Genomic DNA, 144,179 nt, shown 5'->3' with positions numbered 1-144,179 from the left:
GGTATTCTGGACCGAGGAACTAAGGAGAGGCAGTGCACATGTTTGGCCGAGGTTCATTATCTAGTATCTCCAGTTAAAATGGCAGCAACGCTGAGAAGGAGCTTTCATTGACTGAGATCTTGCAGGGTAAACATTGAGAATACTGGGTTATAGAAGCCAGTAATGCAAGTCAACTACATATGTTCATACAAGTTGGCTTTGTCTCATTTCTTGAATTCTGCTGTTCCTGCCTCTCTCCATGACGGCATCAAGATAATCATCACCTCCTTCCCACTCCATTTACCTGCTTCCCCACAAGCCCTTGGCGATGTTGCTGCTTGGCAAATGAAGGGGAGAAATAGCTCGTTTGCCCAGTGGACAGAGCAGTTTTGACTGAGAGCCAAAAGATTGTCTGAAGTATAGTAGGCTGCCAGTGTTCTGAAACCCAGACAGTGCCCTGCTACATGAAAGCAAAAAAAAAAGTCCTTGTAGTATTACATCACTGCACTAATTTCTCCATGTAAATCTAGATACCGGTACTGGGCAAACAGTGGAGACTTTTTACTTAGGCCTTCATGGCAATTGTTTAACTTAATGGAATTCAGATAGAAGTATGGTTCACGCTGCCCAGCAAACAGCATTGAAGAGCTTCCAGAAAGGTGTTAATTGTGGGATTGGTGCTCCTCGTGCATGCAAGTCTTTTGCAGAACCCATGTGTATTTTTGTCCATTTAATCCAGATTTACCCTTTCCAGGGACAATCAAATAAGTAAGAAATAAACAAAACACTGCTGCAAATGAACTGTCCGTGATAGTTCAGTGGCCCATGCAGAAATTCACCCTCCAACTGGAAACACCCTTGGTTGTTCTATTTTTTATGGTGTTGTTTGTGCAATGAAGTGGTAAATGGAATCAGATTCCTCAAGCAGTTGCCGGATGTCTTATATACCTCATTTGTAGAACTGCAGGATTACAGGTATAGTCCATCCTATTTCTCATTTTAGGTGTGGGTTGAGATTCAACACTGCTCCTTCCCTCCTTCCTTCCTTCCTTCCTTCCTTCCTTCCTTCCTTCCTTCCTTCCTTTTGCTGCCTTGCCTTGAGGGAAAAAATCCTGGTGCTCTGAAAGATTAGAACTGTTGATACTGAAACATCTAACTGCTTGGATGTCTGGAGCAACTCCTTATCAGAATAAATCACTTCTTTCACCCATCTTCTGAATTAACATATGAGAGGTAAATAAATCAAGCCCAAATTGCTTTATGATGCTGGACCAGTGCATTTAAACAGAAAGAGATGCCAAATGAGTTCTGTGCAGGACTATTTATTTTCTCCAAAGATATCTATACCTTGCATAGCTTTCTGTCTTGCAGCAGCAGAGGCAAATGATAAACCCTGCAAGATAACATACAGGGAAACTTTAGACAAAATCGAAAATAAGGGAGGTGAACCTTTAAGTCTTATCTATACTGCTCCTCTGTGGGGTGGGTGGGGGTGGGGGTGGGTGATCATGCACTCTTATTTTCGCTATATCTTTATATCCATTTCCTTCCTCCCCTGCAGCCTCTAATGGTTTCATGAAACAAACAACACTGAAAAATACATCTTTTTGTTTGACTGAGTCAGAAGAGAGGTTGCCAACATTTGGCAACCCTTTAATAATAATAATAATAATAATAATAATAATAATAATAATAATAATAGAAAGGTGCCTTTGTCTTGTTGAGTCAACATGTATATTTAGTGACAGGCTTGAGGTGGAAACTATGTTTTTATAAAGGAGAGAAGCAAAGCACAGAAACACCTAAATTTCTGATGCTACATTTTCTTCTTGCTCTTTCTTTTATAATGTGATTTCTGATATTAGTGACATGCTCATTAACCTCAACCAAATTGATTATTCTTTCAGATTAACCCTGTGTAAGTAATGTGTGTTTTTCCCTCAAGGGAACTATTCTCACTGCTTTCATAGCAACAGGGAACTCTTCTTGATTTGAATATTTTTTGCAGTTCATCTTTATGTCTGGATTGGGCTTTTTACTATCTAGGAAACATTTTAATTATTCAGGTACAAATCGTACTGTCAGCTGATACAAAAGAAAACTGCTTTTGTTATACAAGAATTGGCAGTCAGAACGTTTCTGTTTGGCTTTAAACTGTAAAATCAGAGTGAAAGTTTGTCATTAGTTATATGTAATTCAATCCAAAGGAGTGTACCAAAACCTTTTAACAAATATAGGTTTACTGACCAGTTCTGAATGTAGCCAACCACTATACTCGCCATCCAGAAATCTGGTGAATTTTGGCCAGGATTCCATGCACAAAGTCACAATTATTGGATGGGAGAGAGGGACCATCTCTGTGCAGCAGCCTCTGTGTTCACAAATTGGGTCCTCCCTTAAAGAGGGCATATGTTGCAGTGGGACCTGGCAACCAAACCCTGTGTTGTGGGTGGGTATGATTGCATAGCCTCAACACCCAATTGGTAGGTCCCTTGATGCAGGCTTCAATCAGGCCAATTGGACACTGGCTAAACGGATCAAGGGACCTATATATACCTTTGCACGTGGCCCAGAGCTTCCTCATTTGGTGCATGCATCAGAACACCTGTCCACCTCTCCCTACTTTTAAGGCTTGTGCGCTTGACCTTGCTATGTCTTCATGTGTCGTCTGTTGTTGGGACAGGAGCACGGCAGGAATTTCCCCCACTTGGCTGATTGGCTGGTGCCATTTGTGTTTCGCCTGCCGCATAGCAAATCGTCACAACTTGTAAGTTTGCAGATAGGCTCTGGTTCAGGTGATAGGGATGGGGGAGCGCTCTCGCCATCCCTATGTGAAGGGTATTCCGTTAAAGGAATCCAGGAACTTGATGGTTTGGTCAACCCTGTGAGGGAGTTGGGCCCCTGCATGAGTCCAGGAGAACATCTGGGTGGTAGACATAGCCTGTTCCCAGCTTTCTGCCTATCCGGGTGTTCACCCTAGGCTGACCTATGCTGGTGCCCTGGGTCAGCGCTGCCTGCAAGGGTGCAGGGAGCTAGTCGAACCAGAGCCTATGCAACCACTCACTTGCTGTAATCAATAAAGTTGTGGCCTAAATTCTGCCAAAAACCAAACCAAAATTTGAGTCTTGTCTGAATTTATTTAAGGGGATGGTGTAAAGGTCTCAACACACAAACATGATCTCCCACCAAGCTTTGTTGTTGTTTAGTCGTTTAGTCGTGTCCAACTCTTCGTGACCCCATGGACCAGAGCACGCCAGGCACTTCTGTCCTCCACTGCCTCCCGCAGTTTGATCAAACTCATGCTGGTAGCTTCAAGAACACTGTCCAACCATCTTGTCCTCTGTCGTCCCCTACTCCTTGTGCCCTCAATCTTTCCCAGCATCAGGGTCTTTTCCAGGGAGTCTTCTCTTCTCATGAGGTGGCCAAAGTATTGGAGCCTCAGCTTCACGATCTGTCCTTCCAGTGAGCACTCAGGGCTGATTTCCTTAAGAATGGAGAGGTTTGATCTTCTTGCAGTCCATGGGACTCTCAAGAGTCTCCTTCAGCACCATAATTCAAAAGCATCAATTCTTCGGCGATCAGCCTTCTTTATGGTCCAGCTCTCACTTCCATACATCACTACTGGGAAAACCATAGCTTTAATTATACGGACTTGTTGGCAAGGTGATGTCTCTGCTTTTTAAGATGCTGTCTAGGTTTGTCATTGCTTTTCTCCCAAGAAGTAGGCGTCTTTTAATTTCGTGGCTGCTGTCACCATCAGCAGTGGAGCCTAAGAAAGTAAAATCTCTCACTGCCTCCATTTCTTCCCCTTCTGTTTGCCAGGAGGTGATGGGACCAGTGGCTAGGCATATACAATCATACCTTGCTTCTTGAAAGGAATCTGTTCCGGAAGTCCGTTTGACGCGGCTTCTGATTGGCTGCAGGAGCTTCCTGCACTCAATTGGAAGCCGCAGACGTTACATCGGACGTTCAACTTCCCAAAAACGTTCGCAAAATGGAACACTCTCGCCTGGGTTTGCAGCGTTTGGGAGCCAAAACGTTTGATTCGCAAGGCATTCAAGATCCAAGGTACGACTGTACATGCATCAGCCTGCTTTTGTACCTAGCACCACCACCCCTCCCCATGCTGAACCAAGGCAATTCAGTTGAACCACCAGATATTAAGTAGAGTATTTCAACCTTATTCATAGACAGAGCTGTTGAGATACGATGCTGGTTTGGCCATGAGGATCTGGGCTTGCTCAACTGTGGCCGAAAATTCATCCTGAATTGTTTACAGGGCATTTAGACAAAGTTGGCTATTTGGTGAACATTTATGCAGATTTGTTTGCAGAGACACTAGAGGATGTGGCATCAAAGAAAGTGCTATGCAACAATTTCCAGTATATTTCCCAATCACTTTCTTTACAGCAAAAAAGTGGGTTTGTTACAGAAGACCTCCCAATCACCAAGATTTGCACAACCTGAGGTTGCCGGTATGAGACTGACTCCTACCCCCAAAATAGCAACAGTCTGGAAGTGTGTGTGTTCAGAGTTTTAAATGCAAAGGGAGAGCAAATTTTTTTGAGGGGGGGGTGCTTTCCCTTCTGCAATTCTTTCCTTTTGGTTCACTCACTACTTCTTGTCCGCCTGTCCCTAGGCGTCAGGACCGTAAGCATAGTTTTTAGTTCAAATGGAAGAGTCCCCCTCAATGTGAATGTGAGGGGCAGCATGCTGCTTATTTCTTTTTCTGCCACAGTTAAAGTTTTTATTTGTGAGGGGTGGAATATTTTATTTCTGAGGCCGCCTCCCACTTCTCAGAAATACTTAGCTCTCTGAAATAAATAAATAAAATAAAACAAGAAAAATACTGCGATCTTGTTTTCTGATACTTTGTCATTTTCACCTAGATGAAAAATGACACTTCAATTTCTATTCATACCCAGGGGACATATGAGTGAAAAATTTAGCTCCATTTGAAGTTTTTTTTTTTATTAAGTGCTCTTTGAAACACCAAGTGCATTAGCATTATCAGACACATGCATTGCTAAATGTAAGTCATACATACATGGATTTATTTATTTATTTTAAAAAGAAGAAATCATAGTAAGTTCTTAAAACCAACATTTTTTGCAAAAAATAAAATACAGCCAACATACTTGTTGGGATTTTCAAAATGCTTGGGAATCATTGCGCCAATATTTTGGTACTGAAGACAGCAGTATTCAGGACTGCCTTGTGCTTTAATAATCTTATTTATTATTAATATTTTGGCTCATCCATGCCCAGGCAATCCCAAAGTAGTTCATATTAACATTCCGATTCACAATACAGAATGAAATGCAAGATAAAACAATAGCAATAGGACAGAAAACAACTGGCTACGGGGGGAAATGACAGTTCAGTTTGCCCCCACAAAAGTCAAAGTGAATGAGTGAATCATCTTCTGGTCGGAATTGGCATCAGCCAATAGGTCACTGAAACCATCAGGTTATTGGTGTTGGATGGCAGGAGAATCTGTCCTTGTAATGAGGCTGGGTTTTCACAGGGGAGAGCAGTTCCTTCAAATGGCAGCAGATATCAAAGGTGCCAACTCTATAGGGTTGACGTGTCTTCAGCCCCCACAGTTGGGACGGGGCTGAGCCCCCCCTTCTGATCTGTAGTCAGAAGCATTATCCATTGTTTCACTGGCCCTGCTACACCACCAATCTTGAGGGGTCGGGCCTCACTGGGTCTTGGGGTGGTGGGTCTTGCTGGGCCTCATGGCCGCAAGCCTCAACAGGCCTCGTGGAGGCAGACAGTGGTGGACCTCACCACGGTGACAAGGCTTGCAGTGGCAGGCCTTGGTGCGCCTCGCCGCAGTAGTGGTGGGCATTGTCTGGCCTTGCAGCAGTGCTGGACCTTGCAGGGCCTCACGGTGGTGGGCCCCAACAGGCCTCTTGTTGGCAGGCCTCTCCAGGTCCCACAGTAGTGGTCTCCTTTTACTATAGGCCTCCTCCCAACGCACATCGTACAAAGCACATGGCGTCACATATGCATGCTATTCATGTGATGGCTCCAAATGTTGGGTGCAATTCGGCACCTCTGACAGACAGGCTCTACCTATTGACTCTATGTATCTATTCTAAGAACTTGATGTTGTCACCAGTTTTTTCTTCTATGAAATTGGCATTTGGTGAGTTTTTTTAGATTTCCAAATGTGCCCCCAGACCTAACATGGTAGACCGCTGCTCTACAGTTTACCAACAGACAGTACCCAGACTTTCAGAAAGGATGCACAATACAAGTGAAGGAAATCTAGAAACTGACCCAGATATTTAGAAAATACCTGTCTTAGCCCAGGTACATTTGAGTCTGAAAGTGTTCTGGCAAGAAATTGTGGGAAGAAATGCAAGTGTTAGGATAATTGGGGGGGGGGGGACAGAAATGACAACAGCTTGTGCATTATGGATCTCCAGACACCGTAATTGCTTCTGAAGCATATGCCCCTGGTATGGCTGCCTTTCATAAAAGCTGATGGGCAGTCACTCCAGTCTTAAAATGAACCAATTTCACTAATCATCCTTTGCTTCAGTCTAAAGAATTACCTCAAGAAAGTTGCAGCACTGGTTCACATTCTCTCTCACACATACACACAGTGTGAAAGCTTTCAGTGTACCATGGAGACTAGCACTGTAAAATTATTGGCGGGGGGGTTCCTTTACATCTCATAAAAACACCCTCTAATTACAGAAAGAAAGGGCAAATTCAGTATGCCAGATTCATAGACAAACATATGGAAGAAGCTCCTAAGAGACAAAAGGCTTAAAGTGCATACCCTCCAACATTTCTCCGATGAAAATAGGGCTGTACTGTTCCAGAAGAAGAAGAAGAGCTATTTTTCTAGAAAAAGAGGTGCAGGAACGCTTACCTTGTTCTCTTATAATGGCAATGACACCCACCAGAGAAGTGATGGAACTGATAATCAATTTAACCCTTTCTGAATTTCTACAAGGAAGGGGTGTAGCCCAGTGCAAAAGCACATCATTTGTGTGCCCAAGATCTCAGGATGAAGCCTCGGTGTCTTCAGGCAGGGCTGAGAAAGACTCTTGACTGCAGTCCTGCTGCTAGTCAGAATACATAATACTTAACTAGATGGAGCACTAGTCTGACATGTCTGAAGACAGCTTCTTGTGTTCCTTGTAGAACTTCAGGCATATGAACTGGATTTACAGTTCTTTCTCCTTCATTATATTCCCTGGTTTTGTGCTCTCTCTGTTAAGACATTCCTGCATTTGGAGATAGCCAGCATTCTCATTTTCAGCCTGACATCTGAAAAGTCATACATTTAAGACATCGTGAAACTGGGGTTTTTTGTTCTTGATACTACACTGGCTATAATCTTGCAATGACAAATTCAACTATGGAATTTCACTTGGACAGATTGTTCTGTTCACAGTGACAGGTTACGATTACTGTTTGCATTCTGTCTCCTGCTCTGACAGGAATTTTAACATTTCCCCCTCATGATGCCTTCCTTGACAAGAGTAACCTTTCTGCCCCGAGCCAAACCAATAACAGCTCTGACTCATTACCTGTTGATCTTGAGTAGCCCATTGACTCTTTCAGCGCTATGCCTGAGAAACCAATCTGAGGGCTGCAACCTAAGACTCTGATGCAACCTGTGGTCACCTGGTTTGACTCCAAGAGATGAAATTTCTGATTGCACAAAGGCAGCTTTTACAATAACTGAAATAAGAGGAAGGAAGACTGAGCAATTTTTCCTTTGTCTCTATAACAGACTCCTCAGTCCTGCAGACTGCTAGTGCTGTTGGGAAGAAGATGAGTGTTATGGGTTTGATGGGTCAATCTGGGTGACACTCATGGGTCCCTTTCCAGACATGTGAAGTGCTGCCATTTCCAAGTTCAAAAAGTTGCCATAGAGACAAATGAGTGAGCCTTTTCCCACCACACCTGGCTTTTCCCACCACATCAGCCTAGGGTATAGAACAGTAGGTGACTCTAGCCGATGCTGGAAGCTGCAGAGATAGAAACATGCCTGCTGTGTGCTGGACCCAAAGTTGTGGCTTGGGACATTTCTGGAAAAATAATGGGGAAGCATAATGTGTCGGGGTGTTAATGTTTTGAGTGCAGGTTGTATGTATGTTGTAAATAAAACTATAGGTCCTGAAGACTTCACTGTTCAGGGAAGTTTTTAATGGTTGATGTTTTATTGTGTTTTTAATATTTTGTCGGGAGCTGCCCAGAGTGGGTGGGGCAACCTAGTCAGATGGGTGGCATATAAATAATAAAATTATTATTATTACTATTAACCTTTATTTCAATGAAACTGAATCCTGGGTAAATGCAGTAACCCTGGAAGTCTCAACCCACTCAGAGAGTGGGGTGCACAGAACACTATTTTGCAGAAAGCTAGATCAACCAAAGGGACCTGAGGTGGAATGAGGGGAAAGACATGACAAGTGCCATCAACTACTTACTGCTCATTCCCCAAGTACCTGCAGTAGCAGGCATAATGCCTCTGCTTCTCTGTCTTATGGTCTATAACCTCAAACCCACCACCAACAGCATCCACATAAATATGCATTGCAGAATAAGGACTGGAGGAATAGGTCTTCACTGGTAATTCACTGCTGGACTAGATGGACCATTGGCCTGATCCAGCAGGCTCTTCTTCAGGGAGGAATTTATTTATTTATTTAGTGGGTTGTTTATATTGGAATTCATCCTTGGGTCACTGCTTTCTTTTCTCAATAAGAACTATCGATTAAATAAATACAGATACTGATTTAAGACCTAAAATACCCCCTACGAGACAGGTTACCTATCAATTTAATGAAGTCAGTAAACCAGGCAGAGGGTCTTCTCAGTGGCGGCACCTGTCTTGTGGAACGCCCTATCAGATGTCAAGGAAATAAACAACTCTCTGACTTTTAGAAGACATCTGAAGGCAGCCCTGTTTAGGGAAGTTTGTAATGTTTTATCGGGTTTTTAATATTCTTTTGGGAGCTGCCCACAGTAGCTGGGGAAACCCAGCCAGATGGACGGGGTATAAATAATAAATCATCATCATCATTATTTACATAAAGTATTTATTGTGATTCCCGCTTGATTTTCAACTCTGTGCATTGGTGGTACTCCTCAAATCTCCAATGATTTCTGATGTTTGAAAATCAGCATCAGGTTTTCTATCCAGCTGGAATAGGATGACATATATTTATATACATTTTTCAGCCACGTATGGAAGTCTAGGTTGAAAGCCAATGAGGGGCAACAACACTATTTAATGGCCTATAATGGCAGCCTAGAATGAAGAAATGCCCCGTAGTTTTCTTGACTTCCACAGATGGACTAACCATATAGAGTTGCATTTTCAGTGACATACGTATCAGCAGCAGCTAAGGCAACATCTTTGTAGTGTGCAATCAAATCATTTTCTGAACGAAGTTCCCCCCTTGACTTCCAGAGACAGAAATGCTATGGAACAGGGCGAGCTAACATTTTATTTGCTTCGGCTTCATCTTCTGAAGTGAGTACTTCAGTTTACTAGGCAAACTTTTATCCACTTTTGTATGCTGTTCTTTGAAATAGCCTTATGAAAGACACTCCTGCTACTCATACTCAGAACAAACCCAAGTTCATTGATTTCACTGCATCTGCCTGAACATGGCTAACATTGGATATCAGCCTCAATAAATTTGCCTATAAATTTGTTTTTGGTCGTCCCCCCCCCCCCTCAAAATCTTAATGGACTTTAATTGAGATCAAAGCAGCCACGCTCATTTATGCTTATACCACTAGGTACATGTGATGAAACCCATCAGCTGATTATTTGCAAAACTAAATACGTTTTTATTTAAGCAGATTTTATCTGAGCAGGTTCATCCTCTGCAGGTTTCAATTACAGCAGCATATGGGCTCACAGAAAAATAAAACCAAGGCACTTCTGCATAACCATGAGGTACTTTTCCCAAACAACAGATGTAGTGGTAAATGAAATTTGTACTGAAGATGGGAATTCATATAATTGAGAGCTCCTCCATAGAAAAAAATAAAAAGTACAGATGCAAATGCAGGTGGGTGGACACTACAGATCCGCAGCACTTGCAAAGCTTCCACATAGCTGTGTGTGCTTTTCCTAGAGCTGTCCAGGACACTTTGAAGCCCCAGCAATCAGCTGATGGTTGGGTCTTCAAAGCACTGCGCAAGGCTGTCTGCAAGTACTGATGATCAGCTGTTGCCAATGCTTGCACAAAGCATTGCAGGGTGCTTTGAAACCCTGACAATAAACTGTTCATAAGGACTTAAATGTGCACTGCTGCTCTTTGCAGGCCCTTAGAAGCTGCTGATAATTTGTGCTTGCTTAGAGCCCTATCTGGTATTTTGAAGCCCTGATAACCAACTGATAATCAAAGCACTGTGCATGTGAAAATGGGCCACCTGCCACCATTGTGATGTCGGCTGGTGGATAGGTGGGCAGTATCAGTGTAAGGCATCTTGAAGGTGATTAAGATGCCTTTTTCATAGAATCATAGAATTGCAGAGTTGGAAGAGACCCCAAGGGCCATCTAGTCCAAGCCCCTGCAATGCAGGAATCTCAGCTAAAGCATCCATGACAGATGGCCATCCAACCTCTGCTTAAAAGCCTCCAAGGAAGAAGAGTCCACAGTCTCCCAAGGCAGACTGCTCCATTGTTGAACAGCTCTTACTGCCAGAAAGTTCTTCCTGGTGTTTAGTTGGAATCTCCTATCTTGTGACTTGAAGCATTTGGTTTGAGTCCTACCCTCCAGAATAGGAGAAAACAAGTGTGTTCCTTCTTCCATGTGACAGCTCTTGAGGTATTTGAAGATGGCTATCATGTCTCCTCTCAGTCTCCTCTTTTCTCCGCTTCTTCAACCATTCCTCAAGAAGCTTGGCTTTGTGTGCTTCCAATGTCTAGAGCTGATCCACTTTCTTCTTTACAACAGTCATCTTCAACAACTTAAAGACTGCTCTGAAATCTGAGAAATTATTAACCCTGGGTCTAACAGCACCATTTAAATGTTGCCTCTAATATTTTGCATTTAGGTGCTCATATACTCCTTTCAGGGGGAACACCTACTATATCTGCTCCTGCTGTTTCTCTTTCTGCTACCACCATTGCCAATCACATGAGCAGTGGTGGACCTACATTTTTGGGGCCCTGAACTGTTATGGGGGCAACCATCTTTGCAACCAGCAACATGGTCTGGCTAACCACTGTGATTTTCTTCAGTTGGATTGCTCACAACCACCGCTACAACATCTGACAACTACTGACTCTCAAACTTTTGGATTGTTGAAATAAATACAACAAAACATTAATTCATTTGTGTTGTGCAACTCAAACTACTAGATCCGTTTTTTAAAGCGATGTGAACTAAAGTCACTTTGGTCTCTTCCTTTAAATTCCTGGGAGTCCATCTTAGTGAAGACCTTACTTGGAAGGTCAATACAGCCCAGGTAGTTAGGAAGGCCCAACAGAGACTTCATTTCCTTAGGGTCTTGTGGAAGAACAATGTTAGACAGCAAGTGATGATTTCCTTCTATAGGTCCACGATAGAAAGTGTTCTCTCATACTGTATTATGGTGTGGTACCCTGGTTTGACAGCCATGGACAGAAAGTCCCTACAGAGGGTGGTAAAGACAGCACACGATATCATGGGCTGTCCCCTGAGTCCGCTAGATGTCATCACAGGAGACCGTTGTCTCAGAAGAGGGAGGAACATTCTCGGGGATGACTCACACCCTGGCCAGCACCTTTTTAATCTCCTGCCCTCTGGCAGGAGATATAGAAGCATGATAAGCTGCACCAACAGGTTAAAGAACATTTTCTACCCGTGGGCCATGAGACTGCTGAATGGAAGACAGCAACATTGCAGCTGACGTTCGGGGTTGGTGGTCATACGACAGCACACAGAGTGTAACAAGGACTGAGAGATTGGGGTGGGGCTCGTTTAATCTCACTGTAAACAAGTGGTACAGTGACAATAAAGTATTTCTATATTTCTATATAAAGTCGCTTTGGGCCCCCTCCAGCATCAGGGGCCCTGAAGCTGAAGCTTCATTAGTTTCATAGTAGATCAGCCCCTGCACATGAGTAAATGGTTGCCAGACATAAACTGATCCTTCAGTTGCCTTTGTATGTGCTGACTGTATATTAAAATAGCACTGGCAGAAGCAGGTGTAGGAGTACCTGAAGTAGCTGAAGATGCAAGTAGTTTTGTGAGTAGTATCAGAAGACTTGAGGCCAATTTGTACTGATTTTACCTGACAATGTGCATTCATAGCCCCAATAAAAAGGCACGACTCCAAGGAATTGTGTTGCTGAATTACACAATGCTTTAGGAAAGAACCATATTGCTGAATTAAAGACTGTGTCATATTTCTTCTCTCATTTTCTCCTATTCTGTTCCTGACTCTGAACGGCAAGCACGCAGAGAAGCCCTTCTGGATTTTCTATGCAAAATGAATCCCTGCTGGGTAAGAAACTGCTGTATATCTGTCTCTCTGCATCCCAAGCAAGGCACAATACTTAAGGCAAAACCAATAAATATTTGTATCTTAATAGCATCACTATAGTAAAAGGATTTTCAAGTCTTATTCGCTGTCAGCTTCAAGACTGGTACTATATGATAAAACTGTGAGTAACTGTTATGCTAAAACCATGTTCTATATTAATACTTTTGCACTTTGTTTGATATCTCACCTATGCTATTGTGCAGAATAAACTACTGTAATGTTTAGCATAAGATCATTCAGACCTTGGCTACAGTATTCTTTACTAAAAGGTTCCATATCTGAGAAAATCTGAACAAAGAAAGTCCAGTGTTATGTGCAACCCCAGTCTCTGCTGAATGACTGCATGAGATTCCGGGGGTTCCAGGCATTTATCCAGCGTTGTATTTCCATTGGGAAATCAAGGCAGAGAGGAGCCTAGCAGCTTTAAGAATTATGGTTTATTTAAACCTGGGTTGAGTTTGGAGTCCAAAGAACCCTGGACAACATCTCTGTGCCTCCAATCCAGCCTGCCAAGATGGTTCTGCCCCACATGGCCTCTGCTTGGAGTTCTGGGTCCCCCCTTCTCTTTCTCAAAGACCCCTTGCCAGAAAAATAACACCAAGCTTTGTGTAAAATGACACTTTCCCCCTGTGTCTATTCCCTCTCGTTTTCCTACATCATGGAAGCTGAAATTCTAAACCTTTCTTCACACATGGTAACCATGGGAACTCCTCCCTCTGTCCAACAGCGGAGAATCTCTTGCCCTGATTATGGCTTCTATTGACGGGTTAATGTCTTGCTTTCAGCACCTTTTGTCTTTCTTATTGACTTCTATTCCAGGTGAGGCCCTGACTTGGAAAAGAAACTTTGTCTTATTTTTCACTGGCAAAGTATCTTCTCTTCAATACTCCAAGTACTATCTAAATTCTGCCATTTATTCATTCCTAACATTCACTAACTCTAGCAGTTATGGGTGCCCTTGCACCCCCAAACTCTGTTACCCCAGATCTGTAGCACCAGGTTGAACAAAAGCACACCCTGTTCCTCTTGCTCCTCCAGCACAATCCTGAATCCACATTCACTTGGCGCTTGGGAAAGCAGTGAAGAGAGAGAGAGATAAGGTAAAAGGTAAAGGACCCCTGGACAGTTAAATCCAGTCAAAGGCGACTGTGGGGTTGCGGTGCTCATCTCGTTTTCAGGCTGAGGACAGCTTTCTGGGTCATGTGGCCAGCATGACTAAAACACTTCTGGCACAACGGAAAGACCGTGATAGAAACTAGAGCACACAGAAACACTGTTTACCTTCACACCACAGTGGTACCTATTTATCTACTTGCACATCATGCTTTCAAACTGCTAGGTTGGCAGGAGCTGGGACAGAGCAATGGGAGCTCACCCCATCATGTGGATTCAAACCACCAACCTTCTGATAAGCAAGCCCAAGAGGCTCAGTGGTTTAGACCACAGCGCCACCCGCCTTTACCTTTGAGAGACAAAGACACAGAGAGATATTACCGTAGGTTAAAGGTAGCCACGAGATTAGGTGAAGGACGTTGGATGCAACCTGAAGAAGGAGTTTAAATCAACTTGTGGAGATCAGTGGTGGAGCTAGCAGGTGAGATCCTGGCTCACTTTTTTTAACATGCTCCTCCCCCTCTCACAGACTATATTAATTCCTATTAACCTTTGAGTTGTCATGCGTGCAGACTTGGGGCTTTGTATCACTCAGTTTGCTCAGACACACCCATCTTTACATATGGGCTTTCTGCATGTAAGATCTAGCAACAGATTGCTACTCCCTTCCTGTACACAGTTTTGCTGAGTTTTCAGGAGCCAGCTGCTACAATCCTTGTCTAGCCTGTCCAAGGCTCCCATTTCACTCTTATATTCTTACAACAACTCATCCTTCTAGGGAGAAAACTAGATGGCAGGGAGAAGAGGCCTAAGGTAGACATCCATAACATATGTGGAACAGAATTTATATTTAGTGGGGTGTAATTATGTCAACCTCAACTGGAGCTTTAAGTGGGACAGCCCAGACAAAGGTTTACTGTTTCAATTGGAATTAATCAGTCACACATTTTGAACTTTCAGAGGCAGAAAGCTCCAGCAGCTGACTCTTATTTCACAAGAGATTTGGGGAAATCTGATGCATAACTGAGGAACTTACATTTACATATATGAAACTATGTCATGCATAAAATGGCACTTTTGTTTTTTTGTAAAATGTCATGTAAAATGTCATAAAATGTCATAAATCATTACTGTCCTTCGCTTCCAAATGGTAAGCGAAAATTACTCTTGGATCTTTTGCTCTGATATATCCTTTCCCTTGGATCTACAACTTAGCTGTCATTGATTTTTTCTTCTTCAAAAAAATCAAAATCAAAATGACCATCTTGGGTACTTTTTTTATTTCATGACAGCCTTGTAAAGTTCACATAGATGAAGTCCTGTTTCTTTAAAAGTGCAGTCTCATCCAAATATTTTGTACAGCATTGATTAAGACTGCTATTCAGCCATGGTGTTTCTTCATGAGCTGCAGATGAAGACCCTATAGCTGCTTAGATGTTGCCACACTACAGTTCCCATCATGCTGTCTGAAGCTGATGGGAGTTTGAGTCCAATAACATCTGGAGGGTTTACCCTACACCTTGTGTGGATAGTGCTAAACTACATGAACCAATAGCCTGATTTGATATAAGACAGCTCCTTGTGCCTATATGTTGTTTGTCTTCTTTGTCAAATACACAAATTCGCAATAAGCACCTTTGCATCCCATATCCTAATTAAGATCTCCTTCCTCTGGATGCCCCCAGCAACCCAACGTAAGCTGTCTAGTGACACAGGGTCTTTTCGGTGGTGGAACTCCAGATGTGAAACTTCTTCCACAAACGAACTTGATACTGGTATTCTTCAGACGTTGAATCAATACCTTTCTATTCTCCAGGGCTTTTAATGGATCGATCTCAAAGCTTTTAAAACTGATTTCACTGTTTTTATGTGCTACTTTTAGCAACTTTTTGCTTCATCTGTCTTAATTGTTTTGTTTTTTTGCTCCTGCTGCCATGGCAGCAGCTTTGGATATTTTTATATAGGAAGGTGCAATATTAATATTTTAGTTAATTAATTAATGACTGTAAAAACAGAATAGGGAGAAGCAACAGATTAAAGCAAAATTGCACAGAATTCAGTTAGAAGAGGAATTTAAAAGAAAGCAAAGGAAAACTACCAAGTTCTGAAGGCCATTCTTCAGATTTCAGACAAAATATGCAGGGCTATAACGTACACTGTACAGTGGTACCTCAGGTTAAGAACTTAATTCGTTCTGGAGGTCCGTTCTTAACCTGAGGTACCACTTTAACTAATGGGGCCTCCCGCTGCCACCGCACGATTTCTGTTCTCATCCTGAAGCAAAGTTTTTAACCCAAGGTACTATTTCTGGGTTAGTGAAGTCTGTAATCTGAAGCGTCTGTAACCCAAGGTACCACTGTATAGTGTTTATACACACACACATACACACACCGATATACTACATTGAAAACAGTTATAATTGTTTAATTGTCTAATTGTTTAAATAGTTCATTCATATCTACCAAGATTTAATATAGCTTTCATATTAATATTTCTTTTTATACCAGAGCCATAAGATCATACAACCGTAATATAATACTACCTTTAATAAAAGTGGCAAGTAACATTTACTGAGAGTTTGTGCATGCAAGTGTTTTTCTGCAGCATATCCCTGCAGGGTAAATTATATTTTCCTGTTAGTCTTCATGTTATGCCAGAGGTGGGTTGCAGTTCTTGCCCATGCTAGTTTCATTTCTTTCTGGTAAATTATTTCTCGCCACTGTGTAGTGTAGTTTGCAGCCATTTGGGATGTAAACATCACAGTTACCTCTTGGTACAGTAAACACAGAGAAAAACATCATTGTATCAATCCAGGTAGGGCAATATACACAAGGAATCATTGCTTAATTTGGAGCTGCATGAAAAATAGGACGCTGCAGAGGTAGCGTACAGTTGTGCCAGGAAGACCCAAGTTCAAATTCCCATTCAGCCATGAAACTCAGCGGCACCACATTCACACCATACATTTAAAGTACGGTACTATGATGCCATTTTAAAGAGTCATGGCTTCCCCCAAAGAATTATGGGAGCTGTAGTTTAAGGGTGCTGAGAATTGTTAAGAGACACCTGTTCCCTTCAAATAGCTATAATTCCCAGAGTTCTCTGTGAAGAGGGACTGATTGTTAAACAACTCTGGAATTGTAGTTCTGGATCTCCTAGCATCTCCCTTAACAAACTCCAGAATTCTTTGGGGATGCCATGACTGTTTAAACTGATATCATCTTGTTTTAAATGTATACTGTAAATGTAGTTTGGGTGACTTTGAACCAAACACCCTCTCTCAGCCTAACCTGCCTGACAGGGTTCTGCTGGGGATAAAATTATATGAAACCACTGCCATCAGACTTAGTTCCTGAACTGCCAATCACACTACAGTCATACATCGGGATGAATATTTTCGGGTTGTGCTCCACAGTGACCCGGAAGTGCGTTACTTCCAGGTTTCGCCACTCATGCATGCGCAGGTGCTAAAAATGACATCGTGCGCATGCACAGAAGCAGCAAATTGTGACGCGCGCACGTGCAGATGCGCAGACATGGGTTGCGTTCACTTCAGGATGCGAACGGGGCTCCAGAACGGATCCCGTTTGCATCCTGAGGTACCACTGTATCTAAATGTTGCAGAAACACAATGGGATGAATCCAGAGGGAAGTAGCTTCCTTTTTATATGTTAACATAAACATTCTATCAAAATAACAACAACAAAAAGAATTAACAATGTACTAATAAAAGACAGCAGTTTAAAATTCATTTACAATATCTACCTTAAATAAATATCAGCTTTTACACCAATCCGTCACAATATCCTATATCCTTAATTTACAAAGTTTCAATAAATTGGTGGCAAATGCTAGCCCCAGCTGGCTAAAATGTTCTTAAAATGCAAGCATAACTGTTGCAAAGAATATTTGTCCTACAAATTCTCAGCAGAGAAATGAATTATTCCCAAAAGTTTCATTAAAAAATCTGTTGAGTTGTTTTGGAGATAAGAATGGGGGTGGGGGACGGGGACACCTACTTTACACATCAAGGCTAATAATACTACTTTTTTATATATATATAAAAACCAGAAATAAGCAATTTAACTAGAAAGGTTTTTCCAGGTGTTTTTCTGCACAGATAACTCAAATATGATGTAAGTTTAACACTTCAAACTCTGTATGCGTATAAGGCTGGATTGTGTGTGACACAGATAAACTCACTGCTTCATCCAAAGTGCTTAGGCAACTCAAATTTCATTGAAGTGAAAAATGAAATGCGTTCTCTTTGCCTCGTAGAGATGCTCAACAGTTTTTGAGGTTTTCAAAGAAGACTTAGAGTATATATAAACTGAAGTTTACAGGCTTGTTTGAAGAAGTTAGACTAAAAAAAAGTTATAGCTGTTTATCGCAATTCAGACTGCAAATAGCATTTGACTTGAATAGATTTCTTACGAGCAAATATAATATTTCAGTTGCTGTTTAACAGTTTATTGCCCAATTAGGCATATATCTGTGTCCCTTCAAACCACAGTGGGGAGGACCACACATTAAAAGAAATATTCATTGAGTATAAAGGCTAGAGAAGAACCCATAGAGTTTTCTATGAATGGAAGAGCATTCATGTCACTGAGCTGTATAAATTGGTATAGTCCAAACATTGGCCCCATCTGCACTGTACATTTAAAGCAATATCATTCCACTTTAAAAAGCCTTGGCTCCCCTCAAATAATTATTTGAACTGTAGTTTGTTAAGGGTGAAGGCAATTATTAGGAGATCCCTATTCCTCTCACAGAGCATCCATTCCCAGAATTCCTTGGAGAGGGGTTGGTTGTTCAACCACTCTGAGTACTGAAACTCTGTCAAATAGAACTCTTACAACAATTCCCATCACCCTTAACAGACTATTTTCTTATCAGCAACTCTAATAGCACCTTTGAATCTGCTCATTGACCACACGAGCATCCTCTTGGCCCTGATGGAACTTCTTGTGACATGTGGCACACATCCTCATTGAACTTCTTGTTATTGTGGTTTGGAAGAACCCACAAACATTCTGCAGCTTTGACCCTCTTAACAGCCTTCATGCTCACTTTCCCACCGTTTGTTCCTGTATTTTATAGTATCTTCTTTATACAGTGCAACTATTCTTTTTTAGCCTCTGAGATACAGATACATAGATACAGATGAGTCAAAAACTATCTATCAGCGAGTTCTTGAATAATTAGAACGTTTGGTGGAAATGCATCTCACCGCCACCAGCATCACCATAAGAGCTCTAGCATAACACCTGACAAATGGAGCTTTAACTTCACAATAGGTCTCACAGCAGGCTCAAAACACGGAGGAGGACGCTGTGGGCTTTTCCCCCTTCTTATTGTTTTATCTATAGTGTGTCTTAATTTGTTCCTGGATAGGAAAATAGCCTAGTTAAGGCATTTAGAATCCTCATTAAAAACTTTGTGGAGATGACGACATAGAGGGAGTGCATGTTTGGAAGGAGAGAGCTAGGAAAGAACAGGGGCAAGTACGGTATGTGGTCCAGGTGAGATTGAAGTTAAAGTTCAGAGCAGTGAACAAATTTCTGTCATTGAAAATGTCTCAAGAGGAAGATCTTACGTCTTTCCCCCAACTTGGTCTAGTATCATGTCCAGTTGAAGATTTGTCCTGTACATTATCATCTCTGCAGGATCGTCTTCATATTTTTTTTTAATTAGGTGAGCATCAGTCTCCATTTTGTTAGTCACACTTTTACTTGGAAAGTACAGTTTTCATTAGGCTAAAAATATTCACTGTTCTTTGAAAAGTCAAGTTCATTTTTCACAATAATCTTGCTTTCAACTCCTAAGCTGCACATCATCAGGTCTGTAATTAGTTTGATGGACTGCTCATATGACTTAGCTTTGCCATGTCTGTCACAGATCATAGTATTTTTTGAAATTCAAAGTGCCTTGATCCATTTATAATTTCTTTCGCACTCTCAAATTAATGTATTACATATCTCTAGAATTTCTGGTCCTCGCACACATAATGCTGCAGAAAATATACCCTTCAAATATCTTTCCAATATGACTAACTTCAAGAAAAAAGAACAGTCAAGTTTCCAAACATTTTGTTTGGGGGCAAAGGATAACGATGAATCAAGGTTTGTCATGTTTGCAATCTTACATGTAGTATAACTTAACTGCCCAATTATCAGTCCTGATATGCTAAGTATTTAAGCTTGACTATCTAGATTTAGGTTGATTTATTCCCCTAGAGTTTGATGACATTAACTTGATTTAGCTTAAATATGAGTGCCCATTGAAATGGTTGGACTATAAATGGTATAGTTGTAATTTCTTGGTCCAAATCCAATGCCTAATGGCAAGGTTACATTATGATTATATAACGGAGTTTGCCCATTACGTTGCAACATAGGATAGGGACTTCTCTGTTGTGGTTTCCTGGCTTTAGAATTCACTTTTCCTGGAGGCATTGAAGGCAGAGACTTTAATATAAACACATTTCTGTTCTCCTAGACAATAGGAGTGAGTCCATGAGAGTCACTGTTGTTCTTGATTTCTAGACTGCTGCCATACCCCACTGATTCCTACTGGTTGTTTTATTGGAATGTACTTTAAATTTAGTTGCTTTTTCATGTTGGAAACTGCCCTGGGATTACTGAAGTGATGAAGGACAGTCTATAAAACTGATTGGTGAATAAATAAATAAACATTTCCTGTGTTATAAGTTGGTGAGGGAGAAGTAGGCTGTGTGCCACCCGAGACCCTTCTCATTCATAGATACAGCAAGTGTTAAAATCCTGTCAAGGATTCAAATTCCCAGATAGGCAGGCTACCTTCTTGGTGAGATGATAGCCTAGGTAATGGGCTACTAAGGGAACAAAGGAAGTAGATCTGTGCCACATGACATCTGTGTAGATCTGTGCAAGATGAGGAGAGATGCGGGTGGGGAAGAAAACCAAGGCATCTGTTCTTCAAGTAACTTGGTTCTTATAAGGACCTGGAGCAGCTAGGATGGCCACGGTTCAAAGAGACTGGGAGCCAAGAGGAATTTGTTTGTCAGGTGATGGGGCAGCCCTGCTTCAGCTCTATGGAATGGCTGCTGCCAGGTGACATTTAAGTGAGGGAAAGCTATGATGGAACTGGTCTCTGATAAGGGCAGATAGAGTAGTAGCTTTCCCCTTCTCGCCCTTTGCTGCTAAGAACATTTTGAAAGCCAGTTCACTCCATCCAAGATGGTGCTTGTCTCTTTCCTCCCCACAGGACTAACGGAGGTACGAGCAATTGTACAATCTGAGAAGAAACTCGCTGACAACATGTTGTTGAAAGACTTGTGGTAAAACTGCAAGCAATTTCATTTTATTAAAACAAATACACACACCCAGTGGATAGTGTCTTCCCATTACTAGAACTCATGGCTGAGGAATATTACCTCAGCCCTGCACCCGGAGAGCTCTATGCACTCTGGGCACATTGGATAGAAATTGAATCAGGTGGCAAATGCAACAGCATTCTTAGGGATATTCATGGTGGCTATACGCTACCTCCAAATTCAAAGGCAGTTTTATGTGGAAAAGCAGGCCTTTATTTCAGTCAAAACTTGCCTGAACTCAGTTCTGGCACCTTTCAGGTGGGCGTCATTGCCATTCTAAGAGAACAAGACAGCAGGGCCATCTTAAGCATATCCGGCACCATGGTGCAAAGATCCCTCCAGCGCCCCCGCCCCCCCCCCCATTTCCCAGACCTTTTCTTAGGGAGGGAACACCAGCAGCGGCGGAGGAAGCCTCTTGGGAGGGGCCAATGCTGCTGGCAACGCGCCCAGTTTTGCGGGGCTGGAGGAGGCGGGCAGCGGCTGTAGGGCGGCTCCTCCGGCGGGGAAGAGGTGGAGGCTGGGCACGGCACCTACCAGCTCAGCTGGCTGCTTCGTGCTGCGGTAGCCATGGCAGGTGGCGGCTCCAGGTGCAGTGCTGCTTCGGGATGGCATGGCAGAGGCAGGTGAGGGCGGCAAGCGGGCCGGGGGAGCCGGCCCTGCGGAGATCCGTGGTACCTGATGCCCGTCTCAAAGACAAAGATGGCTAGCAGGAGGGGCACCACGCATGCCTGTGCCTCAAACCATTGGGCAAGTGAGCACACTGAGTGAGCGGGCCTGCGCCAAGCAAGTGAGGGCACGTGTGCCGCTCCTGCCAAGCGTCAGCTCATTTTTTCCACTTTTAGCCTTCTGGCACCCTGCAGAATTCGGTGCCTGCAGGCTAAAAGTGAAAAAACCGAGCCAATGCTCAGTGGGAGCGGCGCATGCACTCTCGCTCACTCAGCGTGCTCATTCAGTGTTCCCTGGACTCTCGCCTGGCACCCTCCAGAACTTGGCGCCTTGGTGCCCCACACCACTAGCGCCTATGGGTAAGACAGCCCTGCAAGGGAGGCGTTCATGGTGAGTTCCAGCACCTCTTTTTCTAGAAAAATAGCACTCCTGGGGAACAAGAGTAGAGGGGCATTAACATCATTTCCTGCCCATGGACTTTCCATAAGAATCTAGCTGGTCATGGAGGAAAAGGATACTGGACTAGATGAACCTTTGGTCTGATCCAAAAGGGCTCTTACATTCCTAAAGACACAGCAGCATTTTAAACTTTTGAATGGGGCAAGGCCCTGAGGGGGAAATGCAAGCTCCTTTTCTAATCTGTTACATCTTAGCACTTCTGCTGGAGACCATGAGTAGGAGGCTAAACCTCTGAAACTTCAGACTGAACCTGGAGACCTGGCAACCCTTGGAAGGAATAGCATAGAAACATTATCCTAGATGTGAAACTCTTCCTCCAGCAAAGTTGGACTAGAGAATTAATGGGAGCAAAGCTAAGGGAAACAGTTCAGGCTTAAATAAATAAAAGTTATATGTAATGGAGATTCCCCCCCCCCCATAAAATTCCCTTTAAAAAATGTGGCGGTAGATTATGGTATTTTTATTCAGACACCTGAGGCCCTGCACCACTACAATTAGCATTCTTAAGGTTCGTCCAAATCTGACTTGTATCTATTGAGTAAAATAGCAACAGTTTAATCTCTTTTGATTAGTAACTGAACACAGCTACTAACTGCAAAGCAAGTTGCTTCAAGGCTGGGAGAACTGCCACCATTTTATTTCTTCTAGGTGGAGTAGAGGGTAGTGTTGGAGGTCACAGTGGCAGCGTGAGCAATTCCCTAGCTTAAATGGGATTTTGATAACCTTATAACCTTCTACTAAAATAACATATCATGTGGCTCATTTTTCTTTCTTTCATGTTACACCAAATACTAGGCAGGAATTGGTAATAACCCCCCCCCTTCATTGCACATCCTTCCAGTATTGATTAGCATGGTTCCACACTCAACAAAGATCCCTGAAAGGCCCCTTCTGTCCGGCAAGCAGTGTTTCACCCAATGATTTGTATCAGTTTCTGCAAAGCTGGGTAAAGATTGGAAAGGTTGGATACCTTGTATGCACAAAAAGCCCTGAAAAGGCTGTTAATACTGCTCGTGACCTAGTTTATTATCATTTCCTGTTGTAGCAACACCTTCCACCCTGGCCTAGTGACAGCTGGTCTTCCTCATTGGGTGCCTGGCGGGTTTATAAGTCGTCTGATTATTCAGCAAAAATTACCGTATTTTTCGCTCTATATGATGTACTTTTTACCCTCCAAAAATTAAGGGGAAATGTGTGTGTGTCCTATGGAGCGAATGCAGGCTCCTTGGCTTCAGCGATAGCAACGCGAAGCCTCCGAAGTGCAGAGGGAGCACTCCCTCCACGCTCCGGAGGCTTCGCATTGCTTTCGCTGAAGCCTGGAGAGCAAGAGGGGTTGGTGCTCACCAACCCCTCTCGCTCTCCAGGCTTCAGGGATAACTGCCTGAAGCCTTTGGAGCACAGCGCAAGTTCCCGCTCCATTCCAGAGGCTTCAGGTTCCTTTCACTGAAGCCAGGAGATTCTTGCTCTCCCGGCTTCAGCAAAAGGAACCTGAAGCCTGCGGAGCACAGCATGAACTCCCGCTGCGCTACGGAGGCTTCGGGTTGCCTTCACTGAAGGCGACTGAACGCACCTTGAATGCACTGAATGCACCTTGTTTTAGAGGGGGAGAACAAGGGAAAAAAATTCTCCCCGTCTCTGTGCAGCGCCCCTTCAGCGAAGCGGCAGGAGAAATGGAAGGGGCTCCATTTCTCCTGCCGCTTTGCTGAAGGGGCACTGAGCAGAGAGGGGGAGATTTTTTCCCCCTCGTTCTCCCCCTCTAAAACAAGGTGCATCCTATGGTCGGGTGCGCCTTTAGAGTGAAAAACGGTATATACTGCTTATATGAATATATTCTAGGGGCAGATTTATGGCTGTGCAAGCAGTTTGCCTGCACTAGGTGCTGAGCTGAGGGGATGCCGCCTCAAAACCCAGTGAGTGAGGCACTGAGCTTTGAGAAGGAGGCTTGAGGCTCTTACACAGTCCTCCTCTTTCCTAAAGCCCTATATATCACTTTCCCAGCTTTGGGAAGGAAGTGGGAGGTTTCTAGGACCCTGCCGGAGCCCTCGTACCTTCTTCCCAAAGCCAGACACCTCCTTACCCACCTTTGGGAAGGCAGTGCGAGGACCCGGGGGGGGACACAACCAAATTTTGGCTTTGCACAGGACACCATAGTAGCACCACTGTCACTTCCCGGTGGTGTTTTAAAGGAATGAATGCAGAACCGAAACAAATGGCCGCTACTATGAATTTTTCCATACAGTTCTCTAGCCAAGTAATGTGTGCAAAAAAAGAGCATCTACTTGAGTAAAGTGTGTGTAAAATGCACATATTAGTGAAAAAATAATACCAAATGCCTTAGGAATACAAAATGTGTATACAGGATTATGCAAAATTGCATACAGAAATGTGTATATTCTGCTGATGAACTTTCATCAGGACTTTTCAAACTGAAGAGGAAATGGGGGGAACTAACCTTGAGATTGGAAAAATGAGAAACTTGCTAGGAAATTAGCATAGTGACAATGTCCCACCCAAAGTTCTGATTCTGGTGGCATGTGACCAACGTTCTCAGCAGTCCCTAATTTGTGGACTGTCACAGTGTCTCTGTAGATGCTGGTCTTATCTTTTTGCTATGTTCATATTTTCTGCTTGTGTTCATCCCCAACCTTCTACCCCAGCTAAGCATACATAGGATTTGGTGGGATATCTCAGGAGCCGGTATTAGGTAGCTATAGGATTGCTTGGCTTGACAATTAAATTCAGGACACTACTGGGCTACAAGGTATTAGCATATTCTTCATTGGTCATTTCATCAACAGTGTTTGCAAGAAGAAAGAGTCAAACATGGATTTTAAGGATTGATATTTCAAAAGTCAAAGTTCAAATTATGCTGCCAATTTGTTAAGTTGTGTTAGCTTCAAAAAGGACTACTGCGTTCAACTATAACTGCTTCTAATATTATGCCTTCCTCCATCAAAGGAAGTATTTATATGTGACAGGCATAATTATGCTAAGAAATAAGCAAAAAGAATTTTTAATTTTTTTAAAAAAGTTAAATGTTCTTTATAAAGGAAGAAAGTACAACCTTCCCTAGTCGTACTTAATAAAAGCATATTTGAAAAGTTATAAAAGTGCTCTGAAGACGATACAGTACTTATTTTTCTCTGACGGGAAAAAAATATTTCAGTACTGAATAGCTTCTAAAAGACTTTGATACCTCTTTTATCACTGTGGCCAGTTTAAACATTTCCATGCTTTAAGTTAACAGGATATTTTAAAATACAGTCTCCATTTCACTGGGGGAGATTGAAAATAATAGGATTAAGGTTCTGATTGAAACTTTTCCAGTCATGGGATACGTTGGTGATTAATTCACTTTTGTTGGAAACTTCTGGCAGCCAAAAGATAATATTCAGTACAACTAACCCTGGTTGTGTGCATTAAAACTCTGCATGCAACCCTATGTGTTTGAGACCTAGAACTGGGTTTTTCACTCTTTAGGGATCTGGCTCATTAACTGCACATCTTCAAGGCCTAGTTCTAGTATAATCTACAGAAAAATATAGCCATATCTCTTTGTTGTTATTATTATTTTGCTAAAGTTAAGCTGACACAATTCCTGCCATTGCTTCTCCTCATTTTTAGAAGCCACCAAATCCTTTCCTCCACCTCCTCCGCCGCCGCCGCCGCCGCCTCCTCCTCTTCTTCTTCTTCTTCTTCTTCTTCTTCTTCGCTTTAATCAGGATTGTGTGTTTTAAATGTGGCAATTCATAGCCTCCTACAGCACCTCTGTTGCTTCATCTTCCTATCACCCCTTTTTCCCACCTTAAAGTATTGTCCTGACCTAGGGTGGGGAAACTCAGGCTCCGGCTCCAAATGCAACCCTCCATGTCTTTCTATCTGTCCTGGGGACATTTCTCAGACAACAACTCTCCTCAGACTACACCCATTCGTGTCCACAGCAAAACACTGAAAGGAGACAATAGTGAGAGAGAGAGAAAGAAGAACATTGCCCTATATCTCAGGTTCCACAAGTGCTAGAAACCTGTCTCTTTTCAATGAAAGGTAGGAATCTGGGAATTTACCCCATGTGGATATCCATGGTCATCACCACCCTACTTCTCCTGTTCCATGTCCTCCTATAATACTGGTTGGAATATGTCCTTGAGCTGTGGTAATACCTTCTGCTTGCCTAGATGAATAGTGGGTTATTATTTTTTGTAGGGAGCAGGAAGAAGGATGCAGAAACTTCTAACCTTTCTATGGCTGGTATGTGCCCTACTGTACATGGGCAAATTATGTATCTGCTGCTCTTCTCAGTATTTGCCTCTGTCCATGTCCATGACTGGCACATGGCCATTGGAAGGCTGTTCATGAGGGAGTATGCCCCTCAGATTGAATAAGGCTCCTCACAGTTGTGCTGATGATCGTGTTGTGTTGCCAATCATGGAACCTCAGACCCTCCAAGTGTCCTTATTTGCCAGGGACAGTCCTGGATTTACAGAAGCCATCCTGGTTTCTGATTTGATCCCAGAATGTCCCGCTTTTCTTTAGGACGTCCCTATTTTTAATCAGAGAAATGTTGGAGGGTGTGGAGTTATGCAACTCCCGAGCCAAGGAGATAAGATACCACCTTTAGAAGAAATCTGAAGACAGCCCTGTGTAGGGAAGCTTTTTATGTTTAATGTTTTCTATGTGTTGGAAGCCACCAAAGTGGCTGAGGCAACTCAATCAGATGGGCAGGGTATATGTTATGTACTGAAGTTCTCACCCTGGGCCAGCAGGGGAATACTGTAGATAGTTATGCAAATGAAGGATTGAAAGTGACGTTCAGTGATTGGATAGTTTGTATGCAAATGAAGGATCGAAAGTGACGTTCAGTGATTGGATAGTTTTAGAAAGTTGCAACAGTTACGATTGTTCTGGAGCTCTATATAAGCAGGCTGACTGAGCTCCTCAGTTCAGTTCTGTTCCAGCTTACAAATTCTTTGGAAGAAGCGCTGTGTCGTCTGATATGTTCGCCCACAACTCAACAGTATAAATAATGTTATTATTTATAAATATATTGTTTGTTTGTTTTGGAATAGGACACCCCTATTTTCATCGAAGAAATGTTGGAAGGTATGGGACATGCCTGATACCTTTACAAAAATTACCGTAAGTCCTCTGTCAGACGTATGGGGCCTTTTTGCACTCTCCTGAGAAAACATACAAAAGGAAAGCCGAGCTTGCTCACTGCAGCACTTACTTGGGCATCTTGTGTGCAGCCAGCAAGCTCTTGAAGCCTGGAGAGAGTATTATCCTGTCAGGATTATGGATGTTTCCACTGCCCCAGAGACCAAAGGAGACTGCCTGGCTGACCCACAAAAGACAGACTCAGTCCCTTTCCAATGCTTTATTATTACACACATAAGTATAGGTTCCCCTAGCACACAAATCTTAACACTAATAATCTAGCAGCCGATAATATAAATTTACTCGATCAGTCTGAAAACACTCTGGCTGGTTGCTCAGACCAACCAGAGGGCACACATCTTAGCAAATGCTGTAGTGAAATGGGTGCCAGGAGAAATCTGAAGAGCTCTTTCGTAGTGAAACACAGGGGGCTTTTAAAGGGTTAGAGCTTGATGTCCCCAATAAGTTGGTCAGATGCTGAAATTCAGTATAAATTACCTTGGGCTTAATGGAAAAGGAGATTCCTAGATTAATCTATTAATTATTATTAGTAGTAGTAATAATAATTTAGTAGTAGTAGTTTAGTTGGAGTAATAGTAATAAATGGCTGAGTTGCTCTTCAGTAAAGCCCTCTTTAAAATACAGGTATATATAACAGACAAAAGTCCAAACAGGGACTGCTGTAACACAGAGGAGGTGTTTATTGTGCAACCTATAATCATTTGTCTGTTGCATCAGCAAAGACTGGTTCCAAGGGTGGCTGAATTATTTATTCAAGAGTCAGAAACTGCATTGTAAGCCACAGAGGGGGAGAAACGGTCTTGAACAGTAGCCACCTGGAGAAAGCACTGTTATTGCATGCATACTCAGGAGAGCTTCATTTGCAAATTGGGAGGGTTTACAAAAGCATCATGGGAGTTGACTTCAGGTGCTGTAAGCTGCCTGTCTTAAGAGTTAGCTGATGTTTTGGGAAATTAATTTGGAGGATTTTTGGAATGTGGCTCTGTTTTTTTCTTTTTTCCTTTAAAAGGAGGAATCTGCGTAAGAAAGTACACAGGCTTTCTTAAAAAGCATAATAATGCTTCTTTACGAAACAAAAAGCCACTATTCCAAACCGAAAAAAGAGGGTGAGGTTGGGGGCTCTCTTATCTGACAACAATTGAAAATTGACTATGGTTGTCACAAACTCGAATGCAAAGCTTCCTTCTCTGAATCCTAATCCACGGTATCAAGTTGGGCTTCCCACAGAGGATTGCTAGCAAAATGACAAGAGAGAATCCATGCTTATTAAAAACGCAGAACAACATTGCTAAGCCGTACACCTTATGATTCACCAGACGAAAGCTCTCTCTAGTTCTTAGCAAATACGGTACAGCTAAAAAATATAGAAAGGTGTTCCATTTCCAACATGCCCTCTTATTGTGGTGTCCCTCTCTTTATTCAAAAGTTCAAGCACTCTCAACCTTGGGGTGTTTTAACCCACTTGAGCGTGTGACACTTGGCTTAAAGTTGTGAGAATCCAGAAGGAGCCACACCAGGTTTTTGGAAGGTCACCCCTTCTACTGGGGTGGGCATGGCTCCCAGATTTATTACGTTCTTATTCCAGCTTGTCTCTAAGAAGCTCAGAGCAATGAGCCATGTTATCTTCACAATCATCCAGTAAAGTAGGGGAGGCTAAAATTCTTCTTTTTTGCTCTGGCAAGCCTACTCAGATGTGTACATCTGACATTTTAATATCTAATTTTATTTTATAGTGTATGGGTTTTTAAAACAGCTGGTTTCATTAATATTTTGTCATTTTTTTTAGATCAACTTGTGTTTGAAATTTTCTTTTATTTGTATTTTTAATGTATATTCTATGTAAACTGCTGAGGGGTTTTGATTATTAAGCGGTGTTTAAATCCTGTTAAATAAAATAAAGATACTGGGGTCACATTTGCACATTATGCTGAGCTATAGTTAAGACACAACAAGCTTTGTAAGCTAAACAAACTGTGGCTTATATTAAGCTGCAGAGCTAGGCTTGGATGATCAAACAAACCATGTGTATTTACTACTTAAAATGTTAGTAAATCATGGCTTAGTGTTATGTGCAAACCAGTCCAATGACTGTCCAAAGGTCACTCAAAATAAAAATAAAAATCCTCCCAGTAGCACCTTAGAGACCAACTATGTTTGTTAATGGTATGAGCTTTCATGTGCATGCACACTTCTTCAGATAAACTGAAACAGAAGTCACCAGACCCTTAAATATAGTGAGAAAGTGGGGAGGGGTATTATTCAGAAGAGTGGTGGGAATGGGTGATTGGCTGATAGGTGTGGTAAACCTGTTGACGACTGTTAACGACTGCAATTGGTCTTACAGGAAAAAGCAAGGGGTGAGATGGCAAAAAATAGCTTTATCATGTATAATGAGATAAGAATCCAATGTCTCTATTCAGACCAGCTCTCTCCATGGTTTTAAATTTGGTAATAAGTTGCAATTCAGCAACTTCTTTTCCCAGTCTATTTCTGAAATTCTTTTGTAATATGACAACTACTTTGAGATCTTGTACAGAATGTCCTGGGAGAATGAAGTGTTCTCCTACTGGTTTCTCTGTCTTGTGATTCCTGATGTCAGATTTATTTCCATTCATCCTTTGGCATAGGGTTTGGCCTGTTTGTCCAATGTAGAGAGCTGAAGGGCACTGTTGGCATTTGATAGCATACACAGTGTTAGAAGATGAGCAATTAAATACTCCCGAGATGGTATGTTTGATGTTGTTGGGGCCAGTAATGGTGTTGTCTGCGTGTATATGGCAGCAAAGTTGGCATCTGGGTTTATTGCAGGCTCTGGTATCAGTCTGTTAAGTCTGGTTGTTGTATTATTTTGGGTGAGGAGTTGTTTAAGATTGGATGACTCTCTGTAGGCAGTGAAAGGTCTTCCTCCCAGAGCTTGAGAAAGAGAACTGTCATTGTCTCGGAGAGGTTGCAGATCTCTGACGATGCGTTGAACTGTTTTAACTTGGGAGCTGTATGCGCTTACTAGTGCTGTACCCCCTCCCCACCCTCTCACTATATATAAGGGTCTGCTGACTTCTGTTTCAGTGTATCTGAAGAAGTGGGCATGCACACGAAAGCTCATACCAATAATAAACTTAGTTGGTCTCTAAGGTGCTACTGGAAGGATTTTTTTTATTTTGTTTCGACTATGGCAGACCAACACAGCTACCTACCTGTAACAAAGGTCACTCAGTGAGATTTATGACCAAATGAGGATTTGAACCTGGCTCTCTCTGCTCTTAGTCTAACACTCTAACTGTTATGCAATAACTGCCTCTATTTGTGTTCACTAAAATGTGGTAATAGAAGTGCAGTTAAGGCTTTTGCATGATAATGCTTTTTCTTTTCTTTTTTTACGAGTGCATTCCCTAAAACGCACACTGGCTGTGCTAATTAGCACATTGTAATTTGAATAGCTTAAATGTACAATTATTTCTATTATTCACATTTGCTCTTTCAGGACCACTTCATGAAGCAAACTGTGTCATCTTTAACGGCCATGAAACTGGATTTTTCTCAGCTGGTGTCTTCATTCCTTTAATTGAACTATTTAGCATTCATACATAGAAATGATTCGTTTGACACAAGCCACATAATTTATATTTCAATAGTCAGCTTTGCTATCAAATAACTGGCGTTGTTTGGAAACAGGGCTTCCATTTCTTGTCACTTTTGTACCTTCCCACCACTGGAACACAACTTAAAAATCAGAGTCACACATCTATTGGGATATTCCAATTCACAAGTAACACCCACCCACCCACCCACGCAAGCAAACATATCTCACAGCTTTTGGAGAACTATTATTGATTTTATTATAGGCTGAGTTTGGAGATGGCTTGTGCAGTAGATTATTCTGCCTGGATTATTTTTTCCTTCAGTAGATGTGTTTTGAATTGAAATAAGCATTATCTTTGAAAATTAACCATATATCTTGTGTATGAATGCAATGGGACTCTTATAAGTGCATATACAAAATTGCTCCAGAAACATGTCACTGGTTAGATTAGCTATATAATTTGACGTGGAATTTTATTTTGAATTAAAGTTGAAAATACAGACAACAAATACTCAAAATACATGTTTTTACTACTCAACTATGCCCTGGTTCAGAAGTAATGCTAAATCAGGGATAGCCAACATGGTGTTCTGAAGATGTATTGGGCTACAACTCCCATCATCCCCGACCAATGAGTATGCTGACTGAAGATGTAAGAGCTGGAATCAAAAAGGTCTGGAGGGTACCACATTGACCATCCCTGTGCTAAACCATAGTTTTGTGTTACCTGCAAGAGCATGGCCATGAGGAGGAGACAGGACACTTTTGCTTCTGTTTTCAGTTGACTGGTTTCTTATTGTTTGAATTGGGAACTATGGTCGGTGCCAACTAAAGTTTATTGAAAGAAGCCACAATTATCATTCATGGTTCAACATTGGCTTATTTCAATCAATAACTATTAATTATCTCAGTTTGTCCAGATTTGGACGGAACAAGAAACTGTGGTTAGTTGAAAATAGAATCAAAGCTTCCCATCTCCTCCGTCTTGCAGCTGCAGTAGAGAAGGGAAGAGGAGTGTGTGTCAGTCCAAGGCTAGTGTGTGCAATGCTAAACTCTGGTTGGGTTTTATGTTGAATCTAAGACACAGATGCACCCATCACAGACTCTACTAATAGTCCCCACAGCATAGGAGCCAATTTACAGGGGCTGTGGGGGCCCCTAGAAATAAAATATTTGAGCAGGGCGGGACCCCACAAAGTTGATGGGCATTCCCATTGAAATGTGGTGTGCACTGTGTCATGTGATCAGTGCTTTTCTTCTGGGGGTACACAGGGGTACCCCTAAACATTTTGTGAAACTAGGTTTGGCCTCATTGAGGGGCAGTATTTCAATATGAGTAGGAAAATGAGAGTACCCCTAAACATTTTTTTCAGAAAAAAGGACTGCATGTGATCAATTATACGGGGTGGAGCTTACGTGGGCCCCCACAATATTTTATTCAAGTTGGCACCCCTGCTTCACGGTTGTCCCAGTAACATCCCCAGACCTCTCATGCAAGAATTGGGGTAGGTATTTCTAGAATGGCCCTGCCTTTGAGCCTGAACTATTTGCTCGCTTGTCTTTGAATGTTTTTCTATACCACTGAGTCCCAGCTATAAACAGCCTGGAAGTTTGTAATGCAGCTTAATCCAACCTAAAACGCCCTTGAAACCCGTCCTGGGTTGTCTGTTGAAGCTTGACATTCAAATACAGTTGAACAGGGTTATATACAACTCCAAGGAAGGCTTTTTCCTAGTGGGATGGGAGAGAGAGAGAGAGAGAGAGAAAGAATGGAGGCTGTTCTGTACCTACAGTGCACCATTACTTACTGCACCTCAATATAACACAGACCCAGCCCTGAGTCTGCTCCAGGCTGCGTTGACAGCACAAGCTTTCGGCACGAGACCCTTAACCTAAGGGTCGTGGGTTCGAATCCCACTTGGGGCGAAAGATTCCTGCATTACAGGGGTCGGACTTCAGATGCGTCCTCTCCAACCATCAGTTGTCGTTCACATCTTTCGGGTCTCTACGAACAAAACCGGGCAGCGAGCTGCAACTAAGGATCATTCCTCCCGAGTGCAAGGCAGCAATCCTGCGCAAGCTCCCTAAGCCCCGCTGCGTTCATTTAGAACTTATTTCCGAGCAAAACTGCGCCCCGGGACTGAATTGCAACCCCTTAGATGGAAGAGATGCTGCTGCGTTCTAGAGATCCCTTTTCTTCTCCGGTTTGCCGAGCAGCTCCGAGCCGGGAGCTGTTTTAAAGTTCGGGCAGGCGCCGTCTCCGCCTCCTCTGGTCCCCTATTGGCCGGGCTCGGCTCATCATTTCACCGCCAGGAGGAGGGCGGCGCTAAGTGACGCCCCGGAGACTGGCGGCTGCCGCCTCTGCTGTTACCTAAACTGGAAGGCAGCGTGAGAGGAGCGCGGAGAGGCTGGAGCGAGGAGCTCGCGGGAGCGCGTGGGCAAGAGGACTTTGCCCAGGGGAAACAGCCGCCGCCGCCGCCTTTGATCCCTCCAGCATCTCGCCGGCTTTTGATTTTTTGCTGCTGGTCCTTAATTTGATCCCTTGCTCTTTTTCTCCTCTCCTTTTTCAAAACCCATCCTGCCAAACAAAGGAAACAGAAGGAACATACACACAAACGCGCGCACGCCTATTTGCCGGAGGAAGGAGACATGCGTTCGATTCGGAAGAGGTGGACTATCTGCACAATAAGTATCCTCCTGATTTTTTACAAGACAAAAGAGATTGCGAGAACGGAGGAGCACCAGGAGACACAAGCCAACGGGTAAATGCAAAGGGTCTGGATGTCTGTCTGTGCACACCTTTTATTTTCTTTTTCTTGACCAAGGGGGAAAGAGCGGGTAAGATGCAAGCGCCGCGTTCGGCTTGCCCCCCTGGACCTCGCCGCTTCCCATTCATCAGACCTGCCTCCTTTTGATGATGTTCGCGTGCTTTGATCTGTAGCCTGAGAACAACCCCCCCCCCCGCCTAATTAAGCGTTCCGATGGGATCCAGGAGGAGATGCCTTGCAAAAGGCAGAAATAAATCGCGGGGGTAAAAAAAAAAAAGTGGTCTCAAGTGATTAATGCCGGTTGGGGTAATTTGCAATTGATGAGCTGAACAAAGCGAAGGGATGGGGTGCGGTTTTTTGCTTTTTAGAAAATAAATAAATTTCTAGCTTTTGGTACGAAAGTAGCGGGAGATTTGCAATGCAGAAAGCGGTGTCACGCCGGCTTTGTTATGTTTCTGTGTTGATAAAGGGGGAGTGGCATTTCTCCGAAGTTTGGCTGGCACCGATCTTTTCCCCGGAACTCCTAGCCGGATCCTTGCCTGCTGTGCACTGGGAGTTACTCCCAAGTAAGTGTGCACAGGATGGTGGGCTTTGCCATCTCTCTCTGCTGTCCCAGAGCAGCGTTCCTCGTAAGTCCCCCTTGTACCCCGCCCACAGTAGGGGAGTGAGCCTTCCAAGAGCCGTTGCGCAGCACGATCCTAAGCGTGCTAACTTCGAAGTAATTACCCTTCGCTAGTTACCCTCAGAATGAAATGAATGGGTCGACTAGGAGGATAATAAGGCCGGAAAGGCGATTTATCTCCAGGTCCGACTGACGGGACTTGCTTCTTAGCGAGCGTGTTTGAGATTTCGGCCTCTCTTGATCCCCTTGAAGTTTTATTCTTAGCTAGTTCAATGGCACGGAGGATAAGTTCCCTGCGACTCTAAATACTATTCCTTCTCCGTGTTTGTCAGTGACTCGCTATAGAAACACGCGCCTCATCTCTGACAAAGATCCCCGTCTGTTTCTTTCTTTTCTCTCTTTTTTATTGCCCAAAAACGAAACAAAAAACCCGAAGTCTCGTGCGGGTTCCCACTTAGGGCTTTGTTGTCCTTTCTCGTCTGTCAAGCGTGGTGAGTTGTTTTGTTGGTTTTTTTGTTTCGTTTTTAAAAGCTTTAAAACCTCCTGTGGAAAGTTGCTTTGGAATCATAGAATCGTATCATTGCAGAGTTGTCTGAGTCTTGGAACAAAAACCCCACTTTTTAAATTTATTATTTGATTTTCGCAGGCTTGCCGAACTAGCTACACCAAGGAGAGAGAGGGAGTGGTGGGGATGGTGGAATCTGGAGGTTGTTCTATTTATGTCGGCGGCGGCAGCAACAAACCGGAGAGCTTTGATAGCTCCGCGGAGGGTATTTGTTGCTGCATTATTTCATTGACGCCTGCAAGCATTTCCAAGCGTGGCAATAATAGCTAATGCTCAAGCAGGCTGGTTTGGCGTGGGGCGAGCTGGGATGTGTGTGTTTGTGTGCTTGCCTTGCACAGATGCTGTGGAGAGGGTATATGAGGCGCCTAGGAAATCCAGCATGGATCATTGTGCAGGAAAAGAAAAGCAAGCCTTTAGGAGTAACTGCAACCCTCTGCCTATCCAATGTGCGATTTTTTTATCCTTCCTGCGCGTTGTCCATGCAGCCGGTCACTCTGCCTGTCTCTCCCTCCCTCTCCCTCGCCTTTCCATGCGTGGCTAGGCGAAGTGGTAGCGCCTCGTTCCGAGAAGGGAGGGATTGGAGGCTGCCTGAGGCAAGCGTGTGCAAGAGGGCATCGCCTTCTCTGTATGGGCAGCCTCATCCCCGCAGCATCTTTCCTCGAGTCTAATGGGACATGCTTCCAAGAAGGCTGCAACACTCCTCACTTACCCGGGAGTAAGTAAGCCCCGTGAGATTCAGTTGCATTTGCGCCTGTATAGACGCCTTGAAGTTTATGCGCAGTGCGTTTAGGATCGCGCGCGGCGCTGCCCCTCCCACGCGGCATCATTGCGCACCTGAGCCCAGTTCCAAAATTTGCCGGCGAGCTACGGATCGCGTAGTCCGTGCTCTCTCTCTCTCTCTCTCTCTCTCTCTCTCTCTCTCTCTCATTCTCTCCGCTTCACGGCTTTCTAGGCAGCCGTGCCAAAAAGGGGAGGCGCGTACGTTTGACTGCCCACCGCTGGGGTTCCTCCGCTGCCTCCATCTCTCCTGCCTGCCGCTTTCATCCCGGGGCTACGCCAGGCCAGATGCGCACAACTGGTTCCCAGCGGAGAGCGCGCAAGCAGCAGAAGCCAGCCCTCGGCAGTGCTTTTCCGGGGGGGGGGGCTTTGCACTTCCTCTGCCTAAAAATCCGCGCGGCGGTTTTGCGAGGTTTGCACAAACAGGAAAAGGCTCTCCGCTTGGCTTTAGATCGGCGCTGGCTTCCCGTGCACGGAAGACAAAAGACGAGACTCTTCGTTCCACTGCCAGCTAGATAGGAAACCTCCTGCTCCTCGTCTCCCGCGAAGAGTTTGCGCAACCCATAGAGCACGAGGCCTCTTCCTCTATTAGTCCACTCATTACAACTCTGGAGGGGGTAACACATTGTGCAAAGAACCTTTCTTTCATTTTTCACCCATCCTTCCTGTTTTGAGTTCGTTTGCAAAATCAAAAACTCCCAGATAAGACTTCTGGAGGCTATTTACTCATTCCAACCCAGAAATGAGGAACTTGTGGTTGAATTACTTGAATTAGTTCCCATTATTTGTGGCCATTGATAATGCTGGCTGGGACTGATGAGAGTTGGGGTTCATGAGTATCACAAGTCCTCATCCCTGTTGGCTTTCCTGTCCAAACTTTGCTTGCTTCCAGGTGATCTGTTTATTTGGCATTCAACCTGATGTTTCTGTCCAACATTTGCAGGCGGTTTAGATGACCTATGTGATCTATTGATTCATTCCAATTTTGTTTGCAGGGAGGTTATAAGACTGTGCAAAAAACCAAAAACGTTATCCCACACTGCAGTACATTTCCCCCCGTTGTTTCCGACTTTGCGGAGTGCCAAATTGGCTTTAGTTGTAACACCTGAATTTTCCACTATATGATTGCATCCCACCTGATAATAGCGACAGTTTGAAAGTGCCCTTGATGTATTAAAAGCATAGGTTGAGTGCATATCAGGTTTTTCGGGGGGGGGTGTCCTCCAAAGCTTTTAAAACGACCTTCTGTGCACAAGATCTCTTTAATACCCTTTTACTATTAGACTCGTAAAGGCCATGTGCTTTTCCCATCCTTTGACTGCAAGGTTTCAGGAGAAGGGAAAATAGGGGCAGAGATGTAGAATCAAGAGTTGGTTGCTCTTTGCTGGGTCCTTGCGATGCTACTTAACTTTACAAGACGTAATTGGCAGGGCAAGGACTTGCATAAGGTGATGGGACCTTTCAGTGGAGCTGCAGCTAATCTTGTTTCCATCTGTGACAAAAAAACCACAACCACATTGTGAAACACATGTGCCCTAAATCACAGCAAAACCGGAGTCTGTATTCCCTGTCTCCTTGTTGCTTGTAAATGGAGCAATCAATACTCTTGTTTTTCTGGAAAGCCTTTTGCTCCCCTGCTAGCTTCCTCCTGGATCATGTATGCTGATGTCACTTTTCTGTGGGCAGAGGAAAACAACAACCCACCTGCCTCTTGTTTACTAACCAGAATAGTGGATCTTGTTACTAGCTCTCCAGTCTGAAGCCCTTGGCTTGAAAGTTCCATGAACACCAGGAAACTTCCTTCCAAGTTTTAAATATTTGTTTAAAAGATTGGCTTATTAGAGAGCTGCAGCTAAATAATATTGCAAATAGGAGCATTGGCATATATTCATCCTTCGTTTACATTTTCTCATTTTATATCTGCTGCTGTAATTCTTTAAATGCTTATTTAGTATCTGCTTGAAAGATTTTATGGAATTCATGGGAAATAAGCCTATTTTTATAACATGAAATAAAAACGCATTGAAGTAAAATAAATGCATTTCGTCTGTAGACAGCGTTAGCATCTTCTGAATGAAATAACCACTATTTCCTCTTGCATAGTTTTAGTCATAGCTTGCTTCCAAACTTCTGTTTGCCTTTGAGATATTTTGTAGTGCAACTTGGTGTAAGAAACTAAGACTTCCCTTTTTACTAAGATACCTAATCTCAGTAAAGGCTGTCTGCTAGATATAAAACCTACATTATTTTTTTTTTTGCATGTGGTGCAGATGTTGAACCTGGTACTGTTTTTGGCATGATGACATCTGCCTATCTCAGGAGACAATGGAGGATGTGACTTTGGAGGTCAAGTCAAACTGTTGGACCTGCTATTTGAGAAGTAATGTTACATGGTATCCCTCACTCTAGACTTCTGATTAAGTAATGTGCAAAAGCCTTTTGAAACAAACATCCATAGCAATTAGTTTTAACAGTGTGCTTCTATGATTTGTCTTTTAAAAGTTAATATCCTTTATGTTGTAGAATGTACATATGATGTTGTAGAAGCAATGGTCAGGGCATTGGTCCCAATCCTGCAGCCATAGCTTGTCAGCTTGCATTCCAGGGTTGTGTTCTGTTCATTTAGTTGTTGACCTCAGTGACACCTATTTCTGAGTAAACTCGCTTAGAATCAGGCTGTAAAAGTCAAGTTCAGGGATGAGTGGACCATAGGGTAGCTCGATGCAGACGAAGCAAGGACTCCTGCCCTTTTAATAGTTGTATAGGAGAGGGAATTTCAAGCAAGTGTAGATTGCGTGAGAATCTACATGGGTTAAAATCCCTTCTTCTATGCAGCTGTTATATATAGCCCTATGGACCATCGAAGTAGCACTTGAGTTACTTTTTGGACAACTTCCTTACAAATCTGGAAAGACATTCTTGTTCTGTGTATGCTCTGCCTACTTGCCACAAACAGCAAAACATGCTTTCTTGTGTTAAGAGTGTTGTGTTATGCTGACTGCTGATAATATGGATGATGCATCTAGATGAATTGTCTTACTAGATTTGCCTTGGGTTTAAAGCTAAGCCTGGCTTGCCCTCTTGTAGGATAAGAGAAGCTTGCTTTTAAACTAGGGTAAGGCTTTGCTGTGGTGAATAAAATAAGAAGAAGAAGAAGAAGAGAAGAAGAGTTTGGATTTGATATCTCGCTTTATCACTACCCGAAGGAGTCTCAAAGTGGCTAACATTCTCCTTTCCCTTCCTCACCTCTGTGAGGTGAGTGGGGCTGAGAGACGTCAGAGAAGTGTGACTAGCCCAAAGTCACCCAGCAGTTGCATGTGGAGGAGCGGAGACACGAACCCGGTTCCCCAGATTATGAGTCTACTGCTCTTAACCACTACACCACACTGGCTCTCTAAGCAATACATAAAGAGAGATTCTGCTTAAAAACATTGGTGGGGTCATAAAAATTATGCTCAGTAGCTCAAGTAAGAGAGGCATGATCCATCTAACATTAAGCACACTGAAGTCCCAGTGGGATTTAAAAGCAATCAGATATTGCTGAGATCCCAAGGACAGTGTCACAGTTTTGCTGGTTGAAAGAATGTCTTTTAAATGACAAAGTGAAAGTAAACATGAACCAAATGCATCAAGAGCATCTCCTTGAGTGGGGATTTGGAGAAATGTCTTAATGATAAACAGTTGGGACCTGGAGTGCCCACAACAGATTTAAGGTTGCTTTAATGTACTTTAAATCTGTTGGTGGGCACTCCAAGTAAATTGTGAGCTCCTGGGTCTGCTGTATTTCAATGAAGCATTAGCACTTTTAGGGACAAAAACGTTGTGAAAAGCCAACCTCTGCTCCCCATGCCATTCACTTCCTGAAAGTTCTAATGGGCTACACTTAGTCCAGCACAAGCAAGAATCCTTTCCATTGCAATATAATGCATTTTCTTTCTTTCTTTCTTCTCTCTCTCTCTCTCTCTCTCTCTCTCTCTCTCTCTCTCTCTCTCTCTCTCTCAGTGTATATTGCAATGCGGCAGAGGATAAAGAGGGAAAATCAGTGATGGTTGTTTTGCGAGGGCTTTTTGGAATATATTGCGCATTGAATTAGAAGACAGAAAAACATCTTGTAATGAATCTCGATGTTGCTCTTTCCCTCTGGATTCATATAAGTAGTGTTCAGTGAAGATCATATAATTATTCTTCACGGCATGACACTTTAAAGACCATGGTTTTTAATTTGAAAACCTTCCCCATCCCACAAAAATAATTGTGTCTGAAGTGAGGAGTAAAGCGCGTTTGGTTTTTCAGTAGGTGGCACTCTTAGCTGTAAATCAACACTGCGTATCGGATGAGATGCAAATCCAGTATATATTAATGTATGATCATTGATCCTATAATTTCTTCACATAGTCAGGTTCCTGGATGCTTTTGAGCAAACTAAAGCCTCTATGCATACCAATGTATTGGGAAAGATTTCTACCTGTAGCGCACAGAATTCCACTGACTTTTAAAGTGACTTGCGATCTGCTGATGAGAGGCTGCTTGCGGATGTTCAGACCCGGGTTTGGTGTTCTCCTTCATTTGCCAGCACAGGAGCTGCTGGGCTAGTGGAAAGGCAATAAAAGTGGTTGAGCAGTATGAACTCCAGTGCCATAGCTGAACTAGCAGAAGCTGGTTGTGCAACAGGAAGTATTAGGGCTAAAGCAATCTGTTGATCAACCAGCCACATGAACTGTGATGGCTTCCTTCACTTTCTTTTGCAGAAGTCATTCCACAAGCACAGCTGGTATACTGCTAAAGGACATTAACTCGAATCCCAGTGTGGTGTAGTGGTTAAAAGCAGTGGACTCGTAATCTGGTGAACCGGGTTCGCGTCCCCACTCCTCCACATGCAGCTGCTGGGTGACCTTGGGCTAGACACACTTCTCTGAAGTCTCTCAGCCTCACTCACCTCACAGAGTGTTTGTTGTGGGCGAGGAAGGGAAAGGAGATTGTTAGCTGCTTTGAGACTCCTTAGGGTAGTGATAAAATGAGATATCAAATCCAAACTCCTCCTCTTCTTCCCTCCCTAAGTTTTTATTTATTTATTTATTTATTTATTTATTTATTTAGTGAATGTTTGGAGAAGGCACCACAGTTCATGTTCCAGGTTGAATAACCAGTGTCTCTAGTTAAAAGGATCAGGTTGCAGGTAACAGGGAAGACTCTCTTGGGAGCTGCTGGCAGTCACAGTGAACAATACTAGACTAGATGGACCATGTAGTTAGACCTGGCATGTGCCTCCTTAGAAGTGGCTGGACTTTCTCAATTGGCAAAGAAATATTCCGCGTACGTAATTGATAAGAAAGAGGTCTTTTTGGTAGGAAGAGCTTTCTATAGGTAGGAAGGTCAGTCTTACCTGTTCTTGCTCATTCTACTAGTTTTAAACATTCTGAATTTAAGAACTGCTCAGGTTAGAATGCAGAGAAGAGAGAGAGAGAGAGAGAGAGAGAGAGAGAGAGAGAGAGAGAGAGAGAGCTGTGTTGCCTAATGCATGAGACTCTTGCCTCCTGTGGTTAATAAAGGAAAATAAGAAAATAAGAAGTTTGTACGTTGTTAGGAAGCAAGCCAAACAGGACTCCTACTCATACAGCCCAGCCCAATGATTTCATACAGAATAATTTCAGAAAGTGAGGCCATGTTAGTCTCTTGTGGCAAAAGACATCCTGTTAGCATGCTGTAGGCTTCTGCTGCAATACTATGCTGGCTTGGGAGTAAGTTCTACTATTGTCAGTTTGGCTGGTGAGGGCATGAATATAGAGTGGAGACTTAGCTAGTTTATTGTGACGTGAATTTCCAAGGGAAGATAACAGCCAGATTTCAAAAACAGTTCAGCATCAAGGTGGGAACTGGGAAGTTGCTGTTTGTGTTGTCAAAATGTAAGTTCAAGTTTGGGGCCATTGATTTAGAAATAGATAACAAGATTGCAGAATAGCTGTATGAATTCTTTGCTTCTGTTTTCACTGTGGAAGTTGTGTCAGTTTCTCAATCAACTTCACATATGGAGTGTCTTAGTTCACACATAACACTAGCTACATGTTGTTTCTCGGGTGATAAAACAAATCATGGCTTGTTTTCCCCTCAGAATTTTATTGTTTCCCAGCTGCCGTTGTCTCATGTCATTATAATTTGGCAAGCACCTATGATGTGATGGTGAAATAAACCATGGTTTGGGAAGAGTGCTGGGTTTACACGTAACACTAAGCCATAGATAAAACAAATCAAAGTTTGTCAGCCAGCAACATACTGGCTTCAGAACACATTTTGTTGGCAGGAAACAGACAATGGAGTCATGCTGCTGGGCAAGATTCACAATAAAATGCAAGCAGAACTGAATTTCTCTCCCATCCCTTAATGATGGTATTGTTGCTAGAATAGTGGTTGGGGGCTCTTTGTTTTTGTGGCAGATGAATGGGCTGGAGTATCCTTTTCCTTTGCTTCTGCATTCTCAAGAAAATTTACTGTCGGAGCCAAGGATTCTTCCTGCCAGTGAGAAGGAAAGCAAGTCTCTTGTAGCTGCTCCTTCTCTGGCTGATGGATGAAACCATGTTGGTTTCTCCTGTTCCATTCCATGATATTCTTCCTAGGAATTCAATCGTCCAGTGGTCTTTGGTCCCCTTGGCCAATGTCTGAAGTCAGAGTGTGCTTCCTTTCTGCTCTGCAATCCCAGAGAAACGTTGGCTTCATTCAGACTTCACATCATTGTGCTTTTCCTGATATTTCCTCACTTTGTGTGTTATGTAATCTTTCACACAATGTAGAAGCTACCTACAGAAATCTATCATAATCTTTGGAATTTTCAAAATGTTACAAAATAAAATAAAGACAAAAAAAATACAGATTTAAACAAAAGAAAAAGAAAAAAAGAGAAAAAAATACAACAATACATCACAAACAATTAAAAGCATTTAAAAAACAAATTCATTATTTCCAAATCCTCAACTGTCATTACCTTCTTTCTTAGACCTCCTCCTCCTCCCTTTCTTTGTATCCTAGTTGTTAATTATCCCAGCAAATCCTTTCCATATTTCATAATATTCTGTCATTACATTACCCTAAACTGTTTTAGTCTTATCTTTCTATAATAAGATAAATCTTAAAGCTTAAAACTTAAATCTTGTCCTTACCAGCTTCTCATAACCATAACATTCTTTCATAATTCTTTAAACATTTTTGCTAAAGCCAAGTAATTTCATTCCAACATTTTTCTAATGTTCATCAATTTTATAAAACAGTTCTAATGCTAGAAAAAAGAAATACAAACAAGTCCAATCTTCATCCAACGTCCCTTGCTCCTGGTTCTGGGTTTTGTCAGTCCTTATTATCGCGTCAATCTAGCTCATTAACCTGGCAACCTTATATCCGAGGCCCTCAGGTCTCTTCCATGTCCCTTCCGCAGCTCTTCTTCATATTTGTAGCTGTATTTTCCCTTGTCTCCTGCTCGTGATAGCTCCAGCTTGACAATATTTTTAGCCCTTCTCGACAGATCAGCCCCTTTTCCATATTCAACACTAAATTCCATATGGTATTCCACAGCATGTTTCAAAAACCCTCCAAGATTAGGAGCCCCCACAATCCCAAACATCTCATGGCCCATTGCCATATTTGAAAAGTCCAGGCATCTCAGCATAGGGGGGTCAATCCAGCCCCCCATTTCCAAGCCAAACCAAACTTTTTCTTTCCAGATGTGGCTTTTTCCAAGTTCATTTGTCAAGTCCGAAAACTCATATTCCTGTTGGGCCTGTTCTGTCAAGACACACTCCTGATTTAATTCCTGAGTGGGCTCCACATATTTTCCCACTGCCTGTTCAAAGTTTCCCACTGCCTGTTCCAGATTTCTAGCCGAGGTCGCCATCCAATTCACCTTTTCGTGTAATTGTTCCAGTAGGGCATTTGTTTTATAAAAGACACACAACAAGGTTTCTGAATACATTGTCCTGCAAGGTCAAATGTCTGTTCCCACGATTGTAATCTATAACAGCTGCCGACTCCCTGGAGTTGGTTATAGTTTCACAGTCTCCCTCTAGGGGGAAAACTTCTATTTGTTCTTGCAACAGAGTTTCCCCTTTTAAGATACTTTGTCAATATTTATTCCTTTCAAATGCGAAAAGGAACAGTGGAATCACTATGTTTCTCTTCTTTTCACTATCTGTCAAAAACACTTATTTCTGGTCGGTGAACTTCAAACATCGGTCCTGACACCCCCGCTCCAGTATCAGGACGGAGGAAAGTTACTTTACTTTAAACTCACTTTAAACAGTCTAAAAATGATCCTCCCCCTTCTCCTGCTGTCAAAGGGGGGTTCCACAATTATAAATGATGGAATCCAGTCCTTTAGAGACGATTTTCTTAGCTCTAGTTTATGCTGTCTTTGCCTTATTCTGTTTACAAAAGAACGGAAGGCTGACTTCCTGTTTAAACCTTCCCGTTCCGTACCAAATTAAAATAGGTATTTTAAGATCCAATTCTTTTCTGCTTGCTAGTCCTTATTTGATGTCCAATTGTTCAAAATCTAAGTACTCACGGCTGCTTGTTTTAAAGTCCAAATTGTCCCAGGAAATAGGCAGCGCTCTCCGGCAACGGCTATGCGGCTTCGCTCCACGGAAATAGCCATTGACTCTCAGCACCACGCCACTTCCCCCTCTTCACTTCGGAGCCCGTTAGTGGGTTCCTTAGCGAGTTGGGGGGGCGCTAAAGGTGCCCGCCGAGTCCCATGTTCACAGGCTTCATCCGCCTGTGATTTTTGAAAGAGTCCCCGCTTCGCCGTAGCGGAGAAGACCCGTTTCCCGCGGAGCTATTCCCTCCAGTTCAGAGGGAGTCTGCCATTGCCGGTGGCGCCACCCCGGAAGTCGCAGAAATCTATCATAATCTAGAAGAACAGCCTTGTTCTTCTACCGCAGCAGGTAAACAGCCAACTTTCCTATAGCACTTGAAGAAAAAACCAAAAAAGCAGTTTATTGTAGCAATAGCTTTTTGTGGGCAAAAAACTATATTATTTTTTTTAGGATGCAGTGATGCTAGAGCGCTTGAGGGGCAACACCCTAGCAGGAAACTTATGTCTCATGGGAAGGTGGGGGCAAATGTTTTGAGGGTTGTTTCAGCTAAATAGAAAACAGTTTGTTTCTTTAAAGGAAGAGAGAGGATTTTTGGTAAATTCTGTCTCTGTAGGACAAGGAGCATAGGAAGCTGCCTTATTCTGAGTTCAGTACTGGCCACACTGACTGGTGGTGCCCTTTCAAAGTTTCACACAGGGTACATTCCCAGCCTTACCTGATGATTCTGGGGATTGAGTCTGGCAGAAGCTCTACCACTAACCTACAGCCCTTTGCCTGAGTAAATTTCACAATGAGTAGGGCTGGGCGATATCAGCTTTTCTGCATCGCAGTGTAACACCAGCCAAACATCACAATATAGTGATACATTACAATGTTGAAAAGCGGACGGAGGAACAAGCTGCATCATCCCTGGCCCCACGGGGTGAAACTGCCTCAGCTCCCCTCATGGGGCCAATGCAACTTGTTCTTCTCTCTGGGTGCTGGCGCTAGAAGGACTCAGGCGCAGGCAAGCCCTACCTGTGATATACTGCGGAGTGAAGGTGGCATTGCACTCTAGCCCTCAAACTAGTCCTGGGCAATGTATCAATACGTTGCCCAGGCCCAACAATGAGTACAGAAGGATTTATTCATTGACTATATCCACCACAAACATATTTATTCATTGTGTTTATATACTGACTTTCTGCCAAGGCACCCAAGGTGGCTTGCACATTTTTAAAGTCCTAAGATAACATGCAAACTTGGGAGGGGCCGGGGAAAGAAATAAACAGTTTGGCCAGAGCACAGCTTGATGTTGTCTGTGCCTGCCTCCCTGACATGCTTCTTATTCATCACAGGGCAGGTGGTTACCATTGGCCTTCAACATATAAATAGGTCTGGTATCAACAGTTAGCGTTCCAGACCTGGTACTCTGGTTGGGACTACAGTGGTACCTCGGGTTACAGATGCTTCAGGTCGCAGGCTCTGGTAACCCAGAAATAGTACCTCAGGTTAAGAACTTTGCTTCAGGATGAGAACAGAAATCGTGCTCCAGCGGTGCAGAGACAGTGGGAGGCCCCATTAGCTAAAGTGGTGCTTCAGGTTAAGAACAGTTTCAGCTTAAGAACGGACCTCCAGAACAAATTAAGTTCTTAACCTGAGGTACCACTGTAGTGATGATGTTGACACCTGCCCTGTTCTTCCCATGTTCTCTCCTCAATACCTTGAAATGACACCAGGTAAGGTGCCCCAGGGCATTGTGAGAAATTGAAAGGGTGGCTCTCAGTTACCCTTGGAGTAGGAAGTGATCCAGTGGGTGCTTGGTGCAGAGCCATGATCCTACATGGATATAAATAAAACACCACTGCTGTTTGTGATGTAGATAGGGCAGGAAAAAAAGGTTTCTGGATGGCTAGTGCCAAGCAAATTTTTAACGCTCTCTTTTTGTATTGTGTTTTCAGAGACGGTGAGCTAAGTTTAAGTAGATCAATGGTCAATAGCTCTGATAAAATAAACCAAAAGAGTGGCTCTTCATTGTTCCAGCATTCCGTAGAAAGATGGAAAATCAATTCTTCCTTGGTATTGGAAATAAGGTGAGTACCTTAAATAACGCACAAAACTCATTTATACATTGTGGTAGCTTGCAACTGGGTATATGCGAGTGAGGACTGGCAAATCTGTCTTTCTTTACAGCTGTTGGTCTTTACCAATGTGGAAGACAAAAGTTTGGGGATTCCAGTGTAAAAGGTGTCTCTTTAATTTTGAACATTCCTTCAGTCAAAACTGAATCCTTTATTAAACTAAATTCTCCATGCAGAATAGGGTCTGTATAGTGGCATCCAGTAAGTTTGACAGGATTGGTCGCAGCATTTCAATGTGCTGTATAATAAAGCACAAAAAAGATATTAATGGCATACAGCTAATTAATATGTGCAGAGTTGCATTAAAAGAAATCTGCAGGAGGCCTCTAGTTTGATAGCTCTTGGAAGGCTTTACCTGTGAATGATCCCACTGTTTCATCACTGTAAAAGCAAATGGCCAACAGTGATTCTGACAACTTGTATTTCAGTACACTTGACTGACTGATCTTTTCTTTTATGATCTTACTAATATCATTGTACACACTTGGTTAAGAAAAAAGTATCAGCAAATCACTTCTGTTAAAATAAAGTGTAGTTGCTTGCTTTTGAAGAGTTTGTGTCTCTGAGTCATATCTTTCGTTTTCCGTTGCATCAGTCTAAAACCACAATGGCAGAATGGGGCTGGGGAGGGGGGATTCCATTTTCTTCTGTGAGAAGGAAAAGGGACATCTTTTAAAGTGAGAAGTGTTGGGGCTCACATCTGGCTGCAAGTCTCTCCCTGGATACATCCACACATCGGTTTATTCCTTTCTCCTAATTTAATTTCCATGCTATATGTGAGCTTTCGCATGGAAACCATTTCTGGAAATCTAATGAAATATAGTGGGAGTTTTGTTCTCATTTCCATGTTAATTTCTTCCAGAAAACAATTCCCTTGCAACCCCATTCTTTGCAGGAATAAAGTGACAAAATTTGGGGTGGTATATTAGCATATGGTTCTTTCCTGCTTAAAGCAGTATCATAGCACTTTAAATGTATGGTGTGAAGGTGACCTTGGTTACTCCTACAGTAAACACAATCAGTTCTTAGTAGTGCAGATTATACCCTGGACAGGACTCAGGCCACCAGGCATTGTGCAGCCTGATGTTTTACTATGATCTTTCTCATTGCTGGTTATTTTAAGGACTGTTTTCTGCTGTGCTGGGAGCCTTCAAACCCTTTGCTCTGGGAAGGCTAGTGTGTGTATCTTTTAAAGGTGGTTCAGGGTCAGATTTCAAGCGTGTTTTGGTCATATCTTCATCTGGGATTGATAGTTCATGCAATACTAAAGACTAAGACTGTTGTTTTATTATGCTTTTGTATTTGCTGGAAGCCATCTAGAGTGGCTGGGGAACGCAGCCAGTTGAGGGGGTACAAATATAGGAAGAAGAAGAAGAAGAAGAAGAAGAAGAAGAAGAAGAAGAAGAAGAAGAAGAAGAAAGTTCAGTTTTCTGTATGTGGATCTTTGCGTAGGCAAGACTGGACCATCCCCACCCAAGAGGGAAGTACTGGCTGACTTGGAGAAACCTCAAAGTTTGCAAAAGTCCAAAAATACTTTACTCCCCTTACATTTCCTTATAGCACCCAGCAAACAGATGAATAAGCAGAACTGAGCATGCTTATTGGTCATGGAATGTGGGGGCAGCAGGGTGAGGAAAAACAGGGTGGGATGGATTGTCCTACAAGAGGACATAGCTGTGTGTATGGAACTCCAAACTGGATCACTGCACACAGGAACCTTTTGTTTGTGGGTCCCACTTATCCTTTCAGTTTCAAAGCCAGTTTGAGTCAGTCATAGGATGGCTGTATCCCAGGAGGAGTTGCCCATTTAAAGATAGTAGGGGCCTGGCAATTCAAAGGACACAAGCCATGATTGCTGTCAGCAGACGTCTTTTTAATTCCTGCCATTATGGATTCATTTACCTCCTTTCTGCCTTCTTCGTTCTCCTTCACACAAGAAGCAGTTTGCAAAAGTCAAAGTTCTGGAAAAGAAACCAGGCTGGGCTGAAAATGAAAATCCGTTATAGCAATCTGTTCATTTGGCATAATTTAACTTAATTGTAGAATTGAGTTTCGATCATTGCTGGGTATTGATAAGTGTGAAATATCTTGACTAAAGCTGCATGTCAGGCGTTCTCCTTTGTAGACATTGTGAACCGATGGCGTATCAGTAACCAGGCAGTCCAGATCAGTAGTGGCAGAAGAAACATTGCCTCACGTTGTTGCACGGCACCTATCACAGCGTCTTGGACCTGACAAGTGACAGCTCACCTGGATGTTACAGCATAGTCACTACTCCTGCCACACTTAACAGTGATGGTGTGAGCACATCACGGTAAACCAAACTTAATGGTTTACTATGCATGGCCTGATTGTGCCCGCTCCATTCCTCGCTGCTAGCACTGGTTTAGCATTTTGTCTGAACGAGGGGTTGTGATCAACATGGTAGATGAGCCAAAATCAACTCCCAGCTTTTCATTATGGTTTGTTGGGAGCAAAACATGCCCCATAGTTCGAAAGTAATGTTAAGCCATGCACTGTGCTTTGTTTCCTCAGTGTGATGTTGGGGAGGAACAAGAGTCCAAATTCATTACCATTAAGTATGTGTTACTGTGATGTGTGAACTGCATGGCTCTGCAGCACTGTGTGATGGCTTGGCATATGTGCAGACAGTCTCTTGGTTGAGACTACGGCCTGATACACTTTCCCCTAATGGGTGCTATTACAATGGGTGCTGATTTCCATTGATTGGGGTTATAGGATTAAGCCACTATGATTCTCTGTCATGTGTTGGGCTGGAGTGAAGTTTTGCCTTCCATCTATAAAAGGGTTTTCATCCAGTGGAGGGATCTTACTGGCTGGGAATGGGTGACTTTTGTTGATCTTTACCCCCCTGTCCCCATTAAAGGTTTCATGGAGATGAGGGAATCAGAAGCATTAGCTATCACTGGGACTAAAGTCTTCATACAACCCGCATGTATATTGTAAGTAGTTCTGTGCAGTGACCTCATGCAGACAAAAAATAAAATAAATAAAAAATAAAGCATTAAGACCAGCTAACTGCCCAGGCTGCAAAGGTTGGGTTCAAGTAAAAAAACAAAACAAGAAAACTATTCACACATTTATTATTTGGGACCTATTCTGTTCAGAGGAAGTGATTTCAATTGTTAGAAAAATGATCAATGAAGTGAAGGCTTTGTTTACAAAGGTGCCTCATAGGATAAATAAAATAATATGCAGTTAGTTATAATAGTGGCCATTTGTCTTTTGGTAATCAATAACTCCTAGGAGATTCTAAACATAAATCTTCCATTTTCAATCCTCACAATAAATTAACTGCAACTCCAAAATACGGGAGCTTTCCTAAATGCATCCTTCGTAAAGCAGTTGTTGGGCCGTTTGTCTTCTTGGCAGTGTTATAGGGGTACGTACTAAACTTCTGATCTGCATAGCATACACTTTTAAAAAAGGAAATAATATGTTAAAACAAAAAACCGATCAAGTTAAATGGTGCATTTTTCATTTAATGAAAAGCATTACCTTAAATTGTTAAAAGTCACAAATTTCTTTCATTTGGATGCTGAAGACAGGACAGTTGGAATGCATTACCCCTTAATGATTTTCTTAATGTAGCCTCTTCATATAAACAGTCAAACTGAAATTGTAAGATCAAGAGCAACAACAGTTGTACTTTCTGCACAACTTCCTTTTTCATTATAGTATGCAGGAGCTTTATCTCTCTGTGTTTCAGAACATAATGTTATCCCCCATTCATGTTTGCATAGCAATGTGCAATTAGAAACAAAGGTAATTTAGGCTACAATGTTGTGCACACTTTTTCTTGAACTTAATGGGGCTTGCTTCTGAGTAGTTACGCATCAGATTGCATTGTTAAGACCTCTGCAGTTTTGAGAAACTTACGTTTAATTGAGTACTTAGCTGTTTTACCCAAGACTGGCTGCACACAAGACTGGCTGCACACAAGCTGCAGCATTTCAGTAGAGAATGAAGGTCTTGTGTATGCATGTTTGTTGTATCTGAAGTTGAACAACAGCCTGGTTGTTCTTGTTGAAATACTTTTAGAGGCTTTAGAACCAGCTTGGAGCTTTCCCCCCAGGCAGAAACTTAGTGAGTTTCTTTTGACTTCTGGCTACAGAAGCTACTTTTTAAAAAAAGCAGGTAGAGGCAAGACAGACAACTTCTAAAATATCTGCATACAGTCCATTTAGAAACTTTGTCAGCCCAGTTAAGCTTTCTTTAGACGATAGGCGAAAACATTCCTCTTCAGCCAGGTCTTTGGCTGACTAATAGTCTACAGCCTTTTAAACGCGTCTGTGGGAAGGGGTGGTTATTGTTTTGCTGTTTTGCTTTACTTATTTTCTTGTTTTTATCCTGTATTTTACTCTGTGAATAGTCCTCAGTAGACCCGCTGCATGTTGTTCCCTTTTACAGTGCAGGCATTTGCAGAGAGGGGGCTTTTGCATGTCTCTGCGTAGCTGAATCCATAAAGGCTTCCATGGGATCTGGGACCATAAGTGAGTGAGTGCAGATGCATGTGCAATTCCTCCTTTTCCCACAGTTTTTTACATTGCATTTGCAAATGTCAGGGGAAGGCACTACAGTCGTACCTTGGAAGTTGAAAGGAATCCGTTCCGGAAGTCCGCTCAACTTCCAAAACATTCGGAAACCAAAGGGCAGCTTCTGATTGGCTGCAGGAAGCTCCTGCAGCCAATCAGAAGCAGTGAAAACCCCGTCGGATGTTCAGCTTCCAAAAATAGTTTGCAAACCATAACAGTCACTTCAGGGTTTGCAGCGTTTGGGAACCAAAGCGTTCAAGAACTAAGCTGTTTGAAAACTAAGGTACAAATGTACTTAGCAGTGTGGGGATACTCAGCACCTTCTGGTCACACCAGTATAACTCCTATATGGGTGTCAAGGCCCAAATCCTAACCAGACAAGGGAAGTCAGCATTAAACTTTACATCCCATGAGAAGTCTGGGTTGCAAGTCTATCAAGATGTAAGGCTGCCTGCACTGTGGGTCCGGCTGATTAGCTGCAATGACTTGGTACTTCTGTTCCACGTTTCAAATGCATGACCTTGGAAATCTTTAAAGCATCCCCATAAGACAGGGCAGCATGCTTATCACCATCACCATCTTGCAGACAGTAGGTTGAAGGAACTGTGCCTTGCCCCAAACCACAAGCAATCTTGAATCTGAGGTGAACTGTGGGGATTTCCTAGCTCCCACTCATATCCACCATGCTGCAGCAGCTCTCAAGATTAAAAGATCAAAAAGTCATTGCCTTCTGTGAGCCTTTTGAGAAGCTGTGCTGTGTGCTTCAGCTTGCAGAGCAAAAAGGCCTGTGCTCTGTTCATAACTTGATCTAGAGATAAGGTTTTCTCTGAAACTTATCTTCGATGCTGCACAGGTGTTCTGCTATATCAATAGGCCTCATTTCCTCCTTCAAAAAGCCACAGATCTAAGGCTTCTGTGTAACTATGAATCAGGGGGGTGTTCAACAGTGTTTCAGTGTCAGAAGAAGCACGGGAGCTCCCTTAGAGTTGGGGAGAAGCCACGGATTGGTGTTAAAACTTGTGTGTTGTGATCCTGGGTTCAGTCCTAGTCACCTCCAGATAGGGTTGTGAGATTGGTGGTCTTTACTTAGTTTAAAGCAGCTTCCTATGATCTTCTTCTTTAAGAAAATATGGGTTATTTTGTTAGATGAGATCAATGGTCCATCTTACTGATAGGACTGATATCTGATTTTCAACACCGTGATGCATCACCAGCTAAGCATCGGGATATACCAATACATATATCACAATGTCTGAAATAAGGATGGAGCTATGTAGAGGCATTAGGGACGTGGGTAGCGCTGTGGGTTAAACCACAGAGCCTAGGACTTGCCGATCAGAAGGTCGGCGGTTCGAATCCCCGCAACGGGGTGAGCTCCCGTTGCTCGGTCCCTGCTCCTGCCAACCTAGCAGTTCAAAAGCACGTCAAAGTGCAAGTAGATAAATAGGTTACTCTCTGGTGGGAAGGTAAACTGCATTTCTGTGCGCTGCTCTGGTTTGCCAGAAGCGGCTTAGTCATGCTGGCCACATGACCCAGAAGCTGTACGCCAGCTCCCTTGGCCAATAAAGCGAGATGAGCGCTGCAACCCCAGAGTCGTCCACGACTGGACCTAATGGTCATGAGTCCCTTTACCTTTACCTTTACCTTTATGTAGAGGCATTGGTGATTTTTGCCAGTGCCTGCTCTTGTGATTTGCTGCCCCTTGCACGAAGCAGGGGAGAATTCAGCCAGCAGAGTTAACAGGAGCTGCAGAAATTGAAAGAAGCATTGACTGGCTTCATGGTTTTTTGCATCGCATGCACATACACACACACACCATGATTCACGATATAATGCCAGGTCAAAAATTATGAAACCAATGTCACGATATGGACTTCAAACTGCTTTGGGACAATGTATCAATATATCGCCCAGCCCTTCCAACTGACAAGGCAGACTGTTGGCCCATCATTCCCACAAGGATTGCTTAGGGGAATACTGTGCTTGGCCTGACTCAGTTTAGAGCAACTTAGTTTAGTATGCCTGACCCTTTATAGCGGGGAAAGGGAACCTGTGGTCCTTCAGATGTTGCTGGACTCCAACTCTCATGCTGACTGGGGCTGATAGAAGTTGGAGTTGAACAGTATCTGGAGAGCCATAGGCTCCCCAGATTTGCTTTATAAGGAAGCTTATAAGTCAGGAGTTGGCAATCCTACACAGTTCTCTTGCTATCTCATGTATTGTCCTATTTCAGGTCTTTAGTGCAGTTAGATCAGCTCATTTCCTTCTTAATGTGTTTTCTCCAATATTTGCTGGTCTTGGCATATTAGGCCTGAGCAACTTTTAAACCCATCTGTGTACAAGATTAAAAATATGATAAAAAATATAGTCTTTAGGTTTCAGAAAAGCAAAAATCAGGGAAAGGGAACCTTTGCCTTGACTTATCATTTATCTGATGCTCTAGGCACTTTGCATTTTAATATATCCCATTCTGCTTCATTACTATGTTGTCACACAAGCTCAGTCGTCAGATATTCTCTTCTCCGGCACGGCTTCAAATCTACACCAAAATCCTAAAGAATGTGTTTTTCCTCTTCTATTTTACTGAAATGTAAGTTCCAAAAATCATGTCTCAGTTCCCTTAGGCTTAAGAAGTAAGTGTAGCATTCTCATTGTTCTAAAACCAAGTATCAGAAATCTCTTTGTGACTTGGAGCTTTGACTATGGCTTGTATGATATTACGATGCCATTTCCCTCTTTCCCAGAATGAACAAACACACTTAGGAAGTTTGTAGAGCCACTGGAATAGTTAGGAGAGTTGTTAGGAGACACCAATTGCCCTGACAGATCCACAGTTCCCAGAGTGGTTTAACAGTCAACCCCTCTTCCCAGGGAACTGTGGAAAGTGTAACTTTCTGAGGGGAATGGGGGTCTCCTAGCAACTCTCAGCACTCTTAACAAGCAACAGCTCCTAGGATTCTTGGGGGGATCTGTTTCAAGTGGCATCACGGTGTGAATGTGGCCTGACTCTTCATGACAGCAAAGGAACTGTTACTATGGGAGGTGAACACTGCTGTCATGTTTCTAAAGACATTCACCAACCTATCTGCCTCTCTCAGCTTCTCATATTCAGCTACCCTGACTTCAAGGGAACAAACTTGTTGTCTGAGAACCAGGAGCTCTTTATTAGGGTTGCCATACATCTGGGTTCCCCCCAGACATGTCCTGGTTTGGGGGGGCCAGCATGCCTACCTGGGCAGATTTTTATTTTTTAAATGAAATGTCCGGGCTCTTTGGGAGTGGGGGCAGACACATGCCACCAAAGGGTGGGAGAGGGCAGGCACTCTTCAGAGTCAGCCACTCTCCACCGCCTTTCTGCACGGTGGCTGTACCCCAGAAGCAGAAGCGCTGCAGCAGGATCTGGAGCTCCACCACTGCCACCACTCCTTTCCAGTGCCCACTCCTGGCTGCGCTGTTTGCCAGGGCCCTGCTTGCGTGAGGCTACAGTTTGCTGGTGCCAGGGGTGACTCTGGGCTGCTGAGTGGCTCCGCTGTGGAGCTGCCTCTCCCTTTCAAGCCTCCTAGTGGTCACTGGCAAGGTCGTATCCAGGATCCGGCCCAGGAAGGGAGGCTCATTGCTTTGCGGCTTCTCTGGTCCTGCATGAGCCTTCCACAGCAGCAGTGGCCCCCAACGGCTGCTCAAGTTTGGAAGGGGATGCGGCGGCGGTGGGGACAACCTTAAAGGTAGAGGATAAGCCACTGCTGAAGTTAGTTGTGAAGCTGTCTGCTAAGTAGGATGTTAATTACTAAGGTGGCAAGGGAGAAGAAAGGAATAACTGTGCTAAGACATAGAAGTTCCTTAAGTATCTCTACTTGATGGGACATTTATCAGGTGGGCAGGATATGTACTGTGTTTGAAGAGATAATGTGTGTGATAGACAGTCTCCTGGGGCACTCTGTCTGTTTCCTAAAAAGTGACTCACCAGCCCCTTCTCACAAAAAGCTCAGGCTGGTCTTTAATTTATAGATGTATGGAATATCAAAAGGTATTCAAAAAGGCATTTCTCTTTCAGATACCCTAGTTGCTCTAAGCAGTGGCATACTGTGGGTTGCCACTTTCCGGGACCGCACAGAAATGGGGGAGGGAGGGAAACGGATGGAGCACACCCGCGCATTCAACTGCCTAATGGTGTCTGCGTCACCCAGGAGATCTCAGCTGCAGAGATACGAAGAGCCATTCCATTGTCTGGAGGGGTCACTTCCTGGTTCACATGGAGAAACCGTTTCTCAACGGAGCCCAGCAATGGAAGCACACAGCTGTATTACTGAGGCATCACTGGCTACGCCTGACAATTTTGCACCGGGGGTAACCTCCCCTGTGCCCCCACCAATGCTGCACCACTGTTGTGGATAGTTTTTGTGTATTGTAGCAGAAGAAATTGTGCAGTTAGCTCAGGGCAGAAGGGAAGAGTCTTTCTCATCTTCCCACAGCGGCTGAATATTTAATACAATGGCTGTGCCATCTCCTGTCTTCAACCCCAAATCCACAGAAATGTCACGGGTCACCTCAGTGGTACTCAAGGACCTCTGGTGGTCCAGCGCCCACAGTTTGGGAACTCCTGGTTTAGGCCTCAGTGCTAATGTGCAGGATTAGCTTAAATGCGACCAGCATGTATCCATGCCTTGTGTTCATAAACAGTGCACTAATCTGCACCTCTGCAACTAATGTGCATATTGAAATTTCGTTATCCCTGGGATTTTCTGTTTCTCTGAATGTTGCAGTATAGTCCTCTGGTGTTTAAATGTATCATAATATGCATTCACAGAAACATTTTGAGAGAGAACTTGAGAGAGCATGAACATTTTTATATGTAATCAAATTGCAGATTGATTAGGAAATGGGTAGAAATGTGGAAGTGGCCAGACCAGAATGAAATTCACCTGTCTCTTTCTTCACACAATTACTTAATAAGATGAGAATTTCATACGAGCCTATAATTTAGAATATTATAACCCTGCTAAAATCAATGACCATGTTGCTGCTGACTTCTATGAGGTTTTTTTATTGTGCCTTATGTGATTAGAAACCATAAACATGCTGGTTTTGAGCCTGGGCTCCACTAGTTACATTTATTTTCTCAACAATATTATTGAACCTGATTCTTGCTCTAGAACTGTTGATTGCTGTTTTGATTTTAAAAATAATAATCAATATTTTTTGTATAAAAAAATCAGTAAAGATGGATCAATGGAAACTGAGCTTTGACATTTTAAAATCAAGTGGTGGCTTTTAAATCATAGGTTTACAAATGCAGTCTCATCACAGTTTAATGAAATCCACAAAGTAACAGTTTTCATGCTTTGTTTTGTTTTTAAGATGTGTCAGGTGTTACTGGAAAAGGGAAAGTGCTGTTGCACATTGAAGGCTAACTTTGAGGAGGCCAGAATTAGTGTGATCAGATGGATGAAGTGTACCTATGAAAGGGTGGTTGAAGTGTACCTATGAAAGGGAGGTTGGAATGCCAAATCATGGATTGGTTTCATTTCATATGAATCAGCAATCAAGGATTCTCATTGCTGCCTCTACCTCCTGATTTCCCTATGGTGATTCCTTCCTGGTTTTAGCAAAACATTTCATTTCTTTCAAATTGGAAATCTTCAATTGTGGCACTCGCCTTGGATATCAGTACCAAGCCATGGTTCGATGTTGCATGTAAACCTTTCTAAAAGTCCATGCAGGATTACGCTGCAATTTTGCTCCAAGCAACAGACTACTTTTTTGGAATACAGTGGTACCTTGGTTTTCGAATGTAATCCATTCTGGAAGACTGTTCGACTTCCAAAATGTTCGAAAACCAAGGCACAATGGGTGGTCTGCAATTTCAGTGGAGAAAATTGGGGGGGGGGGGAGGAACTCAGCAGAAGCTGTTTGACTTCCGAAAAGCATTCAAAAACAGAACCAATTAGTTCCAGGTTTTCGGCGTTCAAAGCTGAAACTTTGGCTTCCAAGATGCTCGGAAACTGAGGTACCACTGTATATTTTGCAGAGGTATCATAAATTTGCATTCTTGTTTTCAATACAGGAAGAACATTCTTCGTTTCTTGGATGCAGAAAGAGATGTCTCAGTAGTCAAAAGCAGCTTCAAGCCAGGAGATGTAATCCATTACGTGCTAGACAGACGCCGCACACTAAATATTTCTCAGGATTTACACAGTCTTCTTCCTGAAGTTTCACCGATGAAGAACCGCCGATTTAAGTCATGTGCTGTTGTAGGAAATTCTGGTATTCTCCTTGATAGTGGCTGTGGAAAAGAGATTGACAACCACGAGTTTGTTATAAGGTGAGCATTCATCTCTCACTTGACAGGTTGTCTTTTACTTCAGCAGTAATGAACACAAATGTTTTAACTTGGAACAATGATTTGGAATTGCTAAATGATAACTTTCACTGTGTGGTGCCCAGAGTTAAATATATTTCACAATAAAAAGAACAGGTCCGTCTTTTATATTGCAAATGAGAATTTGCACTGTTGGAGACTGCAGTGAGATTTGTCATATTGTTTTGTAGGTTCTGGTTTTGCTCTTTATGCAGGCAAAAATCACTATTCCAATAGCAAGCTGGCTCTGCAAAATGAAAATGTTTTCATTTTCTCCTTCCTGCCAATAGTCATAGCAGAAAATCACCACCTTTACTTATTATATATGCACTGTATGGGGTACAATTTATGTGAAATGCATTGAGGATTAGCCAGATAGCTCCCATTAAGGGAATTGGAAGTCACACATCTAAACCCTTGTGTGCTGCACCGAAAATATATTCTGGCTGCATCTGCAAATGTATTCACATATTTTAGTTCAAATAATTAGTTTGTTTGTCCAAAACAAAGTGTTCTACTTTGTCAAAGGTCAGCAAGAAATTGAAAGGAGTTGTGGGCACTGTTTAATAGACTGTCATGTACGAATGTAAAACAAGTTTTAGTTGAAAATACGAGGCATTGGGTGCCATCCAGAACCATTAAAAATCAATCTGAGTCTTGCTGTTGGCTTGAGTGGAATATGGTTTATGCCCACTATGCTTTTAGCAAGTCACAGTTTTCCATGCCTAATAGAACGGACATGATGCTGCCACTTCCATCTGTCAGAATAACATTTTCTCAGCTCTTGTATTGAAATCAGTGGGCCTACGTCTGCAGTCCTAAGCAAGTTCAGTATTGTGAAGGCTCGAGTTCAGTGGGACTTACTTCTGAGTATGTATACCTAAGTCATAGCGGTCAACGTTTCCCTTTTTTTAAGGGAAATTCCCTTATGCCGAATAGGATTCCTCGCAAGAAAAGTGAAAAGTTGACAGCTATGACCTAAGTACTTACTATGTAAGTAAGTAAACACTATTGAAATCAGTGTGAATTGTTGCTGTGCCTCATTTTTGTGAGGTTTGGTTTTTGATGTGAATGAAGATGTCTGTGAAATATAGAATGAAGATGTCTGTGAAAAATTCAAAACTTGCTCTTTGCACATTTATGGCACCGATTTACTGCTATTGTTGCCCTAATATACTGCTGCTTCATCACCCTGTACGTTCTGCCCCAGTTAGTCATCTACATGTGACTTGGCTGGGGCAAGGGGAGAACAGCCAGATTGCCTTGGCCATGGTGACACGTGCCATATTGGATGTCTTGGCCCCTCTGCCCGGAACAGTACCCGTGCTTTCACAAAAGGCTGTATGTTTCATAGGAAGTAAACATTTTCTTGAAATATGCCCCATGCTATTTTAGCTCGGCGTTACTGAAATCATGCATAGGATTTCGCTGTTGAAAGTGCTGATGAATTGAACCTCTGCCCCCTCTCATCACTGATAAGTACATCCAGGACTAAGTGCAGTGAGAGATGGAATGATATCTCAAAATATTACTGCACCTTTCTTTTCTTAATTGAGGAATGCTGTCCTTGTTTAAGGGACTTTAAAAAGATCAAGAATGCACACCCAGAACCCTACAAGACACTCCTTAGTCTACATGCTAAACGTGATGTTTTCTCAATCATTTGTTAAAATCGGTGCACCTGATACCTTTTAAGAGTTTTAGACCTTAAAGCATGTAAGATAAAAAGAAGTTAAAAGGTACTTGCTTTTTCTATGTATACAGTGAAAGAAACATTAAATAACTCCAAGACATGCGCTATTCATCCATATACTCCATCTAGGGTGTTTCACAAGCATATACAGTAGATTTTTTGAGCTTATATTAGAATAGCCCAGGGGTCAGCAAACTTCTTCAGTAGGGGGCCGGTCCACTGTCCCTCAGACCTTGTGGGGGCCGGACTATGTTTTTTTTTGGGGGGGATGAATGAATTCGTATGCCCCACAAATAACACAGAGATGCATTTTAAATAAAAGGACACATTCTACTCATGTAAAAACACGCTGATTCCCGGATCGTCCACAGGCCGGATTGAGAAGACGATTGGGCCAGATCCAATCCCCTGGGCCTTAGTTTGCCTATCCATGGAATAGCATATTTGAGGCCTGGGTCTTTTATTAGTGCCACCACCTGTTCTTCTAACTTAGGTTCTCATATTGCTCTATTTGGACACGGAATGCCCTGTGATTTACTCTTCTTTAATCTGTGACCAATGCAGACCCATTCCTGCTAGCCAGAATCTGGGAATGCTCTTCTTATTTGCATGTGTTCAGAAAGGGGACAGACTCACAGGAGTAATTGCTTGTCTGAAAAGTATAATGCAGGCAGCTGTCTTGGGATTCAATTTTGAAAATAATATCACATTCAATACACTGGATACAAGTCTCTCAATGTGTTAGTCAAGTTAACTGCTATAGTTGGCATGTTGGAATCCAGGGATGTATAAACTTTTAATATCTGCAGAGTAATTCCAATTTATCCAGCAGTGAATTTGCTAAAGCAAGATGAATGCATAGTATAGGATATTCAAGGATGCCGTATGCGAAGTACGGTATTTGAAATCAGCAATGTATGCATTTATTATATTCTATTAAATGAATCTGGATTTCTATTTTTAAAGGGGCTAGACTTGATAGATCTTGCACTTCTGTAAGATAGCACAAAAATACTCCTGTACTGTTCCTAGGGCAATTCTCTGGAAGCAGTCTGTATTACAAAAGATAAGAAAATTTATTGCTAAGTCTCTGTGCATCTGTAAATGGCATGGTTCTACTTCATCCTTTCGCTGCATGCTCTCTTGCAAGAGATTCAGTCAAGAACTGACTAGATAGTTAAGCTGAAATACCTACCATTAAATTGATCAGATAGGTCACAACTGACTTTATTGATGAATTATATGAATAAAATGATAGGAATATTGCACTCCCCCACCAGAAATGGCAATCAAACATTTGTTCAGTTGATTAGAGCATCCTTGCTAGTGTGAGCACAAATCAGCTACTGACTTTCTGTTGTTCTTCTGGCTCCAATGTAAGAATTGAATCAGGCATATGTGAAAAGCCGTAAGGGAGGACAAATAAACCTGTATGTAAGTAGACAGGAATGCAGAATAAGAATGTGAAATAACACAGAGATGAAGTCAGAGATGTAGATTCCGTTTGGATATACTTTTCTTCTCCCTCTCTTTCTCTACTCCATCAAATTTCCTGCCCACTATTATGCAGGCAGAGTTTAATAAACTTGATTCCTTAAGTGGCCTGTGTACCTCAGAAGAGGCCATATTTTTCATTCTTTAGAGTGATGTGTGGTCAGTATTTTTAATAGTTGTGCTAGGTAATGATGCCATTGCATTCTACATGGTGGGAGCAACCTGCTAGTATTATTTGAGATAGTCTTAGTGTCTGCCACATGGCCAAGTATAATGTCTGGATGGGCTTAAGCTTTCTTGACTCAGGAGGAAGGCCCATAAAATAGCAATACTTAGCCAAGACTCGGGAAGTAACAGATCCCTCCTGAATAAAGGAAATTGGTCTTCAGCATATTTGGTTGCAACCAACACTGGTGCTCTGCCTGCGCAACAGATTTTCACTTGTACAGTGGGACTTCCCTTTCCTCTTGATTGCAGACACCACCACACCTCAAACCCTCAATATCTGTTAGGGAGAAGATTAAGGGGGATGCAAGGAGAGGAGGAGAAGGAGGAAAGTTCTGTTGTGTGCTCACGCAGTGTTGAATATAGCCCATTATGTCTGTGTCTAAATATCACTCAAGAACAAGCATGCATGCAAAAAGATGGTAACTTGTTGGTTATGTAATTCCAAGCAAGTAGTTTATCCCTGCTTCACAAAATACTATTGAACTAGTAAAAGGTAAAGGTACCCCTGACCATTAGGTCCAGTCACGGATGACTCTGGGGTTGTGGTGATCATTCTGCTCTATAGGCCAAGGGAGCTGGCATTTGTTTGCAGACAGCTTCTGGGTCATGTGGCCAGCATGACTAAGCTGCTTCTGGCGAACCAGAGCAGCACACGGAAACGTCGTTTACCTTCCCGCCGGAGCGGTACCAATTTATCTACTTGCACTTTGATGTGCTTTCAAATTGCTAGGTGGGCAGGAGCTGGGACCGAGCAACGGGAGCTCACCCTGTCGCGGGGATTCGAACCGCCAACCTTCCGACTGGCAAGCCCTAGGCTCAGTGGTTTAGACCACAGCGCCACCCGTGTCCCTCCACTATTGAACTAGGTCATATTTAATAAGTATGCTTACATTTTTATCACTAAACATACCTAGAATTCAATGTTACACCAAGGAGACGAAGTGGCAGTCCTCTGTACTGATTGTAAGTGGCTGGTCAGAAATGTCATAGCAGCTGCTGCCCATGGTTCTGAAGTTTCATGGCTCTTCAATGGAGGAGAATGTACTATTGGAGGAGAATGGGGTGGCATGGCAGGCAGAATTTGGCCCGCAGGCCTTAAGTTCCCCTCTGCTGTACTAAATCATGCACTATTCTGATTCCCAGTACCTCTGCAATTTCCACAATACCTGTTGCAGATTATACCCCAACATCATACATTTATATTTTGTGGATGTATGTTTTCCATGCAGCAGATCTTTAGCTCTCCAGCTGGTAGTCACATGGGCATATAAGTATTATCTGTATAATCTTTACATAGCAAAGCAGATAGAAAGATAATGTGTATGTAGATTTGAAGAACTGGATTGTAGATTTAAAAAACAACAACCCAGGAATAAAGTGTCTAGGCTACATCTGCTTGTTGAAGCAAAAACTCCAGTCTCTCCTACAGAAAGCATTAGAGTAATTTCAGAAGGTAGTTGTATAGATCAAGGATGACAATCATTATTTTATGCCGTGTTATTTTTGCTATCTGTTATTCACATGGAAAAACTAGCCTTTGAAGCTGTCACACGAAAGGCCATGCAGGTCCCCAAAGACCCTTTTATATCCAAAACTGAAAAAGTCACTGTAAAAAAAAAGAATGAGTGAACGTGTTGTTGGCCCTCCAAAAGAGATGAGATTTTGCAGATCAACAATGAGAGACTGAAATGAGTGACAACTATTTAAAAAATGTTCATTTTCGTTAAAAAAAGAAAACAGTGGTTCAGCCTGTTCTTCATATAGTCTGAAAATTTATTGCTTTCCCAGGCAGGTTTTTAATCTTGCCTAAAGACCAGATGGCAGGACTGGAGAGGCTTTCACTCTCAAGAGACTTGGGTAAAACACAGGTGAAACTGGCTACCTTATATTCTCTTTCCCCCTGAAATTTAAATATATCCCTTTTGCTTATTTTTTTCATGCCCTTACAAACTACTGGCTTCAACAGATGAAACAATCTGAGAACTATGTTTATCATCCTTCATGCAACTCAGAACTGAGAATGTGAGTTCTTTCCCCCACTTTGTTCTTTCTTCCTCAAACTAATCAGTTGCAGCATGCTGAAACCACTGCCACTGTTTTTAGCAAAGCAACACACTGTCCATAAATAGGTACTGTAAAAAGATAAAATTCACTTTCCTAAATTTGTTTCTGCACAGAATGAGTGGCCTCATGCCTGTAGATTTACATACTGCATGCTTGCGAAAGTGGGGACTCTCAAGTGACATCAATGAAACCTCAAAATATAAATGCAAAATAAAATTTGGATGGATTTTAGTAGCTTACTTTTTATATTGCAGAAGAACCTACTGCAGTTGGCTCATGGTATCAGGGCCCCAGAGTCACACAAACTGGCTATTGAGTGTCAATGGAAAAGAAATATATTTCCTCTTTTTCAAAATCCAGATTAACAACAAGATCTATACCAGGCTTCCTCAACCTTGGCCCTCCAGATGTTTTTGGCCTACAACTCCCATGATCCCTAGCTAGCAGGACCAGTGGTCAGGGATGATGGGAACTGTAGTCTCAAAACATCTGGAGGGCCAAGGTTGAGGAAGCCTGATCTGTACATTAGGCAAGCAGCATGCACTTAAAGTCCTAGTAAGGTTAGCTCAGAGATATAGAACCTGTGGCCCTCCAGATGTTGTTGGAGCCCATCAGCCTCATACAGCATAGCTTAATAGTCAGCAGTCATGGGCGTTGTAGTCCAACAATAAATGGAGAGTCCTGGGTTCCTTATCTGTAGGGTAATAATAATAATAATAATAATAATAATAATAATAATAATAATTTATTATTTATACCTCACCCATCTGGCTGGGTTTCCCCAGCCATTCTGGGCAGCTTCCAACAGAACACTAAAATACAATAACCTATTAAACATTAAAAGCTTCCCTAAACAGGGCTGCCTTCAGATGTCTTCTAAAAGTTTGGTAGTTATTTTTCTCTTTGACATCTGGTGGGAGGGCGTTCCACAGAGCGATTGCCACTACCGAGAAGGCCCTCTGCCTGGTTCCCTGTAACGTGGCTTCTTGTAGTGAGGGAACTGCCAGAAGGCCCTCGGCTCTGGACCTCAGTGTCCGGGCAGAATGATGGCAGTGGAGACACTCCTTCAGGTATACTGGACCGAGGCCGTTTAGGGCTTTAAAGGTCAGCACCAACACTTTGAATTGTGCTCGGAAACGTACTGGGAGCCAATGTAGGTCTTTCAAGACTGGTGTTATATGGTCTCAGCGACCGCTCCCAGTCACCAGTCTAGCTGCCGCATTCTAGATTAGTTGTAGTTTCCAGGTCACCTTCAAAGGTAGCCCCACATAGAGCGCATTGCAGTAGTGCAAGCGGGAGATAACCAGAGCATGCACCACTCTGGTGAGACAGTCTGTGGGCAGGTAGGGTCTCAGCCTGCATATCAGATGGAGCTGATAAACAGCTGCCCTGGACACAGCTGAATAGGGTGTTCCGATTCACATATTTTTTGCAGCCATTTCTTGATCTCTCATGATAACTGTTGTTTTTTTCATGGCCTGCTTCAAAACCTAAGAGATGACACGTTTTATGATTTACTGCATGCATCAACTGTTAAATAAAATGTCCGTTTGTATCCTAAGTGTCAGTGCTTGGACACTTGAAACTTTGAAGTTTAAGTTCTGTATTGGTCTGGCCCATAAGTATTCCTTGGTAAGGCTAAGACCAGTAAAATAGCAAATTGGTTTAGTGTCTGTTTTTAGTTAACCTCATCACTTTTAACATAGCAATACACGCATATGTACCACAGGCTTTGTATGGAAGAACAAAACCCAGGGGTGTATGCTGGAAAAGTGTAACTCATGAAATAGCTGGACAAGGAAAACCTTGAAAAGAGCTCTCTGCTTCTGAAGAATGGTATAGAGGCAAATTTGTGCAATGATATATATATATGAAGAAAAGCAGGGAAAGTGTTGGAGGGTGGAGAGTGGTTCTATGAGCTGTGGCTTAAGCACGGCATTTTTCGCTCTATAAGACGCACCGGACCACAAGACGCACCTAGTTTTTGGAGGAGGAAAACAAGGAAAAAAATATTCTGAATCTCAGAAGCCAGAACAGCAAGAGGGATCGCTGCGCAGCGAAAGCAGCAATCCCTCTTGCTGTTCTGGTTTCTGGGATAGCTGTGCAGCCTGCATTCGCTCCATAAGATGCACACACATTTCCCCTTACTTTTTAGGAGGGAAAAAGTGAGTCTTATAGAGCAAAAAATACGGTATGTTACATTGGCCAGCCAGATGCTTCCAAAAAGCGCATCCCTGTATAATGTTCTCTGATACAGATATACGCACAAGTTACAACGTTGTACAAGTACTTATACTTTTTTTAGGGGAGAGGGCTCTATCATAATGGAAAATTCTTCTTCTCTGACTGTGGGTAACTTATAAATACCCACTTACCTGATACCTACAAAGTAACCCGTGTGTTAACATTGGAGACAGGTCAAGAGAATGATATGTAAGTATACAGAGATGGGGAATCAGCCATTGTGTATTTCATCTCACCCCCCTAAAGGCTGTGGTGCAACCTGAAATCTCCATAGCACCCACAGTTTATGTAGTTTGAATGTCTGCCACCTTCTTCATATTCCACCTTAACACTCTTTCAAGATGACTTTACATCATCCAGCTTTTCTTCTCCATCTCTTTGCATTGTTTATTTTGCCTGCTGAGTTCTTACAGAAGTGCACTTAAGATATGTATCTGCCTCTAACCCTCCAATATCTAGAATATACTGAAATTTTCTGCTCTGAAGAGAAGCGGCAACATAGAACCCTTATCCTTTTTTCTAACTATGTTTGATAGTAGCTACAGGAGCTCCCAATTTTTGTTTCTGTTTCATTTAGTTGCAATGCAATTTTTTTTAAAAGCATCACTAATTTTCCCATTGTGCAGCACTAATGTTAGCTAAAATAGTGAAATCTTTCTAAAGTTATTTTGCTGCCATTGTTTCCTGGTTGCTCACAGATTGCATTTTAAATCCTTCCATAAACATATTAATGGAAGGTTTTGCAACAAAGGTATCAGTAGCATTGCAGTCTTTCACAGGAAGTGATGAATCACTGATACTCTTGCTGTTCATATTTATAGTCATGCACCTGCTTCCTTGAGTCAATATGCAGAATGGCACTTATTTCAGATATGTGCTCATGGTGGAATGGACCATGCTGCAAATGGCTGAAATATTTACAGGAGTGTTTTGTAAGATGAAGTGCTTTTTGAAATAGGAGAGGTGGCTAGATTATCACAACAACTGAGATTTTTAAATAACAAAGCTGCCCAGAGATTATTTTGAGCAGTTGCAAAGGAAAGCTTTTCTTCCTTCTACCTTCTGAGTAAAAGAGACATTAATTTAGATGGGAAAAGTAAAGATTAGGGTGTAATCTTATTTACAGTAGGTGATTGGGTGTGATGATCTAATACTTCCAGTATTCTTCAGCTTATACTTGGCATTTAGGTAACTGCGGCCTGGTAGTCATTTAAGACTTGTGGACATGTATTTTTTATTATAATTACTGAAAACGTATGTGGAGATTTGCGGGTTGTACTTTAGTTGTACTAAAGTAACAATGGTGGGTCCAGGATGCCAGGGGGATTGCCTCCTCTTGTACCAGCCTACCCACTTCCCTAATATGAGATGGAGAGGCCCTTATCTGTGTCCCATCTAGGATGAAAGCGTGGTTGGTGGTGGCATGGGATAGAGCCCTTTTAGTGGCTCCCACCATCATTGTGGAACTGTCAGGGTTCAGCCCTTCCCAGCCCTTAAACCTGAGGTCTCCTCAGAAGAGGAGCAGAGGATACGGTGAACCAGGTAGGAACTTCAGAGCTGCATCAAGCATGGATGGACTAGCTGGATGCAAGGCTACTTGAGAAACCGAGGAAGCACCTGCTCAGATCAGGGCTGGCTGAGAGCTGGGAAGGGGCATTGCTTCCAGATCCTGTAGAAGCTCCCAGTCTGAGATGATTCATTGTGGAGGCAATAGTTCTTATTCAAACTCCATCCTGCCTGACCTGGGGAATATGGACAGGACACATTGCCCTGAGAAGACTAGATGTACCCCAGTTACCTATGGCTTTTTAAAATGGCAATTATTTTTCTAAACCTGAAACCAATCCTTAGCAGGAGACTTGCAGGACAGACAGCCAAATCATATGGAAAAGCTATTGTCCCTACTTCCTATAGGAAGCAATAAGGTCAGTCCCTCAGTAGTCTTTGCTATTGATGTCAGCCTGCGACCCCTGTTCCTATGTAGTGATGCCTAAAGTTATACTAGGTGACCAGTATAATAAGTTTGCTATGCCCTCACGCCTGTCTTTGCTTACAAATGGCAACACATTTGGGATTTTAAAATAGAAAGCTGCCACTTATACAATGGCATTTGAGGTTTTATGGAACATTTGACAGCATTTTACAAATGTTCAAATAATAAGCAGTCAGTTTATGTCAACTAAGTAGCATGGCAACCATTTTATAAAAATATACATGTTTTTACAGATAAATATGTGAGCAGGGCTGCATTACAGTTTGAAATACCAGCCGCAGAATGATTAATTTGATGGTTCATATGACAGCATTCTTATCAGTGCATCCTGATGGCAACTGTCGAAAGGGTGTAAGTGCGAGTGAGTGAGTGTGTGAGAGAGAGAGTGTTAAGGACGAATCCTTCTATTCCAATCTGTGTCAGATCTGCCTGTGCTCATCCATAAACCCATTCTGTCCATTTCTGAATTAATATATGAAATCTGCAGGGGAATGTGGGTTTAAAACGCGTTTTGACACTTTTTGAAGCCAAGAACTGTGTTGCAAAACTCGGAGAAGTGCAAAACCCCTAGGATAATTGTGTGATGATTTACACATTAGTCTGGGAGGTGTTGATCAGGTTAGTCCGCATTGGAATTCAGAGAAATCAAATTCCTCTAGAACCCTTTGTGGTACATTTAGAGTAAATGAACACTGTGTTAATTTCAAGAGCACTGGTTAGTTCCTTACAATCTAGCTATAAAACATTCTTCAGAAGTCCGTTGCATTCATCGAAATGGTGCTTATCTTCTAGGGAACGTACTTTAAATCAGTGGCCCATTCATTCAGCAGGTACGCTGTTCTTCGTCTTGCTTAAGTGCATAATAAAGTAAGAGGTCCTTGTTGATTTCAGTGGGATTTAAGATGCTTCTGGATTTCACCCAATATTTTTTAGATAGCTAGATGCCACACAGTGCTTTGTGAAAGCATGTGGGACGCCACAGCCTTGCACTTTCATTTTCAGCCTTTATTTCACGCACACCTTTTTATCTGAGTTAATGTTTCATATTTATTATTTTATTTTTTTCCATTAATCTCTTCCTCTTCAGGTGCAATCTAGCTCCCGTGGTGGAGTATGCTGCCGATGTGGGGACTAAATCAGATTTTATTACCATGAACCCATCAGTTGTACAAAGAGCATTTGGAGGCTTTCGGAATGAGAGTGACAGAGAGAAATTTGTGCATAGGCTATCCATGCTGAATGACAGTGTCCTTTGGATCCCTGCTTTCATGGTCAAAGGCGGAGAGAAGCATGTGGAGTGGGTTAATGCATTAATCCTTAAGAATAAATTGAAAGTGCGAACTGCCTATCCATCACTGAGACTTATTCATGCTGTCAGAGGGTAAGTGTCTGGAAAAGACTGGCCTGTCCTTGGCACAATAGAACTCATAACTAAAATTTTCACTAGAGTGAAAGAATAGCACTGGAAAGGTTTATGATAATTCTGTTCTTACCACAATGGAGTATGCTTTCGATAAAGTCATGCTTGTTTGCCTGAAAATGTTTCCCACTCATTTAGTCCAGGCAGAGGCAAACATTGGCAATGATTTGATTTGGTGACCTCCCTTTCCTCTTTTTATGGGACAGAGTGACTTTATGAGGAATTATTTGAAACCTTCTAATTTACAACAGAACCAGCTAATCCCAATATTAAACACTCTTATTTGAAAGTTGTGTTTCTGTCCTCCAGCTGTATGTGTTAAATTTCTTCTTCTGAAACAGGCCTTTAGTAGCCATAATTCTCCTGTACAATCAAGAAAATGGATAAGCTTAACAGGCCAGACATGGAGTACCTCTTCGTGATTTATTTTTCTCTCAATCCTTCTTGTACCTCTTTTTAAATCCTCCCCAAAAGTTTCTGTGTCAATTTAGAAAATATAGACAAAGTTGCTATTCTAATTTCAGCTTACCTGGTTGTGTAAAAATCATGTCTAGCTCCTATTGCCCTAGTTCCTCTGTTTATGCATTAAGAATTGCATTAGTCATTTTGTCACAAAAGTCGAATTCTTGTCTGTTGTGATGTATTAAGTCTTCCTTAGAGACACTTCTTTCTAGGATTTATTTCTTCATTGTGCTGCATTGCTGTGCTGTGTGTTTTCCTGTTTTGCTTTTTCCTCTTTTCTTTTTTAAAAAATTGTATCATAGCATATTTGTGGCTAGAATTAGCAGTTTTTCAGTCCATTAAGCATTGCTTGCTTATTAAATGGAGATACCCTGTGGATTGAAGATGCTTTATGAAATGATAGGATTTTCATACTGAACTTGCTGTCAGTATTTGTGCCCTATGCAAATTTAACTGTCAAGTATGTAGTGGGTCGGATGCAGAGAAATGCATGCATAAGGAACTGGAAGAAGCAGACTTTAATACCCCTCCTCCCTGGCAGAAAACCTCCCCCATGAGTTGTGGCACAGGGGTCTGAGAGAGCAGAGAATATCTGAAAACAGAGGTTGCCCTCAGCCATTTTTTTTCATAACCCCTCTTTTTCCTCTCAGCCCACTGCTTTATCCCATCCAGCAATGTCCCCCGATCCCCTGGGAAGCCTTCTCCAAGAGCCTCTGGTGAAGAAGGTCCTATTAAGCACATATTTCTCTGGATCCAACAGAATATTTTCTTCATTGATAGAACGTTTGAATGATATTAATCTAATACAGGCAGTGACCATATTGTGTGTGGGGATTCCATTTCCAGTCCCTGTGCATGTCGGGTGTGTTCATAAGCCTGCCCCATTCCACCCCGTTCTGCCCTCTTCCAAGTCCAAAATAACTCATGTGTCAGCAATCACATGTCAATTTGACGCACCTGAAATGTTCGCCGCTTGTATAGAAAGGTAAAGGGACCCCTGACCATTAGGTCCAGTCGTGACCGACTCTGGGGTTGCAGCGCTCATCTCGCTTTATTGGCCGAGGGAGCCGGTGTACAGCTTCTGGGTCATGTGGCCAGCATGACTAAGCCGCTTCTGGCGAATCAGAACAGTGCACGGAAACACCGTTTACCTTCCTGCCATAGTGGTACCTATTTATCTACTTGCACTTTGACGTGCTTTTGAACTGCTAGGTTGGCAGGAGCAGGGACCGAGCAACGGGAGCTCACCCCGTTGTGGGGATTCGAACCGCCGACCTTCTGATCAGCAAGTCCTAGGCTCTGTGGTTTAACCCACAGCGCCACCCGCATCCCATCACCATTTGTATAGATCAGCTTTTAAATCTCATTCAAAACATTACATCTATTTGAAGATTGACTTGGCTCTGCCACCATAGTTAGAAGCTTCCACATGCCCATTGCTGGAAATGGCAGGGCAGGAGAGTGTTCTTGGGCTGGAGTCCTGCTTGCAGATTTCCCATAGGAATCTGGGTGACCACTATAAGAACAGGATGCTGGACTAGAATGGCCATTGGCGGGCTCTTCATTGACGGGCCCTTCTATGTACCCCATGAAAAACATTTTAAATATGTTCCAGAATATTTCCAGAAATATGTCCATTTTGCAAGTGTACCTGATATTGTTATGATGGGGCTTTTTCTTATATCCGCATACGTTCACAAGTCATTTCAAAAATTTAAGTATATTACACAAGCACAGCTATCAATCAAATGAACAATTTTTTTAAAAAAATAGCTCTAATGCAGTAAATGGTTTTTTTTTAAAAAAATGAAATAATCTAGAAACAAATCAAGCATACATTAACTTCCATAGAGAACGCTCCTTTCAGCTTTTCCGTCATCATCCCTAGTCTATAGTTACCCACAAGCAAACAAACAAAACCCTTCATATTTTTCCTGTGAGAGTATCGATAGAAGTTCAACTTCTTTCCACTCGGATAGGGATTGAGCGTGGGAGAAGGATTTGATTCCGTTCTCATTTAAAGGTAAACCTGCTTAATTTCCAAAACATTGCACGAACTGAAATACAGCCATCCTTTGAAATGGCTGTACAGTGTCTACAAAAATGCCTATGTGAGGGTAAAGTGTGCAAAAAAATGCATATATTCATGAAAATGACATACCAGAATGCATTCTATCTGGAGAAGTAGCTTTGCAAAAATGTGTGGATTTGGAGAAATTTGCACTAATTAATTTTCACGGCAGCTGACATGGAAATGGGGAGAACTGAACAAAAGATTAGAAAAATGAGCAACTTAGAGAAACCAAATATGACAGATTCTCTCATCCCTGTTCTTGATAACACATGCTGGCAATATTTGCATTATACTTACATCCAAGGAAAGACTGCTCTCAGAAGCAGAGAGTAGAGCCAAACATCTGAATGCCTTTTCCAATTGTTCTCTGTGTGACTTTTCTCACAAGTAGTCGAAAGGATTCAAATGCAGACACTGTTTTAAAAGGCTGGGGTTTTTACTCAGCTGTAATGTTTAAGCCAGTCTTTTAAATCCAACTTTCCCCATCTTCAGATCTTCCTAAGAAGAAAAACTGTGACATTCCACGCAGCAACATGAATGATCTTTTCACTCTAGCATCTGAACATTTTTCAGCAGCACTTTTCTGGGGCCCTTGCTCCCCATAGCTTTGTTGATTACTCTGTTAAATAAGCTCATATCTCCTGTTAGTTACAGAGGTAGAGAGTTGCCACCATTATACCTGGTAGGACTCCTGTGGAGCTGCACAAAAATCGAGACAAAAAACCAGAAATGAAACAGTTGCAGGGTTTTTGGGTTTTTAAAATTCTGGTTCAAAGATGTAGTGATGGAAGAAATCTATACATGAAATTCTGTATGTCATGCAGTTATTTTGTTTGCTGTTGGATTGTTAGGGGAGAATTTAAGACCATCAGAGCCATTTTTTGGGTGGTGGAATACATCAAACAACAAAGCAGACAGGCTTTCAGAATTAAAAATCAAGATTAAAAACTAAAAAGCAAGGATCTTTGCCTCCTTCTGAAAGGAAAGGAAATCTGCAGTTCTATGATTCTATAATTCTTGGGAGAGTCATGGTGTTCCATTGGAATAGGTCCTGTACTTGCTTCAATTTCAGTTGTGAAGGGACCATAGGGGGCCATTTGAGGATGGTCTTAATTCAGAGATGCTTGCAAAGTTTTCGTGAGCCAGGTTTAGGGAAGTCTTTTAGGAACTCATAAAAAGCATGCTCCAAAGGCAAGGCGAGCTTTACTGACATTATTCTGTTTGGATGAAAATCCATGGCAGAAAAGATGGGCCAGCTTCCCTGGCTGATGAATGTTTTCCATTGCCAGAAGAGAATTGTCTCCTGGCTGAGCAAAGCTTTATCAGCCAGGCATCATGGCAGCAAAAGATCCAGTTGAAAATAGTTTTGGCATGCTGAATATTTGGCTGCCAGAACCTCTACCAGCCACTTACTTCATTACTGTTTAATGTGATGGAACAAGGTTGCTCCATCCCATTAAATATTACCAGAATCAAGAAGTACAGGGGCATTAGAGAGAGAGTAGGGAAGCCAAACCTTCATGAAGGACCTGCGTAGGTTGGTGTTTCTCTCCCATTTTTGGACTTGTGTCCCTGCCCGTCTTTTTCCCAGCCTTCTCTGATGTACTGAGTTCACTAATTAAGTGTTTATGCCACCAGATGAACCCACAAAGACCTATATTTTCCTAGCTAAGCAGAGGGAAAGTGTCTCTTTAACGCCTTGCTTAAAAGCAGTGATAGAATCATAGAATCATAGAGTTGGAAAAGACCACAAGGCAGAGCTCATCTGGCAGGCCTGCTTGGGCATCTGTTAAACCCTGTCTTTGGCATCTCCCTGCCCCAGTTCTGTCTATGTAAGTTGTAGCAATGCCTGTGTGAGGAGTGCAGTCCCGCATTTTTGCCCCAACACACCTGCTGATACTGAAAAGTAGGCCTTTTCTGAGATGGTGCTATAGGAAAAGAACACAGTGACTAGAAAAACTGGGAAACCTGCTGGTTCTGATTGGGAACAATTCATGGAGTTGATACTAGAGTTGGGTATGAATGATGCTGGGTCAACATGGCTTTGGTTGAGGCAGTTTCCTGTTCCTAATTGGACATATTTAGTATTTTTAGTGTCATATTTAGCAGAGTATGCTAACAGGACTTTTCAGAAATAATGTTGCCAAGAAGAAAATATATGAGTATTATGCGGTTGTTAAAATTTAGGAAAATGTAATATTTTAAATGAAATTGTACATTTTGTGTGTGTGTGTGTATCCTCATCTCTTGTTATGGAAACCTTTAACAACAACAACAACCTTCATAATTGATCTGCACTCATCCGTAAGAGCTTAGAAGTGCAAAACATATTAAGCTATGCTGACTTTAAAGAATATTTAAACCAAATGATATTATATGAGTCTTGGATTCTTGGGTACCGCACTTCCTTTCTGTGGGCAGAACAGTAAGAACAAACTGGAAAGTACTACATACATATTGCCCTGACCACAAAAATAATGGAACTTAAAAATTTATGGCCTAGGGGAAACTGTTTCAGAAAATGTTGCACATCCCTATTCATTTGTTAAGCCTTTCCTCTCCCCATTGGAAGAAAGTAGGTGTGTGTGTGTGAGAGAGAGAGAAGCAGAGGGTGTGTGTGTGCGCGCGCTTCATGCTGGGTTGAGAATTTCCTCTGGGATGCAATGCCTGAACAGGCACAGTGTTGTGTTGTATTCTATTACGAATCAAGCCTCGTATGCACTTAATATGATCTGTGCACGTCAAAGCAATCTTGCTCTTCCGACAAAAGGGAGTGATATTGTTGTCGGCTTCAGCTGCTATTGAGCACAGCAAGATCTTGAAAACATGAGCCATTAAGTTACTATCTAATAAGCAAATTATGGCAAATTAAGGAATGCAAATTTAGCAGAGGCATAAGAAAAAGTACAATGGGGAACTGAAGATTGCTGCTAGGCGGTGTGTGTCTGTGTGTGTAAGAGTCAGGAAATAGCAACATACTCACTGAGGCCTTGCCTTTTAATTGAAGAAGGGAGGAAGCTGTGAAAAAGCTTCTTATGATGTTCCCATTTGATAATACCAGTTATCACTGGCTGCGCGACAACACCAAGAGGAGATAATGTGGGTGCTACTGTTGAAACTAACGGCGTTCCGTGTGCTGCACTGGCTCGCCAGATGCAGCTTGTCACGCTGGCCACGTGACCCGGAAGTGTCTTCGGACAGCGCTGGCCCCCGGCCTCTTAAGTGAGATGGGCGCACAACCCTAGAGTTTGGCAAGACTGGCCCGTACGGGCAGGGGTACCTTTACTGTTGAAACACAGATGAATTTGATTTGTGGGAAATACGAACCTATGGAAGTTAGTCTAATGTATATACTCTTAGACCACTCATCACCATGCCCAGTTAGTAGATGGCTCTGCGTACTATGGGAGAAAGGAGGTGCAGATAAGACTAGAAGAGCCATAGCTCCATGGTAGAGTGCACACTTTGCATTCAGAAAGCCCCCAGCTTCTTCCATTAAAACAGGAGTGGCTAATATTGCTGTATCCCAACTCACAACATTCCCAGACGGCATGGCCAGTAGTAGGAATTACTGTTGCTTTTCCAAAGCCATCACTTCACCATTGGAGGCAGTGTTAGAAACTGAGATATGAAAGGCTAGGAGCTAAATGGGACCTTAAACCTAGGCTGCATGTAAAGGCCACAATCCAGCCCACCCCCCTGTGAAAGACACAATGACACATGATTTAAGTTTAAATGTTAATGGGCAAAATTTGGCCACAACTTTATTGATTACAGAATGTGAGCTGTGTTGGCTTCGGCATTGGCATCCAAACTATAACTAACTCCTGCCCGCCTTGCAGGGAGACTGGTAAGGGTAACCACCCAAAGAGGGAGCTCGGTCGATGGCAATCAACTTGAGCTCTACCCTGGGGCTCCCGGTGGGATGTGGCATGGACCTCACCCCTCTGCGGGCTTCAGATGAAATCCAGACCCCCAGATTCCTTTAACGGAATACCCTTGATCATGGAGGGGCAGGTGATGGCTGCACCTCCCCTCCCCCCCCACACCACTAATCCAATGCCTAACTGCCACACGAGCCACTCACTCACCGCCAATACCTCACACCTGCCAGATATGAAAGCTAGGAGCTAATGGCACCTTAAACCTAAGTTATGGGCACAACAACAGAATGTCCAGGCACGCTTTTTTAATAACAATAATACAAAGCTGAAAATGAATGAACTGCAGCCAAAATATGTTCATTTTTTCACATGGTCTAGTCCTTCCCCTGCCCACCCCCTAATATTCTTAAGAGGGTCTCTTCTCCAGTCTTCAGAGAGTAGCTGGAAGTGGGGAGGCAGGAAAAGGTCCTCCTTTCCTTCCACTCTGCAGTTATAATCTGAAATCTTAGGTGCAGTACTGCGCCCAGAGCTCAGAAACTGCTCACACTAATGAAATTTCCTGTCGCAAAATGTGCCTAGAACAATGGCAGTTACCAACACTGGTTGGAGGTGCTCAGTCCATAAACCATGGGAGCTGTCCCATAGCAAAGGTACTAGCATATTTATAGACAGTACTGCATATTTATAGACAGCATTGGGGAAACGTTGTTGGTGATGCTGGGACACCTTGGGCCTGTTCTTCCTACAAATCAAAAGCACTCTAGTCTTACCTCATCGATCGCTGAAGGGATGAAGTTTAGCCTTTGGGAAAACAAATCCCCTCAAGTCATGCCTGCCCTGGGCATGGACACAGGCACCTGGAACAGCTGCCACTACCTCTTTCAGCCCAGGCTTTGTGGAAGAGGGTTCCCGAGTGAATGACTGGCAATGTCACTTGCCTGTTCAAGCTTAAGAAAACCCTGAGCTAGATAATAGTTGCAGTAGTGGTAGCAGTGCCTGCTGGATCTCTGTGTTTGTGGCACAGTGGAAAAGGAACACAGGGCTACTCTGGATATGACTGAGTAGTAAAGCAAACAAAGGGAGCAAAAAGATGGGCGATTAACAAAGCAGAGAGTCTGTGCCCCCAGAAAATGGGTGAAGCCCCTCGTTGAGCTCAGAGTTGGGTAAAAGAACAAAGGCCTGTGGCAGAGTTCCAGGACTGCAGTTTGTCCTTGGAAAATTTGTAAGACACCAGTCAGTTTGGAGTAAGCTCAGCAGTTTATAATTTTATGGAGGGAAATAAAGATGTCAGGTTGCTGCAGCTTAAACGGCAAGTGGCCACGTCCCAGTGATGCGGGTGGCATCCCTCCACACTCCAGCCGGGTCACTAGGTGGTCCCGGATGCCCTCCCACAACACCGCACCCCAGGGAAGGGGAGCAGACATGTAAGATTGATTTGGTTAAACTAGAATACGTAGCCATAATCGAAGGAAACCATGGAAGGATGGATGGGAAGTCAATTAATTGTATTTTCCCCCTCCTTTTTTGCTTATTTCTTTCTTTGTTTTTTCTTTCTGTATTTACCAATCAATAAATTAAAGTTATAGCATTTAAAAAAGCATTGCAGTTTTCCCTGGTGTGCTCTAGAGGAAAGGTTAGAAGTTAACCTGTGAGCAGGAAGGCAACAGACAGGACTGTGCCTATGGGAAAAGCGAGACCTTCTTGGAGTATAAAGCTGGGAGCCCTTCCATCCTAGGTTCAGGCTGTATACAGTGGTACCTCGGGTTAAGAACTTAATTTGTTCCGGAGGTCCGTTCTTAACCTGAAACTGTTCTTAACCTGAGGTACCACTTTAGCTAAGTGCCGCCGCCATGCGATTTCTGTTCTCACCCTGAGGTAAAGTTCTTAACCCAAGTACTATTTCTGGGTTAGTGGAGTCTGTAACCTGAAGCGTCTGTAACCCGAGGTACCACTGTATATGTGTAATTAAACCATATATCACAAAGATACCACATTTGTGTGCCATTTCCAAAGGAAATATGAACCCTTGGGCAAACGCCTGGAACTCTCTGGAATCTCACACTGCAGTGGAGATTGTGGGTGGCGTGTAACAATATATAGTAGACTGTACAGTACTTAGATTTTTTAAAAAATAAGCAGTATATAAATGCTTTTGAATGCATACATACATATATACATCCACTCCTGGTGCTGTAGATCACATCACCCAAGTGTAGGCTAAGAGGCAGGCTAGCAGTATTATCACCTATGGCCCAAAGATCAGGAAAGTCCTCAGATGTTGAAGGAACTTGTCTCCAATACTACCAAGATAGCAGGTGGGTAATCATATCATTTCTAATGACGTCCTGATGATACAGCAATTGCCACTTTAGTAGCAATGTTGTGCTAACATGTAGGACATACCCTCATAAATTAATATATTTTATCTGGAAGGTAAAGGAAAGCTTCCCTTTTTAACATTTGCAAACAGTTTATTTCATTCTGATCCATATTAGCAGCCAGACACTGCCTTGTGTTTTATTTAAAATAGGAACATTTGCATAGAACATCCATTTACAAAGAGTGTTGTTGTTTTTTAATTAGATTTTAATGATGAGGCTGTTAGTCAGCAAAGTCACAGAGGCTGTTATGGCACTTTTTAATACATAGAAATGAATCCAGTGTCATATTTTTTTTAGAAATGCAGGAATCTTTCTTTTTAAGCTCTACCAGAGGCACATCATTAGGAACATCTCCTCAAGTAGCAACCTGAACTCAAATCGATATAATCTGAGTAGGGAACACATAAACAGGACAGTATTATATTTAATAGCCTAAGTGAGTCCATTAAACTGTTTTGGAGTAAAGGAATATTTATCTCCGATAGTAATATGTCCCTTTGTGCCTGTCTAACAGGCTCTGTTTTACCTTCTGAAAAACACAACTGCTCAGTAGATACTCTGGAAAAGAATAGAATTCTTTTTTCACCCTCTATATAACATTTTATTATGAGTTCTATTTCTAAAAACTGCCTGAACACACACAATTGAATTGTTTATTATTTATATCACAGTAATGTCAAAGTTTCCAGCTGAGCATATGGCCCCATTGTTCTACTTTTTGTAGAAAATACAGCTCAGGATATTAGTGGCATGCAGTTAAAGCATGAAAATTTCAATGTCAGCAACCTTTTATATTCAGATTATTTTGCATTCGCTTCTATATCTAGAGCTCTTTGGTGTAACCTTGAGTTGACTTACTGTAGCTTGAAGTTTGGAGGTCTTTTCTGGCTGAAAAGTGATACAAATAAATTGGAAAAATAATTTATTTGATTTGATTTGATTTCATCAATTCTTGATACCAGCACATGCTGGAGCATACAGTATCATTAAAACAACCAGAAAAATCTGTTCAAACAAATAACAAATCAGATAAAACATGTGAAATTGGTATAGATATATAACATTTAAAATTTAAAAATACATAATGAAACACCAATTTACAGCTTAAACATCAGGTGCCCTCCATAAAAGCTGTCACCAAAAGGCAAGTCGGGCTGACTCCAGCCTTTCTGCAATGAGGAGGGAATTCTGCAACCAAGGGGCCACCATTGAAAAGAACCTGTTTTATGTTGCTGCACCATGATATATTTTAATAGTAAATGTTTATCTGAAACAATCTTTGTTTAACTTTAAGTTATGTACCTCTCTTGATTAGAAAGATCAATAGTTTATGCCCAGTAAACTATTTTGCAGACAAATAAACACAGTTTCTTGTAACTATTGTATTGCAATAAATGCTGTGTGTTCATTCCCTTTCTTTTTCTTTTTTTAGAGATCAGAGCTGTGCTCTGGATAACTGCGCAACGTATTTGTGCATTGTTTCTAAATAGTTTTTGCAAAATTTTGTTACATAATTGTGGGTACATTGTTGAAAACATAATTGGGATAATCAGTGCACTGCAGTGTTCATTAACAGTTGAAAGCAGTTGCTGAAAGGTGACATTAAAATTATTACTTTCTGCATCTAGACTTCAGTGTCAGGTTAATTGCAAAGTCATTCCAGTTTCCAGGATAGAAATGTAACATTGAAATGTAAGAGGAATTTGATGGATGTTTTTAGGGACATGAAATGCATTGCAGCCAGACTTCCTTGAATGTAGATCTCCTAGCCGAATTCAGTGGAAAGAACATAACATATATGTATGGTAGTATCCGTTAATACTCCACAGCTTTCCATAATGAGACAGCTTGCCTTGAGCCAGGGATCTCAGACACAGTGGTGTAGTATGGATTGCTGGCACCTGGGACAGGGCAAGTGTTGCTCCCCTTGGTGGACTGGGCAGCTGTGGTAGGTGTGGTGATGCATGGAGCCCGCGCAGAGGGTGAATGGATCCCACCTCCAACAGGCTCCTCACCCGCTGCCTCCACCCACCCACCCACTAGACCAACCTGTCTGCCACTACACTTCAGCTGCCAAGGCTCTGTGCCTGTCGTGGGAGCACTCAGTTTTGCCCCCTCAAAAATGTGTGCCCAGGGCCTTGGCTTCCCCATGCCACACCTCTGTTCACACAGCCACAGGTCACTGAGGCTTCAGAGTCTCAGTACCACTAATGTGCACTGTATAGTCCTGCTATTTGGCAAGACACGAGATAATTCTGTAAGGGCAAACATGTATCCTTTTGTTACATGAGAATATTCTGTGTCCTTTTGTCTGCCAGGGGTGAGGGACTTCCTTGCATGCCTTATTTTAAACGGAGGAACCCATGATGTTTATTTGTTTTTATAATTTCGCCTTCAGCAATCTAGGAGGACCCTTTGGGACTTTCCTACTCATTCCTTTATACAAGGAACTGCACAAAGAGTATCCTGTTCTCCCCTCCCCCCCCCACTACATTTCCAACTCTAGTTTGTGAAAGACAATAGTCTTTCCGTACTTCTATGCTTCCGTACTTCTTACCAAATGCTGGGAATAATTTAATTGAGTATGTGCTCAGGAAGACGATGGCTGTTTATGATTACTTTTCCAGGGAATTTTCTTTTTTCTTTTTTTAGCAAAACTTCAGTTAACAGCTGTGCTACAAATCACCCATCTGAGGAAGTTTAGCTGCCCCATTTTTACATAGGTCTTTGTAAGTTCTAACTAAAAAAGAATCCCGTTCTTTGACTATGTATAAGAGGTACGTCATTGCCATCAACTCTCTGTTCTGCTTAATTTGTTTATTTGGATGGTTCATTTATGTCCCATCTTTTCTAGAAGGAGCTCAAAGTGGTGTAGATGGTTCTTCCCCCTCCTCATTTAATCCCTCATTTAATCCACAGCGACGCTGTGAGGTTGGCTAGGCTGAGAGGCAGTGACTGGTCCAAGGTGGCCCAGTGAGCTTCATGGTTGACCAGGGATTTGAACCCTTGCCTCCCAGGTCCCACCCTGACACTCTAACCACTGTACCACACTGGCTCCCATTCTATTCCATTGTTTCTTTCTTCCAAGGCAGAGGGTGTCTTTAGGAATATGGCTGTGGGGAGATATTTAAGGACTGGTCTCTAATCCACCCTCTTATTTTTTGTGTGCTGGGCTTTCCAGCCTCCTGGTACCCACTCTTAGCCAGATCTGTCACTTTGCAGACATCTGGGAACACAGGATTATTCTTGTGCTGCAGTCTTAACGCCAGACTTAAAGCAGTTAAACCACCCTTCTTCTCCTTTCCCCCCTTCAGTAATGTACATGTTTGGAGGCATAATTATAATAATAATAATTTATTATTTGTACCCCACCCATCTGGCTGGGTTTGCCCAGCCACTCTGGGCGGCTTCCATAGAAACCAAAAATACACTAAAATATCACAGATTAAAAACTTCCCTGAACAGGGCTGCCTTAAGATGACTTCTGAATGTCAGGTAGTTATTTATCGCTTTGACATCTGATGGGAGGGCGTTCCACAGGGCAGGCGCCACTACCGAGAAGGCCCTCTGCCTGGTTCCCTGTAGCTTTGCTTCTCGCAATGAGGGAACCGCCAGAAGGCCCTCAGCGCTGGACCTCAGCATCCGGGCAGAACGATGGGGGTGGAGACGCTCCTTCAGGTATACTGGGCCGAGGCCATTTAGGGCTTTAAAGGTCAACACCAGCACTTTGAATTGTGCTTGGAAACGTACTGGGAGCCAATGTAGGTCTTTCAAGACCGGTGTTATGTGGTCTCGGCGGCCGCCCCCAGTCACCAGTCTAGCTGCCGCATTCTGGATTAGTTGTAGTTTCCGAGTCACCTTCAAAGGTAGCCCCACGTAGAGCGCATTGCAGTAGTCCAAGCGGGAGATAACCAGAGCATGCACCACTCTGGCGAGACAGTCCGCGGGCAGGTAGGGTCTCAGCCTGCATACCAGGTGGAGTTGGTAGACAGCTGCCCTGGACACAGAATTGACCTGCGCCTCCATGGACAGCTGTGAGTCCAAAATGACTCCCAGGCTGCGCACCTGGTCCTTCAGGGGCACAGTTACCCTATTCAGGACCAGGGAGTCCTCCACACCAGCCCGCCCCCTGTCCCCCAAAAACAGTACTTCTGTCTTGTCAGGATTCAACCTCAATCCATTAGCCACCATCCATCCTCCAACTGCCTCCAGGCACTCACACAGGACCTTCACCGCCTTCACTGGTTCTGATTTGAAAGAGAGGTAGAGCTGGGTATCATCTGCATATTGATGGACACCCAGTCCAAACCCCCTGATGATCTCTCCCAGTGGCTTCATATAGATGTTAAAAAGCATGGAGGAGAGGACGGAACCCTGAGGCACCCCACAAGTGAGGGCCCAGGGGTCTGAACACTCACCCCCCCCCACCACTTTCTGAACACGGCCCAGGAGGAAGGAGCGAAACCACTGCATAACAGTGCCCCCAGCTCTAGACGGTCCAGAAGGATGTTACGGTCGATTGTATCAAAGGCTGCTGAGAGATCCAGCAGAACTAGGAAACAACTCTCACCTTTGTCCCTAGCTCGCCGGAGATCATCAACCAGCGCGACCAAGGCAGTTTCAGTCCCATGATGAGGCCTGAATCCTGATTGGAAGGGATCCAAATGGTCCGCATCCTCCAGGCGTGCCTGGAGTTGTTCAGCAACCCACGCGCTCAATCACCTTGCCCAAGAATGGAAGATTTGAGACTGGGCGATAGTTGGCCATACTGTCCGGGTCTAAAGATGGTTTTTTAAGAAGCGGTTTAATGACCGCCTCTTTCAGAGGATCTGGGAATGTTCCCTCACAGAGGGATGCATTCACCACCCTGCAGAGCCCATCAAGCAAAACAGACAATTCAGAAAGGAAGAGGTACAATTCCTTTTCTCTCATCTAACTGCCTTGGTGGAAAGGTGGGATACATACATATATACATACATGCCTATCTATCTGATGGTTCCTTGTGAAGCTGGTCCTAAGATTAAATTTAAAGTTAAGATGCAGACACATATTGATGAAGGACCTTTTTCTCGAGATGTTTTTCCACACCATCTCCAGAGGCGAAACCCTCTCTTTTTCCGAAAGACAATCTCCGGTGGCCATGTATCCCACAAAACAAGTCAGGTATGAGGTTGATGACTGAGCATCATGTAAATTTTGGCCAGCTGGTTTTTGAAGTTGTGCTCTGGAGAGAGTGTGTTAATTGCTGCAGGCAAATGAGATCAGGAAAGCACACCCAATAGAGACTGCTACAGAATTGCTGATACATATTGAGCTTTTAAGCTGTTTATCACTTGGGCGAAAAAATGCACAGGAGATGAAGGTAGAGTAGGTGTGAGACCTTGAGACAACTTCACTATTTACTGGAATATGAGGTCAGTGTGAGCAGATGAAAGATGACTTAAGAGCTGTTTCTTTGTTAGTCCTACGCACATGTAGAATACATATGAAGGGAGGAGTGGGACCACACTCTTTGGCTTTGAATTTGGCTCCAGCACATTCAGTGGAATGTCAGACATGAGACCCTAGCCTGTGTGCATAAGGTCTCCTTTCTGGCACTCTTCTTGCAGACATCAGCAGTAGGAAGACTGCACACGAATGCACAAGTGGAAACAAAATCCTGTCCCTCCTCCTTATAGAACTTAAAACATGGCTGCCATCTCTTTCACACTGAGCTCCATAGAACAGCATTTCACCCAGTCCAGGCACAAGATTAGGCACATGGTCAGTTCTCTCACTGAAATATTTCAATTGAATATATTGATTAAAAAACCAGGTTTCAAAAGCAAAAACTATCAGTGACAAACCACCCCCATCTCCAAGCAGTGAGACATTTCAGGGATTTCGGTTTCCATGGAATGAAGGCCACTGGAGAGTGTGGTGTCTTTTCGATATGCGATTTTTATTTACACTGATATACAACCAGAGCATAAAAGGGAAGAGCTTACAGCATTATCACTTTAACATATCTTGCTCATTGGGTCTCTAGGAAGGCCCCTTCCCCTGAAAACTATAGCAAGTTAAAGGTAAAGGGACCCCTGACCATTAGGTCCAGTCGTGACCGACTCTGGGGTTGCGGTGCTCATCTCGCTTTATTGGCTGAGGGAGCCGGCGTACAGTTTCCTGGTCATGTGGCCAGCATGACTAAGCCGCTTCTGGTGAACCAGAGCAGCACACGGAAACACTGTTTACCTTCCCGCCGGAGCGGTACCTATTTATCTACTTGCACTTTTGACGTGCTTTCGAACTGCTAGGTTGGCAGGAGCTGGGACTGAGCAACAGGAGCTCACCCTGTCGTGGGGATTCGAACCGCCGAACTTTGTGATCGGCAAGTCCTAGGCTCTGTGGTTTAACCCACAGTGCGGGCGTCCGTAAACTTTTGCCGTGTGTATTCCCAACTCCTGTCATTCTCCTGCTAGACAGATATGGCATCCAGCCAGGTCAGTGCTGTGGGGAGGTCTATCTGCTCCTTCTGAAGGTCTCTCTAGCTAGTTGTTTCTATGGCAACACATCTGCACCTGACTAACTGTTTAAAAGGCTATCAGCAAATAAAATGGTTTGACTACTTCAGGAGTTCCTTCTACCATAACCTATGATATTGCAGATGCAAAACTTATTGTCATGTTCTTATGTAGAAGAAAACAACTTCTTTCCATTGTACCTTTCTATCTGCATTAGAACAAAGATATATTAATTAAAACAAGAGTTAAGACTTTCCAAAGGGAAAGACAAATTAGTGTATACTGGTAAATGTATTAATAGCTACCTTAAGCGTTATGTGCTCACTTACCAAAATAGAAATGGATAACCAAGTACTGCCTTCTGCTTTGAGTTTCGGGTTAAGATACTTTCATTCCTCTTCCTTGAATTTTCAGCGAGCCGTGAAATAATTTTTGTTCTGCTTGTGCAGAGTTGTTGTGCTCATCTGTAAGTTGAAGATGGCATAGAATGTAAGGTAGAGATGTTGCTGGATCATAACTGCTACCACCTCAGGCCTTGTAAACTGGGGCTGATTAGGAGCAGGAGCCCATAACATCTAGAGGAAACCAACTTGGCAATAGTTGGAATACAGTATCAATTGTGGTGGCTATGAGGGACAAGAATTGGGGGTGGGGGGGAGGACAGAGGCAGGACATACTTTTTGATGACAGCTGCAGAAAACTGATAATCCAGCTTCTTACGTTTTCCTTTCACCTTTGAAAATTTCATATCGGGCTCCGAAAGTGTAGTGTTGGTTACTAAATAAATATCCTTCAATATTTCCTCTCTGTCTCCTGTTGTGGAGTGTTTCTCCATTGATTTTGTTGAAGATCAGGCTGTGAGTCTGATTAAGTAGAACGGTAGTGCTTGACATCCTGTAGTGAATTTGGCACCTTACTATTAGTTTTCTTTTTTAAAAAAAAATGACCTCAAAGTTTGCTTTCTAAATACTTGAGAGAAGTTCAGTGACAAAGCTCTCTTCTTTCAGGCAGTTGCTAAGAGGAGCATGTGACATACCCCAGGTGACGGCCCACCCTGTATTTAGCCGTTTAAGAGAGAAACGAAGTGTGCAAGCCGAAAGCCATTTTGGTGCTCCTAAGTGAACTGTAGGGTTCTGAGTGATACCTTGGCGCCTGATGCAGAAAAACACCAGTTCCTCCTGGCCCTGCAAGCATGCTTGACTTCCTGACTGAGATAGTAACCAGGTAACCAAGGCCTTAGCTCAGAATGGGGGGTGGGCGGGGGAGAGAGAGAGAGAGAGAAAAGGTTTTAAGGTCTGAGACTAGAGGAGGAAACATACATGTGTACTCTGCCTGCCTGCAATCTAGTTGTCAGATTTTATCAGAAAACGGAAATTAATTATATTTGCAGGGAGGATGACGATGAGCCAAACAGAATAAAAATGGTACAGGGCTTAGTACGCTGAAAAGCATAATGGAAAAATGGATAACAATACCATATACAGTGCCATCCAGATTCAGTTAGGGGACGTAAATGTACACACCTGTAAGGTAAAGGACTCCTGAACGGTTAAGTCCAGTCAAAGGTGACTATGGGGTGCGGCGCTCATCTCGCGTCAGGCCGTTTGTCCACAGACAGCTTTCCGGGTCATGTGGCCACCACGACTAAACTGCTTCTTGCGCAACAGGGCAATAGGGCAACGGGACACTGTGACAGAAACAAAAATGCATGGAAATGCCATTTACCTTCTCCCCGGAGCGGTACCTATTTATCTACTTGCACTGCTTTTGAACTGCTAGTTTGGCAGGAGCTGGGACAGAGCAATGGGAGCTCACCCCGTCGCGCAGATTTGAACCACCGATCTTCCGATTGACCAGCCCAAGAGGCTCAGTGGTTTACACACCTGTATCCCAAGCTGGATAGGAGATCAAGCGCTGCTTCCACAATTGCCCACCTTTATCCTCAGCTTGAACAGAACTTTTGTGACCGTGTAAAAGTTGGAATCACCCAAAGAATTTTTCATCACTGCGTGGATACACTGTTTATTGTGTAGTATGTAAGCCTTTAAAATAAATAAATGTAGAAATAAATTGCCAGAAATAAATTGCTGTTGATACTGGACTATACACATACTATCCTGGCAGCTTTGCCTGTGACGGATTCCCAGGTTTAAGTTCTATGCTTTCATGATAATTGATACTTCCTTTGTTTGCTTAAAGGGTTATCTTTTATATTAATGCACTGTGGTTCTTCTGGCTGGCAATTGTGCCCAGGCACCAGTGGGATACACAACGGTAAAATCAATAGCTTTTATATCTGATTAATCTAACCTGTTTAAAACCTAAGCATCTGTAAATGGATATCTGATACGATAGGGCTTTGAAAAGGATGTTTTGCATTACATTGATTGAAGGGGAAAGAGGTCAGAGTTTAGCGGCATGATAAATTAATATTAAATATGTGATTTTATCAGGAATACAAACCACAGTTGATTCATTGCAGTGTGCCTGAAGAAGAGAATCCTGGGTAGAATTTAAGCCCCAGAGTTCCATCATTGCTTTGCAATTATATTGAAGCAGTGTGCATTTCTCAGGTCTCATGTTGTCTATAATTCAGAACCCTAAATGTTTACAGGCCTCCCATTGCTGACAGAGATTATGACTACCCTTTCCTGCAATGAAAAGTCTGACTTGCAGATGCAGGACTAAATTGGTGGGTTGCAATTTCTGTCATTGGTGTGCCCAGTGGGTTTTTTCATGCAGTCATACCTCATGTTACGTTTGCTTCATGTTACGTTTTTTCAGGTTGCTTCCCGCGGCGACCCGGAAGTACCGGAAAGGGTTACTTCTGGGTTTTGCCGCTTGCACATGCGCAGACGCGCAAAATGATGTCACACACATGCGCAGAAGTGGTGAATTGTAACCTGCGTGTGTGCAGACGCGCCGCTGCGGGTTGCATTCCTTTCACGAGGTACCACTATATATATATGTTGTTGTTGTTTGGTCGTTTAGTCGTGTCCGACTCTTCGTGACCCCATGGACCAGAGCACGCCAGGCACTCCTGTCTTCCACTGCCTCCCGCAGTTTTGTCAAACGCATGCTGGTAGCTTCGTTTGTCCAACCATCTCGTCCTCTGTCGTCCCCTTCTCCTTGTGCCCTCCATCTTTCCCAACATCAGGGTCTTTTCCAGGGAGTCTTCTCTTCTCATGAGGTGGCCAAAGTATTGGAGCCTCAGCTTCATGATTTGTCCTTCCAGTGAGCACTCAGGGCTGATTTCCTTCAGAATGGATAGGTTTGATCTTCTTGCAGTCCATGGGACTCTCAAGAGTCTCCTCCAGCACCATAATTCAAAAGCATCAATTCTTCGGCGATCAGCCTTCTTTATGGTCCAGCTCTCGCTTCCATACATCACTACTGGGAAAACCATAGCTTTAACTATACGGACCTTTGTTGGCAAGGTGATGTCTCTGCTTTTTAATGACAAACCTAGACAGCATGTGTGTGTGTGTGTGTTTGTGTGTGTTTGTGTGTTTAGGGGTACTCTCATTTTTCTACTCATATTTAAATACTGCCCCTGAATGAGGCCATACTTAGATTCACAAAATGTTTAGGGGTATGTGTAACCCTGCGTCCCCTCAGAAAAAAGCACTGGGTGTGCCTGTATTCTATGTTTGCTTTAACTGATGAAGCTGGTGGAAAATAGAATGGGGACCAACCTCAGAAAAAAAAAGACTTTATTTAGTGCTTTTGTGCCTGTTCACTTCGGGAGGCAGGTGGGAAATTGCACACTAGAGTGTTTCTTTCGTGTCAAAACCTTCCTGGATGAATCGTTGGCACATCTGAAAGAAGAGCATTGGCTTAACTTTTCCTCTGAAATGCTAGTTTTCTAAACAGCGGTTCATTCATTGGTAACCTCAAGCCTTGATTACTTTAACACGTTTTCTGCGGAGCGGCCCTCGTATCCAATCTGGAAGCTGCAACTGGTACAAAATGCAGCAACCAGGTTGCTCACAGGAGCAGATTGCCAGCACCATGTTATTCCACTGTCGAGAGAGCAGCACTGGGCCAGGATCAAGGCACGTGTGAGAATTCACAAAGCCCTAAACAACTCAGGCCCAAAATACTTTAAGGAATAAGGAACACCTGATCCCTTATGTTCCATCTTGATCACCGAGATCATCTGATGGGGCACTTCTGGTGGAAGCTCGGCTGGCGGTGGGGAAAGCCGAGCTTCCCTCACTGCCAGCCAGCCCCGGAGGGTAGTGGGAAGGCTGTGCGCAACCTTTCCACTGCTCCCCAAGCTTGTGAAGCTGGTGAGGCAAGCCCAGGTTCCTCCCCCCCCCCCAGACCCAGGGACCACAAATTCGCTCCATAAGACGCACAGACATTTCCCCTTAGGTTTTAAGACGAAAAAAGTGTGTCTTATGGAGCGAAAAATACAATATGTTTTTACTCTTGCTTTTACTGGTTTTATTACCTGTATGTTGCGTACTGCCTTCTTGTACTGGTATGAAAGCGCAGATTATCAATACTTCAGTGAACAAGTCAATTCAGGGAACTTTTCATGAGGGGAAGTATTCAGAAATGTGATTCCCGTATATGCATATCCCCCTCAAATAACACAACCCCAAGAAAGTTCTTTTGCACTTAATATATGTGTAGGTCATACCATTTTTAGAGCAACACTGGTAGTTGTGTGTGGGACCTACTCTTTTTTAAAAATTTGGATAAGTTCCTTTATTATTTTTAAGGCCCTTAACATCTTGGGTCCAGAACACCACTCCAAACCTGTTTTTTTTTCCCTTTCCAGAGGGAGTGCAGCCCCATCCAGAACATCTTTTTGTTATTTTTATTTTTACTATTATATTTTTATTAGTTTATATATATTTTTTCCAAACAAAACATAACAGCTCTCATCTTATACAACATTTTGGCTATAAGCCTAGGACTTCCATCAACCACGTCTAATGATTTTCAGCCATCATCACTTAGTCTTACATTTCATTATTTTCACTATTACTTTTAATAGTCCATAACTTAAAATCCATTCTCCTAATTTTTCCCCTGCAAGATTTCATATAGTTCTCCACACAAAACATATTGTAATCCTACAAGCATAGTCAATTGATTACAATTGTTTTTCAAACAGTTCACGTATTTGCTCCAATCTTTCAAGAATTTCTGGTCCCGCCGGTTTCAAATTCTCCCTGTCATCTTATCCAGTTCTGCATAGTCCTTTAATTTTATCTGCCACTCCTCTTTCATTGGTAGTTCTTCCTGCATCCGTTTCTGTGCCAATAATACTCTTGCTGCCGTTGTCGCATATAAAAACAGTTTGTTATCTTGTCTATTAATATCCTTGCCTACAAGTAGAATTGCTTCTGGATTATTATTTTTTATAAATGTCGATTTCAACATCTTTTTCATCTCATTATATATCATTTCCCATAAGCTTTTCGCCTTCTTACATTCCCACCACAAATGATAGAAAGTACCTTCTTTTTCCTTACGTTTCCAACATTTATTACTTGTCTTGTACATTTTAGCTAATTTCACTGGTGTAATACACCATCTGTACATCATTTTCATCACATTTTCTTTCAAAGCATTGCATGCTGTAAATTTTATTCCTTCTTTTCACAATTTCTCCCAGTCTTTTAACTGTATATTATAACAAAAATCTTTGGCCCAGTGTATCATGACCGACTTTACTTCTTCATCTTTCAAGTACCAACTTTTCAAATGCCATTTGTATTTGTCCGGCACCACATATGTTGGGGCTATCATTTCCTCTTTTGTGTTAGCGTTCCAGTGCACAATGTGAACTTCCCTGTAATGTGTTTGCGCATGCCTGTGTCTGTGTAAAACATTCCTTGATGGAGAGCTGAATGAGAGCTGAATGAGCTGAATGTGTTTCTTAGGAACATTGGATACCCACATTGTACTTGTGAGTACCTCATGTTTTCAGAGCAAATAATCGGTTGAAATAGGCTTGAAAGATATTTGTGTAATACTTGCCTTTCATTTAGCGTTTATGCTTCCAAGGAGATTGACCGCATGCTTGTTAGTTCCATAACTCTTAACTCAACTGAATTACAGCACTGACACCCTGAAATCTAGACAGAGCACTAGTCTTTTAACATCTGGCAATTGTGATTTAGACTGGTAGTTCAAACAAGCCTGGAGGTCCCTGATGTGTGTTTATCTACTTCAAAATCACAAGTCTGTGCCGTTTACAGGCTCTGACCTCAGATCTGCAACCTAGCAGTATGGATTGATTGAGGTGTTGCAAAGGTGTGTGGTTCTGTTCTGTTATACTTTGCAATAATGTGTTCAGTCAGCAAGGTACATATATATTTAAAAATCTTAAACTCCCACCGTACATATGGCGTGGTGCCACTTTGCAGCTTTTCCTTTCCTCAAAAGGCAAATTTGTCCACAGCAGTTCCAGCATTCACTTAATCCTTTGGGTAATTGTACCCAGAAATTGTACCCAATTGTTGTATTCTTAGCAACAGAGGGTGTCCATGTTAGCAAATCACTCCTCCGTTGCTAACATTGTGGCTGGTGTGTCACACGTCTGTGTTCCCTAAGCTGGGAAAGTTCTGAGGACAGAAGTTACGTCTTATCTCTTTTGTCATGTTGTGCTGTTGCACTCTTTCTTTCTCTCGCTCTCTCTGTTGCTGAAGAAGAGAACAGTTGCCATTATGATTTGTCCTGTAAATATCGTAGAATAAATCCTTAGGATGCTCAGATTCACACTTCCAGTCATTACTGCTATCTCTGCTGATTAATAGCGTGCACAGGATCAGCCGACCTGTGTCACTGGGCGCACCGGGATGAAGATTGATGGCGATCCCGGGGGAGCGCAACACTGGAGGATGCCCGGAGAAGTTTGTCTCATACCGGGGGCTGCGGGTGCCCCCAGCTCCTCCAGACAGTCCATGGAGGGCAAGTGGGGGTAGTCCCTATGGAATTTCCTCCCACAAGAGACAGTGATGGTCACCTACTTAAGATGGCGCAGGAGGGTTTTGATACCCATCCACCCCGCGTTCCCAGAGCCCGCACCATTCCACAATTGCCGCCCCCACCAAGAATGGCAAGCAGCCCCCCCCCCACCTTATTTTGAAAAACCAGGCTGTGGATAGAGCAATTATCTATTTCATAAGAAATCTGCCAGTGTATGTTGCAGAAAGGATGTTTCTGTATTCAAGTATGCGATGACGATTTATTTATCCATATAAAATTGCCTGGAAATATGATGAAAGGTTAATTTATGACATCGACCTTTGCAGAAACAGGTTTCTGAATAGTTGATCAACCCAACTCCTTTCCTAATGCATTGATAGAATGGCACCACTTTATTTAAGCTTTACTTAAGTAATTTAAATTTCATTTGAACACTCCTGCCAGCTGTACTACAAGAATCTAGAGAGCATACTGTATATGCTGTTTGGCATTGGTACACATTGGCAAATCATATGGCAGGAGGCTGATTGAACTATCTCTTGCCTGCAGATGTTCTTAAAGGAGCCGATATGCTTTAAAGAAATATTAAATTCCCCCCCCCAAAAAAAATATTCTTAGAAGGCAACTTTGTTCTGAAATACTTCAAAGGGCCTCCTTAAAACCCACTGTGATGTTCCCACAAACTAATGGAAGTTCTTTATGAAAGTAAAGTTTTACCTTCTTTGTTTTGTTTTGTTACACAAGCATCAGTTCTTGGCAAGAGCAGAGTATATTTTGGTATAGAGAGCGAGTCCATTGTGCATAAAGAAATGCATACAGTATACTGGTAAGAACTGTGCTCTCATTTTTTATTATTTTTGTACGGAGAACTGCAAAGCAAAGATAAGTGGGTTTGGCACTCATGCCACCCAGAAGTCGCAATACATTTAGCCTAACAGCAATGGTACTGAGTTGCTATGCATGAAGTTATAGTAAATTGATGGGTAGCTTAATTTTTATGTGTGCACACACATACAGTTGTGTGTGTGTGTTATATTCTCCAATATAATATTGGCATGAACCAGTTTCTAGCCTACTCTCAAAATTTATTCCCGTGCCTACTGTCATCAAAGTCTCTTCCCTAACTTAACAATAATCCTAGTATTCTCAGAGGGACCGTCACAATACATTTATCAAAGCAGGAGAACTTCAGAAAAGCAGTGACTACTGAAGGCTTGGGCGGGTGTGCAGATTATGAGGAGTGACAAAATTCCAGGCACAGAAAGCATTCTGGTATGGCTTGAGGCACTGAGCCATGCTTGAAGCTCCAAAGGCATTTCTGAAAAGCTGTGTTCTGCAAACATAACTGCTCTGAGGGAGCAACAAGAACTCAGAGTGGCCTTGGACATTAATGATATTATCTATTAAAGGCATGTTATAAGCACTTGCCTCCCTTTAAATGTTAATATTTGAAAATACACAAAGTGTGGCTTGGTCATTAATGCCTGAAGCCACTGAAACCAGATGAGTTTCACAGCATTTTCACAGGGGAATTTACTTATTGAAGCACTAGTAAAGATAGGCAGAACAGCTTCAAAGGAATCCATCATTCTCAAGGCATTCAAAGGCCTATTTGAGTACTAGCACTTCACACAGTTAACGTTGTGTGAAGGAGAGAGCAGGGCTTCGCTTGCTGCCCCCTCCCTTGTCATAAAAGTCCTCTCCAATATGCCCACCACATTCCACATGTTGTGGGAGGAATCTACATTTTTGGGCTTTCAAACCATGTGGGGAACCTACATACAGAGAACACACTCCCCTATTCAGGCCTAGCCCCACTCAAGTGAGTCGGGAGAGTGATGTGGTTATGGCTTGGAAAAGGCAGTCTTGCTCTCTGCATGATGTAATAGTGTTTGCACATTGCTTTACATGTGAACATGAGACTTCACACAAGTCCAAGTGAATTTTGCAAATGACTGTACCCATGTTGTTGTTTTAAACCAACACTGCTGCTTGAACCCTCAAACTGAGGGTACTTCTGTACTCACATTGTATGTGCTTGGATTTGATCATCTGCAATGTTGGTGTGTGAAGCAATAATGTCTGAAATCGAAAGTATGACTATTCTTAAAATGCTTTATTAGTTCTAGTAAGAAGAATGTGCAGTGCACGTGATGAAGCTTGTGGGTAATGAAATATTATGGGTAATCACATTCAAAGCAGTGCCATTGTAACAAAGTTCGATGAGGAATTGAGTAAATTCGTTGAATATATAAGGAATAATCGTAGAAGCTTAAAGACTGTAGCAGGGCTAATATAAATCTTGTGACTTGGACAGAGTGTAAATAAGAATCTGTAAGAGTGGATGTTACTTATGAAAACCAATGTAGGGAAGGAGGGAAGTCTGGGCATGATAATGCGCATGGTAAATAAGAAGACGCAATAATGTTCAATGTAAGAGTATATATGTTATTTATTCTTGCTTTGGAAAATCAATAAAAAGCATTTTAAAAAACAACAACAAAGCAGTGCCATTGTAACCACAACCCGATCCATCTCCCTTAAGATGGAAACAAATATGTATATGTGTAATAATATTCTCTACCATTGGCTCCCCCCTTTGGGGTAACTTGGCTACCATACTTGCCCAAAGCAAGCCTGTTTCACTTCCAGTCATCTCAATTTAAAACCAAAAAATGTAGGAAACAAAAAAGTGTAGGGAAAATCTGAAAAATATTTATTGAAATTGGGCTGAGGGCCACATGCCCTCAGTATTGTGTATTTGGCTGGGGAGGGCGGGGTATAAATAAAAATAATAATAATTATTATTATTATTATTATTATTATTATTATTATTATTATTATTATCAGACCAGGGTTAAAATCCTTACCCAGCCCTGAAGGTCACTGAGTGACCTTGGGCCAGTCATAATACCTTAGGCTGACCTATCTCAGAGAGGTAGGACCATGTATGCTACCTGGAGTTCCCTGCAGGAAAGGTGGGATATAAATGTAATAATGGGGATGGTGTTGTTGCTGAGAATGCCCTATAAAAATGCTTGATAATGTGCTTCTTTCTGAAATATATGATGAAAAATAATTCTGTCGCAGCATTGTAATTAATGCATTCTGTAGGGAAAGGGGAGGGAAACAAATTCTGTTGCTAAGGCACCATAGTTACAGATGAATAGCCAATGTAAGGAGTTCCACTTTTGTGGGGGGGGGAGTGTTTCCACACTCTTATTATTTACAATGCTATTCCTGAGTCCTTAATCCTAATTGCCATATTCTCCAAAGAAAAATGTTTTTTTGTGTGTGTGTGTGGAGAAATAATTTTAGAGCTGCTCCTTGCTATTTTTTTCCAGCTTGTGTCAATTAATTTCATAGGTCTTCACAATGCTTGAAATATTTAGTTTTTAATAAGAATAGGCAGGTTTCAGGTAAATACTGAAAGCAAAGGTGTTGGGGGAATTAGTAGCAACCAGGGTTTTTTTAAAAAATTGGGAAAAAATACTACTTTTTTAAGGCTGCCAAATTCTATGCCCCCATCTTGACAGAAGGTTATCTTTTTAAAGAGGGCACATGCCTTTGCAATGACGGATGTTGCAAAGGCACTGATAACTCCCCAAAGCAAGTGAAAGCAAGGAAATTTCCATGGAGAGAGTAGCTCTCTGCCAAATGAAAGACATTAGGTTTCCCCTGTGGTCTCATCTTTCTCTACCTCTCAGCTTCCAAATGGTATCTCTCCTGCCCATTCTGTCAAAGGGGTTCAGGGGCAAAGGGTGGACAGATGTTTCCTCTGTGAGTCTGTCTCTCCACCACCTTCTTCTGAGACGTGCTTACATGGACCAGTATTTTGAGTGATGAGACTGAGATACAGTGTAATGAAGTCATCCATTTATTTTTAGGGAATTATATCCCTTGCTGTCCATCCATTTGTGGACAGCTCATTGATCCAGTTGAGGATTCCCAAAATTGGAAGGGGGAGGGATACAATTTTTGCTGATTCCCTTACACCCCCATAAAAACCCTGGTCTAGAGAGTTGGGGTGCCCTCTAGAATGTCATGAGAGGTGGCATAGAGGACTGCAGGAGAAAGGTGAAATGTAGAAAAGTCCTTATGAGGATGACAGGACAGTGTTGGATGCAACCCAACTGTTGCTGTTTTTAAAACGACCGAATAAATGAAACCATCCTTGTACCAGGGATTTATTTAGGGAGCCGTCCACTGCAAAGCAGCTAAAATAATGAGAGATGTGCAGAAATGCAGTTGTGCTCTTGTGCATATCCCATTTATTTCACATTTCAACCTCTTTCTTTCTTGAAAAATAAGAACACTTTATTTTTGTCCTGGGGATGCAAGTCAGAGTGATTTATCGTGCCCTTAAGGTCTGTCGGATGTTGCTCATTCAGTCAGATGCTTCCGTAGTGCTGCTGACACAGCTAAGGAGAGGGAAATACCTACGACAGTGGGGGGAAACATTTGTCTGCCTCTCCCCCCCCCCCCATATAGATCAGAAAAGTGGACATATTTAAAATTTTACCTATTAAAATGTATTTAATTTTGGCCTGCTACCATGCTGAAACAAACATTTACGTAGACATATGTGCATCTTTCTCACACACATGTGGAACCCACCAGTTAATAACTTTGTCATAATGATCGCAAACATATTTATTGCCTCTTGGTTTGTTTCATTGCCATTTTATGTGTCCAGATATTTAGTTCCTTTCGGGTGTTCACAATGTAAGATTTTTTTTTTTAAAAAAAAATAGTACATTGTAACATAAAGGTTGTAATCCAACAGCCAAGTAACACAGATGCCTCTGGTACTTCCCTGTCGTCAGCTATGAAACAACTTGTAGCAGTGTCTCCATTGCTATTGATGCTTTTGGTCTCACACATCCTGAAGTGTACAGAGTGTACATAAATGCTTTGTCTTGCCATATGACAGTTACTTGATGTGACACATGAACTTACACTCTTTGTCATGCAGTTTTCCTACCATGTCTGGGGGAACCCTGAGGTTCCTTGGAATAAGCATTGGCTGAGTTCTTGAGAACATTTTTGTTCTTTGCAAGCTGGGGAAGAAGCTCTTGTCTGTGCATTCCACGAGCTCGCTGTATGCCTTAGAATGTGCTCATGCAACCTGACAATCTAGATTTCCATGGGCTGCTAAGCAGACAAGCCTATGTAGAACTGGATCCCTGAACATACTGTTGCAATGTTCTTTTCACAAGCAAATTCTCACACTCTCAAGTATTTAGTGCGGAATTACCAATAAAGAAAGTACAGCTGTACTAATATGAATCAAATCACTTGAGAGAAGGGACTTTATAAAAGCGTAGTTTGCTTTAAAACATTGGACAATATTTACAGGGTAACAAAATATGAAACATATATTTTTAAAAATGCATTAGTGGTAGGTGTAATAGCAGAAACACATTTCAACAGCTTTTTAAGCATTCTTAAAGAGTAAGGTAAAGGTAAGGTACCCCTGACCATTAGGTCCAGTCGTGGACGACTCTGGGGTTGTGGCGCTCATCTCGCTCTATAGGCCGAGGGAGCCAATGTTTGTCCGCAGACAGTTTTTCCAGGTCATGTAGCCAGCATGACTAAGCTGCTTCTGGTGAACCAGAGCAGCGCACGGAAACGCCGTTGACCTTCCCACCGGAGTGGTACCTATTTATCTACTTGCACTTTGACGTGCTTTCAAACTGCTAGGTGGGCAGGAGCTGGGACCAAACAACGGGAACTCACCCCATCGCAAGGATTTGAACCTCCAACCTTCTGATCAGCACGTCCTAGGCTCTGTGGTTTAGACCACAGTGCCACCCGCGTCCCATTTTTAAAGAGTAAGCCTTTCTTTAAAAAGTCTTTCCCAGATTACCTCTCTGAGATGGCCCCAAAGGAAGGGAAGAGAAGAAGCCAAGGTGATATGAGGGGGCAAGGTGTCAAAACCATCCTGACATATATTATATTAACTGGCTCGAATATGAGCTTTGCTAGATTTATGTCTGACCTAAAAGGGTCTCCTGTAAGCAGTCTTTAACACTAGATTATTTAAGTTAAAGGATATGACCTATAGTCCTATAACCTAATATTTCCTGATTATGTTATTAAGCAATGTGAACCCTCCTGATGATCCACAACAATCCACCTGCCAGGAAGGTAGCACTGCAGCTCTACTCCACCTGAGAGCCAGTGTGGTGTAGTGGTTAAGAGCAGCTGACTTGTAATCTGGTGAACCGTGTTCGCTTCCCTGCTCCTCCACATGCAGCTGCTGGGTGACCTTGGGCTAGTCACACTTCTCTGAAGTCCCTCAGCCTCACTAACCTCACAGAGTGTTTGTTGTGGGAGAGGAAGGGAAAGGAGATTGTTAGCCGCTTTGAGACTCCTTAGGGCAGTGATAAAATGGGATAAAAAATCGAAACTCTTCTTCTTCTTCTGGTAAGCTTCTGCTTACATTTCAGCCTTTTGGAACCAAAGAGCTTCCACAAACAGAACATTTAACCAGCAATATCAACATTACCAGCTTAACCAAGCTCCTTCTGCCTGAAGCCTTTCTTGACTCTTTCTGGAAATAAGACTAGAGCAGACAAAATTCAGATGAATAGAAGTCTAATCATATTTTAAACTGTTGGGCTGAGAGTTCAGCAGTAAAAAGTACAGTAGGTCAGAGGTTTTCTAGGTCAGAGGTTGCAGCGTGAGTCGACCAGAGTGAATGAGTCTGCTCAAATCAAAATTATTTCAACTCCTAGTATCACTTTCCCCTCTTAATATCTCTGCAAGATCATTGACAACACTCCAGTCATGAATAATAATAATAATAATAATAATAATAATAATAATAATAATATATTTATACCCCGCCCATCTGGCCGAGTTTCCCCAGCCACTCTGGGCGGTTCCCAATTGAGTGTTAAAAACAATACAGCATTGTTTTGTTTGTTGAAGCAAAGATTACCAGGCAAGCTCCTAAGTCAGCAAGAGTTTACAAAAGTAGTTTTAAACTAAGTGAAACAATATGCTGGAGAAGAAATTTCTGGGATAGGAATAAGTCTATTTTTGTCTCCTGTCCATTACGCTAGAAAGTGTGAAAATGATTGGTGTAGATCATTGCTGAACTGTTTCACAACTCATCTCTTAATTGCTATTAGATTGCTGTCTAAAAGGCATAACTGATGACTCTTGGTGCTTGGCAGAGAAATAGAAGCACATCTAACCATTGTGAAATGACATGTTCATGCATACTAGAAGGCAACCTTAAGGTACATGTATCAAAAAATAATTTCAGAAGGAACCATGAAAATTGAAATATTGTCCTATCAGCGAATTAAGTGGAGTTAGTATTGTGCTATGACACTAGAATAAAAAGGAGCATTCACATGTTAGTGGAGAACTAAGACTATATATATATATATATATATATATATATATATATACACATATATATATATAAAATCAAACATTTGTAGAATTGTCCATACATATGGTTGTCTTACAACATAGATTATTTATTTTGGTATTTATTTATTTTGAATTATTGCTAACATGCTCTTCCTCACAAAGAACCCAGTAAACCTAAACTAAAATCCAGTGTTTCTGCAGCACAGCAATATAAGTAAACACAGAGCAGAAAGTATCTAGCTGACTTTATGTGATTTGCTTACATTACACAACCACAAGGAGGAATAAGGGTGAACTTCAAATCAGTGTGCATTTATAGATAAATCTGCCTAATTTACATTTTTCTGAAGCACAGCCTTCTTTTGAAATGTGCTCTTCTCTGAATATTGCAATGCAGTATTCTTCAGCTATGTAATGTATACAAAAATGCATATATTAAAGTGTGCATATGAATGCATATATTAGCGGAAATGACCTATATAAAATTTGTGGGTTTTTTTAAAAAAGAAAATAGCATATAAAATGCATTATATAAGGGGAAATTGTTTTGCGCATATGTGCATACTAGCCAAAACTGCATACAAAAATGAGTATATTAAGAGAAATTAGTATAGAAATTAGGAGAAATTGAGAGAAATGTGCATATTAGCCAAAACTGCATACAAAAATGAGTATATTAGGAGAAATTTGGAGAAATTTGCATACAAAAATGAGTATATTAGGAGAAAGTAGGAGAAATGCTGCCACGTTTTCATTAGGACTTTTTTGGGGGGTGGGGTTCCCTCTAAAAAATATTGCAAACTGACATGGAAATGTGGAAATCTGAATTTAAGGGTGGGAAACAGAAACTGAAATTGATTGGCCCATACCTAACCACCAGTGTTCAGTTAAGATTCAGCTGCCAGTCCAGTTGCCTTAGTCACGTGGAACAGAGAGGGATGTCATATTGACTTGCAGCAAAATACCTTGGCCCAGCTCTGCTTAGGCCACAGTTCTGATGAGCATGTTTATTCAAAAATAAACCCATTGATTGCAGAGGGGTTTACTTTCTAGTAAGCATTGCTTAATAGGCAGTAAGCCTCATGAAAACAGTGGACAGACTGACTTCCTGCGAAGCAGACATAGGATTGTGCTACATGTCCTAATTGGCTGTAAAGCTGCAGTAGCTGAAGCTTCTTGTTCTATAGGAGAACAGGGGACATAAAATTAAAGGCCATACTAATGGCCTTTTCATTCAATATCTGCTTTACAAACAGGAATCTTGTTGTTCCTGCAATATTTAGCAGAAACACTTAGCATTGACTGAGGTCAAAGTGGGAAGGAGGAGGAGGAGGTAGTATTGATTCACTGAGTGGAAGTTGTCATTAAAGGAAGATTGAATGTTTGACTCTTACCTCCCTTTATTACAGTGTGTTTTTACCTTGGATAAAACAGCTGTTTGTCTTATTTTATGTTACCTACTTGAGAATGCTCTTTAGCTAATGCTCATATGTTGACATTATACTGACACATTCATATGGTGCAGTTTGGCACACAATGGCTGCTGAAACCGTCACTTGGGTGACACATTATCTGGACCTGAACCAAAGACCATGATAGTGAGCTGCATATACGGAGGGTATAGTGGTGGACTTTTTGGAACTGGGTCCACCAAGCCAGTAACTCCAAATACGATACAGTGGTACCTCGGGTTAAGAACTTAATTCGTTCCAGAGGTCCGTTCTTAACCTGAAACCATTCTTAACCTGAGGTACCACTTTAGCTAATGGGGCCTCCTGTTGCCGCCATGCCGCCGCCACACGATTTCTGTTCTCATACTGAAGCAAAGTTCTTAACCTGAGGTACTATTTTTGGGTTAGCGGAGTCTGTAACCTGAAGCGCCTGTAACCCGAGGTACCACTGTACTGAGAAGCTGGTTAAAAAAAAAAAAACGGGAGCAAATTCCAGGCACACAGAGCTCTTCCGCATGTCTAAACACAATCAAATTGCAGATGTATAGACAGTTTCATTGTGTGGATAGTTATTTGTATATCTAGCTAAACTGCTTCTGCTACCCACAAATTGCTACTTTCAACAAAAATCACTTTAGGGTCATTTTGAAAACAGCAAGTATGGGTATGTTGATTATTCTCCTTCCTTTTTATCTGTGTTTATCAAACTTGGGTTTCCAGCTGTTTCTGGACTACACTTCCCATCATCCCCGACCACTGGTCTTGCTACCTAGGGATGATGGGAGTTGTAGTCCAAAAACAGCTGGAGACCCAAGTTTAGGAAACACTGCTTTATATTGTACCGTGACTGTGCATTGTTGTTTTACAAGAATGGAACCTGCAGTCAGGGCCTAACAATCTAGAAACCAGGGGAACCTCAGGCCCGTGGCCAGATCCAAACCTTCAGGCATCTCTGTCTGGCCACACTCCCTCCCTGAACACACTGTCTTTCTCCTGGCCACACCTTTCACTTTGCTTCATGTCCTCCTTGAGCATCATTGGCTGGCTGGAATGTTTCCTTGAACTCTGACAATTATCCTTGCTTGCTTAGATAGAGGGTGGGGAGGGGTCTGTGATTGTGTGCAGAAACCCGTCTACTGTACAAAGGTCAAAGTTATATTCATGGCTCTGCACACTGTTGCCTCTGGACAAGTGCCCAGAAAGTTGCCCAGGGGGGGGAATGTGGCTCATGTGCTGAAAAAGGTTTCCCGCCCCTGCTATAATTTAACAAAGAGAAAACAAAAGAAGCAGGAATAAACAAGGAAGGGAGGCATGGATAAACAGCAGAAAGCAGATGTGTTTATTTCAACTGCATGTGCTTAGGCTTAGTTATAGTAGGGCATGGGAACTGGGGAGGGAGGGGCTGTGCCAACGGATTCACAACAAAAGTGGGATTTGGGGAGGGATTTGAGGAAAGGGTGAATCAGCTTTTAAGGAATGCACTGGTTTATAAAACCTTCTGCAATATTTGAAATATACTTAGGCTGGGATCCAAAAGCTGCTTTAGGCATTGATTTTTTTTCCTATTGAAGAGATCTGCATGGCACGTCACAAATAACTTTTGAAAGTCACCTTTGGTTCAAAAGTGGTTCGCCATGTGACATAAGTGCTGCTGTTAAGAGAAATGCAAGCCCATAGTGCCATTGATCACACAGGACTAGTATCACGGTTATTTGGACCCCATATTGATTGATTGATTGATTGATTGATTGATTGTTCAACATTTCTCATCAAACATAATCCTCTGAAGAGAACCAGGTTGACATGGGTTGGGGATTGCTAGAAAGTCCATGGTAGACCTTCTACGTTTTGACACTCCTTAAATACTGTTGTGCTGAGCTGATTTCTTATGACTGTGAATATTTGCTTTTACAAGCATCTCCCCCACAGTTCCTTAAATTTATTTACCCTTCCTATACACAGCTGACCAATCTACATGTTCCTCATCTACAACTGCCAATAACTTCTAATCTGACTCTTACATGTCAGTTGTTAAATAGGAAGTAACAATGCAAGCATGGGACTTCAGTGTAATAAGGTGGAAAGTTATGTTTCAGGAATGTCTACTTCTTGAATCAGAAATGGTGTGTGGCATGATGCATTGTCTCTCTGGATTATGTTGCATAAATGTACATTCTGGGCATTCAATATTTAACCAGCATTTCTCTAAAATTGGCTGCTTCCCCAAACCTGCTCATAGCTGCCTGTTATGTGTAGATGGTGCTATTTTGGCTACACAAAGGACTGTGCTTACTCTTAAATTTTAGGATTCCTTACCTCCTGTTTTAAACTTAAACAAATATCTTTGCATTGCTACCAAGGGAAGCTTTTCCACTTTTCCACAGATCTTCTTGTGAGGAATGCGTTCCAGAAAGTATGAGCTTCTGGTGCGTCTGCAGAGCCAGATATAACACACACACACAAAAATTCACCCATCTCGCCCACCTTAAAACATTAAAACAGGTAAACGCAATTTGGAGAATTTCTAACAAATTTATATTCCCCTCTTTTTAGGGTGATGTATGTTTAGGACTTCCCCATGCAAATTGCTAGGAGGAAAAAATCGGTCAAAACCTCAGCACAGCTCAAAATTTTCTCTTGTCTCATGTGCCATGCCAGATTTTGCAGTATCTGAATAGTCCTTAAGGTGAATCATATTGCAAAGCATTGCTCTAGATTAGTCAGAACAAATCTAGTCAATAATGGCAGTGTGAGCAATATCTATTTTACTTCACCAGCACCCATCTAACATAATTCAAATTCACATCAGTCATTCGGTGTTTTGCATATGAAATCTCACCAACAGAGCTTGGACTCAAGATATTTTTTCTTTAAGGGGAAGAAAAGTGTCTAAACTTTCTCTTTGGTATTTGTTTGCATTTTCCTTGCTTCCCTGTTAACTGCTGCAGGCTGTATTGATAATGCATTCTTTCCCATTAATCTTTTCTGTCCAGAGGAATATTATGGGTTCATTTGTCATTTTAGGGAGGAACTAGGCATCACGCTTGAAACATGAGTGCTCAAACTGAGTTATCTGCCTTCCTCTTCAAAATATTTAGGCACTCTGTGGTGTGATTTTACATGCTTTTCCATACCCCCAGGCAAAAGCAGGCAGTGATATAGAACAAGTGGTGATGTCACAGCATGCATTACAGAGAGAGGTAAAAGGTAAAGGTACTCCTGACCGTTAAGTCAAGTCGTGGACGATTCTGGGGTTGTGGCACTTATCTCGCTTTATTGGCCGAGGGAGCCGGCGTTTGTCCACAGACAGCTTCTGGGTCATGTGGCCAGCATGACTAAGCTGCTTCTGGCAAACCAGAGCAGCACACGGAAACGCCGCTTTCCTTCCCGCTGGAACAGTACCTATTTATCTACTTGCACTTTGACACGCTTTCGAACTGCTAGGTGGGCAGGAGCTAGGACCGAGCAACGGGAGCTCACCCAGTCACGGGGATTCAAACTGCTGACCTTCTGATCAGCAAACCCTAGGCTCAGTGGTTTAGACCACAGTGCCACCGCATCAACCAGGTTCAGTTCTCCCCTTAGATAATGAATGATCGGCTTGCTTATATTTCTGAAGATTTGATAAAGACTGATACAAAATTCTAGAGTCAACCATAGTCAAATCTGAGGTGGAGTACCTAATTTTTTTCATAAAACAAACTGTTTGCATATAAAATGGGCATCTATTATACATCAGTTCTAAGTTGTGGTTGGTGGTTGGCGTGTGGTCTAAACCACACAACCTAGGGCTTGCCGATCAGAAGGTCGGCAGTTTGAATCCCCGCGACGGGGTGAGCTCCCATTGCTCGGTCCCAGCTCCTGCCCACCTAGCAGTTCGAAAGCGTGCCAAAGTGCAAGTAGATAAATAGGTACCACTCCAGCAGGAAGGTAAATGGCGTTTCCGTGTGTTGCTCTGGTTTGCCAGAAGTGGCTTAGTCATGCTGGCCACATGACCTGGAATCTGTCTGCAGACAAATGCCAGCTCCCTTGGCCTATAGAGCAAGATGAGCGCTATAACCCTAGAGTAGTCCGCGACTGGACCTAACGGTCAGGGGTACCTTTACCTTTGCTAAGTTGTACGTAATGATTACTTGATCATATACAGATCATATGGTTATATACACAGATTTGTATATATTGAAGGCAAAGCATCAGTTCAATTTACATGAATTTGGCATCCTTTTGAGATGCTGGAACTAGATAGTTTTGAAAACTAGTAGAGGACTGTTGGTATCTTTTTCATCTTCTTTTAAATATCATATGGCAGTTGTTTGACACGCTGAGACATTTGTGTTTCCCAGAAATAACATCAACATGTGGCGCATTCAGCCACCCTGTGGCATTAGAGCCTGATATTTTCAATCTTCTATGCTCAGGATAAATCGGTGCTATCAGTTCCTAAGAATAAGACTTCAGATGATAAATAGTCCAGGCTGCATATTTAACCTTGCCTTCCTTACAGTCCTATTCTGGGAAATAGATCCCACTCCGTTTGGTGGGGCTGCTCCGGGGTCATTATAAGTTAGGTTTTTACCTTATTCTTGCATATAGTGTCGGGCACATTAATGGTGGATCGCAGCTTATTCATTCCCTTCTTCTGGTTCCGGATATTCTGTATGGCACAGCAGAGTCTGTTTCTTCCTTTGTATTGTTCACGTGTTATTTATATGCAAAAATACACAAGTTGCATTCAGTGAAGGCATGTGCAACATTGAGAAGTTTCCTTAATTGGGATCTCAAGCCAGCACTTTGAGACAATTAAAGCCAGATGAGAATTTCTGCACTTACCATAAGTGCTCAGAGGGCAGAGTAGAGACAGTACTTAGCATCCCTGGAAGAAGTCCTTTACTTTCCTTGACATCAGCAAGGACACCTACCAAGTGAGCATCTATGCACCTGCATGGTGCTGAGTGATTTGCTTCCCAGTGCTTAAACACAGGGCAGAGAATCTTTCCGGCCGCCCACCCTTGGCCCTGCGGTGGTGTGTAGCAGTTTGGCAAACTATCTCACCTTTCAAAGAATCACCTTAGACTCATGTCAGAATGTAAGTGAAGTTGACAATGGGAATGTGAATTCCTCCTGGAAGAGAAGTACGTATTTTCATTGTGTATTGTTTTTTTGTGTCAGTTATTTTCATAAACTTCTGATTGCTCAAACAGGCTTTAAAATTGGAGGCACATAAGGAAGCCTTAAGGCCTCAAAAGGTTACTTTTGGGCAGTGTTATTAAAAGGAGGCTGGCTCAGAGTAGTGACTCAAATAGTGCTGCAACAGGCATCTTCTTCACAGGTGAGATAATTCTGCCATGTCTTTGGATCAGCAGCAGGAACCCTAACTTTCCCAGTGTTTATTGTTGGTGAAGGGATAAGGTGATACAAATCTCCGCTAGGCCTGAGCAGCAGTAAGCTGTGGTTGGCAGTCCTCCATTGTTAGCCAGCAGAATAGTCCTGAAGTGGAAGGAATGCCTGCTTTGACATGCCTGCAACACTACAAATTCCTTCAGTGCAATCCTGAGCACACTTACTTGAAGTTAATGGGACAAGGGGTTGTATTCAACTAAAGCCAGTGCTTCTTCAACTTGGGTCTCCAGTTGTTGTTGGACTACAACTCCCATCAACCATGACCACTGGTACTGCTAGATAGGGATAATGGGAGTTTTAGTCCAACAGCTGATGACCCGAGTTTGAGAAACACTGAACTAAACTTTACCTAGAATTGTTGTTGTTTAGTCGTGTCTGACTCTTTGTGACCCCATGGACCAGAGCACGCCAGGCACTCCTGTCTTCCACTGCCTCCCGCAGTTTCAAACCCATGTTAGTAGCTTACCTAGAATAGACCCACTGAAATAAATGAACATGACTAAGTTAGGTCCATTAATTTCAGTGGGTCTGCTCTGAGTAAAACTTTGTTGGATATCACTCTTAACCTTGAATAAGCAAGCTTTGGATAACATAAAGAAAACTCTTCCAAAAACGTCTTTCCCCCTGGGGAAAATGAGATCAAAGACAAAATGAGGCTTGTGCAGTGACAGATGTCAATTATATTACTTAATGCACTACTTGAGGTCCATTGAATAGATTAACAAATTGTGACAAAATGACAAGTACATTCTGTGGTGATTGATGAATTGATGTGTTATCAGGGTCTTCAAACTGCCAGACCCAGAAAAATAGAAATGGTGTGAGATCAGTGTGAAATCATTGCTGAGCAAATGCTGTTACTTATTTTGTATGAATAGGCTGGATTGTTTTATCTTTTCCTGATAGTTTTCTTTTTTATTTATTATGTTTATATTCTTCCTTTTGTTCCTTGATAGTCTTATGTTTAAGGCAGGGACCAGACCCAGTGCCTTCCAATAATGCCCCGACATTCCCCAGCTTGTACAGTAATCCAAGGATGTACGAGGTGGGCTATGTTTATGGTGGTTGCCAACCAACAAGGAAAGCTCTTTGTGTACAAGTGGCTATGTTTCCCCTAAGTTTCACAGATAGAAGACAGCTCACAATGGTTTCAGCCACACCAACCTGATCCTTCATCATATCAGCCATATGGGCAATAACAACTGGCAAAAAATGGCGGGCCTAGAGTAGATCTGCTTGAGGTGGACCTGCAAGTTCTTGCAAGTGAGGTGGCCCCACTTCCTCCTTCACACCACTGCATTTACACAGATGGATTCAATGTGGTGTCCATGTTTAAGACTTGGAAAACTTAGTTTTGTTACTAATCATAGTTTTCACAGATGACACCATTTCCATCATTTTTCTCAAAGGATCTGCTCCAAAAATACTGCTTTCATTATGAGAAAATAACACGTGTAATGAACAGCTGTGGAGCCATTTAAAGGCATGCATAATGTGCACCCTTTACTTCCCTCCCCAACACAATCCAGATTGTTCTCATCCACATATACTCTCATGCATCTTGTTAACAGATGGTCAGCAAGGATTGGGAACTGCATGGTGGACAGCCTCTTGTATGTGTGCATGTCAGTAGCTAATGTGCAGATAAAACAATTGCTGGATCACATGCACAGGAGATTTTAAATGGGACATTTTATCAGATAATTCTAAAGTGCTTGCTCCATGCCTGTTAAAATTTATGTCCACTGAGGCCTCAAACTGCTTCGTTCCCCCTCCCAACCCCCAATTCCTGTTGGGTCATTGTCTTGGTAATTGTGGGGGAAAGGATTTCTATAAGTAGAATCTGTGTCTTCAAAAAAACACTGCCATGTCAGGATTTCTTAATGACCAAGAATTACCTGAATTTACTCACCCATAGGACAGAAACAGTGCAAGCAGACTATTAATCAAACAATTACTTTTCTGGTTAAGCAATTTTCCAATAATCAGATTTGACTGATCTCTTAGGCAGCAATGCTGTTCACTAACCGGTTCAGTTGCATGATCTAGGAACAAATCATAGAAGCCAAATAAACCCACAGGTCAGTTTAAAAATCATTTAAGCAGAAACTGGAAGCCAGGGATTTACTGGGATGAGATGTGTTATTGACTGATTAATTACAAATTCAGCCTCTGGAAAGGGATTTAAGTTCTAAACTGCAGGTTAAATGCCTCAAGTCATTTTTGTTACTTGGATGCACTTGGATTCTCTCTGAGATGGTTAGAAGCTGCAAAATTTCACTGTGAATTTCAAGGTGTCCTAGATTTATAGAAATTGAGATTGAGCCTGAGCTCCTTTCTCATGTATAAAGTACCCAGCCGTTATTTTTGGTTCTGCCTTTTGGCTTACTATCACCACATCAAGACTTGTGCAGAATGTGGGAAATGTGTCTTTTGTTTGTTCATTTCCTCTCTTATTTTCTAAGGGTCAACTAAAACTACTGAATTTCTTCACGCAGTTGTGTATACAGGTACATAGCCAAGTGGAGAAAAGGGTAGTGTGAACCAAGCAGGCAGCAGATGTGATGAGCCATCATGCATCTGCATTCATTTCAAGAAAATGCAAATTTCGTTCATCATGTGTGCCACCCACTCATATATTTTAATGAGTGAATGTGATTACATTAGACCCATCAATTTCAGTGGGTCTGTTCTAAGTCTGTTTTAGTTGAATACCATTCCATTTGTGGAACACATTTCCATTCTCTCCTTCCCATGCAGCCACAAATCTGCCCTGGAGGGTTGGGGCACCTTCCAGAGCACCTTTGAGGAGGCATGAAGGACTACAAAGAGTAGGAGAAGAAAGGAAAGTCCCCTTGTGCAAGCCCTAAAAGTCTCACCCCCTTTTTATAAGGAAATTATGTTCATGGCAGCTCACAATATACAAGATAAATGGTCAGTTACACCAGTAAATAAACATGAACAATGCACATTTCAATGGCAACACATTTCTGATCTCATAAGGGCATTTCAATGATGTCCCAAATAACAATTCATAATTTTATTTAAAAAATAACCAAACCGATATTTCTTCATAGTTATTAAAAATCACCCACAATCAGGAGTTGTAGAAAAGACTAAAAACAGAGGGGGAAAGTCTCCCCTCTGGTCTGCTTCCCAGGCCACGCCCCCTTGGCCCACCAACAATTGGCTCAAGCCATGGGTGGGCTCTGACAGCCCCCACAGCCAAGGAGGAAATGAAATCATCTGCCAGCTGTGCAGGGCCCAGAAGGCTGCTTCGGCCCAGGATCCGCAACCACCACTCCCTAGCAATAACAAGGTGACTGGTGTTTGTAGAAGCAGCTGCCTCTTGGAAAATCCTGAAGCTGAGCCTTAAGGCTGATGGTAGCCAAAGATAGAGACTTTCTCAGCCTCACTTTCTTCCAGTCTATACTTTCTCCAGTTAGGTCTTTGTGTCTCCCCATGTGGACACCATGAACCAGGATTTATTGCTAGGTTATTGGGTTGGTGTTGGTTGGCACTTGGCAGTCCTATAACTTTCTGTTTTTTTTTAAGCAAGCGAGAAAACATTTTGTCCATTCTCAAAGGCATTGTCTTGTTTTTGGAAGTTCTGTGGGCAAAATGTTGTCTAGGAGGACCTACTGACAAGGATTTTCTTTCGCAAGTACCCAATAAAAGCTGGAACTGGTTGTGCTAAGCATATGCCAGCGTAGCAAATCTGAATTTGCAGTAGGCACTAGAAATCTAGTCCAGAATAAAAAACTCAGCAGATGTTCACTCTAGGCATGGGTCCAAGCAAAGAAAACTGGGCATTGGCACCAGCCTAACCAAGGAAGCTAGCCCAAGGCAGGGCAGTGCATCTGGCAAATCCCAGATGCTCCATGAGATTCATGTAGAAGGAAGCTGATACCAAGTTCCAGCTGATAAACCCAAACTTCTGTATATGGGACAGTGCGTGTGAGTGTGCCATCTTCACCTTTCATTTTAAAGTTGCTTCAGCTCCATGGGACCAACTCCACTTTTGTAAATTGTTTGACTACGATGCAAAATGAGGTTGGGTTATTTCTTCTTTCCCTGTGATATGAATGCCAGGGTTATTTGAGCCATAGAAACATATTCTACTGCATTCCTGGAAAGCTGAGACTGTTCATGTTACAAAAAAAACTACAGCCATCACTAAACAAGATTCTAGTTTCTGCTGGCTAAAGATGATCTTTCCCAAAGCAACTTCTGCTTGAGAATTGCAGGACTAGCTTGGGATCCAGAGTTGCATTTCCTTGCTGCTCTTTATTTCCTTGCTCAGGGTTGAATGCAGGTTCAGTAGTGTGGGCAGCCAGTGCTGGCATGAGGTTCTCCTGCCCCACACAATGCCTGTTGAAAGAGGGACCATTGTTCCATCCACAACAGCCAAAGAAGGAGCTCTGTACCATAGGCACATGACGATCAGAACTTATGTCCAAGCAGGACATTTATAGAAGCCTGCAATCTATTTCTCTAACACTTGTAGTGTTTCTGCACACAGTGGCGAAGTGACAATGTCTCAAATATATGCAGCTGTGCCTTATTCATTATTTCTGCTGCTGTGCTTTTATTCAACTCTTTTAGTAGGACCAAGGAACAATTGCCAACAGAGTTTCCTCCCAGTGTTGAAGGAGCGCTTCCTGACATGAGCTTTATATAGCAAATGGGTTGTTCAGATCTATTCCCCGCACCCCCCCCCATGTGTACAACTGGTGTGCTTGCTTCCACACAGTCCATTCTTCTCATTCCTTGGCGTTCACTGCTATTGTGCTGTTTGCCATCCGCACCAGTAGGGGGAGCTTGATTGTTTGTCTTTGTTGCTCCTCCACCTTCTCCCATTCTGGACATGTATACAGTTCTCGAACTCAATCCATTCTGAAAGTCCATTTGATTTCCGAAACCTTCGAAAACCAAGGTGTAGCTTCTGATTGGCTGATTGGCCCCAGAAATAATGCCGACAGCCGTTCGGCCTCCAAAAAACTTTCACAAACCGGAACACTTACTTCTGGGTTTGCGGCATTCGGGAGACTATTTGTTCGTCAGCTAAGCCGTTTGGGAACCAAGGTACCAATGCACATGTTATATCTGTACCTGTGCATGTGTACTTAAAAAAATAATAATCACCAGAAGCAGGCAACTATTACCACCTCGTAGGTATCATTTTTCACAATGGACAAAGCGGAGGCTTGAAGTTTTGGCCCTTCAAGACCCATTTCTATGGAGGTCTTGTACAAGCTTGATATCTGGCTATATTTATCTGCTGTTTAATTTTGGGGGAGCAGAGAGACAGTATAAAAGTCCCCAAGAATATCTTGAAGGACCCCGTAACAGTTGACAGACAATCACACATTTTCCCCACAAAAATGGGGGGGGGACAAAATTAGTCTTCCAGAAAACCCCCATATAATAACTTTTTTAAGGCCAGTATATGTACTGTGATTACAGAGCTTGAGGCAATCATCAGTTACCCACATTTACTGTGTGGGAATCCTCCTTTGAACTGGGTTGTTGAAATTCGGAGGTGCCATTACATTGCAGCAATCGGTGGAAGTAGGTGTCAAATACACAATTTGGAGTCACACTCACATCATTTAGTATTGGGGGCTAACTAAACCAAATGGATAGGCTGTGATTTGATGGTGAACAAATGGGAGTAGGGGACAGTTCTAGAGAACACCCCTCAAAATATCGCCACACACATATCCTGCCCCCAAAATGAGGTGGGGGCTTCCCCCCCCCCAGTAATGAGTTCCCACACCAGCAGTGACTATGGCAACATAATAGATTTTTCTTTTTTTTACAAATTGGATTTTTCACAGTAAGGGAAAATCCGGATTAAAAAAAGAGTTGTGCCTGGCATTTTGATGACGATGATGCCACAAAACCTGTATACATGAGCTGCTGAGATTGCAGAATAAATTCCTGGCTGGAAGCGTCCAGAGCCTAGTCTGGAACCAAAATATGTATAGCTTTATGTGTCTCATATTCTGCTTCTAACAACAACAAAAGAGCTCCTGGTTGAACTTGTGAAATGGTAAGAAGCTTGAATAAAAATCAAACTTCGGTAAGACAAGTGTTTTGGCTCAGTGTCTGTTTTCAGACTACATTTCTTTTAGGTTTATTCATAGCATACCAGAAAAGTGGCCCTTAATTATCTACTGAAGGATTTGCTGTGAGTCAGGATTCTCTCTCCCTCCTCCCCCTCTTAACAGACAAGAAAATAACTCTAAAATTAGCAAATGCTTCACATATTCCATCCCCTCCCCAGGTCTGCTACTGTTGCTTCAACATTTGCTTTTTAGAGGTTTCAAATCACAACTAATGTAGGCTTTGGAAGAGGGGGGAAAACCTGCCCAACATGTGACTGATGACAGCCAAAGCTAAGCCTGGCAAAACAGATTTTAAAAAATAAAAAAAAAATTGTTACTAAATTCAGCTATATTCAGAAGGAGATTTTGCTGAAAACCAGAGAAGGGCTGAGGCACAGCATTAACAAAAGAGATAATCCTGTTTGATCGTTTCTATTTTGCACAAATACATTTCCATGTGCTTAAGCCTTCATAGAGTGGGAATGGCATGAGCAAAAGGCTGGTTCTGAGTTCTGGACTGATCATTCTAAACTAAGCAAGGAATTACAGATTTGTGAACTGATCACCCTTCCCTTAAGAGTTGTTGTTTTTCTAAGTAGCATGGTGGAGGGTAATGATGGACTGCATTGCAGCACAACAGGATGGGTGGGCAAATCCAATCTCCTTGCCACCTTTACGCCCCTCTTCCCCCAAGCTGCTATTTGCCTTATTGGAGAACCCATATTGCATCCACATACAGTGGTACCTCTGGTTGCGAACGGGATTCGGTCCGGAGGCCCATTCGCAACATGAGCAGAACGCAACTCACAGCAGCGCATCTGCGCACACGTGGGTTGTGATTCGCCGCTTCTGCACATGCGCGTGACATCATTTTGCATGTCTGCTCATGCGCAAGTGGTGAAACTCAGAAGTAACCCTTTCTGGTACTTCCGGGTCACCACGGGACGCAACCTGAAAAAACGTATCACGAAGCAAACATAACATGAGGTATGACTGTACATTTCTCCAAAATGAGTAGGAGGAGAAATTATTTGCACATGAAAACAGTGGGGGAAGGGTTAACACCCTTCTTCACCCAGTTGGCTTTGGTCTGTCTTGGGAGACAATGGAGGAGTACACCTTTGGGGTGAAGTCAAACTGTTGGAGGTTATAGTGTTTTGTGTTGTGTATGAACCTATTAGGTCCGTAAATTACCATATAGCATACGTTCAACACACACAAAAATGACAATTTGTTGTTGACAAAGGACAGCTGGACATATAAAGGACTCCATTACCTTCAGTAGCTTAGGGCCTCATCAAACCTAAATCTGGCCCTGTGGAAGAGACATGTTTTGTTGCAGTTGAGGCAGATGAAGACATCCAGTTGTGCTGCTGCAGATGCACCCTAGCCATCATTCCTCCTCTGGTCACTGCTGTGGATAGACAACCTGACTGTTGTTGTACTGTGGTCATCTGCAAGGAATTCCCACAAGGTGGTTCTGATTCAATTTGGGGCTGGAGCATGGTTACTATAAAGAGATGCTAGAGCCAGTCACATATCTCAAAAGTCGCAACTGGTTCATCGCATACATACACAGCACCTGATTGACAGTTGCCACTGTCAGCTGGTCACTTGAGCTGGAAGGAGGCTCACTCCAGATTCTTTCTGCCCCTCCACTTTTCCTCCGCTGAGCAACAGAAGGCTCAAATTCAATCTCTGTGTTTACTCACTGCTTTGAAAATACCATTCACCCAAATAATGATGATGATAGCAATAATGCACAAGGCATATATTGTATCACAAGTGCCCGCTTTACTGGTGCAACATTTCTGCACCTGATTATGGGCAATTCCCCCTTCACACTGCAGCCCTCTGCCACATAGCTTGTTCAGGAAGGTCCTGCAGCCCTGGGAAGAATGTTTTCAGGGCCACAGAGGACTGCAAGGGACAAAACGACAAGGTATCTTCAGCTCATGCAACCGTTGGGTATGAACTGTTGCTGATCTTGTAAGTTAGCCCAGTTGATCCGTTGATCTCATATCCATACTTAGCAAGATGTACAGTGGTACCACAGATTAAGAACTTAATTAGTTCTGGAGGTCCGTTCTTAACCTGAGGTACCACTTTAGCTAATGGGGCCTCCTGCTGCCGCCGCGCCGCCGGAGCACGATTTTTGTTCTCATCCTGAAGCAAAGTTCTTAACCTGAGGTACTATTTCTGGGTTAGCGGAGTCTGTAACCTGAAGCGTCTGTAACCCGAGGTACCACTGTATAGTCATAATTGATTCTGATGGTTTGTTGGGTTGTGCGTGTGAGAGAAAAATATGGAGGTGTTATGCCTCACCCCCAGGAAAAGAAATAGAATGCCAATCATTGAAGAAGCTAAAATAGTAATATGCTTGGGAGGTAAGTGGCCTTTATACTTGAACTGTGTACCTGCAAAGCGTATACTCCTCCTGGACTTCTCCACTAGTGATGTGTGAGTAATTCAGTCTTTCTAGATTTCAATATGAATTGACCTGTTCTGCACCTCCTCAGCTACTATTTGGATTGAACTTTTGTTATCTACCAGCTTTCTCACTTCTCAAATGTTCCAATGCAGTTCTCAGCTCAAAAACTGTATCAAAATGCTCCTTTTTAAAAAAAAAAAACAAACACAAAGTTTACTCTAATAGAAAACATATTTGCAAGCGTGTTTCCTAAAAGGAACTATATTTAACAATACATCATTAATAGGTTTAATTATTTTAAAAAATTAAAAATCAGATTAATGCAGGGATGGGATGGGCCACAGAAATAGGATGGGACTTTCATCTCCATGGTGATTATAACATTTGTAATTATCAAAATGTATTCAATGTTGTTATAATTTTATTTTATTTTGAAAAGAGAGAGAGAGAGAGAGAGAGAGTTGTGCATGCTGAAGTGCAAACAAGATATCCAAATAATCAAATGTGCATCTCTTGTTTTTCACTTCCCTTACAGTTATTGGCTGACCAACAAGGTTTTCATCAAGCGACCTAGCACAGGACTCCTCATGTACACACTTGCTACGAGGTTCTGCGATGAAATTCATCTCTATGGATTCTGGCCCTTCCCGAAGGATATAAATGGAAAGCCAGTCAAATATCACTATTATGATGACTTAAAGTATCGATTTTTTTCTAATGCCAGCCCACATAGGATGCCATTAGAGTTTAAAACTTTAAGTATGTTACATAACAGAGGAGCACTTAAATTGACGACGGGGCGGTGTGCGCAGTAATAAAGCACAAGTCAAGGACTAGGAGAAGTGCCGGATATGGGCTTCGCCATGCAGATTTTATGGAAGAGCAGTGGGATCAAAACAGTGGATTTATCCCTGTGCGCTGTACCAAGCCATTGGAGAACAAGGAAGTGCACCGGAACTCCCGTACCAGCGAACATTTTTACCTGTTGAAGTGCTAAATCTTGAGTGCAATGGTTCGAGTAAGTGCCACTTTCTCTAAGAGCAAAGCTTGAATGTATAAAATCAGTAGTGTTTACAAGATCCAACGATGCATTCATCACCTGTTAAAGAAGCAAATAGTCCATTTGCTGCTCATTTGCCAACACAAAGTCTGGCAGCTGTGTAACGAAATACCCAAGAGATGGGGTCTGCCCTGAAGGAAATACTTTGCATTTGGCAGCAACAATCAAGGCGGAATTGGCAGAGCAGTGGATAACATCACAAACATCAAGCAAAATACCTTCAGCCGGGGCCATCCCTGGCTTTGTATTATAACCTTTCTCTTTTTCCTCCCTGTTTTTAAAATTGTCATTCATTTTCTATGGTGTTTGGGTATTGGAGCCCCTTAAGGGATTTTGACAAGATAATACTATGAACATTTTAAGTAATCTTCAAGAAGTGGTCTTAGAAGATCTTATTTTTTAAACAAAATCTTCCTTGCATCTTATTGCTCAGCTTACTCATTGCAGCTGAAGTTGCCTCCACGTGACAACTTGCTGCTGCAGTAACACATAGAGCCAGTCATCAGGTTTTGCCCCCGCAGCCCTATATCTCAGCACCAGCCACTGCTAGGAACATGTTCTGCTGGGGAAGGTGATGTCGGGACGTGTATGGGAAATGGGAGCGGGGAGGGTCATCTCACTAGGTTGTTCTGGATGGTATAACTTGTTGAAAAAAGCTTAGGATCTCCCAACTGCTTTTAGGTGCTTCTTTTAGGGTGAACTGCATGTTACAATAAACACACAACAAAAGTGTGCTCAAACTTCTGAACAAAAAGCAGCTGTGTAGTCACAATCTGGACTGGTGACACATTCCACATCGGGGCTCCAAACTACCGTATTTTTCGCTCTATAAAATGCACCAGACCACAAGACGCACCTAGTTTTTGGAGGAGGAAAACAAGAAAAAAAATATTCTGAATCTCAGAAGCCAGAACAGCAAGAGGGATCACTGCGCAGTGAAAGCAGCAATCCCTCTTGCTGTTCTGGCTTCTGTGATAGCTGCAGAGCCTGCATTCGCTCCGTAAGACGCACACACATTTCCCCTTACTTTTTAGGAGGGAAAAAGTGAGTCTTATAGAGCCAAAAATATGGTAATTTTTCTGCTAACCTCTTCTCTCTAGCTGCTGATGGCTCCTGAATGTATTTAGGAAAACACCATACGAAATACACGGTGTGTACAAACTTGTATAGAGTGTACATTGTTATCTTTAGGAGACAAATTGCAGCAAGGGCAAGGAATTTTCCACAGGATACTATCCTGATCTAGGTGTGTGTTCCAGATCCCAAAGTTGCTTTTTCTTCAAAACAGAAGTAGTTTAAACATACTTTTTTTCCTGAAAGTGTGTTTATCGTAACATTTAGTCTGGCCTAAAGTACAAACTTAACAGAAGCTAAATTGCAAGTTAGCACTTTTAAACAATCTGATGTTTTGAGCTGTCTTTAAGGCAAGATTTTTGTTATGAAGATGATATTGTTAACAAGCAGGTGCCCTTACATTTGGTACCAAAGATTATGCTGATTTTGTAATCGATGTAGATTTGTTTTCCTTCAAATGATGAAAACATGTAAAATTTAGTACTTGTTGCTGTGCTGCTTTAGAAACTGTTTTCAGTCATTTTTTTGTTTATTTGTTTACTGCTAACTTGGTGTCTAGATTTTGTTTGAAGGACAAATTCCTTAACTTGACTTTGCTTTTTATATATGCCTTGAAAATCTGAAACAGATGCTTTCCCTTAAAAAAAAATAATAATCAGACTATGACCATAATATTCTTGAATCAAGATATTTAATCAGAATTAATGTAAGTTATAAATATCATTGAAATGTCAAAGTCTGTATAGTTTAGTTGGCATAGTGGATTTTGTTTTTAGTTTACAAAACCACTTTTAAAATGCAGATTCTTCATAGTGCTGGACAATATGTGCATTATTCCTGTTCTATAGCATCCTGATGAGCAATATGTGAAAATACCACTGACAAGTTCCCTTGCCTTTTCACTTCTTTGAAGCTCCACTTTCTATATGGGGCTGTGTTTTTTGTTCTGAGACAGCAGACAATGAGAATTATTAATGGTTTTGTATGAACAAAAAGGGTTGTAAACAGAATGGCTGTAAATCTAGAGTATCAAAGCACAACTGATGGAGTGACTTCAGAAATGCATGCTGGGGAAACAACCAGTGGTTCTCTCATGTGGTTTCACCTGCAGATTTCTGCCATATAGAAGCAGAAGAAGAAAAAAACAGAAGAAAAACAAATTCAGAATAAATCTTCATTTTAGCCCTTTTCAGATATTCGAGGCCTTTTCACACACACTCGTATGACCTTCACACATTTAGTGTGTTTAAAGGAACAGACAGGACCTGCACAGGTTTTAGTGCTCAGTGCATAATAGTCTGTGAGGGACCTCAAGACAAAGGGAGTGTAGCCTATGTGCATGCCTGCAGCTCACTACTCACTTTTAACCCTTATGTGTTCAGACCAGTGCCTGAAGAGAGTGATACAATGCAGTGTAGAAGGAAGGGTGGGCTGATTATGCCATTCCCAAATGCATGGAATAATCTGCAGGAACCTACCAGGCCAACAAGTCTGTACCTAGTCCAGCATCCTTTTTGCTGCAGTGGCCAACCAGATGTCCACAAGCAAGACATGAAGGCAAAAGCCTTCTCTTTTCCTTTTCCTAGAGTGCATATTCAGTGGCATTCTGCCTCTTTTCTCATCAGGATATTCATACATTGGATGAAACGGATAAACCCATAAAGGAATGTGATTTCCCCTGCCCACCAGGAAACTATGAATAGTAAAATGCTGCTTGTTGATTTTTGCAGCATAGGCAGTGAGCTTCGCCATTGTTATCATTAATTTTTACTATTCTTTTCCTTACAAAAGGAAGCCCATAGCAGAGAGAAAGAACATTTTTTGAGGAAAGTGTAGGCTTAAGGATTGGTTTTGTAAACTCCGAAGATATTACTGGAAAACGTATGGTGTTTAGGATGACACACACACAAAAATAGTCCAAAAAAAAAGTTCCTTAGGCTGTTTAATGACCATAATAGTAATGTTGGCATGTTTCCTTTTGAAATATAGTAATGTTAGAGCAGTCTAGCTAGACTGATTTTCCATAAAAGTTGTTAGATTTCACACAATCACCTTAAAGAAGTTGAGACTAGTGCCTTTTTCATCCTCAGGCATAACTTCAATCCGGTTACTTAATTCTTTTGTGTCATGTTTTCCTCCCCTTATCTAGACTATTTCCACATGTCTATAAAGGGCTAATAAACTGGTTAACAAAACCACTTTTATGTTTTGCATCTCAGGGAAATATCAGTTTTTCAATATAAACACAACAGGAAAAGATAGAATTGAAAGTGGATGAAAGCCTATCATATTACATAAAAAAGAAGAAGCAAGGTTTTCATGTAATGGAATGAGGCTGCAGTCCTATGCACCTTGGAAGAATTCAAGGGGACATGTATGGGATTTGCACCATGAGGCTGCAATCCTATGCAAGTTTAGTTGAGAGTAAACACCGCTGAGCACAATTGGACTTACTTCTCAGTAGAAGACTTGGGAGTGTGAAAAAAAGCCACTTAGATGAAGAATAAGGATGATTTAAAAGATGCTAGGAAAGATGTAAATGATGGAATGGTCTGCTTAAAATACAATGTTGCAGTGTTTGGCTCAGCATTTCATTTAGGTGTTGTTTCATTGAAAATCTAAAATGACAGTAATTTTAAATCCGGATGTCACAACTGTCTTTTTTTATACGCGATGCCATTTTGGGTCCTCTAGCCCCTTCATTGTTTGCATATTATGCAGAGACCATGAGCTTCTTTTTTCTTTGTCAGAACTCTGCTCTTAGTTACATGAGCACAGATTCTGGAATTTTCCCTGAATGGCAGGAACCCTGCATTTCACCAATGGGATGTTGGCAAAAACTTCTCACATCCTGCCCTGTGTCTTTGCCTTGAGCTTTTACTATATATCTCTTCTCTTGAGTAGTAAAAACTATCACCATTTAAGATCTACATTCCCCATTGAGATCGAACCCTAGAGTAGCCATCCACAACCCAACACCCTCCCAATGTTTTGGACAACAACCCCCATCAGCCTCAACCAACATGACCTTGTTGCTTGGGTCTGATGGGAATTGTAGTCCAAAAAACCTGGAGAGCACCAGGATGGGAAAGGCTGTCCCAGAACTTAAAGAGTCAAAAAGGTAGCCTACAGAAACTTGGGCAAGGTTACAGTTAGTGGGATTTACATTTGCTCATCACATTGCAAAAAATTAAAAGTGTTCAAATACAGGTAAGGAATAAATGGCTTCTTTGTTTTCAAAATTTTTCCATAACATATATTTGTTGCTTGTTTCCTACCACAAATAGCTACTGTGATAGAGAATCATAATTGACCAGCACTATCTCCAACACATACCCAGTAGTTAAAATCTGATCCCTTAATGCAAAACTGTAGGAACAGTCTCTTTAGAAATGCACAGTAAGAAAGGGAATTTGTTTTCATTCGGATAATTTTACTTGTGAAGACTTGTAATTCATAAAGCGGTGTTTTATAATTTGTGTTTTTCCTTTTGTTTGGAGCTCTGGAGCTCCTCAGATTAATGAAGATAAATGTATAATATATTCATGTTTATCCTTTGAGGAGATTCTCCTTCTTACTCCCTTTCTAAAATGTGAAGACTACTCAACGTTTCAATTGAGTTTGGAGTCTCTCTCTTCAACAATGCCAGAATAACGTCCCACGAAAAAGAAATACAATGTAATGGAGCTAAACGAAAATGAATGCAATTGCCAGCTAGTATTCTGTTTGCATGTGCACATTTGATACCTTGAAAGATCATAAAAGCGAGGATTCAAATTAGTCTGCTTTGTGGCAACTTTCAATACTGGTTACCCACTGCCTTCAGCAAGTGTGGAAGTTATGCAGCTTCTTAGATCCTACAATGCTTAGATAGGTTGTTATCCAATGAGATAACACCTATTCAGACAAGCAATAGTGGTGTGTGCACTGACGACAAGTTTCCGTTCAGACCCCAGTTTTGCCCTTCAGAAAACAGTTCAGGGACCATCAGGTCAAGGACCACCCAAATACCTGGTGCTCCAGTACACCATCTCCACCCCACCATCTGAATTCACTATTGGGAAATTTAAAAACAGCTATAACTCATTTTGACAGTGGATGAAAGTCCCTCCAGAGTGGATAGACCCTTCAAAATTACCAGCACATTGGTTTTCGAGCTTTTGTGCTGGGCACAATTCCTTTTGTAAAGGAGATATCTATATTATTTCATTTGGAGGGCAGAATTGGAAGAAATTTACAGACGCTATTGCCCCTTCTCAATGTATTACTCCTGCCAAATTTCAGAAGAATGTCTCTTAAAGTTTTAGGATAGGTAAAAAAGGAATCCCTTAATCTCCCAGGGTAGTGTCTTGAGGGCAATAGTTCTGAAATTTGTAGATATGAAAGCTGCCTTTGGGTAAAAAAACCAACCAAATTCCAGGTGAATAGGTCTGGGGCTTTTGTGTTAAGCACCTGTGACATTTATTTGGGGGGGGGGGCAGATGAACAAAACGGTTTTCACTTTTGGGATAAAATCATTCCCTCTGATTATAATCTTGATTTGACATTCATAGCAGAGCTCTTCCTCTGCCCCATTCCCACCATGGTGTCTGCTGTCCATTTCCCCATCGCTTAGAGATATTACTTTTGCTTTTCTCAGATGCTTGTCTGCAGCATTTTTTGACATTTGGATTGCTGAGGCGCCGTGAAATGCTTCAGGGGTGCCTATTTTTATTCATGACACCTTGAACAGAGCCTGCTTTGCTTCTGAAAAGCTCAAAATCTCTCCAAGGCACCCTTCTTCAACTTGGGGTTCTGGTTCTGAGGCACGCCCCTAATATATTTCACAATTAGCCTTTCCGTATATATTCCAGTATCTCAACTGCTAAAGCTCTGGTCCTTTTTCTTTTTTTGTAAATGACGTGTTGCAGGGTGAAGAATGGGGCAATTGACTTTTTAAAAGACTGGAAAGTTTCATTATAATTTAAAAATATGTGCTCCGATCCAATGGGAGGGGACAGTTACAAACAAGTATTTGCATGTGTGTTTCCTGGGCTAAAAGGTTCCAGTATCTGGATTAGAAATTGAGGTCTATGAAACAGACACTCATTATCTGTTTCTCCTATTAGATTGAGATGGTGGACACACATCTCTGGATCTTGGTGCAATTTCACTCCCCCCCCCTTTTCCCTTTCTTTTTTCTTTTTAAGAGCACTGTTACCCTGGATAGGCAAAAGCACAATTGTTTTAACTGTATATACTAAAGGAAGCAAGTTTGCCAAAACCAGCCTTCCTGGACAATACTACTGCTATTGAGCATACCCAGCTCCCATTTGTGTGCACTGTTGAGATGTATTCTGTCAGGATCATCTTGTCTCATGCTTTTATTATTATTATTTTGTGTACAGGAGTTGTTGTTAATTCTTTGTTACTTGTACAACCTGTAAAATAAATTAAAACTTTTTTCCAGTACTTCTTTTGTTGAGGTTTTTGTACACAATAATTTCTGAATAATTTCAGGATCACCTCTCTCCGTATGAACCTTCCCATCCTCTGAGACCCTTTTTCATGTGCCTCCTCCATGAGAGGTCCGGAGGGTGAAAACACAAGAACTGGCCTTTTCTGCAGTGGCTCCCCATTTGTGGAATGCTCTCCCCAGGAAATTTTGGCTGGCACCTTCATTATACACCTTTAGGCACTAGGCAAATACATTCATTTTTAACAAGGCCTTTTGGGCTGATTGACACTTGATGCCTTTTAAATGTGTTGCGCGCTGAGGGCCCCCAAAACACCCCTACCCCAATAACTCACACATAATTTTTGTTTAAGGTTTTTGGCATAATTTTGGCCACAACTTTATTAAACATACAAGATGTGAGTGGTTGCTTAGGCATTGGTTATGACTATCTGTCCACCCCCCACCCCCCGCCTGGGGACAGAACTGACTCCCGGATTCCAGCGAAAGCCAGTGAGGGGAAACAAGATCGGGGATAACTGGAGCTGCGACACAGACCCTCAGCTTCTCCCCACATTCTCCCAGGGGCTTACGCGGCCCAAACCCGATTCCAGGGGTTTGGACGAAAGGATGGTAAGCCCCTGAATTCCTTTAACGGCATTCCCTTGCAGCAGCAGCATTGGAGGGGCAGGCACAGCCAATCCATACCCCTCCTCCAACCAATTTAAACCAATGCCTAACCGCCAACCTTACAAGTTGTGACGATTTGCTACGCAATAGGCAAAAAACCAAAAGGCACTCACTAATCAGCCAGATGGCAAAATTCCTACCGGGTCCCTGCCCCAAAGCAGACGACCCCATGACAGGCATAGCAAGGTCAAAGCACAAGCCCAAAACAAGGGAGGGAGGGCCGGTGATCCGGTGCCCACAGCGAAAGAGAAAGCAGATCACTGTGAGCACTGTTTAAATAATCTCTGTTCCCACCCCCAAATTGGCAACATCAATTTTACCCCAGCAACACAAACAACCAGTCCTTGCCAGGCCCCTCAGTCCTAACCTGCCTGGCAACTACAGGGTGTCTTGCTTGGCCCCATCCGCAAAACGCGCTCTCTTTTAATGAGAACACGCTTTATGGGAGGGGGCATTATGGATTCATTTTTGCTTTTATTTCCATTATGTATATTGTGTTTTTCATATTGTGATTTAATGTTGTGAACTGGCCTGAGATTTACGGCTATAGGGCAATATACAAATTTAATAGATAATAATAATAATAATCCTGTTAGATTTTGTAACACTTCTGTAGAATTCTAAGGCCTAATATACAATGAAATTAAAATATTTATCCAGTATTCATTGGCTTTGGTGCCACCTACTATTGACTTCTCTGCCTTTGACCCTACTGATCTCAGTGGACACCAGTCACCATTGCATAATGGTGATTTGCTATTAGGAAAATATGGGCAAGCAGTTGCATAGTTTGGGTTTTCTGCACTGAGCACAGCTGTGTAAGTCTTTACCAAATAATTGCCATCATTGCAATCAAATGGTACACATGGCTTCACATTCATTGTGCTAGTCTTCACACTGAAGGCAAAAGTGTGAGAAGCATTACTTGCAAGGAGACAAGTGACACTGTGAATACACACACACACACACTCTTACCATCATGATCCGTCCATGCTTTCCAATATAAACAAGCAGGGTATCTATACTGGCTTGATTGTAAAACCAAAAGCGTCTTCTAAACGACTCCTTCATATTGCTTCTTAGAAAGCACCCTTCCACATGCTTAGAACAAGCCCTCTTTGTCCTTTCTGGTTTGATACCTCCGTTTATGTGAGGGATCAGAAAAACAACTGGAATACTGAATCATCTTCCTGCCCTTCAATTTTCCCTTTTGCTTCTATTCTCAGCATTTTATTGATTGATTGATTGATTGATTGATTGATTGATTGCCTCCTTCACTTTCTTGCTGTTAAGCACTTAGGAGACCAGAACACATGGCTGGTAGGTATGCTTGAAGACTTTTGCCTGGTTGGTCCAAGGTGAGCCCCTGAGAATCTGAAATCATCACATGCAAAAGTGTTGGTTGAGTCCATTACCAAGTTTTTTTGTGGAACACTTTACCACCTGACCTTATTCTGGATATCATCTTGCTTTCAATGCTTGCCAGAAAGAAAACAGCAGATGGACCACTTAAATTACTAGCAATGGTATATCGGAAAGATTTTTTTTGGTTTTAGAAGATTACTCTTATTTTTATGGGACTACCAAGGGATCCACAACACAGAGAAAACAGTAATTCTGCTCTCCTTGGTTAATGCACCACACCATTATGTTAATTTATACTAGGCTTCCTCAACCTCGGCCCTCCAGATGTTTTGAGACTACAATTCCCATCATCCCTGACCACTGGTCCTGCTAGCTAGGGATTGTGGGAGTTGTAGGCCAAAAACATCTGGAGGGCCAAGGTTGAGGAAGCCTGATTTATATAATAAAGCAGGGGAAGAGACGTGTTATCTGCGTTCATCATTGTATGGACGGACACTGCTTAGGGGTGAGTTCATTCTGCCAAAAACAAGGATTAAAGAATCACCCTGAAAAATATATGTTTCTCTGATATTCCAAATCTTAATCCAGAATCAACAGTTGATTTGGCCTGTGCAAGGTCCCTTTCATAACTCCAAAACATCTGTTTACACCAAAGCTTTATATAGCAATAGAGGAAAATGTTTAACTATCCATTAGGCTGATAAATGCATGAACACCATAAAAAGACAGCTTGCCTCAGCTACCTCTTAATTTGACAAAATTAGAGAATTAATGTAGCCTTTCCCCTCTAAAATACATGATTCAATCAGAGGCCCCACCACCTACAGCTTTTCCAGTGCATAATGCTTTTTCAAAGAAATTATCTCATTGTAGCTGGCTAGTTTGGAGGGAAAAAATTACAAAGCCATCCATCACTGTCCATGAATGAGATAAGAGTATTAATGTGGAACCTGTTTATCTCCATTCAGGTATAAAATTACAATTATTTTAACATTAATTCTTACCATTCTGTGTTTTTCTTTGCTCTCAAGGGTTATCAGTTCACAAATTTGCTCCTAATGCATAGCTAATAGCAAATCTTTTTTCCTCATTAAAATAGGCCCGTGATATTCTCTCTCAGGAGCTCCTGTAGGTCTGGGCTATTACGCAGAGTGCACAGCATGCTAAACCGCCATCTTAAGTTCACGTTGTTGATGACAGCAGAGCTTGACAAAAGGAATACTGCCAAAAAGTAATAAAATAATGCCCAAGAGAAAATATGCAGTCAAGAAAATATACTGCAACGCCACAAAGTTACAACAAACCACCATCAAATAATGCAAATCATATTTTTGTGGCAGCTTTGTAAATCTCAGGCAAGACTGAGCCCACCATCAGACACAGTGAGGAGCTAATTTGGGGTGTCGTGAAAGGCTAGCTATTTTTTTATATTAAAAAACACTATCTTTTATAGACATTATACAGAACAATAAGATTCAATAAGCTCCTCTCTGCACCACTTGGAAGAACAGATTCATACAAGAGATACAGAAAAGATATCATTTGAAAGTCATCCTACTAAGAGATGTTAAATAAAAGTATCTGTAATTTGCTGTGAGTTGCAGGTGGTTGACAGTCATGCTCTTTGTATAAGCATATGCAAATTTATATATATATATATATATATATATATATATATATATATATATGTGTGTGTGTGTGTGTGTGTGTGTGTGTATATATATATATATATATATATATATATATATATATATATATAAAATAAAAATCAAATCATGTGTTCTGGAACGTGTCTCTCTTGTCTATTCTTTGTTCACCTAGTTTCCAGTCAATTTATCCATTAGTGCCATGTCCCCGATTTGATTCAGCCACTTTTTATATAAGTCAACATTTAGAGTTCTTCATTTCCTGGCAATGGCTAAGCGAGCAGCTATTATCAATTGTAATATAAGCTTTTTAAATGAAAATTATTCAGCATCTTCTTCAAACATAAATAATAAAGGAATTTTGGGACTGAGATCTACCTGTTGTTTACTTACAGTACTTATTTCACACACAAAAATATTTCCAAAATGAGCAGACAAATTCACCACATGTAGGCAAACAAAGCTACATTTTTAGAGTTTCTCCGTCTAGTTTTTGGGACAACGTCATTTATTTTATTGAGTAGTACAGGATGCATCCTGTACTATGAGTGAGCTTTAGTGTGTTTTACCTCACTTTATCTGAAGAAGATCGAAGAGAAAACTTCTCCCAGATTCTGTTCCAGGAAGCCTCATTTATAGTATCGTTCAAATGTCTTTCCCAGTGGAGTTTGAGAGCATTTAAAGGTTTGGAAGAAAAATTGGCCAATGAGCTGTGGTATATATTATATTTCCAGGGGAGTTAATGACTAGGTTGCCTGGGGTGTGATTTTTTCCCCCCCTACAAGCACATTTTAAATTTAATGTCTTTAATAATAGGTTTAATCTTTTCAAGTAAAAGTAAGTTTCTTGGATATTTTGTATATGTTTTCTCTTTTTAAAAAGATAATCTTTATTACTTTAAGGCTTACAATAAAAGAAAAAAGAAGAACAAAGGCGAGAGAAAAAAACAAAATAGAACAAAGAAGAAAAAAGAAAAAAAGAAGAAACAATACAATACAATATATAAACAATACAAAACACAACCTTAACACACTAAACTAAACAAAACAAAACAACAATTTAAAAACATATACCATACCATTTCATTACTCTATCTTTCATTCCCTTATTTCACCGACCTCCTCACACCTCCCTTTTTGTATTCCACTTCTATTACTTGTTTCAGCAATTCCTTTCCATCTTTCTCTATTTTTATTATTATGAATATCTTAACATATTTTTAACCTTAATTTCCATTAATACTAAAGTACTTATTTATACTTAACTCCTTATAACATTTCTGCTAAAGCCATAAAGTTTCATTCCAACAATTTTCAAACACTCATTAATTTTACAATATTTCTATATATAAACTTTAAACTTTCCCAATCTTCTTCCACCATCTCTTCTCCCAGGTCTCGGAGTCTGCCAGTCATTTCCGCCCATTCCATATAGTTCATCAACCTGGAGATCTTCTGTCCGAGGCTCTTAAATCTTTTCCAAGTCCCTTCTGCAGTTTTTCTTCATATTCTTTGATGCTGAAGATGCTGAAGAGCAGGTCTCGGGGGGCCCCCCGACCTAACCATGCCTCCATTCCCTCTCAACAGACCAGCCAACTCTCCACAGCTAGAACCAAGGTCCATACAATATCTCAAATCATGTTTCAAAGCTCCTCCAGATCCAAAGGCCCCCACAACTCCAGTCACCTCCTGACCCAGATTCAGGACCCAAAGGTCAGTAAATCCCTGCATGAAAGAGTCTATCCAACCTTCCTTCTCCAGTCCAAGCAGGGCTCCAATCTTCAAATTCTGACTTTTTCTATATTCATTCATAAAAGGCCTCCACTTATAGTCCTAGATTTGCCTCTGTAAGGCTGGGGTTCCCACTTGTATTACTTTAGGTTCGACAACAACAACTTTCTCCTTCATTTTCTCCCCAGTTTGTCCTGTCAAAGTAGGTTCCTGTGTCAAGTCCTGAACAATTTCTGTATTGATGATCACTTTTTGTCCCAAATTAATCACTTTTTGTCCCAAGTTCTCAAGTTTACTAGTCATAACATCTGTCTTCTTGTGGAGCTGTTCCAACGAATAACTTATCTTACATAATACAGTCACTAAGGCTCCTTCTGTCAACATTCTTAAAATCCAAGGTCAATCTCTGATTCTCACAGTTCTTATCTTGCAGCTGGAAAAACCCCAGCTCCACTCTTGTAACAGTTTCAAAAGCTCCCTTTAGAGGGAAACAGTCTCCACTTGTATTAATCCTTTCAAACACAATTTAAATTATAAAGTTAGTTTCAATTTTCAGTTACTTTCCCTCCTTTTTAAATGCAGAAGGGGACCATGGAAACAATGTATTTCTCTTATTTAGCCATCTGTCAACAAACTTTCTGTTCACAGTCAATGAACTCTCCCAAGACGTCAATCTTACTGGCAGCCCATTTCCAGGTTCAGAGCAGTGGTAATTTGATTTTTCACTCTCTCCTGCAGGCTCGCTAGGTCCAAAATTTTCCCCCTCTTCTCCTGCTTCCAAGGGTGGTTTAATAGTTTTAACCGATGGAGATTTAATCCTTTACAAAAGACTTTCCAAGGCTTTAACTTGCAACGTCTTTGGTTCAATCTATTTACAAAAGAGGAAGGCGGACTTCCTGTTTAAGACCTTCCCGTTTCGATGCCAAATTAATAAATTTAAAGATCCAATTTTCCGTTCTACTCACGGGTAGTTGTTTAAAGTCAAATTGTCCACAGGAAAAAGTCAGTGCTCTCCGGCAACAGCGATGCGGCTTCATTCCATGAAAGAAGCAGTCAATTCGAAGCACCGCGCCGCTCACCCCACTTCGCTCCGGATCCCCAAATCAGGGTTTCCCCGTGAGTAGGGGAGGCGCAAAAGGTGCCAGCCGAATCCCAGGTTCACAAGCTTCTCCCGCCTGTGATTTCAGTGGGTCTCCACCTTCGCCGTGGCGGTCAGACCCTGATTTCCACAGAGCAAATTCCTCCCGATCGAAGGTACTCCGCCATTGCCTGGAGGCGCCAACCCGGAAGTCATTTTGTATATGTTTTCTCAGTGCTAAGTCCAGTAATGTTGTGTAATTTAGCTCTTAATTCCTGTCAGGTGTGAATACCTAGCAGATCAGACTTAGATACATTTACGATAAAGCCAAAAACAGAGCCATACAGTTTTAGTTCCTGCATCACTGATCACTGCCAAAAGTGAGGTTTCATATTTAGTAATAATCAATGCTACATCATTGGCAAACAGGTTGATGAGAAAGGCTAGCTAATTAGTTCTTTCATGTATTGTCTTGCAGGGAGAGGAATAAGCACTTGTGTAACATTTTCTTCTCCTGCCTCAGCTGTCATAATATCTTGATTGGCTTGGGCGCTATATACCTTCACTTGGAAACAATGAGTTCATTTGCTGCTGCAAATCTCTTCAGCAGCAAAATGTCTTGAGCCAACCTTGCAGTCAGGACAAAAATACAAGAAATGTCCTTACTGCTACTGGCTGAGAGAAGCACATTCCTGTTAGTTGTATTGGTCCTAACTAAGGATTCTCTCAGTTTTCCATTTTCCCAATTTTTAGGCTCAGTTCTCCACATTTCCATATCATATTGTAGCCTGAGAATGAGGAGCAATGCCAACAATAAAAGAGAAGAAGAATGAAAACAACTGGATTCATGTGGAAAGTTTTGTGGGTATATATATATGTGTGTGTGTGTGTGTGTGTGTGTGTGTGTGTGTGTGTGTAAAATTAGTTTTCCGATATAGCCCCAATAATAGCCAAATTATAACAATTAATTCCCAAATTATACAATTATCAAAATGCCAGTCAACTTCCAATTAGTACATTTTAGTTAAAGTGGCTCCCCGCATGGTAGTTTGGGTGCATTTTCGATCTTATATCACTGTGTTCCATAATCTTAATTAATGTCAGTTACATTTCAGTTATAATAATAATCCCTTAGTCAACAGCTACATAATTAATGATTTCCATTCATGATGTTACAGTATATATATATTTAAAGCTTTAAGTGAGGAACTCAAACTATTATCTTTATTCTGCCCTGTTGTGTCCATGGAGATTCCTTCTGTCCATATATGGCATAGCTGTCAACTTTTCCCTTTTCTTGCGAGGAATCCTATTCAGAATAAGGGAATTTCCCTTTAAAAAAGGGAAACGGTGACAGCTATGATATATGGTGTTTTCCTTTTCACTTCCCAGCTGTTTTCTTCCATTGTGGTTTGGGATGGAGCTGAATCTCGAAGTTTCTCCGAAGTCTTATCTCTCCATCCCTTGCTTCGATGTCTCGGAACAGGCAACAGTCTGCTAGAAACCATTCTGTCTCGCTAGTAGACAGAATGGCAGATCTTTACCATTTCCCCCTCAGCCTAGGAAAAGGAGGGCAGTTTTCGAACACACTGAAGATTAATTCTTCTTTCCAAACCCCAGAATTTCTGCAGCACTCTCATGACAGGCCCCATTATTTTTTTCTTTCCAGCAAGAAATTTATGGCCCAATTAAAATTTATCTTAGATTACATTCCATCAGTAGCACACACAAATCTCAGTCTCTTTTTCCTTGTCTGTTGTTCATAAACGAAGGTGAGGGAAGTTACTCTGTCTTTCCAACATTGTCATACTTGAGCTCCTCCCCCCCCACACCTTTCTTCATTTCAGATCACACACAGTTTCCACTTTTGCTTGTTAATATCAATATTACTCCAATGTCCCTTCCTCACTTGTAAAGATATTTTTATCTTATATTCCAGAGAGGGTTGTTGAATCATAAATATATAAAGAAGCTTAGAATAAACAAACCATGGGCGGCTTCCCACTACCCAACCAACTCTCATGCCAAAGAAAATCTTATCTCAATTCAAACGTTTGATCCATGTAGCTGGTATATTCCGCAGTATGTTGTTGCAACCTTTTTCCATCATGCACTGGTACTTTACAGCCAATTAAAGATCCAATTAAATGGAGAATTTCTGTTTCTTAATGGCGGTGTAGGAGGGTTTTCACCATACGAAGTGCTTTTGCACTCAGCACCTCCCTGCCTCCCACATTCCATGCCGGAGCCATCTCTCCACAGGAGGTTGCCAGCCATGTGCATTTTCCCTTGTTCCTTACAGGAACCTGGATAGATATTCTCGAGTAGTTTCCTTGAAAGAATGAAATTCCTGCATTCCGCCACATTGCTGTGAAAAGGCTCAGTATAAAAACCACTGCTACTGTTTCAACCAATGCATTTTTGGCCTTAGTGTGAAATGGGCCATAAATAAGAAATTAAACTCCTTTCCAGAATGCCACTTTCCTCACCTCAGAACATTTCTTGTTTCGAAAGGTTAAAATATAAATGTAAATACCTGAAAATACCACTATTGTGATTTTTGAAACAATTACTGTAATGCCAGTTATCTGCTAGGTACTAGGGGTGTGCATCAATGACAAGATTCAGTTCAGAACCCTCTTTCATACCCTCCAGCATTTCTCCAATGAAAATAGGGACATCTATCATCATCATCCTCATCATCATCATCATTATTACTCTGCCAGGGCCAGATTTAGGTTTGATGAGGCCCTAAGCTACTGAAGGTAATGGGGCCCTTTATATGTCCAGCTGTCCTTTGTCAACAACAAACCAGTGATATTTTAGGGAGCAGGCTAGCAGACTTACATCATAGGAGTGTAGACAACACAAAACACTGTTGCTGTATGTAAGTTTTATTTTATTTTATCTTATATTTTGGAAATGTGCATCCAGTGTTTTTCCCTTTAATTTTTTTTGGGGGGGCCCAAGAGAGTAGGGCCCTAAGCTGTGGCTTGTTTAACTTATAGGTAAATCCGGCACTGTACCCTGCCCATCTGACTGGGTTGCCCCAGCTACTCTGAGTGGCTTCCAACATAGTTTATAACATGCATGCCAGATGGAACTTGGAGAGTGCTGGGAAGTGTTTGAAATCAAGGAAGCTTTTAACTCTAGTGGGACCATGAAACAGGTGAAGAACTATTTTTTGGATAAGGTTCCTTTGGATTACAAAGATGTCGACGGGGAGTGGGACTGGGGGGAAGGGGCCAGTCTGATGAAGGAAAATGGAAACTATTACCGGATGGAACCCTCCGGAGACCCACTCCCCAAGAAACTAACAATAGACAAAGAAGTGCGTAAGCACAAACAAGAACAAGAAAATCTGCAGAAGGGGCCTAGAAGAGACTTAAGGGCCTCGGACATTAGAACACCAGATTGATGGACTGGATGTAATGGACAGAAAGGACTGACACAATCCGAAACCAGGAAGAAGGGACTGCTGGATAAAAATTGGAGATACAAAGAGAAATTCTTTTGTTAATTTTGGAATCAGTGTAATATAAATGAAATATCAGGGAATATGCTGGAAAGGAATTACCGTATTTTTCGCTCTATAAGACGCACCAGACCATAAGACGCACCTAGTTTTCGGAGGAGGAAAACAAGAAAAAATATATTATGAATCTCAGAAGCCAGAACAACAAGAGGGATTGCTGCGCAGTGAAAGCAGTGATCCCTCTTGCTGTTATGGCTTCTGGGATAGCTGCGCAGCCTGCATTCACTCCATAAGACGCACACACATTTCCCCTTACTTTTTAGGAGGGAAAAAGTGAGTCTTATAGAGCAAAAAATACGGTAAATTGGCTTTAGCAGAAATGATTTAAGGAATATGTATGAATATGATGTAAACTTTGAAATTTTAAGATTTTTAAGATAAGATAAGGTTAAAGAGATTAAGGTAAATTGAATAATAGATAATATTAAAAGATGGAAAGTTTATGTTGAAACAACAAATAAGATAGATTGTTAAGATTAATTATTTAAATTAAAATTGAGAAACATGGGAAGAATTTGCTGGAATAACAATTTAAATTAGAATACAAAAAGGGAGGTGTGAGGAGGTTTAAGAAATAAGCAAATGAAAAGTTGTAATCTGAGATTTGTATTTTTCTTTTTTCTTTTTTGGTTTTTTCTTTTTGTTTTATTTTTTGCTGTATTTTTTTGTTTTTCTTGTATGTATGGATGAAAATTTGAATAAATATCATTTTAAAAAAAAAGAAACTGGATAGAAAACTTTTTTCTCCTTCTCTCATAATAATGGAACTCACGGACATCCAATGAAACTGAATGTCAGAAGATTTAGGACAGATAAAATAAAGGATTTCTTTAATGCAGCACATCGTTGAACTATGCTTCTCATTCCTCCAGGAGGCAGTGATGACCACTAGCTTGGATGGGTTTAAAAGAGGACTGCACAATTTGACGGAGGAGAGGACTGACAATGGCTATTCGGCATGATGATTATGCTCTACCTCCACAGCTGGAGGCAACAAGTTGCTGGAAATCACAGAAGGGGAGAGTGTGTCGGTGTTTGAAAAAGAAAAGGTTCTGACCTCCTTTTTACTCCTTTGCCTAGTCCTCAGACCTTAGTTGGCACAAAAGAGTCTTTGAGAAAGAGTATTGTGCTTGGAGCCCCAAAACCCATCCCAAATGGAAATAAAGACACAGTGGAGACAGAATTTAGTTTAAATGTTAATGGGCAAATTTTGGCCACAACTTTATTAAAATACACAAATGTGACTGGTATTGGCTTAGGCATTGGTATCAAACTATATCTGGCTCCTGCCCCACCCTGCAGGAAGCCTGGAAGGGTAAACAACCAGCAGGGGGATCTCCGTCAGTGTATATTGACTGGTGCCCACCCCTGGGGTTCCTGGGGGTCCTGGCATGGCCCTAGCCTCTCTCCGGGCTTCGGATGAGATCCAGACCCCCAGATTCCTTTAACGGAATACCCTATTCATTGGAGGGGCAGGTGATGGCCGCACCTCCCCTCCCCACATTCCCCTAAACCAATGTCTAACCGCCAAACCTTACAAAGTTGTGACGATTGCTAAGAGGTAAGCAAAAACCAACTGGCCAAAGCCAATCTGCCACATTGGGAAAAAATTCTATCTGGCCCCCATTCCAAAACAGGCGACCAACCAAAATCCAAAGCAAGGCCAAACATGACCTAAACACGGCAGGTGTTCGGCAGCGCAAAGCAAAAGGAGGTCCCTACATCGCGCTGCCAAATAGATACCCCCAACCCCCAACCTTGCCACGCTGCTGATTGGCTAAAGGCCATTGGCATAACTGTGGCACCACTGGCTTGGAGCGGGGCAAGCCCCACCCACAAGCCGCTTAGGGAAGAGTTTCAGGGCCGAGCACAACATGGACCCTCTGTTAGGAGGATCCATCTTCTTGCAGAGCATTGCCGCTTTAATTCTTAAAAAGTCTTCTTCTCCAACCACAACCAACAACTTTTACACACACCATACACAACCAGCTTTCTACCATCCAACCAACCCACCAACACTAACATTGATCATTCTACATATACAGGTACAATTTGGTGAAAGGTTGCATGAGTCATTGACTCATGCTGACTTAGTTCTTTTAGCATTAAAGAAACAGTGGCCAATTTTTAGCCGTGACAGAGTGCTTGAGTGCAGCTCCCTAGTTTCCCACTGACATCTGATTGGCCACTGTGAGAACAGGATGCTGGACTAGATGGGTCATTGGCCTGATCCAGCAGGCTATTTTTTTGTTAACATGATTTTTTAATATCTATATATGAAATGAGGAAGAGCGGAGGACAAATACAAGTAGATTCAGAGCTGATGAAGTGGCTGGGCCAAAGCCAAAAGGACGCTCAGTTGCGGATATGCCTGGAAGCAAAAGGAAAGTCTAATGCTGTAAAGAAAAATATTGCATAGGAACCTGGAATGTAAGAACCATAAACCTGGGTAAGTTGGATGTGGTCAAAAATGAGATGGCAAGAATAAATATTGACATCCTGGGCATCAGTGAACTAAAATGGACGGGAATGGGCGAATTCAGTTCGGATGACCATCATATCTACTACTGTGGGCAAGAATCCCGTTAAAGAAATGGAGTGGCCCTCATAGTCAACAAAAGAGTGGCGAAAGCTGTACTGGGATGCAATCTCAAAAATGATAGAATGATCTCAATATGAATCCAAGGCAGACCTTTTAACATCACAGTAATCCAAGTTTATGCACCAACCACTGGTGCTGAAGAAACTGAAATTGACCAATTCTATGAAGACTTACAACACCTTATAGAATTGACACCAAAGAAGGATTTTCTTCTCATTATAGGGGATTGGAATGCTAAAGTAGGGAGTCAAGAGATAAAAGGAACAACTGGCAAGTTTGGCCTTGGAGTTCAAAACAAAGCAGGGCAAAGGCTAATAGAGTTCTGCCAAGAGAACAAGCTGGTCATCACAAACACTCTTTTCCAACAACACAAGAGACGACTCTACACATGGACATCACCAGATGGGCAGCATCGAAATCAGATTGATTATATTCTCTGCAGCCAAAGATGAAGAAGCTTTATACAGTCAGCAAAAACAAGACCTGGAGCTGACTGTGGCTCAGATCATCAGCTTCTTATAGCAAAATTCAAGCTTAAACTGAAGAAAGTAGGAAAAACCACTGGGCCGGTAAGATACAATCTAAGTCAAATCCCTTATGAATACACAGTGGAAGTGAGGAACAGGTTTAAGGATTTAGATTTGGTGGACAGAAGAACTATGGATGGAGGCTCATAACATTATACAGGAGGCAGCAACTAAAACCATTCCAACGGAAAGGAAATGCAAGAAAGCAAAGTGGCTGTCCAACGAGGCCTTACAAATAGTGGGGGAGAGAAGGCAAGCAAAATGCAAGGGAGATAGTGAAAGATACAGGAAATTGAATGCAGATTTCCAAAAAAATAGCAAGGAGAGACAAGAAGGCCTTATTAAACGAGCAATGCAAAGAAATAGAGGAAAACAATAGAATGGGAAAAACCAGAGATCTGTTCAAGAAAATTGGAGATATGAAAGGAACATTTCGTACAAAGATTACCATAATAAAAGACAAAAGTGGAAAGGTCCTAACAGAAGCAGAGGACATCAAGAAGAGGTGGCAAGAATATACAGAGGAACTATACCAGAAAGAAATTGATGTCTCGTATACCCCAGGTAGTGTGGTTGCTGACCTTGAGCCAGACATCCTGGAGAGTGAAGTCAAATGGGCCTTAGAAAGCACTGCTAATAACAAGGCCAGTGGAAGTGATGATATTCCAGCTGAACTATTTAAAATTTTAAAAGATGATGCTGTTAAGGTGCTACACTCAATATGCCAGCAAACCTGGAAAACTCAGCAGTGGCCAGAGGATTGGAGAAGATCAGTCTACATCCCAATCCCCAAGAAGGGCAGTGTCAAAGAATGCTCTAACTACCGCACAATTGCACTCATTTCACACGCTAGCATGGTTATGCTTAAAATTCTACAAGGCAGGCTTAAGCAGTATGTGGACCGAGAACTCCCAAAAGTGCAAGCTGGATTTCAAAGGGGCAGAGGAACCAGAGAACAAATTGCAAACATGCGCTGGATTATGGAGAAAGCTAGAGAGTTCCAGAAAGACATCTACTTCTGCTTCATTGACTATGCAAAAGCCTTTGACTGTGTTGACCACAGCAAACTATGGCAAGTTCTTAAAGAAATGGGAGTGCCTGATCACCTCATCTGTCTCCTGAGAAATCTCTATGTGGTACAAGAGGCTACAGTTAGAACTGGATATGGAACAACTGATTGGTTCATAATTGGGAAAGGAGTACGGCAAGGCTGTATATTGTCTCCCTGCTTATTTAACTTATATGCAGAATTCATCATGCGAAAGGCTGGGCTGGATGAATCCCAAGCCGGAATTAAGATCGCCGGAAGAAATTTCAACAACCTCAGATATGCAGATGATACAACCTTCATGGCAGAAAGTGAAGAGGAATTAAATAACCTTTTAATGAGGGTGAAAGAGGAGAGCGCAAAATATGGTCTGAAGCTCAACATCAAAAAAATCGAAGAACATGGCCACTGGGCCCATCACCTCGTGGCAAATAGAAGGGGAAGAAATGGAGGCAGTAAGAGATTTTACTTTCTTGGGCTCCATGATCACTGCAGATGGTGACAGCAGTCACGAAATTAAAAGACGCCTGCTCCTTGGGAGAAAGGCGATGGCAAACCTAGACAGCATCTTAAAAAGCAGAGATATCACCTTGCCAATAAAGGTCCGTATAGTTAAAGCCATGGTTTTCCCTGTAGTGATGTATGGAAGTGAGAGCTGGACCATAAAGAAGGCTGATCGCCAAAGAATTGATGCTTTTGAATTATGGTGCTGGAGGAGACTCTTGAGAGTCCCATGGACTGCAAGAAGATCAAACCTATCCATTCTGAAGGAAATCAGCCCTGAGTGCTCACTGGAAGGACAGATCCTGAAGCTGAGGCTCCAATACTTTGGCCACCTCATGAGAAGAGAAGATTCCCTGGAAAAGACCCTGATGTTGGGAAAGATTGAGGGCACAAGGAGAAGGGGACGACAGAGGACAAGATGGTTGGACAGTGTTCTCGAAGCTACAAACATGAGTCTGTCCAAACTGCGGGAGGCAGTGGAAGACAGGAGTGCCTGGCATGCTCTGGTCCATGGGGTCACGAAGAGTCGGACACGACTAAACGACTAAACAACAACATTATGAAAAAGCTATGCCTTCATTACTCTTACAGCTCTCTTGAGAGGCTGTACACTATGTGAAAGTAAATAAATAGGAGACACAACTTGTGGTATAATTGGCTCTTAAAACAACAGCAGACTACACTTGTGATACTATTAAAGTTTAAAGTCTGACATAAAAAAAAACCTTCGGTGGAAATCTGGAATAACTGGTTTCTAGTTAGGGTTAGCACTATATAAAAAGACGTGCTAACCCTAATTAGAAAGTATAGCATTAGGTCTCTACTTCAGGCAGCAAAATGTCTTGGCCTACCACTGTGATGATAAAAAAATACAGAATGAAATATGCTCACCAGCAATCCCAGAATCAGAGACCTATGAAAGAAAGTGAGGAGCCTTTTCTTCAGCTTCACTAGGATCTACACTATTTCAACAAGATGCTTGGGGAAGTTTCATGCAACATTAAAACATGTGTTAATAAGACTTTAACATAACGTGGCCTTGAAATGAGAGTGCTTTGATTGTATTTTCATTTACTTTTACTGCCCCATCGTTTATGTTGCTGTCTGTAGGACCCCATCAGCAATAAATCTGTTCTGCCTCAGTGCCTTAGTTAGTATTCCAGAAAGATATCTGCGTTTAACTGAATCAGACCCTTTCAAAGGCAAGCAGCCATATCCCGTCTGAAGCTCTGCAGCTGATGCCTTCCTAACAAAACAATATCCACTTTTTAATCAGCGGCTCGAACATATGATTGCATTTCTGGCTCTCAGTCTATAATTGCACTGTCGGCTGTGAGTTGTATCATAGGGGACTGTGAGAAAGACATGGCATCTTGGGGAGACATATGTGTGCTCCAGCTGAAGCAACAATAAGACTGCTGATTACAATCTTAGCCTACTATGGAGTGATCCTGAAATGTAGTTTGATATAAAAATAGCTTTTTCAGCCGTTGTCACATAATAGCACGCCAAAGTTGCAGGGCTTGGACAACCAGGGCGAGTGTGAGCTTCTGGCTTGCCATTCTATCTGCCGCAATTCACAGCACAATGTGTGGGAAGACAACTGAAGTCTGAAGATGTCTCTCTTTTTTATTCAGTGACCTGCTGAATAAAAGGAATGCACTTTGGGGGAAGAGATTACAGCTTGGCAGTACAAAATATGGCTCCAAAGGCAGTAGGTTTATTTTGGTTGACGTATTATTACTTTTTACAGGAAACTATGTGTGCATATGCATGTGTGTGTGCTTTAGTGGCATTTGGAAGTGTGCTATGTTATAAGCAGGGAACCTCTTGGTCAACAAAAGAGGTTTAAAGATTGTCTCAAGGCAAATCTAAAAAAAATAGTATAAGCACCAACAATTGGGAAACACGACTGCCAGCACTCCCACTGGAAAACAGCCTTTACCAAAAGTGTCATGGGCTTTGAAGATACTCGCATTCAGGATGCAAGGGAGAAATGTGCTAAGAGGAAGGCATGCTTGGCAAATCCACACTGTGATCAACCAACGTCCCCACTGTGGAAGGATGTGTGGATCCAGAATTGGCCTCCACAGTCCCTTACGGACTCATTATTAAAACCGTGTTTATGGAAGACAATCTTACTCAGCTGCGGCTGATCAAAGAAGAAGAAGAGGAGGAGGAGGAGGAAGTGGGGAAGCACTGGGGGGGGGGAACCAAGGACCACAAGTTGGCAGCTCTTGTGTACATCTGCATCTACGCATACATAGATGCTCCCCTGGTTTCTTCTAGGAACAGGGAAGGTTCCCCACATGCAATACAAACTCAGAGATGTTTGTAGAGTGCTTGTTTTTATAGAAGACACAGGGAAGCTCCAGCATACGAGTTTTGGGGCACACCAACAGTATTTTAAAAGAAGAGATGCACAAATGTTCAAGCATCTACTTGGACCTGAGTGTCTGTGTTGATGGAGATGATAGTGTAACACCTCATTTTGCGATGGCTGACACAGCAAATGGTATCCGATCCTCTGCATTTACCAGGTGACCTTAAGAAAAACCTCTTTGTGTTGTATCCTTACCCTGCATCTGGTAACTGATTACAGAAATCATCTATGTGAAAGATTTTAAAGATTTGAAATGCACTGTAAAGATGTATGAAGATGGGTACTTTCACAATATTGCAGGGGTAGCCAATGAGGTGGCTTCCAGAAGTTTAGGACTACAACTCCATCATCCCCAGCCATTGGCCATGCTATCAGGAGATGATGAAAGTTCTAGTCCACATTGGGGATCTAGAGTATTGTGTGAATGGAACTTCTTGGGTTACTTCATGATGCACCAATACAACAAGCTGTGATGTTGGACCTGAAATGGGGGACATAACAATTTGTTCTGACTGCTGCTTGGCTCAGGTAGTGGCTTCAAGGTTCAGATTACTGACTTTCTGGCATGAAATGAGAGATCCCAGCACCCATTATCTAGCGTCATTGTTATGAAAATGTGTTTATCTGTGTATTTACTATTTGTTTAGTACAGTTATGTACCACCTTTTCAATTAATTGTCCAGGACTGTTTACAGCAAAAATATAAATCCCTAAAACAAATCACAAAATGCCATGTAACAAAAGCAGTCATAAAACCACCGGCAGTAACATAAAACAGAATATCAGCTTCAACAGAGAAAACAAGGGGAAAGAAAATAGCCTTTACATGGGGACTGAAAGAGAGCAAAGTAGACATCTTGGAGGAGGGATTTTAAAAAAGCACTTAATTCTTTGCAGTGATTTCCACTGTAATTTTTTGCCATGGGTTTTACAGCATAGAATTGGGTAGAAAGATCTAAAAACTCATTTATTAAGCAGGTACGATAGTTTTGGTGTTGTTGTTTTGTTTTGGTAGTGGTGCTTGCCCTGTGGAACGCCCTCCCACCGGATGTCAAGGAAATAAACAACTATCTGACTTTTAGGAGACACCTGAAGGCAGCCCTGTTTAGGGAAGTTTTAAATGTTTGATGTTTTATTGTGTTTTTAATATCCTGTTGGAAGCCTCCCAGATTGGTTGGGGAGGCCCAGCCAGATGGGCGGGGTATAAGTAATAAAGTGTTGTTGTTGTTGCTTAAAAGTATAATAATGTAGACAGGAGGCCATATCTGGATCAGGAACCTGGTGGGCTGGCAGCACTAAAAGGGCTTTAACCATTTTCTCCACACTATAGCCCCAGTTCAAATCAGGGTCCCACCCTGCCTATTAGAGGCAAACATATCACTGGAACCCTTTACAAATTGTGTGAACAACCTCATGTATACTTTGCCCCCAACAAAGTAAGTCTGAGGATCACACTGCATGTGCTTTAATGATTATTTCCCATTTTAAATCTACTCAATGATCAGAATATTTTTCAATTATCTAAAGAGTTGGATATAAAAGAATATATGTTGCCATATTAAAGACCTCATGGCATCCCATTTTTGAGTATAGAACAGGATGTTTATATTCGAATGCCATTCCAAGCCTAGACAAACTGATATTGTGTTTACAATTTACTACCCTCCAGTTTTTATATTCCTCTTCTATAAAACAAAAATGCTAATGACCTGCAATCTCAAGCGATTGTAGGGATACAGAATACAAACCGCTTCTTACACCTAGGAAATGCTACATAAAATATTCATAATACAACAAACATTAGGACTTGTTTATGCATTTTGAAAGCGTGGTATTTTCATTCCTGACTTTGTGTTACAACTCGGCTGTCATTTTGAAAATATCTAAGTGTTAAAACATCAAGAAACGTCAACAGGGACAATTAATCTTTGTGAAATGCTCCCGAAAGTCACATAGGTGAAACATTGCCATGGCGTATCCAACCTGGGCTGTATTGCAATGGATTAATATTGAACTACTACGAAAACTGTGTGAATTTGATGTTTGACAAGAGACTGGAGGCTGAATGAAAAAAACCCAGAAACAAATAAAATATAATATAATTAAATGGCACCACCACCCACATTCTAATCTTGAATTTGACATCTATGGAATTCAAATATACATGCTTTACTTTGCTGCATATTTTGTGATTTTAAATCTCTGCTGGGGTACTTGGGCCAAACTGGATCCTGGCATCCAGGAATTCTCCTTTTATATACCTCCTCAGGATCTTCCTCCCTGAGTGGCTCCTTGGTTTCCCCAGAGACTGGATAAGGATTGATGATGGGCGCTTCCTTCTTCCCATCGTCTTCATCTGGCCAACAGCTCCTGCCCTCCAAAATGTCTCCTTAGAACCTACGGCACTTATTGACTTTGCTATTGGGCCACCTCTTTGAGTGTCTTTGCCTGGCTGGAATGTGTCCTTGATATAGATGAATGCCTCCAGACTGCCAGGATGAAGAGAGGTAGGCCTGGAAACCTCTGATCTACCCACAGCCCCACCCACAGCTTCCTTACACATATCTTGCCCTTGTTTCAATTGTGCCACATGTTGAGAAGTTTCCTCAAATTTAACAGAATTCTCCTCAAGTTCCTTCACTTTTTTATCCATCCTTTCTATCTGCTGTGAAAGTTGGGCTGTGCCCAACTCGTTTTTTGGAACAGCTCCACCATCTTTAATTCAAAATCCTTCCTTCGTTGAGCAAATTTCTCCATTGCAAACTCTGTCAAATCTGGTTTAGGGCCTGTTTTTTCAGTGGTCCCTTCCTGCGCAGAGCCTTTTCTGTCTGCTTTCCCCCTAGGCCTGGAAACCTCTGATCTGGAGAGATTTGTGGGTGTGGGTGTAGCAATATCTGGCTTTGGTGTGCTTGGAATGTAGTCGGCTGTACAAGGGAAGAAAAACACCTGTGGGTGCACTAGCTATTGCGTCTGACCCCACCAATCACCAGCATGTAGCTACAGAAGGCTTCCCATGGCAGAATGGAGCCAGACTCTGCTACACAGAATCAAGAAGATCGTTCTCCCCTCTGTTCCATCCTCTTGTGCTTGGACTGGTTCCAAACTCCATCTTCTCCATAGCATTATCAAATACCGAATGTCAAATAGAGAACATCCAAAATTAGATACCAGGTGCAATGTTAAATTGGGCAGAATGCAGCAAGCTTGCTTTGGCAATCCTTTCCGATCAATGACTAGCTACCCTCTTCTGCCACGGTATTGTGGTGCGATGGATGTTATTCTTATCTCGGTATAGTAGGCTATATTGAAACGTCAGAGGTAGGAATAAGTCACGGTTCAAGGAAACAGTCCAGTCAGGCAAAAGTACCTGAAGAGGATACAGATTAAGTCTGTCCGGTGAGGGTTGTGGCCTGGAGATAATCCAGAAAGTGAGAAAGGCCTGGTCTTGGGCTGCATTATTTGGCTGCAAATTATGATTTGCTGCAATGGAATCCTTAATCTGGACCTTGTGCAGAGTAGAAATGAATGCTCTCCACCACAAGAATGAGTATGCAGCCCTATCTTCTGTTTAGTCCTGAAGGCAATTCAATAAACTTACTTCTCTCTGGTCTCAGAGAGAAATCCTAAGTTACTTGCCTGTTTTATAATTGCAGAGCATAGCTTCTGCTGCTACGTGCTGCAAGCTCCTTCTCGCAACACGCTGAACTGGGTCCCTTCTGTGCCTGATCCCTCAGACTACAGGGAGACACTCTTGTTTCATTAGACACTGTTTTGGTTTCCATTTGGGTAGCCTAAATGCTCAAACAGGAAATATCCAACCTTTCCTTACTGTATTTGCTTTAGTTAAAACTCCTGTCAAATGTAAACCTCTCTTTATAGTGGTTCACATACAATGCGTGCAAACACAGCATTTTATGCTTATCAAACTTGTTGCTTTAATATGAGATGCCCATCCCCTGACCTGGGTCCGAGGGAGAGGTCTATTCACCCACCTACTACTTGTTGCCAGGGATTTGCATCAGAGCTTCTCTACATGTAAGAACATAAGCAGGACCTGAGCACAAGATCACTTTCCCCTGCTGCGGTTTCCAGCAACTGAAGGAAACTGCCTCTTACCACAGAGCCAGAGCATAGCCTGTCATGGATGTAAGTACAGTCATACCTTGGGTTATAGATGCTTCAGGTTGCATTTTTGGGGGGGGGTTATGGACCCGCTGAAACCCAGAAGTACCAGAACGGGTTACTTCCAGGTTTTGGCAGTCGCTCATGCGCAGAGGCGGTGCTGTGGGTTGTGAATGCTGTGGGTTGCGAACGTGCCTCCCACACAGATCACGTTCACAACCCAAGCGTCCACTGTATAAGTGGCCCCTTGTTGAGCGGCCATTTTTAAGATTTATGATGCTGTTGGACTTTTACCTGAAATTAGCTTTATAGGAAAGCTCAGAAAACTTCAGTTGTTCTCTGTGTTTAGGCAGTACTTGTGCTAAAAAATATTGCTTTAATTGAATTTGATCACCGAAATCTTAAATTTGCTTATAGTTTGCTGCAAAATGTAGGCGCTTTTGACAGATGGTGTTGTGTGTGTTTTTTTTTTAAAAAAAACAATTTTCGCAAGCAATTCAGTGGAAATGCTCGTGGAGCCAAGGCAAACCCATTCACCTGTCAAAATGAAGTTATTCCAACTGGTAGTGGAAATAAAGTGGGGGGAAAGAATGGATAAAAGACATCTAATTCACCTAAAATTGCTTTTGTTCTTCTTGGATTTAAAGTAAACTGTGTATATCAAGTAATCAGTTTTGGTACAGCGCATTTCATTGTTGGAAATAATGGATTTTTCTTTCTGATGAATAATTGGAGGCCAGACTATTTTTGAATAAAATATATATTTATTATTTTTCTGAAGAAACCCTAGAATGACAGCTCTTAAAATCTTGTCGTATATAATGAAAGCTGAAATTGCTTCTATTGTATTATCCTGGCTGTACTATGAATTAAGAACATATACCGTGTAAGAATAAATAGAAAAATTACTTTCCTGTCCACTGCCTTTTGTTTAAATGATGACCAATTCACTAAAACCATAATTGGCTCTTGTTTTGCTAGGCATAAAGAAGATGCCATTCATCGATAAAGGCTATAATTAAGAATTCTGCTTTATTAATTTTATTTCCAGGTCCCTTGTAGTATTTCCTTGGTCTGTGATTTCTCTAAAAATTAGACAGGAATGAAAGAGAAAAAAGAAAGAAAAAAAGATACATTTCCACTGGAATGAAGCCATGATATGTATGAAAACCATCCGAAAAATAATTTCTCACCAACAAGGATCCATCTATCTCCAAGTCCCGCCCCTATCCTGTTCAAATGTTTTTACCAGGGCATTTCAGGTTTATTCTGTGTGATATGCATCCCACTTGCAGGCCTATCAGCAAGGTCAATTAAGTTGGTACATTCAAGACACAGGGCCTCCTCAGTGTTGGTCCCATATCTATGTAATTTTCTCCCCCAGAAGGTACAAATGGCTCCTTTCCAAAACTTGTAATGCTATACTATTCTTCTATTGGTCTGCATTGGGAATTGCTTCATGCTGCTGTTTTAGTTTCAAAAATCGATATACCGGTTTTAAAACTTTTATGATACTGATTGTTTAGTGCCTTGTATAAACTTTGGGTTTTCAGTGGTAGCATAGAATCCCTATACATTTTATGAGGTTTGTTTGTTTGTTTGTTTATATTTTTTCATACAACCTTTTAAACAAACCTGCCACCTGAAGTTAACTGTGATTTAAACACAAATATATTCCCTTAAAACCAACGGGAAATGCTCAAACGTCATGTATTGTAATGTCCATATTCATAGCTCTGGAACTATCTTTTCTGCCAATTATTAAGTTCATTGTCATTCTCAGAGCCATTTTTTAAAAACATCTTTTTACTAGCCAGCAAACTTGGGGATATATGGAGGCAGGCATGTATACATGTGGGCTGCTACTTTTGGTTCTTTTCCCGTCACTTCAAATTCTATCACTGTGTAATTCCTAAAAAATGATTTCTCCATTATCTCGTTGCGTGCTCAGACACAAATTGGCACAGATGGGACAGGGTGGAAAATGGATGCATCAGTTGGCGGCAATTTTATATTTCCTTTCAT

The 144,179-nt window shown here is 42.0% G+C and overlaps 1 protein-coding gene across 1 annotated transcript; it reads left to right on the top strand.

Annotated features, from left to right (window-relative positions):
- Positions 1–33,214: 33,214 nt before the first annotated feature.
- ST8SIA4 (ST8 alpha-N-acetyl-neuraminide alpha-2,8-sialyltransferase 4) lies at positions 33,215–120,941 on the top strand. The gene is made up of 5 exons (XM_083577092.1): positions 33,215–33,610; positions 46,100–46,231; positions 56,897–57,154; positions 67,994–68,287; positions 113,892–120,941. The coding sequence occupies exons 1-5, from the start codon at positions 33,498–33,500 to the stop codon at positions 114,169–114,171; spliced, it is 1,077 nt and encodes a 358-aa protein (XP_083433218.1). The 5' UTR covers positions 33,215–33,497; the 3' UTR covers positions 114,172–120,941.
- Positions 120,942–144,179: the final 23,238 nt, after the last annotated feature.

This window comes from Podarcis filfolensis (assembly GCF_964270895.1).
Source record: "Podarcis filfolensis genome assembly, chromosome: 11".
In the NCBI taxonomy this organism is placed as follows: Eukaryota; Metazoa; Chordata; class Lepidosauria; order Squamata; family Lacertidae; genus Podarcis; species Podarcis filfolensis.
Note: the sequence above shows the minus strand (reverse complement) of the source record. Positions and strands in the feature narration are given on the sequence as shown.

Excerpts from the sequence above, each read along its gene's own strand:
- ST8SIA4 (XM_083577092.1), top strand. The coding sequence starts at position 33,498 with ATGCGTTCGATTCGGAAGAGGTGGACTATCTGCACAATAAGTATCCTC. Across the intron at positions 46,232-56,896 it reads TCCTTGGTATTGGAAATAAG|GAAGAACATTCTTCGTTTCT; the intron begins GTGAGTACCTTA and ends TTTTCAATACAG. Across the intron at positions 57,155-67,993 it reads AACCACGAGTTTGTTATAAG|GTGCAATCTAGCTCCCGTGG; the intron begins GTGAGCATTCAT and ends CTTCCTCTTCAG.